Genomic DNA, 144,179 nt, shown 5'->3' with positions numbered 1-144,179 from the left:
ATGCCAAAATCTATTATTTTTTGAGTTTTTAATTATGGCTATTCTTGCAGGAGTAAGGCAGCATTGCATTGTGGTTTTGATTTGCATTTCCCTGATAATTAGTGATGTCGAGCATTTTTTTCATGTTTGTTGGCCATGTGTATATCTTCTTTTGAGTATTGTCTATTCATATTCTTAGCCCACTTTTTGATGGGATTGTTTTTTTCTTGCTGATTTATTTGAGTTACTTGTAGATTCTGAATATTAGTTCTCTGTAGAATGCATAGTTTATGTAAATTTTCTCCCAGTTTATGGGTTGTCTGTTTGCTCTGCTCATATTTACTTTGCTGTGCAGAAATTTTTTAGCTTAATTAAGTCCCATCTATTCATCTTTGTTTTTGTTGCATTTGCTTTTGGGTTCTTGATCATGAAATCTTTGCCTAAGCCAATGTCTACAAGGTTTTTTCTGATGTTACCTTCCAGGATTTTAATGGTTTCAGATGTTAGATTTAAGCCTTTGGTTCATCTTGAGTTGGTTTTTGAGTTGATTTTGCTGAGAGATTAGGATCCAGTTTCATTCTTTTACATGTGCTTTGCCAACTATCCCAGCACCATCTGTTGAATAGGGTGTCCTTTCCCTACTTTATGCTTTTGTTTGCTTTGTAGAAGATCAGTTGACTGTAAGTATTTGGGTTTATTTCTGCATTCTATATTCTGTTTCATTGGTCTATGTGCCTATTTTTATACCAATACCATGCTGTTTTAGTGACTACAGCCTTATAGTATAGTTTGAGTTTGGGTAATGTGATTCATCCAGATTTACTCTTTTTGCTTAGTCTTGCTTTGGCTATGCAGGCTCTTTTGTGGTTCCATATAAATTTTAGGATTTTTTTTCAGTTCTGTGAAGAATGATGATGATATTTTGATGAGAACTGCATTGAATTTGTAGATTGCTTTTGGCAGTATGGTCATTTTCACAATATTGATTCTACCCATCCATGAGGATGGGATGTATTTCCCTTTGTTTGTGTCATCTATGATTTCTTCAGGCAGCGTTTTGTAGTCTTCCTTGTAGAGGTCTTTCACCTCCTTGGTTAGGTGTATTCCTAAGTATTTTAATTTTTTGGCAGCTATTGTAAAAGAGGTTGAGTTCTTGATTTCATTCTGAGGTTGGTCACTGCTGTCATATAGCAGTGCTACTTGTATACATTTATTTCCTATCCAGAAACTTTACTGAATTCATTTATTAGATCTAGGAGCTTTTGGGATGAGTCTTTAGGGTTTTCTAGATATACAATTTTATCATCAGCAAACAGTGACAACTTGACTTCCTCTTTACTGGTTTGAATGCCTTTTATTTCTTTCTCTTGTCTGATTGCTCTGGCTAGAACTTTTAGTACTATGTTGAATAGAAGTGGCAAAAGTGGGCGTCCTTGTTTTGTGCCAGTTCTCAGAGGGAATGCTTTCAACATTTTCCCATTCAGTATAATGTTGGATGTGGGCTTGTCATAGATGGCTTTTTTTTTTTTAACCTTAAGTTATGTCCGCTTTATGCTGATTTTGCTGAGGGTGTTAATTATAAAGTGATACTGGATTTTGTCAAATGCTTTTTCTGTGTCTATTGAGATGATCATGTGATTTTTGTTTTTAATTCTGTTTATGTGGTATATCACATTTATTTACTTGCGTATGTTAAATCATCCTTGTCTCCCTAATATGAAACCCACTTAATCATGGTGTATTACTTTTTTCAATATACTGTTGGATTCAGTTAGCTAGTATCTTGTTGAGGATTTTTACATTTATGTTCAACAAGGATATTGGTCTCTAATTTCTTTTTTTATTATGTCCTTTCTTGGTTTTGGTATTAGGGTGACACTGGCTTCACAGAATGATTTAGGGAGGATTCCGTCTTTCTCTATCTTTTGGAATAGTTTCAGTAGGATTAGTACCAATTCTTTGAATGTCTTAATAGAATTCAGCTGTAAATCCATATGGTCCTGGACTTTTCTTTTGTTGGCAATTTTTATATTACCATTCCAACCTTGCTGCTTGTTATTGGTCTGTTCAGTTTCTATTTCTATTTCTTACTGATCTAGGAGGGTTTTATATTTCCAGGAATTTATCCATCTCCTCTAGGTTTTCTAGTTTGTGTACATAAAGTTGTTCATAGTAGCCTTGAATAGTCTTCTGTGTTTCTGTGGTATCAATTGTAATATCTCCCATTTTTTTCTAATTGAGTTTATTTGGAATTTCTCTCTTTTTTCTTGGTTAATCTCACTAATCGTCTATCAATTTTTTTTATCTTTCAAAGAACCAGCTTTTTGTTTCATTTATCTTTTGTAACGTTTTTGTTTTAATTTCATTTAGTTCTTCTCCAATCTCTGTTATTTCTTTTCTTCTACTGGGTTTGGGTTTGGTTTGTTTTGTTTCCCTAGTTACTTGAAGTGTGACCTTAGATTGTCTATCTGTGCCCTTTCAGACTTTTTGATGTAGGCATTTAATGCTGTAAACTTTCCTCTTAGCACCACTTTTGCTATATCCCAGAGGTTTTGATAGGTTGTGTCACTATTATCGTTCAGTTCAAATAATTCTTTAATTTTCATATTGATTTTATTATTAACCCAATAATCATTCAGGAGCAGATTATTTAAGTTCCATGTATTTGCATGGTTTTGAAGATCCTCTTTGGAGTTGATTTTTAATTTTATTCCACTATGGTCTGAAAGAGTACTTGATATATTTTGATTTCCTTAAATGTATTGAGACTTGTTTTGTGACATGATATGGTCTATCATGAAGAATGTCCCATGTGCTGATAAATAGAATGTATATTCTGAAGTTGTTGGGTAGAATGTTTTGTAAATATCTGTTAAGTCCATTTGTGCTAGGGTATAGTTTAAGTCTGTTGTTTCTTTGTTGACGTTCTGTCTTGATGACCTGTCTAGTGGTATCAGTGGAGTATCGAAGTCCCCCACTATTATTGTGTTGCCATGTATCTCATTTCTTAGGCTTAGTAGTAATTGTTTTATAAGTTTGGGACCTCTAATGTTAGGTGTATATATACTTAAGACTGTGATATTTTCCCGTTGGACTATTCTTTTATCATTATATGATGTCCCTCTTTGTCGTTTTTTATTAAGTGCTTTTGCTTGAAAATCTGTCTTGTCTGACAGGAGAATAGCTACTCCTGCTTGCTTTTGGTGTCCATTTCCATGGAATATATTTCCCACTCCTTTTCCTTAAATTTATGTGAGTCCTCATGTGTTAGATGACTCTCTTGAAGACAGCAGATACTTACTTGGTTGATGATTTCTTATTCATTCTGCCATTCCATATATTTTAAGTGGAGCAATTAGGGCATTTATATTCAATGTTAGTATAGAGATGCAATGTACTATTCTATTCATGGTGCTAGCTGTTACCTTAATACTTTGGTTTTCTCTCTCTCTCTTCCTCTGTGTGTGTGTGTTATTGTTTTATAGGCCCTATGAGATGTATGCTGTAATGAGGTTGTATTTTGTTGTATTTTGAGGTTTATTTCAAGATTTAGAACTCCTTTTAGAAGTTCTTATAGTGCTGGCTTGGTAGTGGCGAACTCTCAGCATTTACTTTTCTGAAAAATACTTTACCTTTCCTTCATTTACAAGGCTTATTTTCACTGGATACAAAATTCTTGGCTGATAGTTGTTTTGCTTAAGGAAGTTAAAGATAGGACCCCAAATCCCTTCTAGTTTGTAGGGTTTCTGCTGAGAAATCTGTTAATTTGATAAGTTTTCCTTTATAGGCTACCTCATGCTTTTGCCTCACAGCTCTTAAGATTCTTTCCTTTGTCTTGACTTTAGATAACCTGATGATTATGTGCCTACGTGATGATCTTTCTGTGATGAATTTCCTGGGTGTTCTTTGAGCTTCTTTTACTTTGATATCTTGATCTCTAGCAAGGCCAGGGAAGTTTTCCTCAATTATTCCCTCAAATAAGTTTCTAAACTTTTAGATTTGTCTTCTTCCATGGGAATGCCAATTATTCTTAGGTTTGGTCATTTAACATAATCCCAAACTTCTTGGAGGCATTTTTCATTTCTTTTATTCTTTTTTCTTTGTCTTTGTTGGATTAGATTAATTAAAAAGCCTTATCTTCAAGCTCCGAAATTCTTCCTTCTACTTGTTCAATTCTATTGTTGAAACTTTCCAGCGTATTTTGCATTTCTCTAAGTGTGTCTTTCATTTCTAGAAGTTGTGACTGTTTTTTATTTATGCTATTTATTTCTCTGGATAATTTTTCATCCATAGTCTGTATTATTTAAAAAATGTTTTAAAGTTGAATTTCATGTCTTTCTGGTGCCTCCTTCAGTAGCTTAATAATCAATCTTCTGAATTTCTGGCAATTCAGAGATTCCTTCTTGGTTTGGATCCATTGTTGGTGAGCTAGTGTGATCTTTTCAGGATGTTAAAGAACCTTGTTTCATCATATTACCAGAATTTACTTTCTGGTTTCTTCTCATTTGGTTAGACTATATCAGAGGAAAGATCTGGGGTTCAAGGGCTGCTGTTCAGATCCTTTTGTCCCATAGGATGATCCCTTGATGTGGTGCTCTCTTTCTTCTCCCTAGGGATGGGGCTTCCTGAGAGCAAGACTGCAGTGATTGTTATTGCTTTTCTGGGTCAAGCCACCCAGCAGAGCTACCAGGCTCTGGGCTGGTATGGGGGAGTGTCTGCAAAGAGTCCTGTGATGTGATCCATCTTCAAGTCTCAGTCATGGATACTGGCACCTGCTTCAGTGGAGGAAGCTGGGGAGTGAAGTGGGCTCTGTGAGGGTCCTTGGTTGTAGTTTTGTTTAGTGTGCTCATTTCCTCGAATGCTGGTTGTGCTAGCAGTGAAGTGGTCTTGTAGACAGACTAAGGACCTCTGGTTAGCCAGGATGTTACAGACAGTGAAATTAGCTATTGTTTTCTCCTTTCTTGGAGCTGGGTTTTTTTTATAAGTTGCTGTAATGGCTTGAGTACATTGGCCTCCAGCCAGGAGGATGCACTTTCAAGAGAACATCAGCTGCCATAGTATGGTGGCATACAGGCTTGCCCTAAGGTCACCAAGATAAGTATTCAGGTTTCCCAGATGATGGGCAGGGTCATAGAACTCCCAAGAAATTATGTCTTTTGTCTTCAGCTACCAGGGTAGGTAGAGAAAGACCATCAGGTGGGGGCAGGGTTACGCATGTCTGAACTCAGACTCTCCTTGGGCAGGGCTTGCTGCAGCAGGTGTGGGGAATGGGGGTGTGGGCCTCAGGCCAACAGAGTTATGTTTCCAGGGAGATTATGGCTGCCTCTGTTACATCATACAGTCACCAGGAAAGTGGCAAAAAGTTGGCAGTGACAGGCTTCACTCTGCTCCCACTCAGCCAGCAAGGCCAGTCTCACTCCCACCATGCCTCACCAGCAGCACCAACCCTATATCCAGGAAGCTGGTGAGCAGGGCTGAGATCTTGTTCCAGGCTATAAGCCTCCCTACCAAGAATGCAAGCAGGGCTTTCAGGTCCCACCTGTCCCCACCTGCCATGGCTTCTGTGCTCACATCTGCACTTCCTCTTCATCCCCCCAGCACCCCCCCCTCCCAGATTCAGCCCAGAAAAATTCATGCTCAGTCAAAATTATTACAAAGTTCAGTTGGGAGTTTTCTTTTTTCTGTGGTCCTTCCCCAGTTCCACTGGCAGCCCTCCCCAAAAACTCAGGTGAGATAAAGTCAGAAATGTCTTCCTTGAACTTCCCTGGGGACTAGGAGTTCTCACAGGGCTCTTCCCACTGCTTCTTTTACTTTTATATTTCACTCGGGTTTCTAAGTTTATTTCCGCTCTAGGTAAGGTTAAATCCTTTTCCCATGATCTGGATTTTCAGGTTCCCCAGGGAGGATGTGTGTTCAGAGGTGAAATTTCCCCCTCTCACACTTTGGGCACTCACAGTTTTTTGGCTGTCTCATGGAGTTTGTAGTGGCAAGCCACTTATTTCAAAGGGTCCATGAATTTTTTTGTTTTGCTGGTATGTTCCTGCAGTAGTTCTTCGAGCAAAACTTCACAATGTGAGTCTCCGCATGCTGTTCTGTCCATCTGAGTGGGAGCTGCAAGTTAGTCCTGCCTCCTGTCTGCCATTTTTTTCTCCCCTTAACAGCACTTTTTGAATCTGGGCCACTATCCTTTGTTCAATATAATGTGTCAAAAGTGAAATATTGAATTTTCAAGCCTTGGCTTCAAGATGCCTTGCAGGTTATGCTCTTGCATTTGGAATACACAGAGCCATAAAAAGAAGCTAGGTAACTTCAGCTGCATGAAAGAACCCATTGAGATCAGTGCAAGAACATTCCAATTAATCTTCATACAAACTAATGGCCCATAGAACTTTTGAGGATATAAAATTTTTGTTGTTTCAAGCTAAATTTGGGAGTCATTTGCTATGCAGCCAAAGATAACTGAATCAGAAAATGATACCTGGAAACTGGGTGCTGCACAACAAAAAATAAAATGTTTCACTGGCTTTGGGACTGGGCAATAGGTAGAGGCCAAAATGTAGTGAGGAAAATGCTATTGGGACTGGGAAAATAGTGACTCATATATGTAATATGAAACAATTAGCAAAACTGGGCATCTGAATCCAGCGCAAATTGTTACATCACAAAATTGTAAGCATATAAAATAACTGCTTTTTGAAGCCATTAAGTTTGGGATGGTTTGTTATATAGCTATAAATGACTAAGACTAATTTTGACAATATCTTTTAATTGGCATATTTAGTCCATTTACATTTAATGTGTAATTACTAATTTGGCTGGGTTTGTATCATCTTGTAATTTTTTAATTTATGCAATCTATACTTTGCTACTTTTGTTCTGCCTTTCTTGTTTTCTTTTGGATTAATGAACTTTGTTTAGCATTTCATTTTATTCCCTCCATTGGACTTTTTAGTTCTACTTCTTTGTGTGAGTGGGGAGAGAAATGAAGAGAGGTTTTTTTTTCTGTTGCCTACAGAATCTTGGAAAATAGAAAATACACTTAATAATTTGTGAATCTAGGAAGATTTATAGAAAGACTGTTGCAAGAATCAACTAGCTTCTTACATCTTCATAAAAGGTACAGAAACAGAGAGATGAACTAACAAAAGAACCATTTTGTTTTCAAACAGAAATCAGAGAAAATAAAAAGTTCCAAGGACTTACTGTGCTGGAAAATAAAGTAATTTCTTATCTTTTATCTATTCAGCTGGTAAACTATTCTCAAAGTGAGAAATAGGCTCAGGATACATATTCTCGGCCGGACGCGGTGGCTCAAGCCTGTAATCGCAGCACTTTGGGAGGCCGAGACGGGTGGATCACGAGGTCAGGAAATCGAGACCATCCTGGCTAACACGGTGAAACCCCGTCTCTACTAAAAAATACAAAAAACTAGCTGGGCGAGGTGGCGGGCGCCTGTAGTCCCAGCTACTCGGGAGGCTGAGGCAGGACAATGGCGTGAACCCGGGAGGCAGAGCTTGCAGTAAGCTGAGATCGCCCCGCTGCACTCCAGCCTGGGCAACAGAGCGAGACTCCGTCTCAAAAAAAGAAAAAAAAAAAGAGTGTGATCCTTTGCTAGAACCTCTGAGAGATTAAGCCAGTTCTTAGTAGATGTTGTTGGTCACTCAAAGTGTTCCTAAGAATATTAAGGTCATGTTTCAACAGCAACCTGATATACCTACGCTAAACAGTAGTCTGTCTCAGAAAAAAAGTATGGTTATTGCTATTGGGGTATGGAATAGACCCTAGTAGGACTCATTGCAATCTACTAATTTTTTTTAGACACACTACTAGAAAAGACATTATCAGTTTAGATTAAAAGGGACTAAGATGGTTCAAAATGAAAAAGGAATCTCAGACCCCCACATTTGTATGAACAGAAAGCATACTAAGAAAACTATTTAGCTGCAAATATAGTCAATTTCTTCTAGAAAAGAAAAAAATGTCTCAGTTGACAGAGCCCAGAACCCAGATAACAGAACCAAGTTCCACAGAGAGCTATGGAATAGGGAACTACTCCAGAAGCAGAACCAGACCCCAGTGACAGAACATCTCTGGCTCAGTGTAGGGAAATCTAACATTTGCCTAGTGGAATTTCAGAATAGCTGTGGGACAGCAACTGCTATAGTTTTCTCATTTTATTGGCAAGTGCCTATTGCAGTTATCATCTCCCTGTCTCACTATTGTAAATTGGTAGTGTGTATGGCACATAAGTTGTCTTTTTAGTTCAAAATTCCTGTAATTGAGAAGAGCCACACTTAAGGAGTTATGCCCCAAAAGGCTCAATGATATCTACACTCAGTGCGAATCACTAGATTATGGATTTTGAGCCTGATGCCATAATTAGATGACACCTTGTGTTTACTTGGACCAAATATGCACATTTTGCATGTGGTAAATAGAAATTATTTGTAGCCATAGTGCAGACTGTTACAGATTGCACATGGCTACAAATTCTTTGTAGCATCCCCTATCAATAGATGGAACATATTTCTCTACTTTTTAAAGCTGAGATTTTTTTCTTTAAGATGCAGTCTTGCTCTGTCACCCAGGGTGGAGTGCAGTGGCACAAACACAACTCACTGCAGCTTTGACCTCCAGGGCTTAACCAATCCTTCTGTCTCAGCTTCCCAAGTAGCTGGAATTACAAATGAACACCATCATGTTGCTCAGGCTAGTCTTGAACTCCTGGGCTCAGTAATTCTCCTGCTTCATCCTCTCAAAGTGCTGAGATTACAGACATGAACCACTGCACTCTGGCAAAAGCTGAAATAATCTTATGATTTGCTTTGACCAAGAGAAAGTGATACAAGTGACACAGTTAGACTCCTAAGCCTACTTCTCAAGAGGCCTTGTGGCTCTTGTCTATTTTGAATAATTCTGCTGCATTTCAAAGCAGCCTGAAAGAGTCTCAGAAAGATATAGCCCAATTGACAGCACCAACTGTCAGATATGTAAGTCAGTCCACATTAGCTCATATAGCCCTAGCTCAGGTGTGAAATGTCTGCAGCTATATGAATGTCCACAAGTGAAACCAATGTAAGAACCAACCATCTGAACCCAGTACAAATTGTTAAATCACAGAATTGTAAGCATATAAAATAAGTGCTTTTGAAGCCACTAAGTTTGGTGTGGTTTGCTATATACAGCCATAGACACCTAAGACTCATTCTGACAATATCTGTCCCGTAATTGGCACACTCAGGGTATTTATATTGAATGTAGTTATTAATTTGGCTGGATTTGTGTCTATTGGCTGTCTGTTTTTTAAAAAAAATTGTCCCATCTCTATTACTTTATTCTATCTTTCCTGTTTTCTTTTGAATTAATGAAGATTTTAAAAATTATTTTATTTTATCACCCTCTATTGGATGTTTTTAGTTCTAGTTCATTGTGATATGGACAGAAGGCAAGAAAATACTGGGTAGAAGAGGGTGGTTCCCTGGCAAAGGCCCTACCCTCAAGCCTAAAAACCCATGGCCTTAAATGGGAACAGGCATTCCTGTTTTCATGCCCAAACGTTGCCTTTTGGCCTACATATCCTGTACACAGATAAGTCCCAAACACTTTTGTGTTCATCTCCACGAGATATGAACAGAAGAGCAGAAGAGCAGAGGAGCAGAAGAACAACACGGTAGAGAAGAGAAGAGAAGGAGCATCTGAACGTTGAGAGGAGTTCAGCTGGGGACAATCAGAGAGGAGATTGGCCTCAGGGTGGCCAAACTCCAGGGGAAGATCAACTTTCCATTCCATCCCCTTTAAAGCTTCCCATCCATCCCACTGAAAGCCACCTCCACCACTCAATAAAGCCCCCACATTCGTCATCCTTCAAGTCCATGTGTGACCTGATTCTTCCTGGATGTCAGACAAGAGCCCAGGTGTCAAGAGGGCACTGAGCTGGTTAACACCTAAGCCATCGGCAGGTGGCAAAGCTAAAAGAGCTCACTGCAACACATGCCTACTTAGGCTTTGGGAGTTGCAGGTACCCACCCCTAGATGCTGCCATGGGGCCAGAGCCCCAAAGTGCTCGCCCTGGCTCCTGCACCTGCCAACTGCATGCTCCCCCACTCATAAAGGGTTTTGAGCGCAAGGCAGCTGAACAGACAAGCCACACCCCTGTCACACATCCTGAGAGGGGGATCAGGGAACTTTCCTGTTTCAGCTATATTTTTTTAAAAAAATTATTGATACATTATATTGGTACATATCTATAGGGTACATGTGAAATTTTGTTACATACATGAAATGTGCAATGATCAAGTTAAGGTATTTAGGGTATCCATACGTCAAGTATTTATCATTTATATTTGCTGGAAAGACCAAGTTATCTCTTTTAGCTATTTTGAAATATATAATACATTGTTGTTAACTATAGTCACCCTTCTCTGCTATCAAACATTAGGACTTATTCCTTCTATTTTATTGTATATTTGTATTCATTACTCAATCAATCTTCATTTCCTTACCCATGCATCCTTTCCAGTCCCTGCTATCAATTGTTCCATTCTCTATATCCATATGATTAACTTTTTTATCTCCCATATATGAGTGCAAAAATGTATTTGTCTTTCTGCACCTGAGTTATTTTACTCAACATGGTAACTTCTAGTTCCATCTATGTTGCTGCAAATGACAAGATTTCCTTCCTTTTTATGGATGAATAGTAATCCACTGTGTATATACATGACATTTTCTTTATCCATTTGTCCATTGGTGGGCACTTAGTTTGATTCCATATCTTGGCTATTGTGAATGGTGTTGCAACAAACATGGGGATGCTGGTATGCCTTTGATATGCTGATTCCTTTTTTTTCGATAAACACCCAGTAGTGGAGTTGTTGGATCACATGGTAATTCTAGTTTTTTGAGAAATCTCCATACTGCTTTCTTTTCTTTTCTTTTCTTTTCTTTTTTTTTTTGAGACAGTCTTGCTCTTGTCACCCAGGCTGGAGTGCAATGGCGCAATCTCGGCTCACTGCAACCTCCATCTCCCTGGTTCAAGCAATTCTCCTTCCCCAGACTACCAAGTAGCTGGGATTACAGGTGCCTGTCACCATGCTAGCTAATTTTTTGTATTTTTAAAAGAGATGGGGTTTCACCATGTTGGTCAGGCTGGTCTCGAACTCCTGACCTCAGGTGATCCACTTGCCTCGGCCTCCCAAAGTGCTGGGATTACAGGTGTGAGCCACCACACCTGGCCCTCCATACTGTTTTCTATAGTGGTTGTACTAATTTACTAATTTATATTCCAAACAATAGTGTATAAGAAAGAGTTCTCTTTTGTCTGTATCTTCATCACAATCTGTTAATTTTGTCTTTTTAATAATAGCCATTCTAACTGGGGTAGGATAATATTTCATCATGGTTTTTATTTGCAGTTTTGATTATTAATGATGCCAAGCATATTTTCATATATCTGTTAGCCATTTGTGTGTCTTCTTTTAAGAAATGTCCATTTATGCCCTTTGATTATTTGTTTTTTTATTTGTATAAATTGATGGCAGTACAGGTGTTGCTTTGTTACATGCATAAATTGCATGGTGGTGAAGTCAGGGCTTTTAGGGTATCCATAACTCAATGTACATTGTACCCATTAAGTAATCTCTCAATCATACCCCATTCATCCACTCACCACTCCAATTCTCTTGCTATCATTGCACATTCTACGTGCATGTGTGCACATTATTTAGCTCCCAATCATAAGTGAGGATATGTGATATTTATTTTTATGCATGTGAATCTTTCACTTAAGATAATGGCCTCGAGTTCCATCCATATTGCTGCAAAAAGCAAGATTTCATTCCTTTTTATGGCTGAATAGTATTTCATTGTCGGTATCATATTTTTTAATCCAATCATCTTTCAAAAAACTTTTATTTTAGGTTCGGGGGTACATGTGCAGATTTGCTATATAGGTAAATTGCATGTCATATGAATTTAGTGTACAAATTATTTCATCACTCAGGTAAATAAGCATAGTATCTGATAGGTAGTTTTTCGATCTTCACCCTTCTCCCACTGTCAACGATATCTAGACTTGCTGCAAAGGCATGATCTCATTCTTCTTTATGGCTGCACAGTATTCCATGGTGTATAGTTACCAAATTTTCTTTATCCATAGTAACATTGGTGAGCATTTAGGTTGAATCCATGTCTTCGTTATTGCAAATAGTGCCACGATGAACATACACATGCATGTGTCTTTAAGGTAGAATGATTTAGATTCCTTTGGGTACATATCCAATGGGATTGCTGAGTCAAAGAATTATGTTGTAAATTTTTTGAGGAATCACAAAATTGCTTTCCACAATGGCTGAACTAGTTTACATTTCCACCAGCAGTGCAAAAGCATTCCCTTTTCTCCATAAGCTCACTAGCATCTGTTATTTTTTGACTTTTTAAACAGTAGCCATTCTGACTGGTGTGAGATGATATCTCACTGTAGTTTTTATTTGCATTTCTCTCATAATTAATGACATTGAGCATTTTGTCATGTACTTGTTGGTTGTATGAATGTCTTCCTTGGAAAAGTGTCTGCTCATGTCCTTTGCCCACTTTCTAATGGGGTTGTTTTCTGCTTGTAAATTTAAGTTTCTTATAGTCTGGATTTTACACCTCTGTTGAATGCATACTTTCCAAATATTTTCTCCCATAATGTAGGTTGTTTACTCTATTGATAGTTTCTTTTGCTGTGCACAAACACTTTAGTTTAATTAGGTCCCATTTGTTAATTGTTGTTCTTGCTGCAATTGCTTTTGGCATCTTCATCATAAAGTCTTTACTAGGTCCTACAGCCAGAATGATATTTCCTAGGTTACCTCCAGCATTTTTATAGATTTTGATTTTAGATGTAAGCCTTTACTCCATCATGAGTTATTTTTTATATATGATGTAAGGAAGGGGTCTGGTTTCAATCTACTGCCTATGGCTAGCCAGTTATCACAGCACCATTTATGGAATAGGGAGTCTTTTCCACATTGCTTGTTTTTCACAAATTTTGTGAAATATCAGACGGTTGTACGTGTGTGGCATTATTTCTGGGCTCTTTATTCTGTTCCTTTAATCTATGTGTCTGTTTTGGTACCAGTATTGTACTGTTTTGTTTACTGTAGCTTTGTAGTATAGTTTGAAGACTGATAATGTGATGCCTCCAGCTTTGTTCTTTTTGGTTAGGATTCTCTTGGCTATTCAGGCTCTTTTTTGGTTTCATATGAATTTTAAAATAGTTTTTCTGTCCTTCTGTGGAAAATGTTGGTACTTTGATACAAATAGCATTGAACCTACGAATTGCTCTGGGCCATATGGCCATTTTAACAATATTGATTTTTCCTATCCATGAGCATGGAATACTTCTCCATTTGTTTGTGTTGTCTCTAATTTCTTTCATCAGTGTTTTGTAATTCTGGTTATAGAGGTCTTTCACTTATTTGATTAGCTATATTCCTAAGTATTTTATTCATTTTGAGGCTATTGTGAATGGGACTGCATTTTTGATTTGGCTCTTAGCTTGGATCTTGTTGGTGTATTAAAATGCTACTAATTTTTTTTTTTTTTTTTTTTTTCTAAACGAAGTCTCGATTTTCTGCTCAGGCTGGTGTGCAGTGGCATGATCTTGGCTCATCACAACCTCCACCTCCTGGGTTCAAATGATTCTCCTGCTTCAGCCTCCTGAGTAGCTGGGATTACAAGTGTGTGCCACCACACCCGGCTCTTTTTTGAATTTTTAGTAGAGACAGGGTTTCACCATATTGGCCAGGCTGGTCTTGAACTCCTGACATCAAATGATCCGCCCACCTCAGTCTCCCAAAGTGCTGGGATTATAGGTGTGAGCCACTGTGCCTGGCGTATGCTACTGATTTTTGTACACTGATTTTGTACCCCAAAACTTTGTGGAACTTGTTTATCAGATCAAGTAGCTTTAGGGCATAAACAATGGAATTTTCTAGGTATTTAATTATATCATCTTCAAACAGAAATTTTGTTCTCCTGGCTTCCTATGTGGATGCCTTTTATTTCTTTCTCTTGCTCGACTGTTCTAGCTAAGACTTTCAGTACTGTGTTGAATAGGAGTGGTGAGAGAGGGTATCCTTGTCTTGTTTCAGTTTTCAAGGAGAATGCTTCCAGCTTTTCTCCATTCAGTATGATGTTTGCTGTTGGACAGTCATAAATGACTCTTACTATTTTGAGGTATGTTCCTTCAATGTCTAGTTTGTTGAGGGCATTTAATATAAAGAGATACTGAATTTTATAGAAAGTCCCTTCTGCATCTGTTGAGATTATTGTGTTTTTTTGTTCTGTTTATGTGGTTAATAACATTTACTGATTAACGTATGTTGAACCAACCTTACACCCATGGGTAAAGCCTACTTGATCATGGTGGGTTAGCTTTTTGATGTGCTGCTGGATTCGGTTTGTTAGTAGTTAAAGATTTTTTGCATTTGTGTTCATTAAGGAGCTTGGCCTAAAGTTAGTTTTGGAGCTATTGTGTCTCTGCCAGGTTTTAGTATCAGGATGAGTACTCATAGAATGGGTTAGGAAGGATTTCCTCCTCCTCATTTTTTTTTTTTAATACTTTCAGCAGAAATGTTACCAGCTCTTCCTTATGTATCTAGTAGAATTTGGCTGTGAATCTGTCACTTCCTGGGCTTCCTCTGATTGGCAGAACTTTAATTACTGATTCAATTTTAAAACTCACTATTGGTCTGTTCAGGGATTCAATCTCTTTCTCGTTCAAGCTTGGGAGGTTGTATGCATCCAGGAATTTATCCATTTCTTTTGGGTTTTCTAGCTCGTGTGCATAGACAAAACCTTATTTTCATTATAGCCTTTCTAAGCCTTTCATGGTAGTTTTTTCTAGTCACTCAAGCGGAATTTTAATACCAGAAATATACTGTACTTTTATGTAGTGTATGTATATTTTTGACCCCTAAGAACCAATTTTTCCTGATTGGTGGCAATACCATTTCCATTGATAATGCATATAAGTATGTGTTTTTTATATTAATGACATTGGAGCTGATGGAATCTTTGATACTTTCACTATTTTAGGACACTTGGTAATCTCTTAATGATAACATTTAATTTTGTATATTTTTTACAATTTGGTGTGACTTAGGGTCACAGCTTATAACATTGTTCATTCTACTCATTACATCTTGAGGTATGAAGTGCCTTCTGATTGATGTATTTATGTATCCCATTTATGTATTCTTTTAAAATAAAATAATTGAATTCACAGTCATAGCATGACTAACAAAATTGAACTATAACAAAAAAATTCTAGTTAACTTTATTAAAGTTATGCAATTATGTTTGCAGAAGGGCAAGTATCTGTGTAACCTTGGCCAATCCTACACTTTCCACTCTTGCTTGCAGTTCTTGGGTAGGATGTACCAAGAATGCAACATCCAGAGATAAGGAGGAACTGTACAGAACAGCTCAGTCATTGTCCTCATCTCTCCTAGAATAGGATGTCCACAAATCTGTAGCACAGAAATCCCAGTTACACCCAGAATATAAAACCCAGAGCAAAATGTTTTTGGGGTCTCTCACCTGTGGTACAATGTGGTACACAAAGACAAGACCCTATCCATCCTGGGAAGCTTCCTTGATCCACTGGGGCACTGGCTCAACTTATTTTTATTCTTACTACCTACCAGGGAGTAATGCCTGCCTGACTTATAAGAGTATTCTGTTTTAAAAGACTAAGTTTAAGAAGGAAAGTGGTAGCAGTGTGACTGCTATGCATCTGGGTCTTCTATGAACCCCTGCCAGAGTCAAGAACACTTGCAGATCTCTGGCAGATTGTTCTGTGCAAAATATTCTGCCAAACATAGGAATCTTAGAATAAATTAGTGAGGTATTTAGAGTCCTTTTCTCAGATTAGTGACTAGTACATGGTGCCCCTATCCCAGGGGTGGATACCAGTGCACGGTATTCTGTTTAACAATGTTTAGTGCTTCTCTCTTTTTTTGTACATTTCAGTAGAAGAGCCTCATGTATTTTCACAAAATCAATATATTTTAATCAACCGCAATCAAGTTTTCTTCTTTTGATGCTCAAATGGTAATCCCTGGCCACTTAGAATTTCCTTTATGTTAGGTCTCATTTTCTTTTGACATCACTTAAGTTATTGTTTTTCTTTCCGTCACAAAAATTATTTAAGGGTCTTCTTGTTCCTTCCTGGTCCAAACATAAAATCAGAAATTTCTTAAGGTAGCCATCCTTTCAATAGAAAAAAAGTATTAGAAATAATGATTTGAGCATCTTTAATGTTTATTAAAGATGACAATTTGCTTTACAACAGCTCGAAATAAAGAGCTATAAAATAAACATTGTGAAATTTATATTTTGTCATAAATTTATATTGACATTTCCTATTTACTTTTAACATTGTAATGCTACTAAATTTTTTGATCCAATATTATTCCTTTTTAAAAATAAAAGCGTTTATTCTTAACTATTTGATAAATGTTTCAAAAACATGATGTTTTTTTAATTTATGTCTTATTTTTAACAAAAAATAATAGTATATATTTATGGGGTACAATGTAATATTTTGAAATATGTACAATACATTGTGGAAAAATTAAATCAAGCTAACATTGCATCTCATGGGGGTTTGGTGTACAGATAATTTTGTCACCCAGGTAACTGACATAATACCCAATAGGTAGTTCTTCAGTCCTCACTCTCCTCCCAGCCTCCATACTCAAGTAGAAAACAGTGTCCATTGTTCTCTTCTTTTTGCCCATGTGTGCTCAATGTTTAGCTCCAACTTATGAGAACATGTGGTATTCGGTTTTCTGTTCCTGTGTTAACGTGCTTAGGATAATGGCCTCCCATTCCATCCATGTTGCTACAAAGTATAAGATCTCATTATTTTTTATGACTGTGTAATATTCCATAGTGTATATGTACCACATTTTCTTTATCCAATCTACAATTCATGTGCATCTGGGTTGATTCTACATCTTTGCTGCTGTGAATAGTGCTATTTAGTAAAGACGCCATGTGTTTATGGTAGAATAATTTATATAATAATTTATATTCCTTTGGATATATTCCCAGTAATGGGATTGTTGGGTCAAATGGAGTGAGTTCTCATGAGCTCTGATTGTCTTAAAAGGAGCTCTTCCCGCTCCAGGCTTCTCTCTCTCCTGTTATCTTGTGAAGAAGATGCTGGCTTCCCCTTCTGCCATAATTGTAAGTTTCCTGAGGCCTCCCCAGCCATGTAGAACTGAGTCAACTAACTATCTTTCCTTTATAAATTACCCAGTCTTGGGTATGTCTTTATAGCAGTGCAAGAACAAACTATACATATGACTTTACTCATCTTAGAGATGAGTAAAATTTCATTACATTCAGCTCTGATTTCAGTTATTTCTTTTCTTTTGCTAGCTTTAAGGTTGGTTTGTCCTTGTTTATCTAGTTCCTCTAAGTGTGATGTTGTTAATTTGAGATTTTTCTAACTTTTTGATGTGGATGTTTAGTGCTATAATCTTTTCTCCTAACACTGCCTTAGCTATGTCCTAGAGATTCTGGAATGTTGTCTTTTTGTTTTCATTAGTTTAAAAGAATTTATTGATTTCTGCTGTAATTTTGTTGTTTACCTAAAAGTCATTCAGAAGCAGATGGCTTAATTTTCATTTATGGTTTTGAGGGATCTTCTTGGTAAAGATTTCTATTTCTATGGCACTGTGGTCTGAGAATGTGGTTGGCATGATTTTGGTTTTTTAAAATTTGTTGAGAATTGCTTTACCACATGGCTGAGCATGTGGTCAACTTTAGAGTATGCACCATATACATATGAAAAAATGTATATTCTGGTGATGCTGGGTGGAGTGTTCTGTAGGTGTTTGTTAGATCCATTTGGTCAAGGGTCAAATTTAGACCCTGAATGTCTTTGTTAGTATTATGCCTCAATGATCTGTCCAATATTGTCAGTGGGGTGATGAAGCCACCCACTATCATTGTGTGGGTATTTAAGTCTCTTCGTAAGTCTGTAAGAACTCTTTTTGTGAAGCTGGGTGCTTCAGTGTTGAGTGCAGATGCATTTAGGATAGATAAGTCTTCTTGTTGAATTAAACCTTTTATCATTTTGTAATGCCATTCCTTGTCCTTTTGATCATTGCTGGTTTAAAGTCTGTTTTGTCTGAAAAAGGAGTTACTACTTCTACTGTTTTTTGTTTTCTGTATGATTGATAAATCTTTCTCCATCTCTTTACTTTGAGCTTATGGATGTCAATGCATCTGAGACAGGTCTCTTGAAGGTAGTATACAGTTGGGTCTTGCTTCTTTATCTAACTTTGTCACTCTGTGTCTATTAAGTGGGGGCATTTATCCCATTTATGTTCAAGGTTAATAATGATATGTACAGTCATCCCATCATCATGTTAGTAGCTGGGTTTTATAGACTTGATTGTGTAGTTACTTTATAGTGTCAATGGTGTATGTACTTAAGAGTGTTTTTGTGGTGGCCAGTAATGGTCTTTCATTTCCATCTTTAGCACTCCTTTAAGGACTTATTCTAAGGCAGATCTGGTGGTAATAAATTCTTTTAGCATTAGCTTGTCTCAAAAAAGAAAAATCTTATTTCTCCTTCACTTATGAAGCTTAGTTTGCCTGGATATGAAATTCTTGGTTTGAATTCCTTTTATTTATGGATGCTGAATATAGGCCCCCAATCTCATCTGGCTTGTAGAGTTTCTGTTGAAAGTTCCACTGTTAGCCTATTGTGATTCCTTTGTAGGTGACCTGCCCCTTGTCTCTAACTGCTTTTAATATTTTTTCTTTCACATTGACTTTGGAGAATCAGATGACTATGTGCCTAGTGGTCACCATGCATGGTATCTCACAGAGGTTCTTTGAATTTCCTGAATTTGAGTGCCAACTTCTCTAGTGAGGTGGGAAAAAATTTTGTAGGCAACATCCTCAAATATGTTTTCCAAGTTGCTTACTCTCTCTCCCTTTTCATTATGCCAATGAGTCATAAATTTAGTGTCCTTACATAATCCCATATTTCTCAGAGGTTTTGTTCATTTAAAAATTATTTTCTCTTTATTTTTGTCTCACTCAGTTAATTCAATGAATCAGGCTTTGAGCTCTGAGATTCCTTTCTCAGCTTGGTCTATTCTGCTCTTAATACTTCTGATTGTTTTATGAAATCCTTGTAGTGAGTTTTTCAGCTCTATCAGTTCAGTTTGGTTCCTTCTAAAAACAGTTATTTTGTCTTTAATCTATTAAATCACTTTTGTTGCGTTCTTTAGATGCTTTAGATTCAGTTTCAACTTTTCCTGAATCTCGATTATCTTAATTGTGAGGCAGATTTGAATTCTATACTATTTCAGCCATTCCATTCTGGTTGAACATCATTATTGAGGATCCACTATGATCATTTGGAAGTAAGAATATATTCTGTCTTTTAGAGTTGTCAGACTTCTTGTGCTCATTTTTTCTCATCTGTGTGCAATGATGTTCCCTTAACAGTGGTATAATTTGAGTACAGACAGTTGGCTTCATTTTTGCAGGTTTTAAGAGGCCTGGGGCTTTTTCTTGTGGCTAAAATCATGTCCTTGGTTTCACAGGGGAGTATATTCGTAAAGTATTTTTGGTGTTGAAGTTTGGGCTGTGATCCTGTAGATGGTGCTTAGTGTAATGGCCAGTGATAGGCTGTTATTCAGCCATATGAATCCTCTATATTTCCTCACACTTGCAGCTGTGCTCCCTCTCAGTGCTTTAAGAGTTTGAGCTCCTTTCCCACTTAAGTGCTGTTTACAGATCTTCAGTTGGCACTCCCAGGGTGCAGACCACAGCCCTGGAGAGTTCAGTCTTTTTATTCTGAACTCAGCTTGGAGGCAGCAGGCTCACAGACCTTGGTAGTGGCAATGGCAGAAGGCCTTTCACTTGTCTTTTTGGGCTCCCCCCCAGAGAAAAGGAGAGCCATTGCCAATCAAAATAATCAGCCCACGGTGGGGTTTCTGCATATCAGGCCCAAACTGGGAGGCCCCGCCTGGTGAAGGGGAAGGGGGAAGGGGGAACATGGGGAAGATAGTATGTCCTCTTCTCCATAGGGCAGCAGTGGCATGCGGGAGGTGTGAATAACGCACTCAGGCTCTTTGTTTCTTCCCCAGCCTGATGGCGGCAAGGGCATATACTGCAGCAGCAGCTGCGACATAGGGGATGTCAGTTGCCTATGTGAACTCCACCCCAAAGAGACACAAAGCCACTGCCAACAGAAATGTTCAGTCAGGGATAAAATGGCTGTGCTGTGGGCCCAAGGCAGAGGCCCTACCTGGTAAAGAGTAGGAACTGGGGGCTTACAGGGTAGACAGATTGGGTTCCTCTCTGTATGGCAGCTGTGGAGTGCTAGGGGTGCAAGCAAACATCAGAGGCTTTACTCTTTCCCCAGCCTGAGGACAAAAGGGGAACTACTGCTGCAGCAGCAATGACAGAGATCCTGTGGGTTGTCTCTGGGATTTCTTACACAGAGGAACAAACAGCCCGTATTGACTGAAGTGATCAGGATGGGGCAGGGCGATTGTCCTGTCTGGGGTCCCAGATCAGGAGGTTCTACCCAGTGAGAAGTAGCATGGTCAGAGAACCACATGGAAAACATTCTGACAGCTTTTCCTTAAGGCAGCTGCAGTGTGATATAGGCTGGTGAGAGTTCTTTAAAAATCTTCTGGCTGGGTGTGGTGGCTCACACCTGTAATCCCAGTACTTTGGGAGGCTGAGGTGGGTGGGTCACCTGAGGTCGGGAGTTTAAAACCAGCCTGATCAACATGGTGAAACCCCATCTCTACTAAAAAAGATATAAAATTAGCCAGGCATGGTGGCGCATATCTGTAATGCCAGTTACTCGGGAGGCTGAGGCAGGAGAATCACTTGAACCCGGGAGGCAGAGGTTGTGGTGAGCCGAGATCGTGCCACTGCACTCCAGCCTGGGCCACAAGAGCAAAACTCCATCTCAAAAAAAAAAATTTATATTTAATTTTTGTGGCTATGTATATACATTATACACACACATTATATATCATGTATATATTATGTATATATACATATATGCATATACATATATTATGTATATATACATATATGTGTGTACATATATAACGTATATATTATATGTATATATAATGTGTGTATATATACACACACACACATATATGGATTACATGAGCTATTTTGATACAGGCATGCAATATATAATAATCACGTCACTCACATTCTGTGTTGGCTTTTCAACTTGCTGATCGTTTCCTTTGCTTTACAGAAGCTTTTTAACTTGATGTGATCTCATTTGTTCATTCTTGCTTTCGTTTTCTGTGCTTATGGGGTATTACTCAAAAAATCTTTGCTCAATCCAATGTCCTGGGGAGTTTTTCCAATAATTTCTTTTAGTGGTTTCATAGTTTGAAGTCTTAGATTTAAGGCGTCCATCAATTTTGATCTTTTATTCAAACTTTTATTTTTGGTCTTTTTTCATTTGGTGGGTATCAGGGTATTCCTATGTTACCCAAGTAGGTCTTGAACTCCTGGGCTCAAGCTATCCTCCCACCTCTGACTACCTAAGTAGTGAAATTACAGGCATGAGAAACCACATTCAGCTGATTGTTTTATATGGCAAAAAATAAGTGTCCAGTTTCCTTCTTCTACATAAAGATATCCAGTTTTCCAAGCACCATTTATTGAAGAGACTGTCCTTCCACTAACACATGTGGCATCATTGTCAACAAATAAAAGTTCACCATAGATTTATTTCTGGGTTCTCTAGTCTGCTCCACAGTTCTATGTGACTGTTTTTATGCTATTAGTATGATGTTTTGGTTACTGTAACTCTGTAGTATAATTTGAAGTTAGGTAAAGTGATTCCTCAACTTCTGGGGTTTTTTGCTTAGTCTAGCTTTAGCTATTGGAGTTTTCTGAGGTCCCATACACATTTTAAAACTTTTTTTCTATTTTTATGAAGAATGTCATTGATATTTTTGATAGAAATGGCATTGAATATGTAGATTGCTTTGGGTAGTATGAATATTTTAACAATATTGATTTTTTTAATTCATGAAAATGGAACATCTTTCCATTTTATTGTGTCCTCTTCAATATCTTTCATCGATGTTTTATACTTTTTATTGTAGAAATCCTTTATTTCTTTGGCTAATCCCTAGGTATTTAATTTTATGTACAGCTATTGTAAATCAGGTTACTTACTTGATTTTTCAGATTACTCACTACTGGCATATAGAAATGTTACTAATTTTTGTATGTTGATTTTGTAACCTGCAACTAAACTGAATTTAGTTTATCAGTTCTAATAGTTTTTTTGGTGGAGTCTTCAGGTTTTTCCACCTGTAAGATCATATCATCTGAAAACAAGGATAATTTGACTTCTTCTTTTCCATTTTGGATGCCCTTTCTTTCTTGCTCTTGTCTGATTGCTCTAGTGAAGACTTCCAGTAATACGTTGAATAACAATGGGGAAAGTGGGCATTCTTGTTGTGTTCCAGATCTTAGGGAAAAGACTTTCAGTTTCTCCATTCAGCATGATAGCAGCTGTGGGTCTGTTGTATATGGTCTTTCTGTTCTCCAGGAATATTGGCCTGTAGTTTTCTACTTTTTTTTTTTTTTAATGTGTCTTTAGTTTTGGAAACAGAGTAACAGTGGCATCATAGAATTAGTTTGGAAGTATTCCCTCCTCCTCTATTTTTCAGAATTGTTTGAGTAGGATTGGTATTAGTTCTTTTTCAAATATATGGAAGAATCCAGCCATAAAGTCATTGGGTCCTGAGGTTTTCTTTGCTGGAAAACGTTTTATTATAGCCTCAATCTCATTACTTGTTATCTGTTCAGGTTTTGAATTTCTTCATGGTTCAACCCTGGTGCATTGCATGTGTGTAGAAATTTATCCCTTTCTTCTAGATTTTCCAATTTATTGCCACATAGTTGCTCATAGTAGCCACTAATGATCTTTTAAGAAAGTTTTCAATGTTCTTCTTAATTTCATTGACCCAGGAGTACATTGTTTAATTTCCATGTGTTTGTATATTTTCTGAAATGCCTTTTGTTATTTTTAGATTTATTCCACTATTGTGAGAGAAGATGCTTGATATTACTTCAATTTTTTGAATGTTTTAAGACTTGATTTGTGACCTAACATATGTTCAATCCTTGAAAATGACCCCTGTGCTGAGAAAAAAATTCTTTTGCAGCTGTTGAAAAAAATGTTCTGTACATATATATCATGTCCATTTATTCTATATTGTGGATTAATTCAGATATTTCTTTATTTTCTGTCTGGGTGCTCTGTCTAATGTTGAAAGTTGGGTGCTGAAGTCTTCAGCTACTATTGTATTTGGATCTCTCTCTCTCATCATCTCTAATGTTTGCTTTATATATCTGGGTGCTACAGTGTTGAGTGCATATATATTTACAACTGTTATATTCTCTTGCTGAATTGATCCCTTTATCATTACAAAATAACCTTCTTTGTCTCTTTTTGTAGTTTTTGTCTTGAAATATATTATTTCTACAAATACACAAAGAACTCTAATAACACAATTAAAAAAAAAACCTGTTTTAAAAATGGACAAAAGACCTAAAGCAGCAGCACATCAGAGAAAATACACATAGTAGAAAAACCATCTGAAAAAATGCTTGACATCATGTGTCTTTAGGAAATGACAAACTAAAATGATGAGATTCCACTACTACCACACAACTATTAGAATAAGCAAATCCAAAAATACTGACATCATCAAATACTGTGAGAATGTGGACCAAAAATAACTCCCATTCACTGCTTGTGGAAATGGAAAATGGTACAGTCAATTTGGAAGACTGTTTAGCAATTTCTTATAAAACTGAACACACTTTGACCATAAAATTCAGCAACTGTACTCCTTGGTTTTTACCTAAAGGAGCTGAAAAACATGTGCACATAAAAACATCCATATGTATGTTTACAGCCGTTTTATTTATAATTGACAAATGTTGAAGGGTAACATGATGTCCTTCAGTAGATAAAAGGGTAAACTCTAGTACATCCACACAATGAAATATTATTCATTTCCAAAGAGAAACGAGGAATCAACTCATGACATGATTAACCTTAAAAGCATATTACTAAGTGAGAGAACCTGATCTGAAAAGGCTACATACTGTATGTTTCCAAATATAGGACATTCTGGAAAAGGCAAAATTATGGAGACAGTAAAAAGTTGAGTGGTCGCCATGATTTAGAGGAGAGGAAGAAATGAACAGTATGCTCTATGGCAAGGGTCCCCAACCCACAGGCCACAAACTGGTACTGGTCTGTTGCCTGTTAGGAACCAGGCCACAGGGCAAGAGGTGAGCTGCTGGGGAGTAAGCATTACTGTCTGAGCTCCCACCTCCTGTCAGATCAGTGGTGGTGTTAGATTCTCATAGGAGTGTGAATCCTATTGTGAACTGTGCATGTGAAGGATCTACGTTGCGTGCTCCTTATGAAAATCTAACTAATGCTTGATGATCAGAGATGGAACAGTTTCATCCTGAAACCATCCCCCACCCTAGTCCATGGAAAAATTTTCTTCTACAAAACCAGTCCCTGGTGCCAAAATGGTTGAAAACCACTGCTTTATGGTACTATAATGATAGATACATGTCATGCATTTGTCAAAACCCACCAAATAAATACCAAGAGTGAAACCTAATGTAAAATATTGACTTTGGGTAATAACGATGTGTCAATGTAGGTTCGTCGATTTTAATATAGGTACCATTCTGGTTAGAGGTGTTGATAAATAGCAGGGCAAGCCCTACAGGTGTGAGGACAGGGAGTATATGGGAAATATCCACACTTACCACTTAATTTTGTTGTGAACCTATAACCATTCTAAAACATAAAGTCTATTATTTTTTAAAAGCCAGTTAACAAGTGTTGGTGGGCACATGCAGATAACAGAATATTCACACACTACAGAATGTAAAATGGCCTAGCTGCCTTAGAGAACAGTCTCACATTTCATCAAATAATTAATATAAATTTACCATATGATCTAGTGGTCCCTGTCTTAGGTAAATATTTCAGAAAAATGAAAATATATAGACACATAGAAACTTACACACAAATGTTTATAGTACTATTATTCATTATATCTAAAAAGTAAAAATAACCCACATGTCCCTGAAGTGATGGATAAAGTTAAAAAGAAGTGGTATAACTTAAAACCATGGAATTAATTATTCAGCCATAAAAAGGAAAGAAGTACTGATGCATGCTAGAGCATGGATAAACTTTGAAATATTATGCTAACGAAAAGAAGCCATTCAGAAAACACCACACACTGTATGATTAAACTCATATAACAGTCCAGAATAAATAAATCTAAAGAGACAGAAAGTAAATTAATGGCTACATAAGGCTGAAGTAGGGGTTAAGGAAATGAGAGGTAATTGTTAAAAGATACAGAGTTACTTCCTCAGGTAATAAAGTGTTCTAAAATGGTAATTCCTTACATACTATCTCCAATATACATTTAAAAGTTACAAGATGGCCGGGTGCAGTGTCACATCTGTAATTGCAGCACTTTGGGAGGCCTAGGCAGGTGGATCACGAGGTCAGGAGTTCGAGGCCAGCCTGGCCAACATAATGAAACCCCGTCTCTATTAAAAATACAAAAAATTAGCCAGGCATGGTGGCAGGTGCCTGTAATCCTAGTTAATCGGGAGGCTGAGGCAGGAGAATAGCTTGAACCCAGGAAGCAGAGGTTGCAGTGAGCCAAGATCACACCATTGCACTCTAGCCTGGGCAACAGTGTGAGACTCCTTCTCAAAAAAAAAGAAAGAAACTACAAGACATTCTAAGAAAAAAGACAATGTTACTAATAGTTCAGAAAAAAAAAATAGACAATATAAACAGATACACTGTTGATAAAGATGTTGAAAACAGGAACTATACAATAAGTATTATAGTAAAGAGAATAAGAGGTGGATAACATGGATGAAATATGTAAAGAATGAACCAAGGTAAATCTTACACATATTAATTAATGTATTATGTCTACCTAAAATATTAAAAAGCAAGCTGTATCCTGAACATTTGGGCACACGTTGTCAGGACCTCCTAAGGTTGCGTTACAGGCGAGTCCTCAACCTTGGCAAAATAAACTTTCTAAATTGAATGAGATCTGTGTCAGATATTTTGGGCTCACATTATTATAAAGGTACACTTGAGACTAGGTAATTTATAAAGAAAATAGGTTTATTTGGCTCATGGTTCTGCAGGCTGTACAAGCCCATCTCACGTGCAAAGACGTATATAGGTTCAAAATAAAGGGATGGAGGAAGATCTACCAAGCAAAGGGAAAGCAAAAACAAAAGCAGGGATTGCAATCCTAGTCTCTGATAAAACAGACTTTAAACCAACAAAGATCAAAAGAGACAAAGAAGTTCATTACATAATGATAAAGGGATCAATTCAACAAGAAGAGCTAACTATTCTAAATATATATGCACCCAATACAGGAGCATCCAGATTCATAAAGCAAGTCCTTAGAGACCTACAAAGAGGCTTAGACTCCCACACAATAATAATGGGAGACTTTAACACCCCACTGTCAATACTAGACAGATCAACAAGACAGAAGGTTTACAAGGATATCCAGGACCTGAATGCAGCTGTGCAACAAGCTAACCTAACAGACATCTAACAGAACTCTCCACCCCAAATCAACAGAATGCACATTCTTCTCAGCACCACATCGCACTTATTCTAAAATTGACCACGTAATTGGAAGCAATCCTCAGCAAATGTAACAGAGCAGAAATCACAACAAACTGTCTCTCAGACCACAGTGCAATCAAATCAGAACTCAGGATTAAGAAACACTTAAAACGGCAAAACTACGTGGACACTGAACAACTTGCTCCTGAATGACTACTGGGTAAATAACGAGATGAAGGCAGAAATAAAGATGTTCTTTGAAACCAGTAAGAACAAAGACACAATGTACCAGAATCTCTGGGACACATTTAAAGCAGTGTGTAGAGGGAAATTTATAGCACTAAATACCCACGAGAGAGCAGGAAAGATCTAAAATGGACACTCTAACATCACAATTAAAAGAACTAGAGATGCAAGAGCAAACAAATTCAAAAGCTAGCAGAAGGCAAGAAGTAACTAAGATCAAAGCAGAACTAAAAGAGATAGAGACACAAAAAACCCTTCAAAAACATCAATGAACCCAGGAGCTGGGTTTTTTGAAATGATCAACAAAATTGATAGACCACTAGCAAGACTAATAAAGAAGAAAAGAGAGAAGAATCAAATAGATGCAATAAAAAATGATAAGGGGGATATCACCACTGATCCCACAGAAATACCAACTACCGTCAGAGAATACTATAAACACCTCTATGCAAATAAGCTAGAAAATCTAGAAGAAATGGATAAATTCCTGGACACATACGCCCTCCCAAGACTAAACCATGAAGTTGAATCTTTGAATATACCCATAACAGGCTCTGAAATTGAGGCAAAAATTAATAGCCTAACAACCAAAAAAACATCCAGGACCAGACGAATTCACAGCCGAATTCTATGAGAGGTACAAAGAGAAGCTGGTACCATTCCTTCTGAAACGATTCCAATCAATTCAAAAAGAAGGATTCCTCCCTAACTCATTTTATGAAGCTAACATCATCCCGATACCACAGCCTGGCAGAGACACAGCAAAAAAAGAGAATTTTACACCAATAACCCTGATGAACATTGATGCGAAAATCCTCAATGAAATACGGGCAAACCAAAGCCAGCAGCACATCAAAAAGCTTATCCACCACGATCAAGTCAGCCTCATCCCTGGGATGCAAGACTGGTTCAACATATGCAAATCAATAAATGTAATCCATCACATAAACAAAACCAATGACAAAAACCACACGATTATCTCAATAGATGCACAAAAGGCCTTCGACAAAATTCAACAGCCCTTCTTACTAAAAACTCTCAATAAACTAGGTATTGATAAAATGTATCTCAAAATAATAGCTATTTATGACAAACCCACAGCCAATATCATAATGAATGGGCAAAAACTGGAAGCATTCTCTTTGAAAACCGGCACAAGACAGGGATGCTTTCTCTCACCACTCCTATTCAACATAGTGCTGGAAGTTCTGGCCAGGGCAATCAGGCAAAACAAAGAAATAAATGGTATTCAATTAGGAAATGAGGAAGCCAAATTTTCCCTGTTTGCAGATGACTTGATTGTATATTTAGTAAACCCCATCATCTCAGCCCAAAATCTCCTTAAGCTGATAAGCAAATTCAGTGAAGTCTCAGGATACAAAATCAATGTGCAAAAATCACAAGCATTCCTATACACCATTAACAGACAAACAGATAGCCAAATCATGAATGAACTCCCATTCACAATTGCTACAAAGAGAATAAAATACCTAGGAATCCAACTTACAAGGGATGTAAAGGACCTCTTCAAGGAGAACTACAAACCACTGCTCAATGAAATGAAAGAGGACACAAACAAATGGACGAATATTCCATGCTCATGGATAGGAAGAATCAATATCGTGAAAATGGCCATACTGCCCAAGGTAATTTATAGATTCAATGCCATCGCCACCAAGCTACCAATGACTTTCTTCACAGAATTGGAAAAAACTACTTTAAACTTCATATGGATCCAAAAAAGAGCCCGCATTGCCAAAACAATCCTAAGCCAAAAGAACAAAGCTGGAGGCATCACACTACCTGACTTCAAACCATACTACAAGGCTACAGCAAACAAAACAGCATGGTACTGGTACAAAACAGGGAGATAGACCAATGGAACAGAACAGAGGCCTCAAAATAACACTACATGTCTACAGCCATCTGAACTTTGACAAAATTGACAAAAACAAGAAATGGGGAAAGGATTCCCTATTTAATAAATGGTGCTGGGAAAACTGGCTAGCCATATGTAGAAAGCTGAAACTGGATCCCTTCCTTACACTTTATACAAAAATTAATTCAAGATGGATTAAAAACTTAAATGTTAGACCTAAAGCCATGAAAACTCTAGAAGAAAACCTAGGCAATACCATTCAGGACATAGGCATGGGCAAGGACTTCATGACTAAAACACCAAAAGCAATGGCAACAAAAGCCAAAATTGACAAATGGGATATAATTAAACTAAAGAGCTTCTGCACGGCAAAAGAAACTAACATCAGAAGTGAACAGGAAACCTACAGAATACGAGAAAATTTTTGCAATCTACCCATCTGACAAAGGGCTAATATCCAGAATCTACAAAGAACTCAAACAAATTTACAAGAAAAAAACAACCCCATTAAAAAGTGGGTGAAGGATATGAACAGACACTTCTCAAAATAAGACATCTATGCAGCAGACACATAAAAAAATGCTAATCATTACTGGTCATCAGAGAAATGCAAATCAAAATCATAATGAGATACCATCTCATACCAGTTAGAATGGCAATCATTAAAAAGTCAGGAAACAACACATGCTGGAGAAGATGTGGAGACATAGGAATGTTTTACACTGTTGGTGGGAGTGTAAATTGGTTTGACCACTGTGGAAGACAGTGTGGCAATTCCTCAAGGATCTAGAACTAGAATCACCATTTGACCCAGCAATCTCACTACTGGGTATATACCCAAAGGAGTAAAAATCATGCTACTATAAAGACACATGCATGTGTATGTTTACTGCAGTGCTACTCAAAATAGCAAAGACTTTGAACCAACCCAAATGTCCATGAATGATAGGCTGGATTAAGAAAATGTGGCACATATACACCATGGAATACTATGCAGCCATAAAAAAGGATGAGTTCATGTCCTTTGCAGGGACATGGATGAAGCTGGAAACCATCCTTCTCAGCAAACTATCAACAAGGACAGAAAACCAAACACCGCGTGTTCTCACTCATAGGTGGGAATTGAAAGAAGAGATCACTTGGACACAGAGCGAGGAACATCACACACTGGGGCCTGTCTGGGGGTGGGGGGCTAGGGGAGGGATAGCATTAGGAGAAATACCTAAATGATGAGTTGATGGATGCAGCAAACCAACATGGCACATGTATACCTATGTATCAAAACTGCACTTTGTGCACATGTACACTAGGACTTAAAGCATAATTAAAAAAAAAAAGAAAGGTGAAGGGGTAAAAGGCATGTCACATGTCAAGTGAGGGAGTAAGAGAGTTGAGAGGAGGGGCAAGGCTGCTTTTTATTTTTATTTATTTTTTGAGATGGAGTCTCACTCTGTCGCCCAGGCTGGAGTGCAGTGGTGCAATCTCGGCTCACTGCAACCTCTGCCTCCTGGGTTCAAGCAATTCTCCTGCCTCAGCCTCCTGAGTAGCTGGGACTACAAGCATGTGCCACCAAGCCCGGCTAATTTTTTGTATTTTTTTAGTAGAGATGGGGTTTCACCGTGTTAGCCAGGATGGTCTGGATCTCCTGACCTCGTGATCTACCTGCCTTGGCCTCCCAAAGTGCTGGGAATGCAGGCGTGAGCAACCATACCCGGCCGGGCAACACTCTTTTTAACAATCAGATCTTGTGATAACTAATAGAGTGAGAACTCACAGATTACCACAAGGATGGAACCAAGGCATTCATGAGGGATCCACTCCCATGACCAAAACATCTCCCACTAGGTCCCACCTCCAACAATGGTGATTAAATTTCAACATGAGATTTAGAGGGGACAAACATCCAAACTATATCATTTCACCCCTGACCTCCCCAAATCTCGTGCCCTTTTCACACTGCAAATTCACATTGGGGGACTATTCTCAATAGTTCCCTAGTTTTAACTCATTCCAGCATCAACTCAAAAGTCCAAAGTCCAGTGTTATCTGAGACTCAAGGCAAGTTACTTCCACCTATGAGTCTGTAAAGTCAAAAACCAGTTATTTCAGTTATTTGCTTCCAAGATACAATGGTGGTACAGGCATTGGGTAAACATTCCCGTTCCAAAAGGGAGAAATTGGCCAAATAAAATGGGCAATAGGCCCTACAGATATCCCAAACCCAGCAGGGCAGACACTAAACCTTAAAGCTCTAATATAATCCTTGACTCTATGTCCCATATCCAGAGCACTCTGGTGCAAGGAGTGAGTTCCCAAAGCCTTGGGCAGCTCTGCCCCTGTGGCTTTACAGGGTGCAGCCCATGTGGCTGCTGTCACCACAGGGTTGGAGTGCGTTTAGCTTTTCCAGGCTCAGGATGCAAGCTGCCAGTGCTGGATTATTCTCAGGTCTAAAGGGCAGTGATCCTCTTCCCACAGCTTCACTAGGCAGTGCCCTGGTGGGTACTCTGTGTGCTGACTCCTTGGGGAAATGGAAATATGCAATTGGAGCCCCCACACAGAGAAGCTGTGTAGAGACACAGTAGAGGCTTTCTTGCAGCAGGCTTCTGCCTGGGCATCCAGGCTTTCCAATACATCCTCTGAAATCTAGGTGGAAGCTGCCAAGTCTCCACCATTCTTGCATATGCTTGCATTCTGCACCCCTGCAGACACCGCCACATGCAAGCTGCCAAAGCATAAAATGTGTGCCCTCTGATGCAGTAGCCCAGGCTGTATCTGGGGATGTATAGCTATCGCTGGAGCTGGAGTGGCCTGGATTCAAGGAGCAGTGCTGAGGCTGTGCAGGGCAGCAGGGTGCTAGGCCTGCTCCCTGAAACCATTCTTTCTTCATAGGCCTCTGGGCCTATGATGGGAGGAGCTGCCTGAAAGACTTCTGAAATGCCTTCAAGGCCTTTTTCCCACTGTCTTGAATGTTAGAATGTGGGTCCCTTTTAGTCATGCAAATCTTTCTAGCCAGTTCTTGCTCTGCAGCCACTTAGATTCTGAAAATACTCTTTCCTTCTCTAGCACACAGCCAGACCACAAACTTTCCGAACTTTTATGCTCTGCTTCCCTTTCAATTGTAAGTTCCAACTTTAAGTCATTCCTTCACTCCCAGATCTGATCATAGGCTGTTAGAAGCAGGCCACATTACTTCTTGAATGCTTCACTGCTTAGAAATTTTTTCTGCCACATACCCTTGGTCATCACTCTTAAGTTCAACCTTCCACAAATTACTAGAGGATGGACATAATGCAGCCAAGTACTGTACTTGGTGAATGGGTAACAAGGATGACCTTCATTTCAGTTCCAAGTTCTTAATTTCCATCTGAGACCTCATCAGCATGGCCTTCACTTTCCATATTTCTATGAGCATTGTAGTTACATTTAACCAGTCTCTAAGAAGTTCTAGACTTTCCCTCATTTTCCTGTCTTCTTTTGAGCCCTAGAAACTCTTCCAACCTCTCTCCATTACCTAGATCCAAAGCAGTTTCCACATTTTCATCTGTCTTTATAATAATGTCCCACGGTTTGGGACCAATTTTCCACCTAAGTCCATTTTGGATTGCTAGGAAGAAACACCTGAGACTGGGTAATTTATAAAGAGGTATATTTGGCTCACAGTTCAGAAGGCTATACAAGCACAGCACCAGCAACTGCTTTCTGTCAGGACCTCAAAAAGCTTCCACTAACGGTAGATGGTGATGGAAAAACACACATTTTACAGGGCAAGAGAGGGAGTGAGAGGGTGAAGAAGTGGTGCCAGGCTCTTTTTAACAATCAGATCCTCCACTACCACAACAATGGCACAAATCCATGCACAAGGGATCTTCCCCCATGGCCCAACACTTCCCGCAAGGCCCCACCTCCACCACTATGGAAGGTTATGATTCTACTTATATTACATTCTTGAAATGACAAACGACATGGAGGAAAAAAATTGTGTTTTCAAGTATGAATTTTATTGCATTTATGAAACATGCTGTTCAACTATTCTGTACTTTTTTTTCCACTTGACGTATCATTAACTAATACTGAATCTATGTAAAGCAGTTCACTTTTCCAATCTGTTGTTCCATCTCAGGCAAGAGATGTTAAAAGTTTTGCTTCTGTCCCATCTACTCAATAGAGTTCCTTTGTGTAAGACAAACCTCATGATCAGTTCCTGACCAGAATCAGTGAATAACCCCCAGGGTACAAAATGGCAATTACAAGGTCACCCTCTTTCTGGAATTCCAATTGTTTCAAAATCCATTGTCTTGACAACTTTCCAATTTATTTAAAAACATATTTTTTGAAATTTTTATTTTTTAAGTTGTTGATGTGGGAGCATTGGGCTCCCATGGTCTAAAAGATTATACTCAGAAATGTAAGTTTATGATCTATGACACTGACATTTTTAAGAAATGGTGCCAGTTGTTTTGCTTAATATACCAAATTAAGAATTTTTCTGTTATCTCATTGTCATTTAACTTTTTTCTCTAACTTCAATATTTTTGGTAAAGTGAAATTTGGTATAAAGACTTGTAGGAGATTGGTCAGGGTGGTGGGAGAAACTATAGAAAAAGGAGCAGGTCTTCTGAAAGGTCAGAAGGCTCTACATAGCTTTGGGGGAGAATAGCTGGAGGCAGCTGTTCTCTGACCCTGAGGCAGAGGGCAAAAAGTAGGTACAAGGGAGCGTAGGGGAATTTATCCTGATCAAGCTCGTTTACTTATGTTGACCAGGAACTGACCTGTGTGTGACATTTCCTGAAAGGGGAACGATAAATGTTAATTACCTGCAGGCTGTGTTGGCTTCAGCTTTTTGGCATTGTGTCTGCACTGAATAAAAGCAAGCAGCACCAGCTTCCTGGGGCTGCATTTTGACCACTTGAGTCAGGCAATCCCCTAGCTGCTCTTACACTGCATACTTGTGTCTGAGTACTCCTTTCAGTCTTTTTGATGTCACTGTTTAGGGCTATCAACTTTCCTCTTAGCAACACCTTTGCTGTATCCCAGAGGTTTTGATAGATTGTGTCACTAGTGCTGTTCAGTTTGAAAAATTTTTAAATTTCCATCTTGATTTTGTTTTTCACCCAATGCTCATTCAGGAGCAGGTTATTTAATTTCCATGTATTTGCATGGTTTTGAAGAGTCCTTTTGGAGTTGATTTCCAGTTTTATTCCAATGTGGTCTGAGAGAGTGATCAATATAATTTAAATTGCCTTAAATTTATTAAGGCTTGTTTTATGATCCAACATATGGTCTATCTTGGAGAAAGTCCCATGTGCTGTTGAATAGAATGTGTACTCTGTGGTTGTTGGATGAAATGTTCTGTATATATTTGTTAAGTCCATTTGCTCCAAAGTATAAATCCATTGTTTCTTTATTGACTTTCTGTCTTGATGACCTGTCTAGTGCTGTCAGCATTCCTATTATTGTTTTATAAATTTGGGAGTTCCACTTTTAGGTGCATGTATGTTTAGGATTATGATATTTTCCTGTTGGACAAGGTCTTTTACCATTATATAATGTCTCTTTTTGTCTCTTTTAATTGCTGTTACTTTAAAGTTTGTTTTGTCTAATAGAAGAATAGCTACTCCTGCTCACTTCTGGTGTCCTTTTGCATGAAATGCTTTTTTCCATCCCTTTACTTTATGAGTCCTATGTGTTAGGTGAGTCTCCTCAAGGCAGCAGATAGTTGGTTGGTGAGTTCTTATCCATTCTGCAGTTCTGTATCTTTTAAGTGAAGCATTTAGGCCATTTACATTCAATGTTAGTATTGAGATGTGAGGTACCATTGCATTCATTGTGCTATTTGTTGCCTGTGTACTTTGGTTTTTTTGTTTCTTGTTTTTGCTTTTTAACTTGTATTTTTGTTTTATACGTCCCATGTGATTTATGCTTTAAAGAGGTTCTGCTTTGATGAGTTTCCAGGATTTGTTTCAAGATTTAGAGCTCCTTTTAGCAGTTCTTGTAGTGGTGGCTTTGTAGTGGTGAATTCTCTCCTCATTTGATAGTATGAAAAAGACTGTATCTTTCCCTCACATATGATGCTTAGTTTCACTGGATACAAAATTCTTGGCTGATAATTGTTTTGTCTGAAGAAGCTGAAGGTAGGGCTCCAATCCCTTCTTGCTTGTAGGGCTTCTGCTTAGAAAACTGCTGTTAATCTGACGGGTTTCCCTTTATAAGTTACCTGGTGCGTCTGTGTCACAGCTCTTAAGATTCTTTCCTTCATCTTAACTTTGGATAACCTGATGACAATGTGTCTAGGTGGTGATTTTCCCAGGTGTTCTTTGTGCTTCTTATATTTAAATGTCTAGGTCTCTAGCAAGGCCAAGGAAGGTTTCCTCGATTATTCCCCCAAATATGTTTTCCAAGCTTTTAGAATTCTCTTCTTCCTAAAGAACACTGATTATTCTTAGGTTTGCTTATTTAACATAATCCCAGATTTTTTAGAGGCTTTGTTCATATTTTCTTTTCCTTCTTTCTTTGTCTTTGTTGAAGTGGATTAATTCAAAGACCTTGTCTTTGACTCTGAATTTATTTCTCTACTTGTTCAATTCTATTGCTGAGACTTTCTAGATCATTTTGCATTGCTATAAGTGTGTCCAATGTTTCCTGAATTGTTGATTATTCTTTAAGCTATTTCCTTGAATATTTCTCCATTCATTTCTTGTATCGTTTCTTTAGACTTCCTTGCATTGGGCTTGACCTTTCTCTGGTGCCTGATAAGCTTAATAACCTACTGAATTCTTTTTCAGGTAAACCATGGATTTCTTCTTGGTTTGGATCAATTGCTGATGAATTAGTGTGATTCTGGGGGGGTGCTAAAGGGTTTTGTTTTGTCATATTATCTGAGTTGGTTTTCTGGTTCCTTCTCATTTGGGTAGGCTGTCAGAGAGAAGGCCTAGGACTGAAGGCTGTTGTTCAGATTCTTTTGTCCCACAGGATGTTCCCTTGATGTAGCACTCTTCCCCTTTCCTATGGATGTGGCTTCCTGTGAGCAGTACAGTGATTGTTGTCTCTTTTCTGGGTCTAGCCAACCAACAAGTCTACCCAACTCTGGGCTGGTACTGGGGGTTGTCCACACAGAGTCCTGTGATATGAACCATCTACGGGTCTCTCAGCCATGGATACCAGTGCCTGTTCTGGTGGAGGTGGCAGGGAGAGCAACGGACTCCATGAAGGTTCTTAGCTTGGTGGTTTAATGCTCTATTTTTGTGCTGGTTGGCCTCCTGCTGGGAGGTGGTGCTTTCCAGAGAGCATCAGCTGTGATAGTATGGAGAGGAACCCATGGTGGGTGGGGCCCTAGAACTCCCAAGGTTATATGATCTTTGTCTCCAGCTACCAGAGTAAGGAGGGAAGGACCATCAAGTGGGGGCAGGGCTAGGCATGTCTAAGCCCAGACTCCCCTTGGGTGGATCTTGTTGCAGCTGCTGTGGGGGATGGGAGTGAGGTTCCCAGGTCAATGGAGTTGTTTCCTAGGAGGATTATGGCTGCCTGTGCTGAGTCATCCAGGTTGTCAAGGAAGTGGGGGAAGGCCAGCAGTCACAGGCTTCACCCAGCTTCCATGCAAACCAAAGGGCCGATCTCACTCCCACCACGCACCCCTTAACAGCCTCGAGTCTGTTTCCAGGTGGTAGGCAAGCCAGGCTTGAGAATTTGCTCCAGGCTACCTGCCTCCCAGTTGAGAAAGGGCTTGGTTCTTCCCCTGCCTGTGGAGTCTGCACATTGGATTCACACTCTCCCCCGAGTTCTGGCCAGACTTCTCAACCCATTCAAATTATTACAAAGTTCAGCTGGAAATGGCCTTCTCCCTATGGTGCTTATCTCCCCACCTTGCCCTGCTCCTCTGGCCACCCTCCTGATGGATTCCTGTGGTGCCAGGTAGGAGTGGCCTGCTTGGGAAACTGGCAAGCTCTCAGGGCCTTTCTGCTGTTTCCTCTACCCCTGTATTTTGCTCAGCTCTCTAAGTTGACTCACCTCCAGGTTAAGGTTGGAAATTTCTGCAAACAGACCTTCAGTTTCTCCAGTGGGGGTGTGTGTTCAGAAGAGGAGCCTCTCCCACTTCCACAGCTGGGGCATTCACAAGATCTGGAGTGTCTTGTGGGTCTTGCAGGAGCAGTCTGCTTCCTTCAGAGGGTCTGTGGGTCCTCTCGGGATTGCTGGTTCATTCTTGCAGTCTATCTGGTGCTAAAATTCACAATGTGGGCCTCCACACACTGTTCTGTCCATCCAGTCAGAGCTGCAATCTAGTCCTGCCTCCTGTCCACCATGATGACCTGCCTCTCCCTTGGGATTTTTATATCCAAAAATGTCTTCCTATATATTTGACATATAGATTTAAGTTGGCAATATCTTTTTAGGTCTCTGACTGAATCACTACCTTCATTACCTTCTACTTTCTACTATTTCTGTTAGGAAATCACTTTTGAGTCTTATTTTCCTCTCTTAATGATAATGTATCTCTTCTTCCATTATTTAAAACAATTTCTCCTTGACATTGATTTTTAGTAATTTTAGTATGATGTAATTTGGTTGATTTTCATTGACATTACTTTATAACATTTTTTTGAATTTTCGGATTTCTTTATTTGGTCTTGTATCATTCTTTAGCCAGTATTTCTTTAAGTATTGTTTTACCCTATTCTGTCTCCACCATCCTTCTTCACTCCACTGACGATAGTATTTCTCATTATATCAATGCATCTCTTATAATGCTTCATCTAAAACCATTTTTTGTCTCTCTGCAACTCCACCTAAATATTTTCCCTGACAAATCTTTCAGTTTACTATTACTTTTTCCTCTATGTCTACTGTGTTTTCAAATGAATACACTAGTTTCTTAATTTTATTTGTCAAATTTTACTTCTAGAATATCCATTTGGTCCTTCGTATGACTTCCAGTTCTCTGCAAAATGTATTTGTCAATCTTGTTATTTCATTTTAACATCCATGTTTATTAATTCCATTATTTGGGTTTCCTTGTGGTATAAAATGGTTTCTTGGGTAAGTCTTGTTTTCCCATATACTCAAGTGGTTGCCAGATATTTTAATGTCAGATGTAAAGCAAAAACTTAATAGATGAACTCTAGATGACTTTATCTTCCACCAGAGATATTTTACTCATGCTTTTGTTAGGCAGATGGGCTACAGAAACTAGAAATCCAGGAGTACATTGATTTATTCAAGAAATAATATCTGAAGTTGGAATTCATACTCTACGAAGAAATCATATACATCCACTTCAGCCTTATGCTTGTTTAGAGTCTCAACTGAAAGTTGGGCTTGTTTACCAAAGTCTCATCTCCTTCCCAATTATTTCAACAATTGTAATTGTACCATGAGTCTTCTTAGCATCTGCTGTCAAAACTGGCATTGCCACAAGTTGAGAAAAAAGCTGCATCAATGATAGGCTTACTTCTTTGGGCTTCCTTTATTTGTAAAGGTTGGCTTCACGATTTACCAGTACCTGTGTACCTCTTTGATGCCTTCTAAAAGACTTCTATATTTCAACACAAAGCTAATTAAAATAAAATTCACAAAAAAATGCATCTATCATAAGTAATTTTTTTTTTACAATACAAAAATGTAAGCACTATCACAATCAAGAAGTAAAAGCAAGCCATAACTCCAAAAATTTCCTTTGCAGTCACTTCCCCCACTCCCATGCACAAACACTGTTTTACCTTGTATAATTACAGGTATTTTTGTCTTTTCTAAAGTATCATAGGAATGAAATTATACATCATTTCTAGCTACATTAAGTATGTTTTAAAATTTCATCCACGTTTTTAAAATTTCATTTTACTTTTTAATGTTTAATTCTTATGAATACTCTTGATATAAGCATACAATATGTTATAATCAAATTTGGGTGATTAGGATATCCACCACCCAAAACATTTATCATCTCTTCGTGCTGGGAATATTCCAAATCATCTTTTATTTAAAAACATACAACAAATTATTGTTAACTATTTCACCTTGTGCTATCAAACACTAGAAATTATTCCTTTTAATTGTTCTTTTGTACCCATTAACTGACCTTTCTTCATTCAGTCCTCCCCACTACTACTCCTAGCCTCTGGCAACCACCATTCTATTCACTGCCACCATGAAATCAGTTGTTTTAGCACTCACATGAGTGAGAACATGGAATATTTGTCTTTCTGTGCCTGGTTTATTCCACTTAACTTAGCGTCATCGAGGCTCATCCCTGTTGCTGCAAACAACAAGACTAGATCTCACTCTTGGCACACAGGCTGGGGTGAAGTGAGGTAATCATGGCTCACTGCAGCTTCGACCTCCTAGGCTCAAACAATTCTCCCACTTAAGCCTCCCAAATAGCTAGGACTACAGGTACATGCTACCATGCCCAACTAATAATTGTTAACTTTTTGTAGACACAGGATCTCACTGTGTTGCCCAAGTTGGTCCTGAGCTCCTGGGGTCAAGTGATCCTCCCACCTCAGCCTCCCAAAATATTGAGATTACAGGAAAGAGCCACCAAGTCAGACCAATTTCATTCTTTTTAAGGCTAAATAATATCCCATTGTGTATATATACTGCCTTTTCTTTCTTCATTCATCCATTGATGAAACACACAGGTTGATTCTATATCTTGGCTATTATGAATAGTGCTACAATTAACATAGTGGTGCAGATATCTCTTCGGTATGCTGATTTCCTTTCTTTTGAATATACACCCACCAGTAATATTGTTGGATAGTATAGTAGTTCCATTTTCAGTATTTTCAGGAACCTTCAGAGTATTTTCCATAGTGACTGTACTAATTTACATTCTCAGCAGTGTATAAGCATTCCCCTTTCTCCATGTTTTTGGCAGCATTTATTTTCTTTTTGATAAAAGCCATTTAACTAGGGTGAGGTGATATCCTATGGTGGTTTTGATTTGCATGTCCCTGATTATAAGTGATGTTGAGCAGTTCTTCATATATCTGTTGACAATTTGTGTCTTTTTACAAATGTCTATTGAAATCTTTTGCCCCTTTTATATAGAAATATTTTTATTGCTATTGAGTTGTTTAAAATCCTTATACATTCTGGTTATTAATCCCTTCTTGGATGACTAGTTTTCAAATATTTCCTTCCATTCTGTAGGTTGTCTATTCACATTGTTCTTTCTTTCTGTGCAGTTTTTTAGCTTGATGTTATCCCATTTTAAAATTTTGGCTTTGGTTGCCTGTCAGGTCTTACTCAAGAAATCTGCCCAGACAAATGTTCTGAAACATTTGCCCAGTTTTCTTCTAGTAGTTTCATATCTTATATTTAAGTGCCATCTTTTCCCTAATGTATGGTCTTGGCTTGTCGAAAGAGTTGACTGTAAATGTATGAATTTATTTCTGGACCCTTTATTCTATTCTACTGGTTTATGTGTCTGTTTTTTGTTCCAGTACTATGCTATTTTGTTTACTATAGCCTTGTAGTATATTTTGAGGTAACATAATGTGATACACTTGACTTTGTTACTTTGTTACATCTGACTTTTGTTCAGGATTGCTTTGGCTATTCAGGTCTTCTGTGTGTCCATACAAATGTAAGGATTGTTTTCCCACTATCTATGAAGAATGACATTGGTTTCATTAAATCTGTTGATCACTTTGGTTAGTATAAACATTTTAACAATATTAATTCTTCCAATGCATGAACATGGGATATCATTCAATATTTTTGGTATCTGCTTCAATCTCTTTCATCAGCATATTATAGTTTTCATTGTAAATACTGTTAACCTCCTTGGTTAAATTTATTCCTAAGTATTTAATTTTTTGTAGCTATTATAAATGGGACTGCTTCCTTAGTTTTTCAGATAGTTCTTTATTGAAATATACAAATATCATCACATTATTCACTGACATGCATGTTGATTTTGTATCCTGCAACTCTATTGAATTTATCAGTTCTAACAGATTTTTGTCAGAATCTTTGTTTTTCTGAAAATATCATCTCTGAATAATGACAATTTAAGTCCTTCCTTTTGAATTCTGAAGCCCTTTCTTCTTCCTCAGTAATTACCCTGGCTAGAATTTCTGGTGTGAAATTGAATACAATTGTTAAAACTGGGTATCTTGTCTTGTTTCAGATCTTGGAACAAAAGGCTTCCAATTTTTCCGTTTGTCAATATCATGCTATGAGTTTCTCATACATGGCCTTTACTGTGTTTCAGTATGTTCCTTCTATACCCAGTTTGCTGTTTTTATCATAAAGGAATGCAGAATTGCATTAAATGCTTTTTTTTTTTTTTTTTTTTTTGGCATCTATTGACATGATCTATGGTTTTTGTCCTTGATAACGTTAATGTGATATTCAATTTTATTGACTGGGCCAGGCATGGTGGCTCACACCTGTAATCCCAGCACTTTGGGAGGCCAAGGTGGGTGGATCACTTGGGGTCAGGAGTTTGAGACCAGCCTGGCCAACACGGTGAAACCCGGTCTCCACTAAAAATACAAAAATTAGCCAGGTGCAGTGGTGGGTGCCTGTAATCCCAGCTACTCAGGAGGCTGAGGCAGAATTGCTTGAACCCGGGAGGTGGAGGTTGCAGTGAGCCGAGATCACGCCACTCCACTCCAGCCTGTTCTTGCTTGTCTAGTTCTTTAAGGTATACCATTAGGTTATTTATTTGGAGTCTTTATTGATTTGGCATTTATTATTATAAATTTCCTTCTTAGCACTGTTCTGCTGTATTCTTATAGTTTTGGTATGTTATGTTTCCATTATCATTGGTTTCAATAGATTTTTAAAGTGCATTTAAAATTTTTTCACTGACCTATTGGTTGTTAGGAACATGTTTACTTTTGATGTATCTGTATAGTTTCCAATGTTTCTCTTGTTATTGGTTTCTAGTTTTATTCCAGTGTGGTCAGATACTTGACATTATTTTGATTTTTTAAAAATTTGTTTTGTGTCATAACATATAGTTCATTCTGCAGAATTCTCCTTGTGCTGATGAGAATGTGTATTCTGCAGCTATTAGAAAAAAATGTTCTATAAGTGTCTGCTAGTTCCATTAGGTCTAGAGTGTAGTTTAATTTTACTGTTTCTTTTTGTCCTAATGGCAAGTCCATTGCTGAAAATGGGACACTGCAGTTCCCTTTTATTATATTGCAGTCTACCTCTCCCTTTAAAGCAATTAATATGTTTCATATGTTTAATTACTCCAATAATGGTTGCATATATATTTAGTTGCTCATTCCTCTTGGTAAATTGTCATTTACCATTTACCATCTACTTTATCATTACATTGTGATGTTGTCTCTAATTTTTAGTTTTTGACTTGAAGTCTATTTTATCTAAGTATAGTAGCTACTTCTGAGATTTTTGATTTTCTATTGCATGAAATGTCTTTTTTCATCCATTCACTTTCAGTCTATGTGTGTCCTTATAGATGGAGTGAGTTTCTAGCAGGCAGCATATACTTGGGTCTTAAAAAAAAAAAAAAAATTCAGCCATTCCATCTCTTGCAAATGGAGAATTTAGTCCCTTTACATTCAATTCTAATATTATTAGGAAAAATTTATACCTGCCATTCTGTTGCTTTCTGGTTGTTTTGTAAATAATTTATTCCTTTCTTACTATCTTTTGTGTAAAAGTGATTTTGTCAAGTAGTATATTTTAATTCTTTGGCTTTGATATTAATGTATTGCGAGTTTTTGCTTTGTAGTTATAAGGCTTACAAAAAATATTTTAAAACAAGTTACTTTAAACTGATTACACCTTAACTTTGGTCAGTGTGAGAAAATACTAAAAAAACCCTCTAAGCTCTAAGTTTATTACTCCTACTTTTAGACTTTTCATTGTCTCTGTATCTTTTTATACTATTTCTTAAGCAATATAATTTTTGGTAGGTTTATGTTTTAGTTTTCATTCTAAACTTTCTAGCATCTTACACACAATTATAGCATTAGAGTGCTCTCAATATTGTGTGCTTAGATTTACCAGTGAGTTTTCTATCTTCAGATGATTTCTTGAAGCACGTTACAGCCCTTTTCTTTCAGAGTAAAAAAATCTTTAGGTTGTCTTGTAAGACAAGTCTAGCGGTGACAAATTTCTTTCAGCTTTTGTTTGTCTGGGAAAGTCTAGTTCTTTATGTTTGAAGGATAGCTTTGCTGGATACAGTATTCTCAGTGCAAGTTTTTTTGTTGTCCTTCAGCACTTCAAATACGTCTTCCCACATCCTCCTGATTGATAAAGTTTCTGCTGATAAGTCTGCTTCCAGATGTATAGCAGCTCCCTTATACATATTTACTTCTTTTCTCTTCCTGCTTTTAGGATCCATTTTTTTTGTACCTGAAAAGAGTTTAACTATATGCCCTGTGGTATTCTTGTTCAGGTTTAATTATCTTTGTGTTCTCTGATCTTCTTGTATCTGGAGATTCATATCTTTTTCTAGGTTTGGAAAGTTCTCTATTATGTATGAATAAACTTTCTACCCCAAATGCTTTCTCTACATCCCCTTTAAGACCAATAACTTGTATTTGCTTTTTGATGCTCTTTTCTACATCATATAAACATGCTTCTTTCTTTTCCATTTTTCTCTCCTCTGTGTATTTTTAAATAGCCTGTTGAGCTCATTAACTTTCCCTTCTGTTTGATCAATTCTGCTGTTGAGACATGGAGGCATCTTTCTGATGGTCAATTGAATTTTTAGCTCCAAGATTTGTTTAGTTTTTGATAATCATTTCAAACTTTCTTACAGTTCTCGGAAAGAATCCTTATTTCCTTCTGTTTTATTGTAGTTTGCTGAGTTTCAAAAAAAAATACACATACTGAATTATCAGTCTGGAAGGTCACATATCTCTGTCACTCTAGGATTGATCACTGGTATCTCATTTAGTACATTTGGTGAGGCCAAATTTTCCTGGATGTCTGTGATGCTTTTGGACATTCCTAAATGTCTGGGCATGCATTGCAGATTTATGTATTTATTCCAGTCTTCACACTCTGATCTTGGTTATAATTCCTTTTTCAGAGGGCTCTCCGAGTTCAAAGTGGCTGTTAACTGCAGCCACTTCAGCAGTAGAGGGTACCCTAAACTTAAGTGTGTTGTGACACTTGCAGACTCCTAGCCCTAATGAATTTAGAAATGAGGGAGAATTCCTTGGGTTCCCAGAGAATTACTTACTCTCTTCCATCTTTCCTCCAAGCCAAATGAGTCCCTCTCTAAGCCTGGCTTCTTGGTGGTGGGGAAGGGTTAATGCAAGCACTGTCAGGGCCACCACAGCTGATACTGCATAACAACCAAGGTCTAGTCTGCCAGACCAGTACAGTACCTGGGTTTGTGCAAGGCCAACAGCTGCTACTGTCTGATTGCCACTGAATTTTATTCAAAACCCAAGGATAATTTAGTCAAAGGAAGGTGAAGCATGGAGGGACTTGGGCCCCATCAGGGCAGTAGATTCTCTTCTGGCCTCAGAAGAGTATAGAAGCACCATCCAGCAGTAATGATCTGGAATCAGAAGCTTCAGGATTTCTGCCATTGCTTTATTTTACTGAGGCTAGACTGTCACTCTCCTTCCCCAAAGCAGGAGTCTCTCTCCTATGCTGCGTTTCCTGGAGTTGGAGGATGGGTGATCCATATGCTCCCATGGTCACTGCAGCTGGTCCCTTGCTGAACCAAGTAAAGAGCCTCTGAAACCAGTGCAGCACCAGGGCTTGCTCAAGAACTGCAGTTGACATGGCCTAGCTGTCAGAGAAATTGATTCAGGGCCTCAGGGAACTTTAGTCAGTTGGTGGCAAAGCAGACCAAGTCTTGGGTTCCTGCTAGTGGGGCAGTGAATTCTCCTCTAGCCCAGGGCTATTTTAAAGGCTCCCTCCATGGGCATTGGTAGAATTTTGCCTGGTGCCATTTCATTATTACATGGCAGCACTGAGTTATTACGCAAAGTTCCATTCACGTCACTCTCCCCCAAGCAGAGATTCTCTCTTCCTGCTACGCTGCCTGAGTCTGGGGAAGCAGTGTTACGGGCAATGTGAGACCATCCTTCCTACCTTCTTCAATGCATTTTTCCTCGTTATTATGCTAAAACTGTGATCCATCACAATTATTGCTGGTGAGGTACTGGTGACCACTCACTTTAATTTCTCGATCTTATGAAGGTGCTTTCTTGCTCGGATAGTTGTTCAGTTTGACATTCCTGCAGGGTGACCAATTGCTAGAGGGTTCTATTCGGCCATCTTTCTCCACCTCACATTCATGTTTTTGCAGGTTATTTCTTTCGTTGTATTGATTAGCATTTGATTCCATGAATACAGCACAATGTATACATCCATTACTCTTTTCTGGAACACTTATGTCCAGGTTGGGGTTAATATGAATAAGGCTATGAAATTTCAGGTACATGTCTTTGTGTGAATTTCTGTTTTCATTTCTCTTAGGTAAAAACGTATCCTATGGAATTGCAGTTAATTTGGTAATTCTAGATTTATAGTTTTGTTTAAAAAAAAAAAAAAAACCCTGTCAAACAATTTTTTCAGAGTGACTCTATGACTTTACTAACCAGAAATGTATGCAAATTCCAATTTCAAGTCATGATTTTTTAAAAAGATGATCAATTGACTATGTGCATTTGTCTATTTCAGGACTCTATTGTGCTATTGGTCTATTTGTCTATGTTAATACTATATTATCTCTTTTGCTGCAACATTATAATACATCTTGAAACCAGGTACAGTAAGTCCTCTACCTGTTTGAAGATTCCTTTGGCTATTCTAAATGCTCTGAATTTCCAGATTTTAGAAACAACTTGTCAATTTATTTAAAACATACTGTTGGAATTTTGCTTGGGGTTAACACTGAATTCATAAACCACCAAGCAGAAATTGAAAATCCTAACAACATTTAGTCCTCCAACATATTTAGTGACATATCGTTCCATTTACTTAGGTATTTTAAGTTTCTTCTCATCAATGTTTTGTAACTTGCAGTGTAATGGTCTTACAGGTCTTACATGTGTGTCACTGAATTGTTCCTAAGTATATGGCTGTCTTATGCTGTTGTAAATGTTTCATTTTCCAATTATTCGTCAATATAGAAATGCATATTATCATCAAATTACTTTTTTATATCTGTTGATAATAATCACATGGTCTTTCTCATTTTGCTATGTGGTGAATTATATTGCTCGGTTAAGCCTCACATATATACAACCTTTTACATTGTTAAATTCTATTTCTTTTTATCTTATTTTTTGCATTCATATTCACATAAAATACTGATTTTTAATTTTCTTTTATTGTACTATTTTGTCAAGTTTTGTAATGGGATTGATATGGTTTGGATTTGTGTCCCCATCCAAATCTCATGTTCAATTGTAATTCCCAGTGTTGGAGGCTGTGTCCTGGTGGGAGGTGACTGGTTCACGGAGGTGGATCCTTCACGAATGGTTTAGGCTGTTCTTGTGACAGAGTTCTCATGAGATCTGGTTGTTTAAAAGTGTGCAGCAAATCCCCTCTCTCTTCCTCCTGCTCCAGCCATGTAACATGTACCTGTTTCCCCTCCGCCTTCCACCAAGATTGCAAGTTTCCTGAAGTGTCCCCAGAAGCAGAAGCCACTAAGCTTCCTGTACAGCTTGCAGCATCAGAAGCCAATTAAACCTCTTTTCTTTATAAATTACCCAGTCTCAGTTATTTCTTTATAGCAATGTGAGAATGGATTAATACAGGGGTTATACAGGCCTCATAAAACAAATTCAAAATTGTTTTGTTTTCTAATTTTTGAAAGAAGCTCTGTAGAGTTTAATATTATCTCTAACCTACACATTTGATGTAATTTTCCATTGGAGCAACCAGGAGTTAGTGTTTTCTTTTTGGTAACATTTATGATTACCAATTCACTTTAATAAATATGGAGCTTTTTTCATGTACTGTATTCTGCATCATTTTTGACAAGTTGTGTTTCAAAAGGCATTTGTCCATCTAAGTTATTTGATTATTGGCATAAAGTTGTTCATAACATGCACTTATTATCTTTAATGTCAACAGGCTATAATGTCCTTTCTATTCTCAACATTAGTAATTTGTGCTTCCTCTTTTTAACTTGATCAGTTTGTTTCCTAGGCTGCTATAACATCAACTAGATAGCTTGAAACGAGAGAAATTTATTCTCTCACAGTTGTGTAGACTAGAAGTCTGAAATCAAGGCTTCCTCTCAACACTCTAGAGAAGGGATCTTCTTTGTCTCTTCCTTACTTCTGGTTGCAGGCAATCTTTGGCTTAAAGTTGGCATCACTCCAATGTCTGCCTTTATTTTCACATGGACTTTGTATCTCTGCCAATGCCTTCTTATAAGGAAACTAGTCATTGAATTTTGGGATACCCTAACCTAGTACGATTTTATCATAACTAATTACATCTGCAAAGACCCTATTTTGAAATAAGGTCACATCTGAAATTTCAAGTGAACATGAATTTTGGAGGGATATTATTCACCCCAGTATATATGTCTTACCAGTTGTTTATCAATCTTATTTCAAAAAAACTCCCTTTCGACTTGATTTTGTGTGTTAATTTCCATCAACTTTGAAAAAGTTCTTAGTAAATATCTCTTCAAATATTTGTTCTGTATCATTATTTCAATCTTCCCCTTCTGAGACTCAATTACAAGGATGGTAGGCCATTTCACTTTCCTTCAAATTATACACATTCTATAATTTTACTCATTCTATAATTACAATTACTAAAATTATACTCATTCTATAATTTTTTCTTTGCTTTTCCATTTGTATACTCTCAATTGCTTTGTCTTTATTGATCTTTTCCTCTGTATACTCTTAGATCATATTCATTTCTAGATTTCTGTGTTTTGTTGTTGTTTCCATATTTCTGCTGAAATTCTGTATCTCTTCATGTATGTTTTCCACTTTGTTTTACTAGATCTTTAGGCACTTTTATCATCATGACCACCCTCTGATAATGCAAACATATGACAATTTCAATTTGCTTCTATTGACTGATTCCTCTCTGGATAAAACTTTTTTCCTCCTATGCGTGTCTCATATATATATATATGATATATATATAAAATATATATTTTTTACTGTGTGCTGTGCATTTTTTATATAAGGTAAGTATGAACAGAAGTAATAGTTAACACCAGAAAACAGCATGCTCCTATTGTTAGGTTCAGAGTTTGACACTGAATCAATCTGATGTACAGTTGAGAGCAGCTGGGCTTTGTTGCAGCTGTAGTTTGATTAACTTCCTCCCTCCTTTCAATTATATATACAAAATTGTATTATATATGTGTATTACACACACACACACACACACACACACACACATATATATGAGACAAGGTCTCACTCTGTTGTCCAGACTGGAGTGCAGTGGTGTGATCATAGCCCTGGGTGAAGTGATCCTCCTGCCTCAGCCTCCCAGGTAGGTAGGACAGCATGCATACACCACCATGTCATGCTAATTTTTAGTATTTTTTTGTAGAGATGCGGGTCTTGCTATGTTGCCCAGGCTGGTCTCTAACTCCTGGCCTCAAGCAATTCTCCTGCCTTGGCTTCCCAAAGCACTGGAATTACAGGTATGAGCCACTGTGATTGGCCATTTCATATATTTTGAGTGCACAAAGTTTTAACAGAAAATTTGGATATGAGCACTGGCGAGATTCTAGTGTTTTTTTGGTTTTTGTTTTGTTTTGTTTTGTTTTGCTTTTCAGCTGAGCTGCCAGTTTTTGAAAGAACAGATTTTTCTTTGCACTAATCACAATAGTGTATTTTTGAATTTCTGGGGCATTTTACTTGTAATCTATTGATGTACTTGGCTTTCTGTGCCTCAGGTGAACTCTCAGTCATATTATCATTTCCTTTGGAGGACACAGTTCTTAGACCATAATGCCTCAGAATGACTTCCTTTGTTCCAGGTCTGTTATTTTTCTTAGTTTCCTAATAAATGAGCACACCCTTTCTAAAATCAGCACAGTGGTTGTTTAAAACCAAGAAATATTTCCAACACTAGACTTACAAGGGTACTAAAACAAGTCACTATTTGCTGAACTTTCATTTTGCAGCAAGTCTCTACTGGACAATGAAAGATAAAAGTTACCTTCCTTTTTCACAAATTCATTGAGCACTTAAAATATATGACATCTTACTACAAAATACAGTATAATCTTAGTCCTTCTACCTTGTGATTCCCCATCTTTTTTTTTTTTGATGGTTTTTTTTTTTTTTTTTTTTTGAGACAAAGTCTTGCTCTGTGGCCCAGGCTGGAATGCAATGGCATGATCTCAGTTCACTGCAACCTCCACCTCCCAGGTTCAAGTGATTCTTCCACCTCAGCCTCCCGAGTAGCTGGGATTACAGGCACACACCACCAGGCCTGGCTAATTTTTGTATCTGTAGTAGAGACAGGGTTTCACCATGTTGGCCAGACTGGTCTTGAATTCCAGACCTCAGGCGATCTGCCCACCTTGGCCTACCAAAGTGCTGGGACTACAGGTGTGAGTCACCGTGCCCAGCCGATTTCACTATCTCTTACAAGCTTATAATCAGTATCCAATTGGTACAAAGAGAAAAAACTGGGAGAAAGCATTATGAATTCTCAAAACCTTAAAAATAGAAATACATCCATTCCACTTTCTAAAATTCAGTTTTGCACCTACATCTAACTGCACGTGAGGCTAGGAAATATAGTCTTGCTGTATACCCAGGACAAAAAGGAAACAGATTTTTCACTATCAGTTCACAGTATCTGCCAATTTTGTTAGCTTAAGACCTCTTACTTTAAAAGTTAAATATTCAACTCAAAAATGTTGATGGAATTGAAGAGAAATGCCTTATCTGTTCAATCAAGCTACTGTATCTGACAATGGAGGCAAGGTATATTTTGATGGTCAGTATGACTGTCTTCTGTCACTTCAGCATTACAGTTAGGGATAAACACACATTCCAAATTCTCTTATAATCCCTCCACAAAGCTACAGCAGTGTCCCCTTATCAGTAGGGATATATTCCAAGATCTCCCGTGGATTATCTGAAACTATAGATAGTACTAAACCCTCTATATACTGTTTTTCCCTACATATATATATATATATATATACCTATGATAAAGTTTAATATATATGAGATAAAGTTTAACATATATATTAGGCATAGTAAGACATGAACAACAATAATAAAATAGAACAATTATAATAATATGCCAGCTTACTACTCTTGTGCTTTGGGGCATTAAATAAAATATGGGCTACTTGAACACAAGCACCGAGATACTGCAACAGTCCATCTGATAACTGATGGCTACAAAGTGACTAATGAATGGGTAGTGTCTACAGCATAGATATGCAGAAAAAAGAGATGATTTACATCCTGGGCAGCAGGGAAATAAGATTTCATCACACTACTCTGAAGAGCCTATAATTTGAATTTATGAATTATTTCTGAAATTATCTTATTTTCAAACCATGATTGACTGCAAATAACTCAAAATGCAAAAAGCAAAGCCATGAATAATGCAAGCCAACTGTATTAACATTTTTAGCCTATGTTATTTCTAAGGGTAAAAGTTAACTAATGGGATTCAAATATTATCAAAGTATTTTTTTTTGTCTTAAAACAATTTATTTAATATGTTGGTATGTATCGCTAAGCCTCATGTTCTAGGAATGGACAAAGTCCATGTTTTTCCCTGAGCCACCTTCCCCATACAAATTTTATAATTTTATAAACATTGACTCTGTCAATTTCCTTCTCCCCATACTATGATGCTTCATAACTTAAATAATAGCTTCCCTGATACAGGAATCAGGACTAAATAACATTTTGCAGGTGTGTTACACCGTGCTTTTCAAAGGCATGATACTTTTTCATGGTTTGTATCCAAATTATTTCTAGCAATGTCAGCATTTAGTCAATCAATACTTATGGAAATGTCTCCCAGGTTTACTGCTGTTTAATATAGGTATAGTATTTTATTCTCTTTGTCTTATCAGTCCAGAAGACTTCAGAAATATTATTTACTGATTCTTGTATCTAACAACTAATTTATAATTGAGGTCTCCATCACATAAGCATTATTCCTTGACTTGCTCCACCTGACAGTTTAAATGTTTTCTCACCATCTTTTCTTCTGGCCAGGGAACCATCTCTTCTAAAAAGATAAAAACCTGGTTAATCGTCTTCAAAGATTATTTTGCAAACCAGTTCATCACTGGGCACTTTCCAAATGAGCATTTTTTTCTTTTTCATTTCATCAGGGATCTGTAAACTATTCTTTACCTGTACATACAGAGATCCAAGAAGAAACAATCCAATCATCTGCATAACCAGAAAAAATGAAAACATTGTTTTTGTAGATGCATGTATCACAATTATTTTGCATGTAGTTTAATTGGATTGCCAATTTTGTTCTTTAGAATTTGGGCTCTACAAAAGTTACATCCCATTAAAAAGGCTCAATATTTACCTGTTCAAGACTACTTTTACATGTAATTATAACTTGCTATAAACAAAAATCTAAGAAGCTCTTGACTACGGTTATGACTTTTGTTTGATATTAATCATATCTGCTGTTATTCCCAAACTTTTCAATGTTATATGAATACTAACCCTTGTTTTATATAAAATATGACTAAATTTACCTATAGGTACCTCTCTCCTTCATTGGTGATTACAGTCTCACACCAGAGACTAAACTTCATGAAACTACTGCAAGCATGTGTATGACAGACCAATCAGCTTAGTATCTGGCATTGTGACCAGAAAAAAAAAAAGAAAAAAAAAATCATCACCTACAAAATCTCTTGGGCAAAACTTAAGCCATGAAAGAGCTCACACGAATCCAGGTCTACTTTCCAAGTAGATTCCAGAACAACAACAAAAAATTAAGACTATAAGAAATGATTTAATATGATAAAACTCCCATTTCAAAACCCAGTTCTAAAGGATTTACTGACCAATGCTGATTATTTAGTCACGGAAAATGTCTCTCATAAAAGTGCTCCTAACAAAATATGATCTACAATAATTTATAAAATGTGAAGGGCTGGATGTGCAGACTGATTGGTGCACGTCAGGTTGTTTCTCTTAAATAAGGTATAAAAAACTATGATATCATAGTCTTTCGACTTTATTTTCTAGGATAGAAAAGTATAGGCATAGGTGTTTTTAATAGTCTTCTTGATGATATCCTTTAAAATAATCTATCAAATGGCTTCTTTCATGTTTCCTGATTATCAGTATTCATCAATGTTACTGTCAGCCTTGATTAACTGGTTGAAAATTTCAGAGCAGAATAAGCAACTTCTGTGAACCTTTCCCCAATCCCTGAGAATCATAATCATTACAGAAATATTTTATCCTTTCATCAAATATCTCTGGAAAGTAGCCGTGTTCGTTCACTGTTAATAGGGCAAGGTGCAGTGTCATAGAGGGTTAATCCATGTAAATTGGCTTCCACCCGTAAAGAAATTTTCTGGAACAGAAAAGAAAATTATATATAGAAGTTTCCTCCTTAAAGAGAGATCACTCCTTCAATATGTTCTATAGGCTACCTTGTGATTACGAATGTAAATCAATTCTAATGGTAATAAGAGTGAGACAACTGTTTTACTGTCAAAGGTATCTTCTTTGTACCAATTAAAATCTGGAAAAACCAAGCTTCTGTATTCATAAAGTTCCTTGTTTTTCTTTGGTTTCTACTAAGAATCAGTATAATGTTGAGAATGACCTATGTAAAAGTACACAGAATCAATAAAAATTTCTATGTAAGAATTTCTGAAATTTATTTTATAGCCCAATTTTCAAGGCTAAATCTTGCTAGCAACACACTACTTCTTTAAACACAGAAACAATTTACCTGAAAAGTTACATCACTTGTTTATGATACCAAATCATAAACAGTTAATTTTCAAAAAGGCTGAGAGTTGCCTATGGAAAGTTCTCTTAGTCCACCTTCCTGGACTAAGAGAAGGAAGTCTCACTGAATGAAGCTAATACTGTTTTCTTACCTGAAAATCACGAATGTAAGTCAGGAAAAAACCAAAGAAGGAAAATGACATAGACCATTCTGCTGCGGTAGTGATCATGTGAAGCACATAACCCTGAGTCAGAGGAAAAAAAAAACAGTTTTGTGAAATTTCATTTAAATGATCTATATACTATGTTTCAAATAAAAAACACACAATTCTTACAAAACAATGGAGCTTCTGAAAATCAACCCTTGACTTACCAGGCATATATCTCTAGAATTAAAGAGCCAGCATTAGGAAGTCCTCCTAAATGACACTCTATTTATTTCACTGGGAGCGAATAAAATTTCCACTTAAATAGCTAAGACAGAACAGGATCATTTTTACTCTACAAACGAGAAATTACTACTGCCTTACCCAAAGCCATAAGATTCATAATATGTGACTAAGAAAAGTTTAACAATGCTCAGAATAAACTTAGTAAGTGGTGTGTTTATGATATTAAATAATATATGGGTTACAATTGGGAAAATCTAGTAAATTATTTCATTCATTACCACAAACATGTCCAATTTGGGGTTAATTCTTAAATAAACCACCACCAAGTGGTTTGTGAAAACAGAGGAATTCAATTTATTCTTTAGTATATGTTCCCCTTCCTTTATTCTCAGGGTCCAAGATGCTATCTACATTCAGATATTGACAATACTGAAACCTAAATGCAGAGTCTATAATCAATTTCCAGATAACAAAAAGTGGGAGATGTCTTTTCAATTCAGAAAACAAGTATTGAAAACATAAATGATTGTGGTTGGCTATATTATATACTATACCCACATTTAGGGGAGTCAATTTCTCAGAAAACTCTTTTGCCATCACAGTGCTCTTCATATTTTGACAATATCTACAGATCACAGGTAACAGGAGAATATAGAAGGTTCTACATAAACCCTACCATATCCAGAAAATAATTTTAATACAGAACTGATTATTCCACCAGAAGACTTTCATTGTTACTGATGAAATGAAAAACACATCAAGATCAACCAAAATAACCATCTTTAATATAAAACGAAGTTTTATAGACTATAAGTTCTTACTTTGTCCTCGGGGTTCCAATGGAGTTTCTGCTCTAAATCAGTCCCAAAATTGCCACTGTGCAAAATTGATGAGCAAGTCAGCACTATAAAAACATAAGTCAAGGAAGAATCTCAGAGAAGACCTCAGAGAACAAAGATAACTTTACAGTCTAAAAGGATTACTCACACATTTATTGCTAAGGTCTGAACCCATTTTCTTAAAGACTTAATGTTACACAGCAGTGGTACTGTAAAACAAAATGTGCTGCTCAGAGGGTTACAACAAAATGGTTCTCACAGTCAAATCCCACCTCTTTGTTCAGAAAATTAGCAGTTCTATCATAATCTTTAACTAAATAATGGTTCTCAGAGATGGCATTTACTCATCCCTCATTTCTTTAAAGTGAGTATGATCAGGCTTAACATTTTTGTTCCTAGCTCAATTACTGAAGTGCTATGTACAATCTGAATTTTATATTTCAAATTCTTTAGTTTAGGGTTCTGAACCTAAGAATCTCTCCTACAAAAAAAAAAAAAAAAAACGAAAGAAAGAAAGAAAAAAAGGCTTCTTACACTGCACCAATAGTGTTCACTTAAATTTTGTCATTCAATTCCTTTCCAAGTGTAGTCACATTGTACAGTGAAGGATACTGCTAAATGCACTTACTCCACACCAGATAACCAACAATAGTCTGATCCAGAAGACTTGCTTGCCATGGATTTTGGGCTGCATTTGGTAGGAAAGGATGGTCTGAACAAACATATATAATGAGCCCATACCAAAGGTAAGCACAGCTCCACTTACATGTGCAGCAAAAAGGGCTGTTTTCTGAGAGATAGAGAGAAGAAATACGTCAATAAAAGAAAATCAGAACACATTGGCAACACAACATTTAAAAGCACAAGTCAGAGATTTCAATAGGACATTCACTGAGTAGAGAAGCTCAGCCAACTCTACAAACAAATTACTTTCTGAGGTAATTTTCTCTCATAATACTCAGCATAAACCTGAGGATTATAGTAATACCAAACTATTTCATACATCTCCACTGGAAATATAATAGGAACTATTCAATTATTATTTTCTTCATTTAATAATATATTTACTTGGTGCCTATTAGGTGCTAGGCACTATTCTAAATCTTCAGATCCATTAGAGAACAAAACAGCAAAAATCCAGCTCTGAGTTTAGTAAAGATACACAAACAATAAATATAAACTTCAGAAATAAGGCAATTCCAGTGTGCCTCATGGTGATAAGTGTCATAGGAAAAGCACAGTGCAGTAAGAAAAGATTAGGATGGACTGCAGTGCTGGGGACTGGGAGTTTCCATTTAAATTCAATTTAACTGTAAATAAAATTTAAAGACTCAAGAAATTGAAACATTTTCCCTTGGCTCTAGCTTGATTGGTTTTATATAGTTACGCTGCCATAAGCCAAGGAACACCAAGGACTACTGGTAATCACCAGAAGCCAGGAACAGATTCTCCCTCTGAGCCTCCAATAGAGAATCAACCCTACCAACACCCTGATTTTAGACTTCTGGCCTCCCAAACTTTGACAGAATAAATTTCTATTCAGTCACCCAGTTTGATATTTTATTATGGCAGCCATAGAAAATTAATATAGATTTCTGCTTACTAAACTTTTACTACTCTCCTTTGATAAATTTTGTATGAAGAAAAAAATTCCTCTAAGTAGGCAGTGAAGACACTTGCCATGTAGTTATTTTACTGAACATATACAAATTTGTTTTAAAAGAAATTCAATTTTTATTTTTTAAGTTAGATTTTTCAAATACCATTTTATAGCAATTATTAGGCATCTCTTTAAATGCAGGCAACCATAGCAATAACAGAATTTTTTATAATCCTGCATAGTCCCTTTAACCTCTCTCAATAAGTTACTAAATAATTAATGAAAGCATGTTTGTCCTAAGTACTACGCTAGGTGCTGGAAATACAACGGTGAACGTTTCAAAACCATTGTGCTTGTAATTAATAAAGAAATACATCAACTAAAAAATAAAAATAATAAATTTACAACCATGGATATAAAGGGCGTTATGGCATACCAAACAGAGGAAACAGTATGTGAAAGAGAATTACATAAGCTTGTCCTATTTAAGGAGCACAAAAAGTGATATATACAATGGAGACATTAAGAAGGGGAATAATGCAAAATTAGGCTTGAAAGGTAGACATCAGCCAGATCATACAAGATCTTTGAGTTAGGCAGTTTGGTGGTTTAGCAAATTATTTCTTTCTCTCTTGATTGTATCTCTTTCTACATAATTTTTAAACCTGTAGAACTTTAAGCAAGGACACAGGGAAGCAAAGTGAGATATATACACATTTCCAAAAGATCACTTTTACTGCAATATGAAGAAATGACTCAAGGAATGTAAGAGTGAATGCACAGGAACCATTGAGGAGGCTATGGCAGTAGCTCAGATGAGAGATGATTAAATCTAAACTAGCTGAGAATAAGACAGTAAGGAGGGAAGTAAAGACAGAAATGGAAAGAAGTGAATGTCTTCAAAAAATATTCAAGAAGTAAAACCAGTAAGTCCCGACTCCATTTAAAACACAGTGCTAGCCTCTCTTCCAAGCCAATATCTGCAAGGGTAAACCATTTATAGACCTGGTTTTGTAAAATTTTTCCTGTATAAATTACCTAGAATTTGTCCCCACAAAAGAAAAGGGGGAAGTGGAGGAGGAAGCAGCGCACTCGCCATTTTAAGTAGTAAACGTTTACTCTGGAAAGGAAGGAGATCCTCATTAGGATAGCGGTGAGTAAAAAAGAAAAAAAGAAAGAAAGAGAGTCGTTTGATATCTGCATAATGCTACAGGATCTGGTTATAAACAGGGCCCAGCAATAAAGCCATCAGTGAAAGATGAAGAGGGCAACTAAAGTTGCATGAAGAGATGTTAACAAAAGAGAAAAAGTAATTTAATTCAAAATTACACGGCCATAGGTACTCTTGGGGTGAAGGTAAATTAGAATAAAAGCTAAAAGCAAAATAATAAAGAAAGTATATAGGCTACCTTAAGTAAATGAGATAAAGGTGGAAAGGCAGCTTGTGTGGGTGCTATCAAGAACTGCTATTAGCATTTGCTGGGCTGTGTAAACAAATATTGGAGATCCATTTTTACCATAAAAGTGATGAGAAATATTGTTAAATTGACCAAGAGACAGAGAATCACCATCCTCACACTGAAATTCCCCAAAACATTTTTTAACAATGAGCTACAGAAACTGATTAGGGAAGGCAGAACTCTATTTGTGGCACAGACAGCTAGCTAGTAGTACACCCAAATTGTTGGTATCCTTTCATAGTATAAAGTGGCTGCTGGGAAATAATGTCTAGCAAAACTACATTTTCTCCAGGGTCCATTTTTTCTGACCTGTGCACACCTGCTGCACCCCTATATCTAGCAAACATGAATGTCAATGGAATTACATGAGTTACTGTCAGGTGACAAAAATTCTCTCCTTCACCAAACCCAGCTCAGCTTACTCTGAACTCTCTTGTCAACTAGGTCCTGACTTCTGGGTTGCCATGTTCATCTCATCTCTGCATTGTCCAATTTTAGCAAGAATCTTGTTCAATTTAGCCATAATCCTCCATTCTCAATATCTGATCACCATAAATATAATTATCACCTCTACCATGCCTCAAGTGATGTCTAATCACCCTGGTCTGCCTTCACCAAGAATCCTATTAGGTCAGCGCTATGGTTTTGACATTTGACCCCTCCAAATCTCAAGTTGCAATTTGATCCTCAATGTTGGAAATGGGGCCTAATGGCAGGTGTCTGGGTCACAGGGATGGATCCCTCATGAATAGACTGATGCGGTGGGTTGCGGGTGGTGAATGAGTTCTCGCTCTATTCATTCCTGTGAGAGCTGGTTGTTAAAAAGAGACTGGCACCACCACCCCCTTGTTTCCTCCCTTGCCACGTAAAGCTCTGCACACACCAGCTCCCGCTTTGCTTTCCATCATGTGTAAGCTTCCTGAAGTCCTCATCATAACCAGATGCTGGCATCATGCTTCTTGTACAACCTGCAGAATCATGAGCCAAATAAAGCCCTTTTCTTATAAATTACCCAGCCTGAAGTATTCTTTTATAGCAACACAAAACAAACCAAGGCAGTTTAACCAGAATTCCTTCTTAACCTTTACGTTTCCAGCTTAGTAATTTTCCATCCACTAACCACTGCACCCTGCTCCACAGCTATAAATTCCCACTTTTACTTGTATTCAGAGTTGAGCCCAGTGTTTCTTTCCTACTGCTCTCTCTGTGGAGAACTGAAAAATATTTGATGAAGGTTGACCACTACTTTCACATTAAGTATTTGACATTATTTTTTCCTGAGAAAAAGCTTAGAAGACCTACAGCTCTTCCTTTCATTTCCTCATATATAAGGCAGGACACCTAGGAATGCAGGCAATCAATGAAAACATCCAAACAAGTAGATAAAATAGGTAAATGATTATAAATTGTTAGGCATGCTAAAAACAAAACTTTTAAAATCTGTCATTGTGTCACTTATAATTTGTATCAATTTTGTTTCAGTAGTGAGTTGAAGTAATCTCCAACTAAATAGTAATGAAGACTCTATAGTCCTGTGGATCCTTAAAAAAAGTTAAAATAATTTGTATTTGTTCAGACTTTTAAATATGAATTTTTCTAGTTGTGCAAGTAGCTATTTCTCATAGGGTCAAATAATTTAAAGGAAGTGATTTCTATTTTGTTAAGGTAAAGAAATATCAGCATGTAACTGAATGCTTCAGGTTTCCCTTTTAATATATAGTATATTTATGTAATTAAGGAAAATACCTATGCTGGGCTAGAACACAAACCTGGAAGTTTGCCACAACAGAAAGTCCTAAACAACTCAGTATTCCAAGTACAAGGCCAGCCTTGTTTAATTTGATGATAACGTTCTCTTCAGGACTCAGAGCATGAACTTGCTTATAACGAACATAAATGGTAGCAATGCCTGGGAAAAGATAATCCAAAAAACAACAAAGTAATAAATAACCAAGAAATAAAGTTGCCAATGAAGAGTTCACAAATGTCACTGCTATCCAGAATCACAGATTTTCCTTTTAAAATTAACCAGAGAGAATAAAAAGAAAAAAACAAAAGACAAAATAGCTGTAGTTTTGTTTTTGCTTTTAAGAGATGGGGGTCTCTCTATGTTGCAGAGGCTGGACTCCAACTCCTGACCTCAAGTGATCCATTGGACTCAGCCTCCCAGATAGTTGGGACTGTAGGCACATACCTGTGTGCCTGGCTCATGCTGTGGATGTTGGAGAGCCTTAAGGTTGTATTACAGAACTACTGATGTCTCCAGTGACTAAGCAAATCATTTGCCTTCCATGGGTCTCATATTTACAAATAGTTATATAAAACACAACATATTTTTATGATTAACATCAGAATCAGAAGTAACTAGTTCTAGAATATAGATAAAATGGGCATAGGCAAAAAACCCAAAAGCTTATTTGTGTCACTCTCATATCATTTTATTTCAAATTACAACTTGGCTCAATAAGATATAGCAGCCAATTACACAGGGGGAAAAGCCCACCTTACCATATTTATCAGTCAAGGACTAGCTAAATCAAATTTTCCACTGCAGAAATATTGCCAGAGAATTCAACAGTGTAGAAAGCATTACAGAGATATGCTGGTAAAGACGTGTTTCTAAAGAGTTTGGTCATGAGACGAACTTCTTTAAGTTGAATTATCTTCCTGATTTCCATTTTTGACCCAAGCAAATAATAAACATCATACAGAAGAATGCAAATATTTAAAACAATCACACTTGATGGAAAAATATGTGCGTAAACCATTAATAAAAATTTGGTTCAAAATAAACAGGGCCATGAAATACTTCAGTAGCAACTCTATCCCTTTAGCATTAGAATGTTGCTCAAAAATCAAAACATGGTTCCATCTTTATTCTCAAACACCTAAACTGCTTATCCCAAAGGAATTTAGTTAGGATTAGTTGTGGTCAGCTGCATCCACAACTCTTTGTTCCTTACTGGTTGCTTAAGAAGTCCACTACAGTCCTCAAGGAATATATGGTTATACTTAACAACTTCCATTTGAATGAATAGTAGAATAATCCTATACATATTTTTTAAAGGTTTATTCCCATAAGTCAACATTTCTAGAAAAGTGTTTATCTTTTAAAAGGAGCATAATTATGATCAATTATTTAGTGATAACATACTCTCAAATATAACTAGAAAGTAAAACAAGTAACACTCCGGTGTTGAAAGAAGAAAATACAGTAGCAATTTGGCTATTAAGTATTATTGTTAAAATCACTTTCAATACTTACATAAAACTGCCGCAATATTTAGCATTGCCCCAAATAAGCATTTTTCTGGAGCCAGTGTACCAGTGTCACTGAAAGAAAAAAAGGAAGATATGTGCATTTCTCACACTAGATAGACACATATATTTCTTCTAAGGGATAAGAATACCAGGAGTTACTTCAAACCTCTAATCTTTTATAAGTCCATGAGTTCAACTCATATCATTTTACACAGAGAACATGACAATTTGAGTTCACAAATATCTGCCTACTTCACTTTCTACTCACATCATTTTTAAGATTATTTCTCTTCCACATAGTAGAAATCAATATATACTAATTTTTAAAAAGCTATCCTTGATATGTTAAGACTATGTTATTGACCGACCATCATTCAGGCAGATGAATTTATCTGTCCCACCAGAATACTCCTTAAACACCACAGGCTTTTCACAACTCTGCCTTTTTGCACCTTTTGTTGACTATGCCTGTATTCAATTAACACCTATTAACCTACTGATCAATTTTTTAAAGTATTATCAAGTACTTACCATGTGCCAGACACCATTTCAGAAACGGGAACACAGTGATAAGTAAAATAGACAAAGCCCCTGCCCTCGCAGAGCTTACATTCAAGACCAGTTTTGAGTCTCTTCCCCTCTATAACCTTGGATGACTCCTCTAGCAGATAGTGACTCACACAGCATGCTTTCTGAACTTCCATAAACTCACTTACCACACAGCATTGCAATGTATCCACTTACATGCCTGTCTTTCAGGGCAGTATGCAACACACCCAGGCAGATTAAAACCCCACCACTTACTTACTGCAGGACCTTAGGTTCATCCTTTTATCTCCCTAAAACTGTTCCCTTCATTTGCAAAATGGGGCTATTCATTCCCTCCCAGCTTCATCATATCACTATAAGGATGAAATGTAATGGTAATGCATGTTAAGTATCTAGCACAGTAGCAGGCTCATGGGAGATACCCATTAAATATTAGTTCTTTTCCCCTTCTTAAAACTACTACAAAGATTAAAAAGACAATGTCTTTGGCCTTGAATTGACATACTACAGGAAAGAGATAATCAGGGTTTCAACTAAGACAATGCAATGGGGATAAAAAAGAAATAGAAAGTTATAGCTGGTAAGAAGCCATAACATTTAGTAAACATTTAGATTAGGGGTGTTAGGAAATGGAAAATATTAAACATGAATTGTAAGGATTGCTGCTTCTAACTTTACAATTCCGTGAGTCTTTCTCTTAAAAAATAAAAATAAAAATCTGCAGTGAAAATAGAGAAACAAAAAATAATGTATTTGTAAAGAAACAATTATAAAATAACAAAACAGATCTTTTACATACAAAAGATTTTGGTACTTTGACCATCTTCAGGAGGAGGGAATAAAAAAGTAGAAGTTCCTTCTACTTTTCAAATTTTCCACAATATATATGTATTATTCTTACAAAAAAGAAATCCATAATTTTCATAGATATACTTCAAATGGTACATGTAAGTTAACAAAGGCATGCATTTCCAGGATGGTTGGCTAAGAGTGTTTCTTCCTTTGGCTCAGGACAGAATGACAAACACTGGCCTACAAATGAAAACAGCCATGCCCATCACCTCATTATCACAGCACTTCATCTCAGTGGTCACAGCATCACCAAAAAATGTCTGACCTTCTAACATCAAAATATATGTTATCATTATTGTATATGTTAAATGTTGGCAAAGTTTAAATGTTTTTAGATTAAAAATATACATAGATGTTGTAATATTTCTTCTCTTACCCCAGTGGCTAGTCACTCCCTTGGGCATCCACTACTTGAACCAACTAAGAGAACACCTGAAGCACACTTATAGCAAAATTGCCTTTGAAGTGAAATTTACATTTGGTTATGTCCACTGGGGCTGTTAACAGCTAAACTTTTTTTTTTTTGAGACAGAGTCTCGCTCTGTTGCCCAGGCTAACAGCTAAACCTTTTGGATAGGATCTATGAACTGAAAAGAATTTTGCAGACTAGCTAGTTTAATCATTTTGCAGATGAAGGAAATGAGCCTACAAGAAATAAAAATAAGTACTAGAGTTTAAATATGTATGTCAGAATGTTGGAGAAAGACCTCAGGGTAATACTAAGTTCAACAGCAGAAAAATTAAAAAGCAGAAGGGGCAGAACAGAAAAAGATGTGCCTAGGGTGCTTTTTAAAGAAAATCACATGCAGTACCATCAAGGAAGTGAAACTCTGAGAAAGAACTAAGTGGCATTTTATATTACAGTAGTCCCTTGGTATCTGTGGGGGACTGGTTCCAGGACCCCCATCAGATAACAAAACCTGGGGATGCTCAAGTCTCTTACATAAAATGGTGTAGTATTTGCATATAACCTATGCACATCTTCCCATATGCTTTAAATTATCTCTAGATTACTTATAACATCTAATACACAGCACTTCATTCCTGTGGATTCAACAAAGTACTTGGCACTTGGCAAACTCAAGTTTTGGAACCTGATGGAATTTCTGCAGAATATTTTCAATCTGTGATTGACTGGATGTATAGAAGTGGAACTATGGATACGGAGGGCTGACTGTACTAAAAGTTCTTCAAAATGAAAGCAGACAAGTTCTCAGATGGAGAAAAAAAATACTGTGAAAGACCCTCACAAATGTTAAATATGTACCTTCTGGAGTTACTAAAGAATGGTGTGGCTCCTTAGGCTACCTATTCCACTAGCAGAGTGGTAATTATTTATCAAATTATTCCGCGAAATGGAAGCTTAAATTCTAAAACATTTTTGGGTTTTGTAAATCTTCCCAAACTGCATCCAATTTGTTTATATCTTTTGTGCCAATCCATACCACTGCAGAAACAACATGTAATGTCCAGATCTTTTCTTGACATTTTTAAAAGATAAATTTAACCTTCCAATTTATCATTCTTTAAAAGATTACTATTTTCTGTGTTGGAAAGGTTATTTTTCTGAAGGTAAACAAATAAATGAAACAACCACAACAACAACAAAACAAAAAATATTACTTAACAATAGCAACAAAATCTGGCATCTCTATGAAGAGACCGATGTTTCAAAAGCATCATATAGAGGTTGAATACTTTCAGGGGCGGACCTAACTATATTCCATGTGAAATCATCTAGATTAAAACCCATTAGTAGTTGCTTAATCATATTTAATAACAATGTTTTAATAATTATGCTTTCTTCATCTCTCTGCCCTATGTAATTTATTTACCTTTTATAGAGAAATTTAAGCCTCAATAGCTCAGAAACCATGTATATGATTATGATTTCCTCATATCCTTTTTGTGAATGTATAAATAGATGCAATACTTTTAAAAGCATGTCTAGAAATGTCAAATGAAAAATGTAGATGCCCTATTACCTATCTAGCAATCTCACTTCTAGAAATCTACCTCACATCAATATCACTATGTAAAGTTATATGTAATAAAACCTTCATTATAGCACTGTTTGTAACAGCCAAAAAAATGGAAGAAAGAATAAGTAAGCAATTTCTGTCAACATCCTATCACTTTTTACACACGAAACAAAATTAAAAACCCAAAAAAGTGAGAAAGGAGGAGAAAAAAAAGAGAGAGTTTTGTACATACAGGATAATAAGATAAAACAAACCAAACTCTGGAAGGAAATCTACCAAACTATGAATTGTCTCTAGGGTATTGAAATTGGAGGGTGTCAGGAAGGGATTTTTGCTTTTCATTTTTGTAATCACTCTGATATTATTTAAAATTTGTTGTAATAATTACTGCCATTGCAATTTTAAAAAAAGAGGGTTATTATAGCTTCTTGGCCTTTTGGCTAAGATCAAGTGTAAAAAAAGAGCATATGCAACTGACTATCCCTTCTTCATTCATTGTGAGATTTCAAAAATGTTATCGATCAATTTTGATACTTAATACGTCAAAAATATCTAGGCAGCATAAAGAGTAAGAGCCTAGCTTCTAGAGTCAAACTGTCCAGGTTTAATTCTTGGTTCCAACACTAACTGAGTTGTATGTTAATGAGCAAATAACTTCACCTCTCTGGGCCTCATTTCCTTCTCTCTCAAATGAGGATCATAGTTCCTATCTTATCCAGTTGTTGTAAGGATTCAACTATTTAGGACATGAAGAATGCTTAGAAAATTACTTTCTACGAGGCTGGGCGCAGTGGCTCATGCCTGCAATCCCAGCACTTTGGGAGGCCAAGGTGGGCGGATCATGAGGTCAGAAGTTCAAGACTAGCCTGACCAACATTGTGAAACCCCGACTCCACTAAAAATACAAAAGTTAGTCGGGCGTGGTGGCGTATGCCTGTAATCCCAGTGACTCAAGAGGCTGAGGCAGGGGAATCACTTGAACCTGGGAGGCGGAGGTTGCAGTGAACCGAGACTATGCCACTGTACTCCAACCTGGGCAACAGTGTGAGACTCCATGTCAAAAAAAGAGAAAAAAAGAAAAAAAAAAAAAAAACACAAAGTTTTGGGCATGGTGGCTCACATCTGTTAATCCCAGCACCTTGGGAGGCTGAGGCGGGTGGATCATGAAGTCAGGAGTTCAAGACCAGCCTGACCAACATCGTGAAACCCCATCTCTACTAAAAATACAAAAAATAAAAAAATTAGCTGGGCGTAATGGTACACGCCTGTAATTCCAGCTACTCAGGAGTCTGAGGCAGAAGAATCGCTTGAACCCAGGAGGTGGAGGTTGCAGTGAGCTGAGATTGCACCACTGCACTCCAGCCTGGGCAACAGAGCAAGACTCCATCTCCAAAAAAAAAAAAAAAAAAGAAAATTACTTCATATGTAGTAAGTATATCAAGAAATGCTTGTTGTTTCCATTATCTTTTCATATTATTATTATTATTGTTTGTAGCTTTTTTTTTTTTTTTTACTTTAAGGGGAGAATAATTCCAATTCTATATTCTGAAATAACTTCAAATACTTACTTAGAAAACAAGGCACTAAGGAGTCACAGTTCAATAACCAGTTCACAAACTGAATCTTACTGAGCCGTCTCTACATTTATCACAAAGGAAAAGCCAAATTTAAGTTCCTTTATATATTTTCTTTATTGTTGCAATGCCAGTGTAAAATCTGATTTTTAAAAGGTTGACATTAAATGTCGGCTTCAATGTTAAAATAAGAATGAGACATAAAGAGTCTCCTATCTAAAGAATACATTTCACTTACCTGATATAAGGTAAAGCTGGGTCTATATGGTGGAGTGTTACTGCAGTAATGTATGAAAATATGAAAGCAGCAGATGTCCAAATTACAAGAGCTGAAGGAAGGAAACTTAGGCCTTGCTGAAACCACCACATTTCAAACAGGTTTTCTGAAATAGAAAAAACATATTAGAAAATTCACAAGGGTTTCCTCACCCTACTTTAGCCATCCACACCCCACAGCCTTGTATTTACCACCCCAAGCTGTTTCACCTCTGAAATCATCCCTCATGCCATACCCTAACACTCGCTCTCCTTCCCTTTCTTAGTGAGTGGAACCAAGATTCACCCACTTGACATAGCTAGACACCCGCTTTCTTGTCCCATCTTCCCATGGAAAGTACCAAGGACTGTTTATACTTCCTCCTAAATTTATTTCAAATCTACCCTTTTTCTCCATCTTCACTGTCATTACTTTACCCAAACCACCATCATCTCTTGGTTGATTATAACTTCCTAAGGGGTACCTGTGATATTGTGAAATATATATGTATTTGGTCTTCATCCCATTTCCTGGCAAAAAGCTCTTAAAAACGCTTGGAATCTCCAGGGTAATAGGAGTGTCTTCTATATACTAATAAGGCTTGCAGTTCATAGATAGTTTTAGGATGGGAGCTGGTCACAGGAAAGACCAAGGCATAATTACAGGGTTGGATATTTAGTCCTCCATCCCCAATTCCAGGAAGGCAGAGAGAGAGGATGACAGTTAAGTTGATCGTGCCTGTGTAACCCATAAAAACCCAAAAGCACTGGGTTGAGAGAACTTCTAGATAGCCAAGTATGCGGAGATTCCTGAAGGATGGCATACCCAGAGAGGGTGCAGAAGCTCCGTACCCCTTTCCGTATCCCTTGCCTTGTGCGTCTGGTAAATATAAGCGTTTCTCTGAGTTCTGTGAACCACTCTAGCAAATTAATCAAACACAAGGAGTGGGTAGTGGGAACCTTGGTTTACAGCCAGTCAGTTAGAAACATGGGTAAGACAACCCAGGCTTGTGATTGGTGTCAGAAGTTGGGAGGTAGTCTAGTGGGACTGGGCCCTCAACCCGTGCAATCTGATGCTATCTCTAGGTAGATACCATCAGATTTGAATTAGGGGACATCCAATTGGTGTCGGCTGGTGGAGAGAAATCTCCATACTTCTTGATGATCACAGAAGTATTGTGTTGATTATTGAGTGAGAGAACAGGAAAAACACTTTGGTTGGTTTTTCTTCCTCTTTTTTTTTTTTGAGACAAGGCCTCACTCTGTTGCCCACGCTGGAGTGCAGTGGTGCAATCACAGCTAACAGCAGCCTTGACCTCCCTGGCTCAAGTGATCCTCCCACCTGAGCCTCCCAAGTAGCTGAGACCACAAGTATGCACCACCATGCCCAGCTAACTTTGTTATTTGTAGAGATGAGGTCTCATTATGCTGCCCAGGCTGGTATCAAACTCCTGGGCTCAAGAAATCCTCCCACTTCAGCCTCCCAAACTGCTGGAATTATAGGTATGAGCCACCCAGTCCAGCCTAGTTTTTCTATTATTACTCAGTCCTCCTCCAGTCTTGACCAAACCAATCTAGACTCCATTCTAAAACCAAAATAATCCTTCTAATTTCAAAATACCAATCTGATCACCTTATTCTCCTACAATGGTTTCCCCTACGCCCTTAGTCTTTCCTCCTTAACATGGTCCATAAGGTCCTTGCATCGTCTGTCTTATCTTTTTTTTTTTTTTTTTTTGAGCCAGAGTGTCACCGTGACACCCAGGCTAAAGTGCAATGGCGCAATCTCAGCTCACTGCAACCTCAGCCTCCTAGGTTCAAGATTCTCCTGCCTCAGCCTCCTGTGTAGCTGGGATTACAGGCGTCTGCCACTATGTCCAGCTAATTTTTGTATTTTTAGTAGAGATGGGGTTTCACCACATTGGCCAGGCTGGTCTCGAATTCCTGACCTCAAGTGATCCACCTGCCTTGGTCTCCCAAAGTGCTGGGATTATAGGTATGAGCCACCGTGCATGGCCTGTCTTTACTTATCTTTCTATATTCACCTCTGGCCATGCTTGGTTCTCAATTCTTTGCTCTAGCTATCATTATCTCATCATTATTATAAAAGCAAACACCTAGCATTTACTATGCCTTACCAGTGTTTACTAAACACCTTAATTACATGAAATAACGTACTTTCCTCAACAGAATTACAGTGGTTAAGACAACTGCCCAAAGTCATAGAGCTGGATGTGGTGGAGACAGGATTCAAACTCAAGCAATTTGATTCTAATGCCCAATCAACTATGCCACACTGCCATAGCATATTTCTTGCAGATCTTCAAATGTGTCATGCTCTCTAGCACACCTTCAGAACTTCATGGTGACTACAACACTACCTACCCAGTTAACTTTTATGTGTTTTTCAAGGCTCAATCTTTCCAGCTTCAGTTGAGTGTCCCTGCTTTGTTTTTAACAGCACCCTTTACTTCCCCAACCAGAGCACTCATTACATTTAACTTGCTTGTTTGGTTTTCACTTCCTCACTAAACTTTAAGTTCTGTGAGAGCAGGAAACAACTGTTGTGTTCACTATTATATTTCCAGCTCTTACATGGGGGCGGCGGGAGTGGGGGCAGAGACAGAGGGCCTAAATACCCCCATACCACACATCACCACTTTCTTCCTTGAATTCCAGACTAAGGATGTTATTAAGTAATAATGAGTCAACGATGTGAATCAAGAAACACTGGAACAACTTCATGCTTTTAATTTTTTTAATTTAATTTTTTAAAATATAGGAATACTTTTAAATTAGAATACTCCTATGTATGTGAGAAAAATTTCATGTTTGAAGGTGCATCTTCTCATATTTTTTGATGACCTAAAGAAATTTAGTGTTTCCCATGAACTTTGTGAATACTTACAGCTTCCTCATCTGAGACTGACTTTCCAAAGAATGAAATCTCAGCCATTTTTGATTCGTATTTGTCATTTACTCTGGCCATCTGATTTGCTGCTAAATATATACACTTGCATTTCATAATCTTCTCTTTTCTCTTCCTTTTTCCTTGTCAGTCCTTAACACCCCATCAATATCTTTTTTCTTCATCTATTCAGTTAATCATGACAAGTCCTTGCCAAAATCCTATTGGTGCTTTCGCCTGTATAGGTTTCCAGGACAAGAGTTCTTAATTTACATAATTTTGAGTCATTTCTAAGATCTTTAAATTTTTCATTTTTCATCTCTTTAAATGTTAATTTCTGTTTCTGATCATTCCCATAAATCCTTAGGGGTCTATGTCAGTTTAGCTGTCCCTTGTACATGTTTTACAGTTTTTGACTCTGAGCCTATATTGGACAATCTTAAAATCTGGAAGTATCCTAAAAGGCTTAACTAAGGGTGAGTCATTACAGAGAGGATCCGTATTTGTTTTTTCCAGAGAGTATGGCACATCAGCAACCCGGGCCAACTTTATGTTAATTTCTTGGCTTCTGGTTTTTCAGACCGTGTAGGTATGTGAATTTGAACTTTTTGACTATGAGTGATGGCAGACCCTCCAGTTTCAAGTTTTCAGGTGGTATCTTTATTCCCCCACCTGGAGCTGTGATGAAAATGAACAAATTTCTTTGTGACCTCCCTTTGCCAGGAGGGAGAGATTTTTCTGGCCCACCTATGACTGAGTGTGTAGACTTTTGTGGGTCCTGGCTGAAGTTGGGGGAAGGTGCTTCTCCAATACCATGAGTTGTACAATTTCAAGTGGAAATACTTAAACTTTATTCTATGAAAACATCACCCACTGAAACACAGGTACCATTTACACCAACTACCATGGAATGGCACCCATTGGAGCTATGTGCCTGGGAGGTTACAGGGGTATGAATTCTATCTCTCTGCTTTGGGTAGAGAGCAGCCTGTCACCTGTCCCTGATTGTGCTTTACTTCTGCCATCAGCCAAATGCCCACAAAGGAAATATACTGCTAGTATACTATTCTAGTTTCGGCTTTTTTTTTTTTTTTTTAACTTTTTAGCCCTGGAGATTTCCCTGTCTTTCGTAGAAGACCTGTCATGAATTTAATGAGCTAATTTATTCAGCATTTTGGTGTACTGGTAAAAGGGATTTTCAAATATTTTGTCCACCTCATTGCTAGTAGCAAAATCTCCTGCCCCTTTGTTGTTTTACATGTCTAAATCCTTCCTTTTCTTCAAAAGTTCAAATGTTATCTTCCACAGACAACTTTACCTAAGCCCTTTGTAGACAGAAATAAGCACCCCTTTCTCCGAGAACATTTGATTTTCACATCTTTCAGAGCTCATTATCTTCTATAGTATGAAAATTGAGGATGGTGTCTTAAGGGAATAAAATCTTTCCACTTCTCTACCTAAGCAGAGCAGAGGACCTTAACCATAGTAATCATTCAATTATGTGTTGAATGAACAGCCAAAGCAAAATCCTTTTAATTCCCAAAACTGTTTATGATTTTTCTATTTCAGTAAACAACATTACCATTTTTTTCAGGTTATGACGATTCTAAGACTTCAGAGGAATCTTAAGGTCTCTCTTATAAAGTCCTCACATGCTGTCACCAAGTGAGGGCAATTGTATTTCTACAAGTCATTTAAACCATTCTTCTTCTCAGTTCACACTGTACCTATGTGATTCTGACTTTCAATTCTCTTGCCCTATGTGCTTTTTCCTTCCCCTTCACCCATTCCACTTGCATTACCGAATTAACATTCCTAAAGTATTCCTCTCCTCAAAACTGTTTTTTTAAATAAAATTGTGTGAACTTAAGCAGGTTTCATAACTTGTCTGAACCAGTTTCTCCTTTGAAAAATGGAATAATGTGAGGCAGGGTGCGGTGGCTCACACCTGTAATCCCGCACTTTAGGAGGCTGAGGTGGGCAGATCATGAGGTCAGGAGTTCGAGACCAGCCTGGCCAGCATGGTGAAACCCCGTCTCTACTAAAAATACAAAAATTACCCAGGCATGGTGGCATACACCTGTAATTCCAGCTATGCGGGAGGCTGAAGTAGGAGAATGGAGGCTGAGGTAGGAGAATCACTTGACCCTGGGAAGCAGAGGTTGCAGTGAGCCGAGATTGCACCACTGCACTCCAGCCTGGGCGACAGACTGAGACTCCATCTCGAAAAAAGAAAAATGGAATAACGTTAAGGTTATCGGCACAGATTGTACCAGCTGATATAGCAACCACTGCTACATGTAACTATTGAAATTAACATCTCAATAGATTAAAATTAAATAAAAGTTTTAATTCCTTAGTCACACTAGCCACATTTCATATGCTCAAAAGCCACATGTCATCATCCTGGCCAACATGGTGAAACCCCATTTCTACTAAAAATACAAAAAATTAGCCAGGTGTGGTGGCAGGCACCTGCAGTCCCAGCTACTTGGGAGGCTGAGGCAGGAGAATCACTTGAACCTGGGAGACAGAGGTTGCAGTGAGCCGAGATCATGCCACTGCACTCCAGCCTGGCGACAGAGCCAGACTCCGCCTCAAAAAAAAAAAAAAAAAAAAAGAAAAGAAAAAAAGCCACACGTCTAGTGGCTACCATTCAAGACAGTAAAAATTTAGAACATTTCCAAGATTGTGGAAAAGTTCTACTGGACTGTGCTGAGTAGTTTTCGTACAGCTTATACTGATAGCACAAGCAAAGAACCTAACACATTGCTGGTGCATAATAAATGGTAGCTTTCAATATTATCTGTTAAATAGTATAAAATAATACCCAGTTCATAGAGGTTTATTCAACGATTAAATAAGATATGTATTTTCAGAGATGATCAGTATATACTTGTTCCTCTTATAATGTGAAAAATGAATTACCTGTTTTACAAGTTCACAAAATGTTAGTCTTCAGATCTGCTCATACCTGCACCTTTTGTAAGTCCTAAAATCCACAAAGAAAATAGGAAGTTTTTCTCTCAATCCAAATAATTTTAAACACGTGCAGTTTTAAGTTAACACACCATATTGTTCACGGGCAGAATACTAGGCTATAGCATTGTTAACAGGTTCTTTTTCTTTAAAGAGTTGACACTTGAGTTTTTTACAATGATGTTGTACCATCTGGAATTAAATAACGTTTTAATTCTAGGATATCAATTTTCATATACATTCTCACATCCAACACCTTCACTATCTTAAAGAGGATAAAAGAAAAATCATTGACTCCTCCTATAGAGAGACAACATGAGGAAAAAAATGATAGATTAAACAAAATAAAGCAATTGCAAATCCATGTGATATAAAGAACACAGCTGTGAGACGAGATTTCTCCAACTGCAAGTCCTGCCTTTACTACTGCCCAACTCTGTGATTTCAGGCAATTTACTTAGCTTCTGAGTTACAGTACTCAAAGAGTTGTTCCTTGGAGTGGAGTAGAATAAGCACACAATATAATAATGATAGCTGATTTATTAATTATGTAGTTATAAGGCCACAGGTATGGAGTACAACTTCTCTGTATGAATTTTTTCTATGTATGAATTATCTTGGATTCGTATCTCCTTAGGCTTTGAGAGTCCTAGTTGTTTAAACTGACAATTTATAGAGAAGCAGGGCTTGAAATAAATGGTTTACCAGTTTACGAATGACAACTGAGGAATTTAAATGCATGGACTAGTTGAGGAAGACTAATTGTCAATGTGTTTTTGCCTTTGAAACCCGAAAGCATTGCTGAGTAATTGTCAACCAAACAAAATTAGAATTTTAATGATTCATAATTAAAAAAACCTTTCAAAATAATTGAGAGTATGCAGGAATAAATTTCACAGGGCAGTAAGAATGTTTATAAAAATGTTCTTGTAGGCTGGGCGCGGTGGCTCATGCCTGTAATCCCAGCACTTTGGGAGGCTGAGGCGGGTGAATCACGAGGTCAGGAGACTGAGACCATCCTGGCCAACATGGTGACACCCCGTCTCTACTGAGGCAGGAGAATCGCTTGAACCCGGGAGGTGGAGGTTGCAGTGAGCCAAGGTCCCGCCACTGCACTCCAGCCTGCCAACAGAGCGAGACTCCATCAAAAAAAAAAAAAAAAAAGGTATTGCATCTCTAGCCTATCTTCTCTGCTTTCTTTGAAGTTCCATGAATCAAAACTGTGATTACAATTTTTTAAATAAATATTTAAATACCCGTGGTAATAAAACGAATTCCTCATGCTGTCTCTGCCAAGTGGTGAATGCTAGGAACTAAGTAAATTCTCGAAGTTCCAAGTGAACGGTCAGAAAGCCTTAAGCTGCTTTTAGAGATGCACAGAATCATCAGGCTCAAAGCAAAATACAATTTAAAAATACTTACTTTTCTAAACTCTAACTTGGCCTCCTGACAAACGTAATATTCTCCTAATGGTTAAATCCTAAAGAGTATAGAAAATTAAGTTTTTTAAAAAGCTGCATCAAATGTTACATTAAGAGAAATGAGGACAATCCGATAATGCAATGCAAAATACAGAGTTGCATTTGGTTACTGATTTATAAATTAAAATTTGGGAGAACTGGAAAGATTATTTCTACAGTGTTTCTGTGTTTTTCAGATGTATCCTACTATAAAACACGGTTGTGAAGATACCCAGGACAGGCAATTTCCTTTCTGTGTAGGACCCACCCGCTGCGATAGAATTGAGTGTAAAAGGCTGAGCTTCGTGTAAACACAAGGTCACCAGGGATCATAATTTCAAACTCTCCCCTCCCCCTCACTCCCTCCAGCCACCAAGGTATCTGAACCCAGAACTCACAACAGGAACGTGGACTCAACTGCAGCTTTTGTGGGAAGGGGATGAAGATTCTTGGTAACTGCTTCAACAAACCAGAGGAATTAAATAGACCTTTGATTTTTCTCCGGAGGCGCGAAGCACTAGGCCGTTTGAGGATCTCCTCTCCGTTTTGCCTGGGACCAGGAAAAGACGCGAGAGACGGAACTCGCCACCAGGCACTGCTTGGGGAAGGAGGAGAGTAGGGGAGACCAAGAAAGAGGACAGAAAGGTAGGGCACGGAGAGCTGAGCCCAGCTGCACTCATCCCCGCCCCCGGAAACCCCCGCAGCTCCCGCCCCAACCAGCCCTTCTCTGGCGCCTGGCACAAGGTAGCCCCCGGAGGCAATGAGAGCCAGCACAAGTCTCGCGCGCCCGCGACGCGGGTAAGGGGGCTCCAGGCGGCGCCCACTTCCCCAGGCTGCCAGATCCCAACCTCTGACGCACCCTTCTAAAGGGAGCGGGCTCCAAGCGCTGGGGCCTGTCGTTTCTCCCCTACTTCGGCTTACCTTACCAGACGGACCAGCGCTGACCGATAGCGCCTAAGCCCGCCCGCTAGAAGGAGACAGGGCTGGGCCTTAGGGCGCGCTCCCGATCTGACCGGCCGGCCCCCGGGGCGCGCTCACGGCCCCGAGGAGCGCGCTTACGGCGCTGCTCTTTCAAACCTTGTTTCCCTTTACGGCAATCGCGAAAGTGTCGTGAACGTGCTGCCGCGGATCAGTCATCCAGTCGGCTGGAGTCGGAGGTGGTATCTGTAGGGGTGTGCTTGTTGGGGTCAGGGTAAGGCTGCGGGACGCGGTCACTGGGCGTGAAGGATTTGAAGGGCGTTGTAGGGGCCGGTGGAGAAAGGACTGGATGCTCTGGGGCGGGTCATTAGGATATAGCTGTGTATGGACTCGCGCGAGGCGAACGCCGTCCTTCCTGGCGCAGGGTGGCCTCGCGCGCGGGGTTGTGGGGAGGCGAGGGGCGACTGCCCCCTTGCTCCTCTGTGGAGACATTGGGGTGGCGGAGCGCCGGCGCGGGAGCCGGGGGACTGTTGTGTGAGAGCCAAAGGTAGGGGTGGGAAGAACCATGGAGGGCCAGCGCTGAGCGGGCCGAGGGCTGGGAGCGCTACCCGTGCGGAACGGACCTTGCCTGTCAGGTCCACACCCTCCTGTCCGAATGCTGGCAAGTCCACACACCGTGTGGCATCCTCTGCCGGGTTTGCCTCTCCTTAGGAATGCGGTGCTGATGTTTGTGGCTGGGACTCGATTCTGGTTAGCAACTTTTCTAGAAATTTCAGCCTATATTGATAAGCTGTGAGACTGCTAGCCGGCATTATTTCAGCAGTAGTCTTGCAAGGAGAAATAACCAGAAGAGTTGCTGGTGTTTGCCAGTATTCCCAGAAACACTGCATGAATGGGATCTTTACGTTTAGTCGTGTTTAACTTGTTTTCTCCAATTCAGTGCTTGGCATTTTGGTGTCATTTTTGCCATTTTGCATCATTAGTATTAAATATATAATTTTGCTTGAAGTATTTTAGTTCATCAGTAAATCCGTAGTATAATAGTAGGCAAATTCATAGTTGTCTTTCAGCAAATGTTAGTGTCTTGTATATGGACAAAGAATAAAGATGTATTGCCTCCTCGAACTATTAGGAATATGTCCAGTCCGTAGATGTTGAGTTGAACGACTTATAACACAAGTTAGACTTTGGTAAGGGCATTTAGAGCATTACTAAATTAGAGCCATTGCCATTCACATAAAATTCGAGATTGAGGTTCTAAAAGTATTTATTTGCCTATTCGTTTTATGCTGAGAAAAACTAGTTAAAGCCCCCTGCGCAACTTGTCTTTCTAACACTTCTAAGAAATAAATTAGGTAAATCTACCTTGTGTTAATACCAATTACATTTTATTGCACGATTTCTTTGTTTTCTAGGCTGCAGATTTGTTTTTTAAGCTGGCTAAAGGTGCTGATGTCCTTTTTGAGGGTCATGTTGTGCTATTTTTTTAAGAGACTAGAAAAATAATCTATAAAATGCCAAGCTTTTGCTGATGTTTGTGTTGTGTGTGTGTGTTTTTTAAGGGGGAAGAAAGCTATTTCCTCTTTTAAGGAGTGCAAGATTTCACTTCAGCAAAACGCTAGATCTAAATTGTGTTACACAGCCCTGTTTTTGCTTCCGAGTCTGCTGAAAAGGCTTTTGTTTTTGTAAACTTGCTCTATGTATCACTTGTTAAATAATGCTGAACTTAATCCTGTGATCCTATTAGTTTTCTTTTCCTTTTTTTCCCTCCTTTCTTTCCTTGTTCTTTATAATTTGCCCTTCCTTTCTGCTAGTGTTGCCATGAATATTTTTCTTTAGCCAATTACCTGTGAAAAGACTGTAAACATACTGCTGAATCAGTGCAGATCAAAACTTGACACCCTTAGACATGGCAGGGATGGACATTCTGGAATTTCACACAACAGGTTGTATATTGTGTAAGCTTACTTTATGCACTGCTCAGGAGTTAAGAGTTTTGTTTTTTGTTTTTTTTTTTCAATGTGATACTTGTCAGCGGTTCCCCATGCTGAAGTCCACACAGGAATAATGTAGCCAGTATGCCATTATCCTCAGCTGATATAAATGCAACCGTTGTGCATGATAGACTTTTTTAGTAAAGGTATTGATTAAATATCTCTGATTATACTTTTCTACCTTTTTTGGATTTTCCACATAAATATTTATGCTTGCACAAAGAAAATTCTTTGTCAGACCGTATGTGTTTTCCTAGTTCTCCTCTGGACTTAAAACAGTTTGTTGATAGCATTCATAACTTAGTTGTTTATGAAACCCCACCCTCCCCCTTTTGAGCTTCTTAAATGTATGGAATGGTATATTTCAGTCTTTTTGTTTCCTCAGAGTCTGGAACAACTAAGTGTTTATTAAATACTAGACGAGTAATATTTGTTAATTGTTCAGTAAGTACTGGTTACCTACTAGTAGGGTGTGGTGGCACATGCCCGTAATCCTAGCTACTCTGTGGCTGAGACACAAGAATTGCTTGAACCCAGGAAGAGGAGGTTGCAGTAAGCCAAGATCACGGTACTGCTTCCAGCCTGTGCTACAGAGCGAGATCCTGTCTCAAAAAAATTAAATTAAATTAGATTAAAATAAGTATTGATTATCTACATAGTGCTAAGTATGGTATGAGCTTGTGGGAAAAGAATGTTAACAAGACAGGCTTGGCCCATGCACTTGTGGAGTACACAGAAGTGTGGGAGAAAGACCAAAAAAAAAAAATCAAACAAAAATAGTTCAAAGTGTGATGAGTGCTTTAAAGGGAGCAGAGCACTGGAGCCAGATTTTAACAGAGGAGTGGAGTTACTGATTACAAGTGGAAAGGCTACAATAGCTATAGGACTGTGACAGTATTATTATGAACTGACTTACAGCGTTACAGCTGATGGGAATTTTATACAGTTTAAGATATTCACTTGTGCTATTATGATATATGAAAACATATCCTCAGTGAACAAATAATTTTGGCTGTGTTCTAAAGTTACAGATTTCTTTATAAGCACATTGGTTGCTTTCCATTACATCCAAGTAAAATCACAACTCTGCATTAATTCTCCAAACTTCATTTTATCTCATTCTTCCATCTGGTTTACTCCTGTCCATCTGTGGTGATCTCTCTTGTACCTGAGCAAGACAAACTCTTTACTGTAATCTCAGGGTGTGTTCCATTTTCTTGGATTATTCTTCCTCCTGCTCTCCTAAAATGTCTGGCTCCTTCTTTTCCTCTGAGCTTGGTATAAAAGCTACTTGAAGACTTCACCCTATTTAAAATGTGTACCCCCAGCTATTTTCTATCTTGGCACTTGTTTTCCTCATTGTGCCTATCACAGTGTGTAATTTTTTTATTTGCTTGTTTACTAGTTTTTATTTATTTTCCCACTGGACATAGGAGATGGGATCATGTCAGCCTAATTCACTGCATTTATATGTTGGTTGAGTGCATTGGAAACTTGTAATCTATTTTCTTATAAAAACTATTAAGACTGGTGGCTAGGTTTCTGAGCTAGCCAGCAATAATTTTAATTTCTTACTTTTTTTTTTCTTTTTGTTACTTATACTGTGATAAGAAAAGGACATTTTCTGCTCATCCTTTTGGTCATAGGCCTGACTCCATATAAAAATTACAGCCGGCTAGAAAAACTTTTGGGTTTTTTTGTTTGTTTTTGAGACATGATTTTGCTGTTGCCCAGGCTGCAGAACAGTGGCATGATCATGGCTCACTGCAGCCTCAACCCCCAGGGGTCAAGCAATCCTCCCAACTCAGCCTCCCAAGTAGCTGGGACTGCAGGCACAGGCCAGCATGCCAAGCTAATTTTTTTGTGTAGAAGTGGTTTTGCCATGTTTCCCAGGCAGGTCTTAAACTCCTGAGCTCAGGTGATCCACCTGCCTCAACCTTCCGGAGTGCCGGGATTACAGGCAATGAACCACCGTTCCCAACATAGAATAATTTTTTAATATTCTCCTTCCTTCGTGTATTCCCATCCCACATCCATTTTTCCTTTCTCGCCACATTGTCCTGATCTTCCTATTGTAGCCACCTACCTACCCTATGCAGCTCCATTGAGATATGCTTGCTTTTAATTTGCTAAAATTCAGAAGTTCCTGTTTTTTTCTGTAATGGTTTTCATGGTCAAAGACCCTGGATCTCAGATATGACAGAAGGAAGAGTGGAGATGAACCTGTGGTAGTGACTGCAAACTCTGTATCTGTATGTATGTGTTGAAAGTAAAGTAGGCCGGGCGCGGTGGCTCAAGCCTGTAATCCCAGCACTTTGGGAGGCCGAGAGGGGCGGATCACGAGGTCAGGAGATCGAGACCATCCTGGCTAACCCAGTGAAACCCCGTCTCTACTAAAAAAAAAACAAAATACAAAAAACTAGCCGGGCGAGATGGCGGGCGCCTGTAGTCCCAGCTACTCGGGAGGCTGAGGCAGGAGAATGGCGTGAACCCGGGAGGCGGAGCTTGCAGTGAGCTGAGATCCGGCCACTGCACTCCAGCCTGGGCGACAGAGCGAGACTCCGTCTCAAAAAAAAAAAAAAAAAAGAAAGAAAGAAAGTAAAGTAGCCACCTGTAGGTCAGAGACTACATGTATCTGAATTTATATTTGCAGTGTTGTTGTTAATAGCTTCACAGAGACATTGTTGCTGTAATGTTGGCAAAGAAAACCTTCAAAAACTCATTGCCTCTTTTCATGTATAAATTTATACAGTGGCTAGATCTGGAAAGGTTTGTCAAAATGTAGATTTTTATAAAAGAGAAATAGAAGGTTAAAAAACCATCTAGGTCGCAGAAGGGAAAAACTGAGAGGGAAAGTATCCGTTTATCAACTAGTCCTGCCAAATGTTCAAACTTAAAACCATTAGGATCAGTTGCTTATAGCTATTCAGTGCCAAAAGCAGGCTAGCACTCATCTTTTTTTTTCTTTTTTTTTTTACAGTAAGAGAATAGAATACTGCAACAGTAAAATACAAATGGAATTGACTAAATTTTTAATTCCCATTTCAAGTGGAATTCCATAAGAGCTATTATTTACCAAATACGAAAATTTATCATTGCTTGACTATAGAAAATTTGGCTACTATGAAGCTAAGTGTATTGGTGGTTATTGATCTTCCATTTGATCTAAAGTGATCTTATCACCAGTTATTTAATATTATATAAACATTACTTTAAAACAGTTTTAATCAGTAACTTTGTGATACAGTTGTGTGAAAGAATTCCTCAAAATGTAAGGAATTAGCTTTGATTTTTCTCCTTGATTTGAAATATTAAGTTTTTGGGTTTTTTTGTTTGTTTGTTTGTTTTAAGACAAGTCTCACTTTGTCACTCAGGCTGGAATGCAGTGGTGCGATCTCCGCTCACTGCAACCTCCACCTCCCGGGGTCAAGCAATTCTCCTGCCTCAGCCTCCTGAGTAGCTGGGATTACAGGTGCCTGCCACCACACCCGGCTAATTTTTGTATTTTTAGTAGAAACGGGATTTCACCATGTTGGCCAGGCTGGTCTTGAACTCCTAACCTCAGGTGATCCGCCTGCCTCAGCCTCCCAAAGTGCTGGGATTACAGGCATGAGCCACCCTGCCCAGCGAAATATTAAATATTTTTATTTCAGGGCACCTCAGTTGGTTAAATTGTGACACTGATGAGTCTCTTGAGATTTTTGAAAATTTATTTAAGGGCATTAACTTGACTATAACGACTATTTTCTAAACAAAATATTGAGATACGTGATTGACAGAGGTCATTCACCTTAGGTCATTAGTAACATTGAAATTTTGGAATTTGATATTTATGGGGATATAGGAAAAAAGTTCTGGTCTGTATGTGACACCAACATTGTGTTCACATGTCCATATTAGGCTGTGGGGTGAGTGTCCCCCTGGCAAGTACCTACTTGTCCATGTGGTTACTCATGAGCTGAGTGCCTACATTACATGTTTTGTGGCATGTGACCCTGTGGCCCACTTCCCAGAATGCACATGTGGCCTGGGTTCATAGTCCTCTAGCCATGGCCCAGTCTCAGTTCAGTGCCTTCCATCCTGGGCAGCAGGAGCACCATGCTCCAGTCTACCACAGCTGCCTCTGGGCCTTGGCCTGGCTTCACTGCATTCCAGGGACTATGTGCTGCCTCCCCTCCACCCCAGACAGGGGGGAACCTGCCGCTCTCAGGACCACCCTGCAAAGGCAGAATAAACCAGATCCTCTCACAGCAAAAATAGTTAAAAGGGACAACTGAGCATGTTTTGATAGTAGATCCATTGTTGAGATGTCCTAAACCCATACCATTTCTGGCACTTTGATCTTGCTTTATGGATAGTTTCCAACCAGAAGATCAAAGTATACCTATGCCACTAATCTTTTTGTTCTATTAAGATTCTTTCTCTCTTTCTTTCTTTTTAAAATAATCTTATGGTCTCTGTTCCTCCTTCTCCTAACTATGGTAAGTTTCTCACAAGGTTCTTTATTCATTTTTTTCTTTCCATGCTTAATCCCTTTGAGAACTTTTCTACTTCCTAGTTTTTAACCAGAGTAGCTTTTAAGTTGATGACCTGAACTTTTCACTCTTACCAAAACTCCAGTTTTTCGATTTTGTCTAAAACATCTCTACTTAAAAGTCACGTGTGTGTGTGTGTATATATATATATGTATATATATATATTCCCTTCCTACCCTCGTCCCTAGTTCCCTTTCACCCCCTGCACCCTAAAAGTCAAAAAATAACAAACTGATTTTTCTTTTCCCACTTGCCCTTTTGACAACAGTACCAGTAATCTCTAGCAGTTGACTCTTTTTTTCTTGTTTCCTCACCTCTCATATCTAATTCTTAAGTACTTTCTGCTGAATCTTCCATTTAAATAGAAATTACTTACAGATTTGACTGTCTTTCATATTTTCATTTTTACCATCCTACTATAGGCCCTCACCACTTCAAACCATTGAGATCACTGTAGTTACTAATTTTTAATTGTTCTCACTATTTTCTCCATTCTGATTCATCTTGAAAATACTCCTGTATTTCCTTATGCTACTTGATTACTTATAATTGTTATCTCTAATCTTTACTAAATGATATACAAATACTTCAGGAATTAAACTCAAGGTCCTTTATCAGCAGTCATCACTTGACCCACTTTTACTTTTTTTTCCTTCTACTTCCTCAGTTCATCAGGACACTCTGCTAATACATATATACTGTCTTAAAGTTAATTTTTTTCATTGTTGTTTATCTCCACCGAGAATACCATCTATATTCGTTTTTACCAATAAGAAGTTTTATGTTTTGGTTTAGTTTAAACAGAAACCCTGTGTTTGTTTGAATACTATTTGGTTTAGTTTAAACAGAAACCCTGTGTTTCTGTTTGACTGCTACTTACCAGCTGTGTGATTTGGACAAGTTAATTAGCCTCACTGAGCCTTAGTTTATTTTTCTGTAAAAATGGGGATAATTAATAGTCCTTGCCTTCTAGGGTGGTTATGAGGATTAAAGGAGTTAGTATATAAAAAGTGCTTAAGTTTTGTAATATGAAGGGCATGCCCGACAAATGTTAGATATTACTATTAAATAAAAATCTAGTTTAACACTCATTCAAGTCATTCCTCTGATACTAATACTGATTTGCCAGCCTTGAGACCTCAGTTTCTGTATATGTGTAATGATGAGATCATTTCTAACATTTGTTGCATTATACAACTGAAAACTGTGTGAGATCGAAAAAGAATATGAGCCTCAAAGTCAGGCAAACTATTGGATAATAGGAAGTGTACTACTATTAAAGTCTCTTACTGTTTTTTGTCTAAAGTTGAGGTTATACACTTTCAATAAGAACTAGAACCAAAATCAGGTCCCTACTTTTCTGGTCCTGTTTGATACTTACTACTTTACTGACAATTTGATTTTTTTGTTTCCTTATTAATATTGGCATAAGATGTAAATAGTGGCTGACAAGTGTATTTTTTGTTTTTATTTTTATTTTTATTTTTTTTAGGTAAGCACCAGCCACAAAATCCTACAAAAGAAGGTAAATTACTGTCTTTAAATATTAAAAAAAAAAACAAGATCCATGAGTGGGCATCGATCAACAAGGAAAAGATGTGGAGATTCTCACCCGGAGTCCCCAGTGGGCTTCGGGCATATGAGTACTACAGGATGTGTATTAAATAAATTGTTTCAGTTACCAACACCACCATTGTCAAGGCACCAACTAAAGCGGCTAGAAGAACACAGATATCAAAGTGCTGGACGGTCCCTGCTTGAGCCCTTAATGCAAGGGTATTGGGAATGGCTCGTTAGAAGAGTTCCCTCCTGGATTGCCCCAAATCTCATCACCATCATTGGACTGTCAATAAACATCTGTACAACTATTTTATTAGTCTTCTACTGCCCTACAGCTACAGAGCAGGTAAGAGTTTCTTAACAGATCTCAATATTTGCTGTATACCAAAAACGTTATAATTGGGACCTTGGGGTCATTTTAACCAAAGATAAAGTAATCTGACAGCTATCTGTCGACTATTTTAAAATATCACACACACTGTGATAAAGCTTATAAGTACAAGCTACACACTTGCTTATTAGAAACCAGAAGCAAAGGGTAGACTGTGATCCTAGTAGTTAAATTAATGTTAGCAGGGATTAACATGTAAATTGTTCCTTTTAAAGTCACTAAATCTCAATTTTTTACAAAAAAGTTTTTCATTCTTTTAAATGGTAGAATAAAGTCTTAGCAAAAAAAAAAAAAAACTGAGAAAAGTCTCTGGTATTTAATATGGCATGACTGTAAACTAGCCTTATCAAAAGGTTTTTTTTCCATTCTAGTGAGAAGTTTTAGATTACCTTTCTCTCTTCCTTTAAACATGTATGCCTGATGGACTTCAGGTATATGGCTTATTATTCTAACAATTGTGACAAAGGAAGTGTAAGAAAAAGTCAATATAATGTATTTCCTATTCCATATCTTGCTCTGGCTACCATTAAGAAATGATGCATGCTATTGCTTACAAAGACTCACACAGGCCTTCTCAGATCCAAGCCTCTCTTCTACTGTTACCCTCTATTACCCTCTGTACTCATTACTTGAAACCAAAACTAGAACTCTTTTTCAGAATAGATAATTGATATTTATTTCTTTGGTTTTAAAATGTCCTTACCAAAACATGAACTAAGCTAGTTAGGTAGATGAGAGAATTATAAGCATTTGTTCTGCCTGTATTAGTTAGACTGATCAGTTTCTGGTAATTCAAGACAATAGAAGGTAATTCTAACTAAACATGTCAGAGTGACTGAGCTAAATGAGACGGTAATGGCCACAACGTTCCTTAGCTTGTTTTAAGCTTGAAGTAATTTTTTTAAGTAATCTTCTAGATTATTTGTCCTTTGAGATAAAATTACCACCATTCAACCCTCTATTCTTTTCTGTTTTCATCAATTTGTCTGTTGCCATAGGTTAAATTAAAAGTCATTAAAGTGAATGGCTATTGAGGGTCACAGTTACCCACAGAACATGTGATTTCTGTCATTTGCCAGGTTTTCATTTCCCATTATCCTTAATTCCTCTTTTACAAATACAGTCCATACAGATTTTATAGATGTAAAATCTGGTTTCTCCTCATCTTTCTCATCTTTTTTTTTTTTTTTTTTTTGAGACAGGGTCTCCGTCTGTCACCCAGGCTGGAGTGCAGTGGCACTGTGTTGGCTCACTGCAATTTCCTCCTCGGGGGTTTAAACAATTCTCCCGCCTCAGCCTCCCAAGTAACTGGTATCACAGGCCCACACCACCACGCCTAGCTAATTTTTTTATTTGTAGTAGAGACAGGGTTTCACCTTGCTAGTCAGGCTGGTCTGGAACTCCTGACCTCAGGTGATCCGCCAACCTTGGCCTCCCAAAGTGCTGGGATTACACTGAGCAACCAATACAAAACCAGTGCATTATTTAAATGTGTCCTTGGATTCTTTATCACATATCCTTTAAATTGTTTCACTTGAGGCTTATCTGAGAATTTGACTGCCACTGCCGGAAGGGTTTGGTCCAAATCACACAAATCATTAGAGATATAGTAGAACAGCAGGGAGGTGGGTTGATTCCAATGGAAGACCTCCAGTACTAAACTAGTTCTAGGATGGGGATCAAGGAGTGAGAGCAGGTTCAAGGATAGTTTGGCCACTGATAGTCATTTATTGAACACCCCAGAGTATATCAGGTAATGTGTTCCCCTATAATACTTTTTCTTGGCCTCTGTTCTTAAGTGATTTGGAATATATGACTAACCCAGAAATTAGTTAAATCTTTAGGGAGACTTCCAGAATGGAAGCTATTCTTTTCACTAGTTGTAATGGTTCAGAATTGCTGCTAGGAATGATCAAGGCAGGGTATGACTGAGCTGCTGTTTGTTTCTCTGCAAAGGAAGGTAATGTCCTACAGTGGAGATGCCTGGATGCATCTTCAGCTACAAGGTAGCTATCCTCATTAGGCTCAAAGCAGAATGCATTGAAATAGGTCTTGGTTGTTTTCTATGACAAGTTGTTATTATCTCTGTGATCTTCAGTAAGATATGTAAATTCTCTAAGTCACCTTCTTTAAATCTTATTTTGTGGTGTGATGATCATACATTCAGGGTACCTAGCATATAATGTTCGAAATAGTAGATGGTTATTGTTTCATTGATCAGAAAGATTAGGTATATAATCTATTCTTCCACAGTCACCTTCCCATTCGTGATTTCCTCTAATAATACATAATATGTCCAGTCACAAATTCATCTAAGTCCTTATTTCTTTTATATTTTTCTTTATCATCGTGTTGGAGTCAGAGAATTTCATAAATTTTATCACCCAGGGAAGTTCTCTTTTGTTATATCTCTGATTCTTTTGGGCCTTGTGCCAGTGGATGATCATTAAGTTTCATGTCTACTTGTATAGTATTACAAACTTCCATTTATTTTTTATGTTACTAATTTTTTTAATGTATTAGAGTTTCAGACACCAATCTTTCTGGTAGAAAGGAAGGTCATTATTATAATAGTTTAAGCTCAGTTTGTTTCTTTTCTTAGAAAAAGCAATCTTCCTAGTAGATAAGAAAATAAGTTAGTCTTTATTTTTCACATTTTAAAGGTAGAAATACAGACTTCTCTCTTTTTATATGGAGAGCCAAAATTTCTCCTTAATCTGTTCATTACTCAGTATTTAAACTTCATTAGCTAGTAGCTTTAGTTTTAGTGTCATAAGTTAATTTGGAATGTCTCTTGTAACTTGGTACATATATACTTGTGTTCACCTTGCCACCATCCACAAAAAGAGTCGGACTCTGTAAAATATTTGAAGAGATTTATTCTGAGCCAAATATGAGTGACCATGGCCTGTGACACAGCCCTCAGGAGGTCCTGAGAACGTGCCCAAGGTAGTTGGAGCACAGCTTGGTGTTTTTTTTGGTTTTTTTTGGTTTTTTTTGAGACGGAGTCTCGCTCTGTCGCCAGGCTGGAGTGCAGTGGCTCAATCTCAGTTTGCTGCAACCTCCACCTCCCTGGTTAAAGCGATTCTCCTGCCTCAGCCTCCCAAATACAGGACTACAGGCGCATGCTGCCATACCCAGCTAATTTTTGTATTTTTAGCAGAGGCAGGTTTTCACCATGTTGGCCAGAATGATCTCAATCTTTTATTCTTGTAATCCACCCGCCTTGGCCTCCCCGAATGCTGGGATTACAGGCGTGTGCCACCACACCCGGCCAGCTTGGTATTATACATTTTAGAGAGGCGTGAGACATCAATCAAATACATTTAAGAAATACATTGGTTTGGTCCAGAAAGGCGGGACAACTCAGAGTGGAAGGGCTTTCAGGCTATAGTTGAATTTAAACATTTTCTGGCTGAGTTTGTCTAAAGATCTGGGATTGATAGAAAGGGAATATTCAGGTTAAGATAAAGATTGTGGAGACCAAAGTTCTTTTGAAGTCTTATAGTGACTGTCCTTAGAGACAATAGATGACAAACGTTTCCCTTTCAGATCTTAGTTACTATCTCTTCAGGATTGGGACGGTCTGGAAGAAAAAGATCTAGCTATTTTAATAGAGGTTCTTTACAGATGCAGATTTCCCCCTATAAAGAACAGCTTTGCAGAGCCGTATGAAAATATGACCAAGAAACATGTTTTGGGGTAAAATATTTTGATTTTCTTCCTTGTCTTGTAATGTTATGCCAGAGTCAGGTTGGAAAGTAAGTCAAGATATATAGGGTTAAATAAAACCCATCTGATGAGAATTTATGATTTGTAGGGCATGACTCCCCAGACTCCTTAGATACAAATTTGGGCAAGGTAAAAATCAATGGTTTAGTCCTCATCACAAAAGATAGATAAAGGAAGTTGGTGTTAACCTGTATTTTACCCTTAAAAACCAGAAATGCCATTACCAAAAAGAGTTCTGTCAAGTTTCAATATAACTTTTTGAAATATTGTGAGTTGTTTAAATGCTCATTTGTTTTTGTTTTTATATTGCTAGTTTTAATGCTTTTGATTCACCTCACTAAAAAATAACTTGTTAGATATTTTTTTTTTTTTGGCATAGAAAAGTGAAAAGAAAATGAAAATGGCACATTGTCTGTAATTTCACTGTCCAGTTAACTTATGTTGACATTGAAAAGTGAAGGGGAAAATAATTACATAGTTAGAAAAATTCAAAGAGTGGCATAAAACAGAAAGTAAAATCTTCCCTATCTGCCTTTCCTTGCTATGCCTCACCCTAAGCACTCTCCTCAAATGTAATAAAGTTTAACAGTGTTTTTGTGTGACAAATCACACCCTAAATTTTATTGAATAGAAAAAGCAACATGCGGAACACGCAGTACACCATTTAGAAATTGTTTAAAATATGCAAAATAAGCCTTTATTGTTTAGGATTACATATATATACATAATCAAGTCTAAAAGCAAACATTGGAATAATAAAGACTAAATTCAGGTTAGTGGGTACTTTTAGGGGAAGATTGCATGATGGATTGGAGAGAGCTGTTCATGGTGCTTCAATTATGCTTTTTAAGCTGAGAGGTTTGTCAAGGGTGTTCATCATATTTTTAAAACTTTTTGTATGTTTGAAATAGTAATAAAACTCATATTGTACCTGCCCATATATATGCCCACCAAAATCTTAGGAGTATTTTTTTCCTTTTAGTTGACACATAGTAATTATATATGAGATATTGTGTTACATTTTAAAACACATATACAGTGTATAATGATCAAATCAGGGTAATTATATCTATCTCCTCAAACATTTATTTCTTTGTGTTCATATTCCAGATCCTCTCTTCTCGCTTTTTGAAAATATGCAGTACATTATTGTTAGCTATATTCAGCCTACATTACTGTAGAGCACTAGAACTTATTCCTCCTACATAGCTGTAACTTTGCATCTGTTAAACTATCTGTCCCTATCCTCTTCTCCCCTCCTCCTTACCCGTCCCAGCCTCTTGTAACCACAATTCTTCCCTTTACTTCTGTGAGCCTTTTTTTTCTCCCGCTCCTGCGTGTAAGAACTTGCGGTATTTATCTTTCTGTGCTTGATTTATTTCACTTAATATGATGTCTTCCAGGCTCATCTGTGTTGCTGGGAATAACAGGATTTCATTTTTCTTTATGGCTGAATAGTATTCCATTATGTATATTTACCACATTCTTTATTCATTACTTTGTTAATAGATGTTTAAGTTGATTCTATATCTTGGTTATTGTAAATAGTGCTGTAATAAACATGGGGGTGCAGATATCTCTTTGATATCCTGATTACCCTTCCTTTGGATCAATACCCAGTAGTAGGATTGCTGGATCATATGGTAAATCTTAGTTTCTTGAGAAATCTCCATACTATTTTCCATAGTGGCTATATTAATTTACATTCTTGCCATCGGTGTATAAGAAAGAGCTCCCTTTTCTCTGCATCCTCACCAGCATCTGTTAACTTTATCTTTTTATAATATAACCTTTGTAACTAAGGTAAGATAATACCTCATCGAAGATTTGATTTGGATTTCCCTGATTATTAATGATGTTGAGCATTTTTTCATATATTTGTTGGCATTTATATGTCTTTTTTGAGAAATAGTTGTTCAGATCATTTGCTCATTTTTTGATTGGATGATTAGCTTTTTTGCTGTTGAGTTCTTTGTATATTCAAGGTAATATCCCTTGCCAGATGTATAATTTGCACATACTTACTCCCATTCCGCAGGTTCACTCTTCACTCTATTGATTGATATGGAGAAGCTTTTTAGTTTGTTATAGTCTCGTTTGTCTACTTTAGGTTCTGGTTTTGTTTTTGTTTTTGAGACAGAGTTTCACACTTGTTGCCCAGGCTGGAGTGCAATGATCTCAGCTCACTGCAACCTCCGCCTGCCAGGTTCAAGTGGTTCTCCTGCCTCAACCTCCCAAGTAGCTGGAATTATAGGCATACACCGCCACACCTGGATAATTTTGTGTTTTTAATAGAGATGGGGTTGGTCAGGCTAGTCTTGAATGCCTGACCTCAGATGATCCACCTGCCTCCGCTTCCCAGAGTGCTAGAATTACAGGTGTGAGCCACTGCGCCCTGCTGTGTCTGCTTTAATTTTTCTTGCCTGTGCCTTTGAGACCTTAGCCATAAAATCTTTGCCTAGACCAATGTAATGAAGCATTTCCCGTGTTTCTTCTAGTAGTTTTATACTACTAGGTCTTACATTTATGTCTTTAATCCATTTGAGTTGATTTTTGAATATAGTGAGAGATAGGAGTCTAGTTTCATTTTTCTGCATATGGATATTCAATTTTCCCAGCACCATTTATTTATCCTTTCCCCACTATATGTTCCTGGCATCTTTGTCAAAAATCAGTTGTCTGTAAATACGTAGATTTATTTCTGGGTTCTCATTTCTCTGGGTCTGTATGTCTTTTTATACCAATACCATGCTGTTGTGATTACTATAGCTTTTTATTATATTTTGAAGTCAAGTAGTGTGATGCCTCCAGCTTTGTTCTTTTTGCTCTAGATTGTTTTGGTTATTCTGGGGTTTTTGTGATTCCATACACATTTTAGAATTTTTTTTCTGTTTCTGTGAAGAATGTCATTGGTATTTTGATAGGGATTAGCGTTGAGTCTATAGATTGCTTTGGGTAGTATGGCCATTTTGACAATATTAATTCATGGACATGGGATGTCTTTCCATTTTGTGTGTGTCCTCTTCAGTTTCTTTCATTAGTGCTTAGTAGTTTTCATTGTAGATATCTTTCAACTCCTTGGTTAAATTTATTCCCAAGTATTGTATTGTATTGTATTATATTGTATTGTATTGTATTATATTTTGTTTTATTTAGCTGTTGTTAATGGGGTTGCCTTCTTGATGTTTTTCCAGCTAGTTTGTTATTGGTGTATGGAAATGCTACTGCTTTTGTATGTTGATGTTGTATCTTGCATATTTACTGAATTTAACAGTTCTATGCGTTTTTTGATGCAGTCTTTAAATTTTCTCATATATAAGGTCATGTCATCTGCAAAGAGGGACAGTTTTGACTTCTTCTTTTCTAATGTGAATGCCCTTTGTTTCTTTCTCTTGTTTAATTACTCTGGCTGGGACTTCCAGTACTATGTTGAGTGTGGAAAGTGGGCATCCTTGTCTGGTTCTAGTTCTTAGAGGAAAAGCTTTGACCATTTCCCCATTCAGTATGATGTTAGCTGTTGGTATGTCATATATGGTCCTTGTTGTGTTGGGGTATGTTTCTTGTATGCATAATTTGTGGTGATGTTTTATCTTGAAGAGACGTTGAGTTTTATCAAATGCTTTTTCTGAGCCTGTTGAGATGATCATAGGACTTTAGTTCTTCGTTCTGTTGATGTGATATGTCACATTTATTGATTTGCATATGTTGTACCATCCTTACATCCCTGAGTTAAATCCCACTTCATCATGGTGAATAATCTTTTTAATGTGCTGTTGGATTTGGTTTGCTAGTAGTTTCTTGAGGATTTTTGTATCTGTTTATCAGTAATACTGGCTTGTAGTTTTTTTCTTTTATTGCATCCTTGTCTACTTTTGATATCAGGGTAATGCTGGTTTCATAGAATAAATTAGGAAGAATTTTCTCTCCAATATTTTGGAATAGTTTCAGAAGAATTGGTGTAGTTCTTTAAAAGTTTGGTAGAATTCAGCAGTAAAGGCATTTGGTCCTGAGTTTTTCTTCGTTGGAAAACATTTTAATATTTATTCAATCTTGTTATTTGTTATTAGTCTGTTAAGGTTTTCTATTTCTTTTAGTTCAATCTTTATAGGTTATACATGTCTAAAAGTGTATGTCTTTCCTCTAGGTTTTCCAGTTTCTTGGCATATAGTTGTTCATGACAACCTCTAATGATGTTTTATATTTCTGTGGTATCAGTTGTAAAGCCTCTTTTTTTGTCTCTAATTTTATTTATTTGGGTCTTCGCTCTCTTTTTCTTGGTTAATCGTAGCTAATAGTTGGTCAATTTTATTTCTTTTCGAAAAACTATTCATTTTATCATTTGTGTGTATATATATACACGCAATATATATGACACATGTCATGTGTGTCATATATGTATATATACATATATATGACATATATATTCACCTTTTTGGGGTTTTTTTTTTTGAGACGGAGTTTTGCTCTTGTTGCCCAGACTGGAGTGCAATGACACTGCAGCCTCCTCCTCACCTGGGAGGCAATTCTCCTGCCTCAGCCTCCCCAGTAGCTGGAATTACAGGCATGCGCTACCACACCCGGCTAATTTTGTATTTTTAGTAGAGACGGGGTTTCATCATGTTGGTCATGCTGGTCTCGAACTCCCGACCTCAGGTGATCCACCCGCCTTTGCCTCCCAAAGTGCTGGGATTACAGGCGTGAGCCCTCCACACCTGACCAGATATTCGTGTACATATATACACATACACACATATACACATATGTGTGTATGTATATATATTCTATTTCATTTCGGTCTGATCTTCTAATTTTGGATTTGATTTGTTCTTGCTTTTCTGGTTCTTTGAGGTGCATTATTATGTTGTTTAATTGAAATCTTTCTACGTTTTTGATGTGGGCATTTATTTTGCTTTATCCTTTCCTCTTAGTACTTCTTTTGCTGTGTCTCTTAGGTTTTGGTATTTTGTGCTTCGGTTTTTTTTTTTTTCGAAAAATTTTTTACTTCTTAATTTCTTCATAGAGTCATTGGTCATTCAGGAGCATGTTGGTTAATTTTCATGTATTTCTACAGTTTGCAAAGTTCCTCTTGTTTTTGATTTCTAGTTTTATTCCATTGTAGTCTCAAAAGACACTTGAAATGACCCCAACACAAAGATTTAAAAATTTGTTGAGACTTATTTTGTGGCCTCACACATGGTTTGTCCTGGAGAGTATTTCATGTGCTGATGAGAAGAATGTGTATTCTGCAGCTGTGGAATGAAATGTTCTGTAAATGTCTGTTAGGTTCATTTGGTCTATAGTGCAGTGTAAGTTCAATGTTACTTTGTTGGTCTTCTGTTTAAATCAGGGGTGTCTAATCTTTTGGCTTCCCTGAACCACACTGGAGGAAGAATTATCTTGGGCCACACATAAAACACTGACAATAGCTGATGAGTGGGAAAAAAAAAAAAATCTTACAGTGTTTTAAGAAACTTTACAGATTTATGTTGGGCTGCATTCAAAGCTCTCCTTGGCTGCGTGCAGCCCACGTGCCACAACTTGGACAAACTTAGTTTAGATGATCTGTCCAGTGCTGAAAGTGGGGTAACATTTAATGGTTTTTATGATGCATCCTTGCAGAACAAGAAAAAAATTACTCTTGTACTAGCATGTGGATATATTTGTGTGTATGTAAAATCTTCATTTCTGTTTCAAAAGTTTAGTAAAACCTTATGTTTCTTGGAATTTTTTACCTGAGTTGACTCACATAACATCTCTGCAAGATTTTATAAGTTGGTTAATTGCTACATTATGATAAGATTATTTGTTTATGTCAGTTCTTTCCCATACACTTATCAGGGCATAACGAGTTCTGACTGATGCGTGAGTTCCTTCATTCATTCAATATCTCCCCCAGGGTCTTACGGCAACTGGGATCATATTTATTCCTGAATTAGAAGGCTTGCTTCTTAAAATACCTCTGAGAAGTATAAAATAATGTGAACAAGGAAGAAGTATATAAATATTAGTGTATCATTGTGCAGATTCACAGGAAGAAAGGAAAATCCAAAGTCAAGAAAACTTTTTATGTCTGTGATTGTTATTTTACTATTTCCTAGGATTGTGTATATACTAGTTATCTTTGTTCCTGAGCAACACTTTGCCCCATTAAAATCTTAAGCTTGGACCCCAACAAGCCCCTAGATTTCTTGTCCCCTAAAGCAGAGGTATTCAGCAGAATTTTCTGATGATGGGCATGTTCTATGTCTGAGGTCCAGTATAGTAGCCATAGCCACGTATGGCTATTGAGCATTCAGAATGTACCTTGTGTAACTGAGGAACTGAATTTTTAATTTTCTTTAATATTAATTAATTTCAAATAGTCACAGATGACTGATGGTTGCTGTACAAGGTAGTGCAGCTCTAGAGAGTTACTGGATTCCTTTAGGAGCAAGAAACAGTAGATCCAAAGTCCGGAAGACAGAGTTCTTAGTCATAAATGATTAATTACTTAGTTCAATGTGCTTGCATGTAAAGTATGGTTCCATAACCACATTTATTGCTTTCGGGGTTTATAACGCTGGCTTAGTGGAGGTATGTACTAGGTCCTTTGGATAATCTCAGTGTCTTAACAGAACTCAAAAAAGGTTTGTGAAAAGATTCTTACATTTTAAAAACTGATCTCTGTCAGAGAGATCTAAATAGATGGCTATCAGAAACTCCTTTGCAGTACAGAATATACTGAATGTTATTTGCATCTCTGAGTGTTTAATATTCATAGTGTAACTTGATAACAAATATACAGTAAAATACCTTGTGATTATAAAAAATATTTTATAGCCTGGGAAGGGGAAAGTAATGAAAAGTGATACCGTATACTCTTCTATATTCTTAAGGATAAAACAAATAGGACCTCTTCTTTTTGAATATACAACATTTAAATTCAATACCAAGCCGGGTGCAGTGGCTCACAGCCTGTAATCCCAAAACTTTGGGAGGCTGAGGCAGGTGGATCACTTGAGGTCAGGAGTTCGAGATCAGCCTGGCCAACGTGGCAAAACCCCGTCTCTACTAAAAAAAATAATGAAATAAAAAATTAGCTGGGCCTCGTGGCACATGCCTATAATCCAGCTACTAGGGAGGGTGAGGCAGGAGAATCTCTTGAACCCAGGAGGCGGAGGTTGTAATAAGCCAAGACTGCACCGCTACACTCCAGCCTGGGTGACAGAGCAAGACTCCATCTCTAATTAATTAATTAATTAATTAATTCAATACCAGCAGTTCAATTTCTGTTTGGGAAAAAGTGTGACTGTGGATTTGAAAAATAGTATTCTGAGCACTCTATGCACTGGATATCATGCACTAGTGTTATTTTATGGCCCATTGAAGAGAGATGTTTAAAAATGTTACAAACTCAAATTTGGAAAATGGCAGCACATTATGTCCCCCTCTTGAATATTCACAGGATGTATTAGCAATATTAAGGACTGGAGGAAGTCCTGTAGTAAAGAAATCTGTTGAACATTGTTTAGTGTTTAACCCAGTGTGTTTCCCATATGAGCTTAGCATGGCATTTTTCATGTAATACCTGCAAACATTTTGAAGAGTACAGTTTTGGAAAAAATTCAGTAATTGACCCTTCTAATCTAAACATTGAGAAGAATCTTATGGAAGAACCTAGTCCAATCTCTTATGGGATTTCTGTAATCTTCCTGGTAAGTTGTTATCTAGCATCTGCTTGAACACCTCTAAATGCAGGAAATTTAATTCTTTTACAATTCTGATTGTTTCAGTGAGTTCTTCATTATGTAGCACTTGGATCTTCTCTCCCATAGCTTCCAACTAGCTTTCCAATCTGCAGGTAAAAATATTATTAGTCAAACATGGTAACTGTGTGTCTGAATATTCTTGCCTTTCTTATTTCACAGGCACCTCTGTGGGCATATATTGCTTGTGCCTGTGGCCTTTTCATTTACCAGTCTTTGGATGCTATTGATGGGAAACAGGCAAGAAGAACCAATAGTAGTTCTCCTCTGGGAGAACTTTTTGATCATGGTTGTGATTCACTATCAACAGGTATTGTTGATTTTTTTAATGTTGTTGATTATTAACAATGATTAAACCAATGCAATAAGCAGTGTTAGAATATATGTTTAGTCATGAAAATAAGTAATTTTGTATTAAATTTTAGTATTTCTCAAAAGACTATGAACCTAGTTAATATTTTATCATTATTGGTAGTGTTAGGAAATTTAGAAATTAAGTTAATTTCTGTGTGTTATTTTTAGCCCCAAATATTGTTTTGGCATCTTTTGTTTTTAAAAGCTTGGGGCATAATTGTCATCATCAAAACTATTATGAACTAAATGAGAGTACGGTGCTGGGAGACTAGTTAGGTAATTTGTGGTCTTCGTGTATTTAAGTGAATGTTATATATACATTCAGAATTATGTTAATAGACTTGGATTGTAACTATGTCACGAGAAGCTTAAAGACTATGACAAATTAGGAGTATCGTTAATATTTCATTGTGTACTGGAAATTTGCTAAGAGAGTACATTTTAGGTGCTTTTACCACAGGAGAAAAAAGATAACTATGGGACATGATGGATAAGTTAATTTGCTTAACTATAGTAATTATTTGTATATATGGCATGTTTTACACCTCATATACAATTTTTAAAAGAAATACTAAAGTGCTAGCAATAACTGAGTTACTCTATTTGGATTATAAGTGATATCTCTTTATTTGCACTGTTTTGCAAGTTTTTAAAATAATAGTTTATTATGTTTTTAGAGGGGAAAAAGATACTTAGAAACTAAATGACAGTTTTTCAACTAGTCTTTCTGACAGGAACTCATCCCTCCCCTCTTTTATTTTTATTTTATTTAGTTCCTCAATTATTTTCTTGTTTGGCATGGCACTTAAAATATTTAAAAAGAAACAAACAAAAACCCCCTATAGTTTTAACTCCTGAATCCAGATTTGCAGGTATAGGTGCATGTCAAAATCATTGCTTCATTGTATCCCAACAGCAGCTTATTTAGTAGAAGAGGAGAAGCAACTAAGCTCATATAATTTTTTAAGAATCAAATCAAGAAATACTCAAAACTTCTGTTGAATAAATGGTAGTTGGCTGTCTTGAAAGGTAACAACTAGCTGACTGCAGGATGGCAGGCTTCCTATTATTTATTTTAAATTGCAGTCATTTTTGCGTTGTAGTTTGAGTTCTAGAGTTTTATAGGAAGTTTTATAGGAAGACATACATAGGTATGTCACCCATAACAATATCTGTTTTTAAAAAAAAGACAGTTATCAATCTGAAGCAAGTAAGTAGGTCCATCTGGGGATTATATAGCCCCTTGGTTTTTCTTTCTTTTTGACTGTCTACGTTGTAATGTTTTGCTGATCGTTAGTACTGGTGTCTCTCAGTCAGGAAAGTGCCCGAAGAAATGCTGAAGTATTTTGGTTGCCTTCAAGAACTTTGCCTCCACTAAGTGATTTGGTTTAAAAAAAAAAAAAAAAAAAAGAAAGATTGAAATTATGGGGTAGAGATTATGTAACAGATTATAGCCTACTTTTCTGTTACAATAGATTACTGAGAGAAGATAGTGCGTTTACAACATATGTTTTTGTCTCATCTAAAATCATTTCCAGCTCAGTTGTTTGCTATTCATATTATTTGGTTTTCATTGTGATCTTTCTTCTGCAGTTTTTGTGGTTCTTGGAACTTGTATTGCAGTGCAGCTGGGGACAAACCCTGATTGGATGTTTTTTTGTTGTTTTGCTGGGACATTTATGTTCTATTGTGCGCACTGGCAAACATATGTTTCTGGAACATTGCGATTTGGAATGTAAGTAATATTTAATGGTAATTTTTGTTTTCTCTTTCACGTATGGAGAATGTTGCCTTATAAGTATTTGAGTATTAGAAATTGATCAAATCACTAAGTTAGTTTAATAAATTTAAAAAATTTTTAAGCTTCATTATTATAGCTATTTCCTAATAGTCTCTGCATATGCCCCTCTTTTATACTTTTTTAAAAGGAGATATCAGAACCTCCCAGCCAGTATTTTAAAAGCAATACAAAAAGCAGTAGCCCCTCATCGTTGTCTTTCCCACAGAAAAATTCACTTTTTTCCCCACCATTATTTACCTAAATTCCATTTTTATTTTGACATATAAAAATGCATTTCCAGGAGAAAGAAGATGGTTTCTGAGAGCAGTGCCCTAATCCAATCTTAATTTTTAGTGTTTCTGCTATTTTCAAAAATGGCAGAATTTATAATATCTGGATTTCACATAGTTTGTGTTTCGTTGGTTATTATGTCACAGTTCACTTTCAATACCTATTTTGAAAGCTTATTTATCAGTCAACCCTAATGCATTCTCTTTCCCTTTCGAATAATACAGCATCAACCATATGGTGTGGGAACTGAAGGAAGGAAAGAAAATTAACCACGGAAGTAGGAGAAGAGTAAATAGTGTTTTTAGTAGTGATTTGATATCACAGCTTTCTGTCTTCCAGTCTTTGAATTTCCCTCATGATGTTATCCTGTGATGAAGTGTGTATTTAGAGAACTGTAAACAGCTCCATATGGTTGGATGATAAGATGCCTGCCTGTAGGGGAGTGGCAGGAGATAAGGCTGGAGAAGATCCAGAAAATCAAGGTCCTTCTGTGCTCTGCCGAGAAATATGAGCTTTTATCCTGAATCTGCAGGGAACTTTTGCAGGACCTAAAGCAGGGAAATGACAAAAGTGCCTTTTAGAAAGATCAGTCTGGCAGTAAGGCAGAGGGTAAATTGTAGTAGGCTGTGACAGAAGCAAGGAGACCCGTTAGAGGAAGCATCAGCGCATAATTAATGAGAATGATGAAGCATGCACGAACACAATGGCAGTGCTATTGCAGAGCAAGGAATAAATTGGAGAGAGACTTAAGAGGTAGAAACTATAGGACACAATATATATTTGGATGCAGGGAATGAATGAGAGGGCAGAGACTGAAATGACTCCTAGTTCCCTTCCTTGGGTGGCTGGATGAAAGTAGAGAAAGGCACTATAGGAAGAGGAACCTATTTAAAGAGAACAGTCTACCCAGAAACATATGTGAGGGATTTTAGACATCCAAATAAAATGAGAACAGGAGAAAACTTAGAGAGCAAGCTTAGAAAGAAGCCCATGAAATTTATTGAACAGCCAGAGTAGTAGGAGGCGTACTGGAATGTAAAGCCAGAAGGATGCATTTCACAAAAGAACATTGCTAAATGCTGCCAAGACTCAAAATGAGGACAGAAAAGTGTACATTGAATTTGGCAGTGTGAGCTATTCATAGTAATTTCTGTGTGATGTTGGAGTAGAAGCCAGACCGTAGGGGATAAGAAGTGAATGGAACAAATAAGTAGACTACTATTTATTATACATTATATAAGGTTACTTATAAAATGTGTGACTGTGATGTGAAGGAGAGAAGCATTGGTTAGAGCAGAGGATATGGGCTCAAAGGAAGGAGGGTCTTGTATTTTTATGAGAAAATTTTGAGCATTCAGAAGAAATCTGCTAGAGAAGAGATTGAAGATAATGAATAAAAAGAGAGGGAATGATTTATAGAACAGTAGCCAAAGATTTAGGACCAAAGGAATTCTAGGGTAAAAGGCAGAGGCATTAAATAGGAGGAAACTCTGCCACTGACACTAGAATGCTTGCAAGGCTGGGGTGGGGGTGTGGGGGCAGGGAAACACTAGATAGTTTGAATTTAATATATGAGCTTAAATATTAGTATTACAAGTGATTAGGTTTAATTTGGGAAATTGTATCCAATTTTCAGAAATTCTACATTGGCATTAAAGCAGCACCAAATTTGTTTTTTAAGTTAAAAGCAGGCTATAACATTCATAGAAATGTGCTATGGCCAGGCACAGTGGCTCATGCCTTTAATTCCAGCATTCTGGGAGCCCGAGGAAAGAGGATCACTTGAGCCCAGGATTTCAAGACCAGCCTGAGCAGTATAGACCTGGTCTCTACAAAAAATTTTTTTAAAAATCAGCCAAGCATGGTGGCGCTTGCCTGTGGGAGGATCACTTGTACCCTGGAAGCAGAGGTTGCAGTGAGCTGAGATTACACCACTGCACTCTATCCAGCCTGGGCAACAGAGCAAGAGACAACAGAGCAAGAACCTGTCTCAAAAAAAAAAAAAAAAAAAAAAAAAAAATAGGCTAAGTGCTCTACATTAGGGAGCCATTTATCAAAATAACAATGTAATGGAGGCATATAGAATAGAGATGTACATATAGATACATAGAATCTATAGAATACATGTAGATATCCCTAAAGACTTATCAAAGTTTGTATGCATGGAGGAGAAAGTCAAAATTTATTTTGCTTAATAAGGAGGGAACAAGGTCAGCTCTGGAATGTAGTTTGAGTAAAGAAAATTTTTAAAATCCCTTGCATGAGGCCGGGCGCGGTGGCTCAAGCCTGTAATCCCAGTACTTTGGGAGGCCGAGGCGGGTGGATCACGAAGTCAGGAGATCGAGACCATCCTGGCTAACATGGTGAAACCCCGTCTCTACTAAAAATACAAAAAACTAGCCGGGCGTGGTGGCGGGCGCCTGTAGTCCCAGCTACTCGGAGGCTGAGGCAGGAGAATGGCGTAAACCCGGGAGGCGGAGCTTGCAGTGAGCCGAGATCGCGCCACTGCACTCCAGCCTGGGTGACACAGCGAGACTCCGTCTCAAAAAAAAAAAAAAAAAAAAAATCCCTTGCATGTTCTTACTCTTTTCTAGAGAAAAGTAAAAGCAACTTTAAGTACCTTAGGAATCTTATTTTTAAACGTGTTTATTTATTTGAATTGTTTTATTTTGATGTTTACATAAGTGAAAGGAATAATGAGAATTTCTTTTTTATTTATAATTTTGGTTGTTATACTTTTAATAACTTCATAAAATAGAATGTTTACCAGATAAGAATTTTTTGTTCCTTAGCCTCTTTAATATTACTGTTTTTAATTGTTATTAAGTTTGCTTATAGTATCTTGAACAAAAATAGTCACGGGATTGTAATTCATCTGTGACTAAATAATTCTCATTAAAGTCTAGCATTTTGAGAAAGCAAATGTGCTTTGGATACATCTTCCCTGAAATTATGAGCTATGTCTTCCAACAGTTTGCTCTGATCACAGCTAAAAGCTGCCTTGCACAGAGAATATTAGTGCCTATCATGTCTATTCAGACTCCTGTTCTCACAGTGCCCTTGGATTGAACAAGTAGAGATCTTACAGAGATGACTAGCCTGGATATGAAAGACTGGGGAGGAAAATGGGGTTAGAGGCTAGAATTTCATGGGAGGATTGGGTTGTAGAAGATAAATATGAATTGAAGCTCATTTATCAACATTTGCAAAATACTCTTTAAGTTATTTATGGATTATACTGAGTGAGAGAGTTCACATTTTCTCCCTTAAGGCCTAAACTATCTATATTAGGATTTTGGGGTTTTTTTTTGTTTTGCTTTGTTTTGTTTTTGAGATGGAGTCTTACTGTGTTGCCCAGGCTGGAGTGTAGTGGCACAACCTCAGCTCACTGCAACCTCCGCCTCCGGGTTCAAGCAATTCTCCTGCCTCAGCCTCCTGAGTAGCTGGGACTACAGGTGCGTGCCATCACCACACCCAGCTAATTTTTTGTATTTTTAGTGGAGACGGGGTTTCACCGTGTTAGCCAGGACGGTCTCGATCTCCTGACCTCGTGATTCGCCCACCTCGGCCTCCCAAAGTGCTGGGATTAGGTGTGAGCCACGTGCCTGGCCTATATTAGGTATCTTTAAGTATATAACTTGTAGACATATATAGAGAATCATTTCTATAAATTAAATGCTTAGAAATCCTAATCAATCTTTCATAAAACTATATTTACATAAAACATCGGTCTTAAAAAAAAATCTGTGCCGTAAAGGCAGAACTCATTTAAATTATTTCAGGAGCAAAATACTCTTCAATTATTTTTTCCAAGACAAAAAAATAATAATTTGAACTTGGGCCAATATATGTTGGCTCAAATGTTAATCTCTGTTATCTTTTTTATGTATCAGCTTGGGCAAGGCTCGTAACTTTCATGGGCCTCATTTCCTAATTTGTAAAATAAGCTTTAGATTAGATGATCTATAAGGTTCTTTCTGTTTATAAAGTCTGTGAGGCTACTAATTCTACACAGATATTATTACAAGTGTACTTATTTATAATTACAGTAGGCAGAGTATTGATTTTTGCTTTTATTACATTTTTCAGCTCATGCTTCTAAAGTTTCACATTTACATTAGCTAAAAACCCTGTCACCAAATGTTTATTTCTATGTAAGTAAGTAGCTTCCCATTCTTTCTTTTCTATAGTTAAATGAAAAAAAGTTAATAGGCTATGTATTCCACTGGGTTGTCTGACAAATTGAGTTCATCTTTTTGTCCAGGTAATTTTTAAAGAATAATTATTTGAAGACCTCTTGATAATAAAGAACTGTTATTTGTTAATGTATAATCCACTTTGTATGGATTCAGAATTGGGAAACTTTCTAATCCCTGCATAGAATCTATTTATCTTTAAATGTCTAATACTTAACATATGAATTATTAAATACCAGAGATTTTCCTTCCAGTTTCCAATTTCCCTGTGTAGCTTTTTTCCAGCAATGATTTGTTCATTTGGGCCTCAGCTCTGTTCATTTAATTTTATCAGTTGCCGTAGATGATGTCCTAAAACAACCATTTGTATTAATGTAAAACCTAGATTGCAGTCTGGCCTCTCAGATCACCAGGTAAAATCATGGACATCTATCTATCTCACTAGCATTCCTCGGTTCTTAATTTTTATTTAAGTAGTTTTTATTTGAAGCTTAGTCTATACTGCTTTTTTGTGTGTTATTATCTGTGTTTCCAAACTTTTTAAGTGATTGAACTGGATGTTTTACCTATTTTTATCACTAGTAAACTAATCCAATGTAGTAGAGTATTATAATGCTGGTATGGAATTAGGGAAGAAAAAGAGGAAAAAGGAAAACTTCTGGACTAGAGATTATCAGGAAGTAGGATAAGGAGATGGCCAATTTGATTTTTGCTCTAACCATGTCCATATAGAAGTTACTCTTGATGAGATTCTTTCCCACTTACTCTTTCCACATATATGCTAGTTTTTTTTTTGAGATGGCAGAGGTAGGAGTGTGGTGAGGTTTGGGACAAGGAAGGAACATAAGACGGATTAGTGGTTTTTCAAAATGTACATTGGGACTTCTAAGAAGAATTCCTATCTACAGGGAAGTCTTGATCAGTTCTGGTGCTAAAAGGATTTATGTTGTAGTGTAATTATTTGGCAAGTAATTCACCACTCCTAGGTAATTAGAGTTGATACTGTGTTTTTAGTATTAGTGTTTCCAGCTGCCTACTTAAAAGTCAATTTTTCAGTATATTACAGTTTTAATTTTTTTAACTTTTCTTCTATCTTGATTTGGATAAGAACTATGTATGTTTGTATAAGGATAGTATAGTACTGTATAAATTGTATCATTCCATCTTTAGGTGTCTTTGTAAGAAGAATGCTACTTTTTAAATCTGTTTTTGTTACCTGTGTTAGTAGGGCTCTTTAGCAAAAGTTCCGAGTAAAGTTATTTTGAAATGTTTGTTTCCTTATGTATAGATTCGATGTTACAGAGTCCCAGATCATAATTATAATATGCCAGCTTCTCACAGGAACCCTGGGGCCTTGGTTCTGGAACTTCACGGTAACTGCTAGAATATTCATGCTATCTGATGTACAATGGTGTGAACTCAATAAAGACAGCACCTTTGTCATGCACAGAATAATTAAAACATGAAAAATCAAAAGTCTTCCTGTTGGTATGTCACAAACAGGTTGTTAGAAAACATAATTTTAATATATAATATTAGGGCAATAAAAATCCACCCTATTAAATAAAATTTTTTAAAAGTAGTATTTCTGGTGATTTGATGCTAAAGCCAATTCTCCCATTTGCCTATTGTGCCTAAAATTTTTATTCTATGTACTGTTTTTTAAAACAAATACCTTTCCACCAGTAAATAGAATTTTTTTTATATTTCTATTTTGAAAACAGAATAAAGCAAGCAGAGTTTTTCTTAGGTAAGGAAGTTGAGATGATCTTATATTAATGTAGGAAAGATTCTGCTTGTTCTGTTAACTTCTTTAGCATATACTTTAAGCAGTCTAATACTAGTTCTTCTGCTTGTGTTTGCAGCAGTCTTGGTGTTGTATAATATTTATGCTGGAAGCTATTCTGATTTCTGTTTGTTTTGCTTAATGTTTTTCACTCTTAGTTGTGCTTTTGAAACTAAATATCCTTAGCTTTTCATGTTACTATAGTCATTCTTTGAATACTTTCCTTTTTTGTTTTTTTTTTCTTTTCAGTAAATACATATGTCTCTAGTGTACTGCTAAAAGTAATATATCTTTTTCCTCTTTTTTTTTTTTTTAATCAAGATAGAGTCTCATTCTGTCACCCAGGCAGGAGTGCAGTGGCACAGTCATAGCTCACTGCAGCCTTGAAACTCCTGGACTGAAGTGCTCCTCCCACCTCACCTTTCTGCACCATCACACCTGGCTAATTTTTAAATTTTTTTTTGTAGAGACAGGTCTTGCTGTGTTGCCTAGTATGGTCTTGAACTTCTGGCCTCAAGCATTCCTCCCACCTCAGCCTTCCAAAGCACTGGAACTATAGTCATGAGCTACAGCATTCACCCTTCTTTCTCTTCTTATAACTGCAATTTTGACCTTATGACTTTTAAAAACATTGTTAGGAAATGTATTCCTAGTGAGATAGTCCAGAATCATTCACACTTTAGCATAAGAAAAAATAGGGCTTAGATTCAATTTATTTGGCAGTTCAGAGAATGTCAGAGAACTGTTCATATGAAAACCTGACAGATAATTATATCAATGCAAGGGTTCATTAGGTTTCCTACATTAGGTCTCCTGTCCTGAAAAAAAAAGAATTGTAAAAATTTTAATATTGCTTCAATAATACAGAAATAGTGAATTCCTTGTTGGCCGAGTTCTTTCTTTCTTACTTTCTTTCTTTTTTTTGAGGGGGGCGGATTTCTCACTCTGTCGCCCAGGCTGGAGTGCAGTGGCGCTCTCTCAGCTCACTGCAAGCTCCACCTCCCGGGTTCACGCCATTCTCCTGCGTCAGCCTCCTGAGTAGCTGGGACTACAGGTGCCCGCCACCACGTCTGGCCAATTTTTTGTATTTTTAGTAGAGACGGAGTTTCACTGTGTTACCCAGGATGGTCTCGATCTAACCTCATGATCCGCCTGCCTGGCTGAGTTCTTTCTGAAAAGTGTATTTCAGTGTTGTAAATCCAGTTATTCAGTGGCAGTAATGATGGCTTTGAGGACAAATTCATGGTGAGGGATATTCTGCATCTTTTTTCAAAATAACCTTGGAATGTGGAGAATACAGTTGTGCCTCCGTATCTGTGGGAAATTGGTTCTAAGATCTCCTGCAAATACCAGAATCCAGGGATGCCCAAGTTCCTGATATAAGATGATGTAGTATTTGCATAGAACCTATACACATCCTCCTGTATACTTTAAGTCATTCTACGTTACTTATACCTCACACAATGTAAATGCCAAGTAAATAGTTGTTATACTGTAAAGTTTAGGGAATAATGACAAGGAAAAAAGTCTGCACGTGTTCAGTACAGATACAGCTTTTAATATTTTTGATCTGTGGTTGGTGTAATTCATTGATGCAGAACCCACAGATAGAGAGGGCCGACTGTACTAAGAAGTATATCATTAGTCTCCCTTTACCCTTACACTGTCTTCTGGTACTTTCTCCAAAGACCTGTAGCTTTATGCTCATTGCAGTTGTCTAGATTTATAGGTTTATAATTTTTGATAGCCCTTTTTTTATTATTGTTGATTATACTTAGCAAAGGTCTTTTCCACCAATGTTCTTAATGAAATTAACAGTCAAAATATTGACTGTATCTACTTTCACCTTGTCTCTAGGATAACAAAGCACCCTATATTTATAGAGCCCTTTCTGTTAAAATGTTTCTAGAAACTAATGCATTTTAACATCATAAAAAAAGTTTTCAAAATATTTTGTTTTCTCCGTATATACTGTTTTTTACCAGTTGCTAACTTGCAGAGATTTTCTTTTGCTTTTAATACTTACTGCTTAAACTGATTTGATAATTAAAATGAGATTGTCAAATATACTCTTTTTTTATGAAGTTTGGAAAAAACCTTCAGAAAGAATTGTCCTTAATAATTTGTTTCTAAATGAATTTGATTTATTAGCATGTAAACTATATATAAGCTATTTCCTGTTGTATTCTAGCATTTTTGGTAAAATTGTATTAGAATACGAAGAGTTTTAGCACTGCATGGGAACAACGTTCCGGTTTCTCTTCAAGGTTATTTTCACTGTAACCTTGGAAAAGTCACTTGACCTTTCTAAATTTTCTCATCTACAAAATGGTGATATTTCCTACCTCCTAGGGTGGTTGTCAAGATTAAAAGGGTTAAGAATGTAATGTGCTTACTGTAGTGCTAAGCATATAATAAGTCTTCATTATTGTTACATTAGGACCTTTAGCTGACTCCTAATGGTTGGCAAATTTTTTATTGTGCCAGTTAGAGAGGAGGAATAAGCTCATGATCCCTTTATTTAACTCAGAGATTGTGAGAGGATTCTCCTTTCAGGTCTTATTGTTTTCAAAGGCGATAAAGATAGGCTGCCCCTTAAATTTGAGACCTATACTCTATTTCTTTTTATGTTAGAGGACTTGTTCTATTCTAGCCTTTGGCTATATTTTTCTGTTCTTACTCAGAGTTATTCAATGGGCTTTTTCTTTTTAGTCTTCTCAGAAAGTCTGAAGATCCATGTAGTCATTCATGTGGTAGGTAATGTGTTTTTAATAATTAAGCTTATTTCAAAAATAGACTTGTCTTGCTGTCTGTTTTCCAAATTTATAACACTTGAATTAAAAATACTCCAAGTTACCACTCAGCTGTATGGTTAATATTATTTAACATTAAGATTACCATGTCCAGTTTGTCCCTTATCAAGGATAGAAAGTAAAATATTCAAAATCAGTATATTTAATTTCTAGGTAATCTATTTCAGTCCACCAACAGTTCACCCCACCCGTGGTATTTCTGGTAGAATCTATAATGAATGTCATGCTCTGGTTATCCATAAGTTACCTAGAGCTTCAGATCCATTTACAGATAATTATAAATCTGGAGTTAATAGCTATCTAATCCTTGAGTAAGAATCTAGACTTCTTCAAATAGATGATTTTTTTAAACAAAATGCTTCTCTTTAACAATAGCTCACAGGTCAAATTGTACAAATTGGGGATTCTTTGACATTGTGAATTTATCCCTAATGCATATTCTATGTTAACCAAACTAATACAAACAATTGTGTTGCCAAACTACAACACAATTATATTTACTATGTATAGTTTAACAAAAATACTTATGTTTACAAAATAACTGCAGGTGTATCTTTGAAATGCATATGTCACATGTAGAAGAACAATGGATTGTCTGTTTCTGATTTTAGAGGGGAAAGACATTAAAAATTTGTGGGAAAGATGATTAATGTGCTTAGCTTTCATAGAATGCCATTTAAATCCCTTCACATCCCTCAATTAAAACTGAATTCTGGAATTCAAACCAGATGCATTTGTCAGGTAACACTGATAAACAAATGGAAACTTTCAAAATAGAAATTTTTCTCATAGTTAGCTAACTTACTTTGGAGTTGTTCTACCCCCCTTTTAAAAGCTATTTTGCACTTCTGATGTAGTAACTACCTTGATCAGAGAGTTTTCTAAGCTTTTTGTAGTGATGAAGACCTCCTGAGATCATCACTCCAACTAAAGAGATGCTCTGTTCCCTTGTTGAGAAGTTTATTCATATTCATTTAGTACACTTTATTCTCTGTTAATCAGTAGACCATTAGAGTGTTGTAAGGAATGATTGGCCTAAAGTTTATTATGGGCGTTGAAGGTTATTTTGACCTCAGACTGTCACATTTATAGCTTCCCCATCAGATGAATGGTTTGCTTCTTTTTATTTATTTTTGTGACAGCCATCAAAACAGTGTTTGTTTCTGGCTTGTCATAGTAATTTAAGTGTGTCCTGATGAGAATATTCATTATGGGTTATCCCCAGTAATTGGGAGAATTCTTTGTTGTCTTTTGACAACCTATATTAAAATAAAGTAGAAATAGGAAATTATTATTTATTTATTTATTTTTAAGACAGAGTTTTGCTCTTGTTGCCCAGGCTGGAGTGCAATGGCACAATCTCAGCTCACCACAACATCCGCCTGCCTGGTTTAAGCAATTCTTCCGCCTTAGCCTCCTGAGTAGTTAGAATTACAGGCATGTGCCACCACACCTGGCTAATTTTGTATTTTTAGTAGAGACAGGGTTTCTTCATGTTAGTCAGGCTGGTTTCAAACTCCCTACCTCAGGTGATCTGCCTGCCTTGGCCTCCCAAAGTGCTGGGATTACAGGTGTGAGCCACCACACGAAGCCAGGAAATTATTTTAAAGCAGCACTAGTCAAGATGTTCATGTACCTTCATAGATATAGAAAATTGTGGTTAGTATCATTTAATTTTCTCCCTCTACAACTTTAGGCTGTAGAAATCTAATGCGACACATAAGTAATTTGTTTTCCCATATAAAACGTTTTGTTAAAAAAATCACTGGTGTTTGGATGCTCTTTGACCACATATCCCATGTGTCTTGAAGGGTTTTTTGGTTTTGTTTTTCATTGTTTTTTTCTTGGTGTGGTACTAGTGGTCAGTTTCTTTGTTTTGGTTTTGAGGAACAGTCCCAACACTTGAGAATATTACCACTGATGATTCTCCACTGATAATAGGCAGTTCTCATGATTCAGAGAATAATAATAATAATAATAATAATAATAAAAAGGAAGTGATTACAGACATGCCAAATTCCTGCCCTTATATAATATTCTGTCCTCTAAATAACTGTGTATTTCCTGTATGGCCAAAAAGATTAAAATGAGCCTCTTTCTAGTATGTGTTACAGTAAATTGAGCCCATACTGAGACTTCTTAGCGGAAAGGTGGAAGAATGAATTGTCATATAACTAGCTGTCTTCTAAACAGAATCATAAACTCTTGTTTATCATTTCTACCACCTGTCCCTCTTAGCTTGCTTTAGTTCCCATCCCTGGGAATGACTTTGCACTGCATGCACCCTTTTTCATTGACAGTCAAGATTAGAACCACACTTCCAGGAGTTATGATAGGCAGTTCTCATGATTCAGAGCAGAAGATTCTCATCCTGGAGTTCAGAATAGTCTTCTAAATCAGATAAACAAATAAGAAAAAATATTCTTAACTAACTACCAACTGGTAAGTAAGTTTTCCTGGCCCTCTCTCCATAATAGTAAGACATTATTCATCTAAATAAAATGTTAGTATTAGAATGGTTAAGAAAATTCTGTCTTTGAAAGTTTCAAATGACTATTCTATAAAACTTGCCCTGAGAATCCCAATTTGAGACTTTGTAAAGATCTTTTATGTTTCCTATTCTCTTTTATATTAATCCATGGTACAAAGGTTAATTGCATGAGGTTCCCTCCATTTTTATTTTGTAATTCTATACTTCTGGCCCTTCCCCTTCCAAAAGGCTACTTCATATATCCAGCAAAATGTTCTAAGATGTCTACCCTCCTCCACCCAAGACAGAATCGATCATCTTTGACACCTACCTGCTTAGTCTCCTGAATCTGCTACTGAGTGTAATTCCCCTTATTGGCAACACCAGTCACCAGGTCAGCTCTACAGATTCTTTTTAGCCTAATTCAGTCCATTTTTTTTTCAATGTGTATATCAAGATAACTACATCACTGTATGTTTGCAGCTAAATAAGCTTCTGTTTAAAAAACATTCCTGGGCAAACAAAGACCCATTTTTTTTAGTTGCAAGACGTTAGTTTCAACCCAGTTATTTATCACAGCATGACAGCTTATGTATCTTAAACTCACATTACAGATTACCTGCTTTATATATTTTTAGAAATGGAGGCTCTGTTCTGTTCTGGGAATTGAATCCCTTTGCTGTTGTTATCTACTCTCAGACTAATTACTTATAATAGATAAATTATTCACTTTGTTGAAAAACTAGCATTATAAGAAGGTATACAGTGAAAAGTCTCCTCATTCTTATCTCCCAGCTCCCCAGTTTCTATACCATACTCCCCAACAGGTAGCCACTATTCTTAGTTTGTAATGTATCTTTCAAGAAATTTGTTATGCAATTACTGGCAAAGATAAAAGTAGAATACTATCTCTTTTTTACACAAAAAATAGCCTATACACATTCTGCAACTTATTTTCACTTACTATATCTTTGCTACTTTTTATATCAGTATATAGAGAGCTGCCCTACTCCTTAAAAGCTGCAAAATATTCTATGTTATGGAAGTACCATAATTTTTATAACTACTGCCTTTGAGGGAATTTTTTTAAATTATGCTATTGTAAATTTATAATTCCATAGTGAATAACCTTGTATAAACATCATTTTGTGCAAGCATATCTGTAGGGTAAGTTCTCAAAATTAGAAGGCATTTGAATCCAGTAATCTAAGAATGATAATCTCAAAATTGTAGAAAGTGCTAGTTTACAGGAGGAAAGGAAAAACAGCGTATGTTTTGCTTCTCAGTCTTTTTGCCCATATTCTTTTTTTCACACTTTCAGGCTTCTAATTTCTGCTGCCCTGTTGTGCATGAGGTTTGTCTCTTCTTGACTGTAAAATTATTTTCAGCAACCCCAAAGCTAATTCTTGGCTGCTTTCAGTATCTTCTTTGCAGAAGTCTTAGAGTAGTTAACCTAGTAAGAATAAGAATTTGAGAACTGGAGGAGATTTTTGTTTTCACACCTATACAATGGCAGACATTAAATGAATATATCTAAAGAACAGTAAGTGTTACAAAGTCTCAGTGAGTTAAAGCGCACCATTTATTTCATCTGATACTACAAAGCACTTATTTCAAGATTTCATATTTTATAGCAGTGCAATGTAATCCTCTGCTTGATACTCAAAATTTAATACCTCCTCAATTTTTTTTTGTTTTTTTTTGTTTTGGTGGGAAAGGTTAACCTATGGTTTCAGCCCAACTTCAATGAGTCAGAAATTTCCTTTGCAAAGGAGGGGTTTTTATTGCTCTTTGAAATTCATCAAATTAAATTAAAAGGCTTCGGATTTTATATGATTTTTGCTCAAAACAAATTTTTGATGCCTCCTTTTCCCCTTTCCTCAATATTTGAGATTTTTTTTTCTATTGTGCATGATAGAGGAATGCTGCTAAGCTTGCACGTAATTAACTTGAAATTGTTGTGAGTAATTCTGCTCTTTTGGCTTTTTGTACCTAATCAGAATTGATGTGACTGAAGTGCAAATCTTCATAATAATCATGCATTTGCTGGCAGTGATTGGAGGACCACCTTTTTGGCAGTCTATGGTAACTTTTTTCACATTGTGTGTCCCATTTAATGCATGTTGTCTTTTGCTTGTGTTTTGTAATATGGGATAATCCAGTTAAAGGGTAATGTGTGAAATTCTTTTATTTTTTCTGAAAATGAAAAGTCATAGCGAACAGTAGAACACAACTTCCTCTTTAGAGGATGGTGAATTTTACTACTTGGAGTTATGTGGAATGTTAGGACTATTCCAGGGCTGTTATTTTTGAAGGCCATTGAGAATCTGAATTAGTATTGTCATCCCATTTTACAGATGAGGAAACAGCAGACACTATTAACAAGTTAACCAGTGACAAGATTAAATTAGACCTTTTATTCTCTTTCTTAACTACATGAGTCTACCAGTTTCTCTGTCATATACTTAAAGCTGAATAACAAATTTGAGATTGTAAGTTAACTCTAGCTCCAAAACAGGATAAATGCCTGTTGAATGAAATCAGTGTCATGGGATTGTTTGAATGAGCTTGGACCTTGATTTCCAGGTCTACCTGAAATATAGTCACTCCTACAAACAGATTCTGTTCCACAAACCTCTGAGGTAGGGAGTAAAATATGGGGGCCAAGAACACAAGCTCTGGAACCAAACTCTGTGCATTTGACCCAGGCTGCACGGCCTACTGTGTGAACTTAACCTGTTGTGTAACTGTCTCTGGCCTAGTTTCCTCTGTAAAATGAGGTCAGTAGTACCTATCTCATAAAGTTATTTTATGCATTAAAAGAGTTAATATATTGTTTAAAGCACTTAGAATAGTGCCTATCAAATTAATAAGCACTCAATAAAAGTTGTTGCTGCTCTTACAGTTTTAATGTATTCTTTCAGATTTGGGTTGTCATAGTTGGTACTCCCCTGGTCATCAGTTAGCTGCCGATTTCTACCATCACCCCTTCAGAATACAGTATTTATCATTCATTTGGTGAAAGCTTAACAAAGAAAAGATTTACTAGACCTAAATTAATGTAATTCTTAAAAATCAGATTAATTTTAAAGTATAAGGGAAATTTACTGAGCAACATTTTTCCCTTACCTAACTCACTTTATGATGGAAAATGAGGTACTTGAGGAAGTGTAATTGATACACTACCCGAAGTATTTATTGCCAGAACTGAATTGTTAAGTGTCTTTTGTTGGGAAGATGAGTCTGTGAAGGGGTAGGAGATGAAGGAATAAAAATAATCCACAGTCAACTGGAAAAATTGTGAAACTATTCAGTTATGTACATAATATCATTCATTTATATATCTTAGATTTCACTATAGAGACCCTATTGGCTTTTGAGACTAATGCATAGGAAATACGAATTTTATTACTTTTGCTCTTCAGTAGACTAGTTCTTTTTTTTTTTAATAACAATTTTGCCTTATAGGAAGGAAATAATAGTTTTTGTTTTCCTGAAACCAGATCATAAAGCCGAAAGCTTACCCCCACTCCTAAAGTTTTGACTATGTTATTATTTTTATAAGCCTTGTATACCAAAATTTTCCCCACAAAATTATTTGTAACATCTTGTACATAAAGTTTCAGCGTACCAATATCCAAAAAGTGGGATTTCTGGCTTGATTATTGGAAAACAAATCAGTGTTTGGTTTATACAGGTTAAGTATCCCTTGTCTATAATTCTTGGGACCAGCATTTCAGATTTCAGATGTTTTCAAATTTTACAGTCTTTGCACATACATAATGAGATATCTTGGTATCTTGAGATACCAAGTCCAAACATGAAATTTATTTTCATATACATCTTATACACATTGCCCGAAAGTAATTTTTTACAATATTTTTAATAATTTTGTGGATAAAACGAAGTGTGTGTACCGAACCATCAGAAAGCAAAATTGTTACTATCTTAGCCACCCATGTGGATAATCTGTGGTTTGGCATCAGTGTTACTCCTGACTCTGAATTTACATACTACTGTTAAGCAATCATTTTCTAACACTTATTTACACATAGATATATTTAGCAAAACATAAGATGTGTAAGTGAAAAGATAATGTGTTCAGGGTAGTGAAGCAGCACACTAGCATCACTAGAATACCTGTATGTTATCACTATTAACCAAAAATTATCTGCAGGCCTTTTTGACATTTTCAACAATATCTTTATACCACACAGCAGATAATAAGCAAAAAACAAAAACAAAATTAAAAAACAGTAATGCACTTAGTTCTTGGCCCCATGTCGGGCACTGGGGAGAGCCTGCTGTTGGAATGTCCAGCCTGCACAATGTCATTTTATTACCCTTTGTGGAGGTACTTATGTGACAGGATATGGGCCTTTACACAAAGATATATTGCAGCTATGAAGGGGACTGGGAGGGTCGTTTTTCCCTTGGAGATGCTGAATAAACTTTAGTGCACCTACATTTTGACCTCAACCTGTCACATAAGGTCAAGTGTGGAATTTTCCATTTGTGGCATCATGTTGGTACTCAAGGAGTTTTGGGATTTGTAGCATTTTAGATTTTGGATTTTCAGATTAGGGATGCTCAACCTGTGTGCCTAATCATTTTTCGTAAATATGGAAATGCATAAAACATTGTAAATGAAGTTGTCTGTGCACGTTATATACATATCCTTATTTCTTAGGTGATGCCTGGTAGTAAATTGCTTCAGTATACTTTTTATCTTTTTGCGTTAGGAAAAATCTACACATGTACATAGTAGATATAATTTTTTCTTTTATAAAGATCAAATATTTTGTCGTCTTGTAATTAATATAACTATCCTTTTTAAATTACATATTTTATCTGAGGAACTCTCAGATTCACATCTGAAATGGAGTTCCCAGACCCAGTAAACTAGCAGTCTAACTAGCAGGATTCGTGAGATGAGGTTAGATTCGTTCGTGAGGTTAGACTAGCAGTCTAACTAGCAGGATTCGTGAGGTGAGGTTGCAACAGGAAAACAGATTCTCCCCGTGCCCCTTCATCCTATTGTTAGCACTTTGGTCCTACTGTTAGCATCATTAAACTAAAAGGGTACAACCTGACTTCTCTGGTGATATATTTGGAGACTTAGTGAAATATTCTGTTTTTTTCTTTTCTTTTTTTTTTTTTGAGATGGAGTCTCGCTCTGTCGCCCAGGCTGGAGTGCAGTGGCCGGATCTCAGCTCACTGCAAGCTCCGCCTCCCGGGTTTACGCCATTCTCCTGCCTCAGCCTCCCGAGTAGCTGGGGTTACAGGCGCCCGCCATCTCGCCAGGCTAGCTTTTGTATTTTGTATAGTAGAGATGGGGTTTCACCGGGTTAGCCAGGATGGTCTCGATCTCCTGACCTCGTGATCCACCCATCTCGGCCTCCCAAAGTGCTGGGATTACAGGTTCTTTTTTTAAACAACTCCCAATATAGATTCCCATAATTGACCTCAGATCACTATATTATTTTTTTCTTTTTACTTAGCATTATGGGTTCGTTACTGAATATGCTGTTTTGAATTGCATTATGCTAATACAGAAACAATTACTACATATTGAGCTCTCACTTATTTGCGTGCCAAATGGAGAAGAGATACTCACTTAGGGTTCAGATGTGAAATTTACATCTCTTGTGAGATTGAGGCCATAAAATGGAAATTGCCTTCCAAATCCTCATTAAATTAGAAGGCTTTTACTGACACTTAGAAAGCAAGTTTATGGTCAGAACAAATAAAAACAGTGCAGATGTCTTCATAAGGCTGATTCCAGAAGATCAGCTGTTTTGTAAAGGTAAGTGATTTGCATCTATTACATATGGATTACCCATTCTTTGCCAATTTTTTTCCCCAAAGAGATGAGTTTTTACCATAGGTTATAGTTATTGTTGTTATTGTTGTTGTTTTCCCTTTTTTTTCCCCCAAAGGAAATTGTCTTCATCCATAAAAGTCAGTGCTTGTTTTATACATTGCAAGAAACAAAAAGCATATTTTTTTGTTTTTTGCTTCCCCAAAAGACATTCCTTTTAGAATGCCTTGGAACTATCTTCTATCCTATCACTCTTTAAAAAAACAGAAAAGAATATATTCTTACTTTGGAAAAGACTTACATATAATCAACTCATGGTTACTTTTACTGATGCTTGAGTCTTGTAAAGGTAGTAATTGATCAAATTGTATTAAGCCACAAGGGACTTTCTGGCATTCAGTTAAGGCAACTAGGTGAGTGTTACTATTGCAGGTGAAGTTTCAGGATTCATTTGGTCAGACTGAAGACTTTCTATGTAGTATAAATTGATATCTCATTCTTGAACTACAAGACGTTAAAATGCCTTTACACTTAAATAATTCTGATAGGGTGATTTTCCTTTGTGGACACTGTAATTATGTTAACATTTGCTGTATTTTGATGGAATTCATTTACATTAAAATGATTTACAAACAGGCATTCCCACATTCTTTGAGGAAAGTGTCTAATCTCAAAATGATACTTTTTATTTCTGCTCTGGTGTACAAAGCCTATAAGGACATTTTATCATGCTTATAAGAAAACTAGTCTTACAAAAAACTAGCCGGGCATGGTGGCGGGCGCCTGTAGTCTCAGCTACTTGGGAGGCTGAGGCGGGAGAATGGCGTGAACCCGGGAGGCGGAGCTTGCAGTGAGCCGAGATCACGCCACTGCACTCCAGCCTGGGAGACACAGTGAGACTCCGTCTCAAAAAAAAAAAAAAAAAAAGAAAAAAAAAAGAAAACTAGTCAAAGTTTACTAACTGATAGTAGTCTGCATTAATACAAACTATTGAACCAGAAAACATGACCTTTGTAATCTGGTAAAGATACTGATAATTTAAGATTTTCTTTTTCTATTTGTAACCTTTTTAAAAGTGAATTACATTACATTGTTATTATTTGGATGCATACCTTCATGGTATGAGTCTGAAGAGTTTTCACCTGGCTATAGGACAGACACCATGACCCAAAGGAATTCTTACTCTTCCCGACTCCTAAAGACTTGAAACTGCAAGCAGTCCTGACATAAAGATGTCTTTGGTATCGCTCTTTGGCTATTTCTAAAGAGTGGATGCACTTCGGCCACCTTTGATGAGTTCCAAGATGATGACAGAAAGAAAAAGGTTGGGAAATACAGAATGTGCCTGTCCTTTTTGACCTGAGGGAAAGACAGAATGTGCCACCCTCCTTGATCTTAAGTGTGGGGTGAGAATGGCAACACTTTGTGTTTTTTATAAGTAGTGCCAGTTTTTAAAGGATCACCTGCTGAGACTTGGGATTCCTTTGACTCACTTTTTCTTCACTTTGCCTCATATTTTCTTGGTAGCTCATTTCATCGCTAATGTAGGGGCTAGATGTTTCTTCATACTCTCCCAAAACAGGACTTCTACATAGAAAGTAAGAGAAAGGGAGATTTTAGTCTTCATTTAACAAATATGTATTGAGCCACCTACAATAACCAGGGCTCTAGAGAGTGTACAAAATCAATTCAAACAAAATGCATCACTCAGGAGCTTATGTTTTGGTGTATATAGCTAACATATATGACAAAAGTGATGAGAACCTTAAGAATCTATGATGCTTTGCTCCTAGTTTGCTTCCTTTGTAATCCAAGCCATGTACTAATTTTCCTGGCTTTTCTAATGTTTGTGTTTATTCTTTCAAAAGGCAACGATTTTTACGATCCCAAGGCAATTTCACCAAATTATAAATACAGTTATGACTCTCATTCAGTTCATTTATGACACAGACGACTATTATACAGAGATGGTACTCATTTAGTACCCTGCCCCTAATACAGGGCTGCCCCTGTGATAGAATAATGCTTTGCTTCTTTTGGAATCTGAGAGAAGTATAGTATTTTCCCCTTTGCCAGAGAGATCCTTTGTCTCTGTGGAGTCAAAAGTGGGAGGGGTGGGAAGAGAGTCTGGGAACCAGGAAACTAGCCACAGTATTGAGTTTCAGCCAGGTGCATCAGATTGAGAACGCAATGTCCCTAGTTTATTGAACAAGAGCAGAAAAATCTCTTGGAGTTCAAAGCAACCATGGTGTTGATTTTCTCCTTTATTGAAAACAAGTTTTGAACTTAGACTGCAGAGATTGGAGATTTAGGGGGAGAAGATAACCATTTAGGATAGTTTAGGACTTGACTTTTAGGTTGACCTAGTTAATTTCAGAAAATTTAACACTGCTTCAGTACAACTTAAACTTGAACATTTGATTTCAGTTTTTTCAGAGCTGCATTTTTGCAAGAGGTAACGGAGTTATCTAAACAAAGTGAGTTCTTGAGAGTTTTGAAGAAATGAAGTATCCAAACATTAAGATTTATGTCTTCCAATCTTAACTGAGGTTTCCCATATAGTAGGAAGTGCCACATTTGCTATTTGATTTTAAAAGTGTAGATAGATGACAGCCGTACAAAGTGTAAACAGCCCTAATTAAAATGCTTTCATTGTGACCAGGCATGGTGGCTCACACCTGTAATCCCAGCACTTTGGGAGGCTGAGGCTGGGAGATCACTTGAGTTCAAGAGTTCGAGACCAGCCCAGCCAACATGGTGAAACCCCGTCTCTACTAAAAATACAAAAATCAGCCAGGCCTGGTTGTGGCCACCTGTAATCCCAGCTACTCGGGAGGCTGAGGCAAGAGAATCACTTGAACCCAGGAAGCAGAGGTTGCAGTAAACCAAGATCACACCACTGCACTCCAGCCTGGGTGACAGAGCAAGACTCTGTCTCAATTTTTTTAAAAAAATTTTTTTCATTGTAAGAACTCATGGCTTATTAAACCATTGGGGGCTTTTGGAATCTCGTTTCTATAATCATTTGTTTCTATTACTAGACTACATCATTTATTTTATTGTTACTTTCTTTTCAATCCATACTGGACAAAATTTGAGACCAAAAAAGCTAAAGGGAGGGGTGCAAAAAAGAAGAGACTCTTAAATGATTTTTAAAATTCAGTACAAGTGTATTTCATTTTAAATGATGGATATTGTGTTTTCAAGATTAAATGCATGATATCAATCCACTCTGTCCCCCATACTTCAGGTAAATACATTTTCAGTATATTTTATGAATATATTATTCACTTTTCTGAAAAGTACATTTAAACTTTAAAATTCTGGATGCATAGTAGTAGAATCTGTTTGAATGTACTTGACCTGTTTTTTCTCCTGCATGTGAATGCCTTCTTAGTTGCCTTCTGCTTTTACTGCCTGTATCCTAACAATTTGGAGTTGGGAACTCTTCTGAATAGAAATTTTGTCTTCCATTCTCTGTACTCTGCAGATTTTTATATCTAGTTGCAACATTTCTGTTATGCTTCATACTTCCTCACAACAATTATGAATGTTCTACAGATTTAGAGGTAGAATTCAAAAACATATACAAAGAAAAAGGCGAGGTGCACTCCTTTTATTAAAAGGCCAGAACACATCCTGGTTCACTGTTGCAAGATCTCTGGGATGCATTAGGTGAATCTATCTTAATTTGTGACACAAGTTAATAAAGTTGAATGTGTGTTTTTTTTTTTAAGGTTGATATCAGAAGTGAAACTAATTTCTAAATAGTCTCAACACTTGAGACTTGCTATATTGCTTATAACGAAGAGGAAAAGGAAACTTTCATTACTTTACATATTTATGTAATTGGAGGGAATGGAAAGTTTTTGGGAATATGAATCAAATATTAGACTGTTTTCTTATTTTAGTTTGTATATGTTTTAATTGTTTTCTCTCTCTACCCATTAAAGATTCCAGTGCTGAATATTCAAATGAAAATTTTTCCTGCACTTTGTACTGTAGCAGGGACCATATTTTCCTGTACAAATTACTTCCGTGTAATCTTCACAGGTGGTGTTGGCAAAAATGGATCAACAATAGCAGTAAGTATGCCTTAAGATTTTCAACACTTGTTTACACTAGGACTTGGTTTTGTCGTCATTTTGTTTTTTATTTCAAATGTATAAAATCATTTGTTAATTTATAATTTATACATAGCCTTTAAAGAAACTAATATTCAAAACTTCAATTTTATATATACTTACCCACATTTATATGCTTTATATAGTCATAGTTTTATGCATACACACACACACACACACACACTTATTCACATGTTTTTTAAAGTATGAGCTGCTTTGTAAAAATAAGCCTGGTCTCTGAAGTGAAATCTTCAGTTTGTACCTAATCAATTTATGCTGCTACTTTTCATTAGCTCTTCTAGTTTGTGATTTATAGAAATTGCTGCCTATCAGGTACCATGAGGTTCCTGAAAGTTTGAGTTGAACTGTTCTGGAGCAGATCCATGCAGTATCTGATGAGTACTGAATACTATTAACTCTTCTCTTCACTCTGTACAGGGAACAAGTGTCCTTTCTCCTTTTCTCCATATTGGATCAGTGATTACATTAGCTGCAATGATCTACAAGAAATCCACAGTTCAGCTTTTTGAAAAGCATCCCTGTCTTTATATACTGACATTTGGTTTTGTGTCTGCTAAAATCACTAATAAGCTTGTGGTAAGCACCTGAGTTTTTATTTGTTTTGTTTTTCACTTTTATCTTATTTTGGTTTTATGGCCATAGTTTTCATTCTGTGCTTCCTAAATGGTCCTAGAGTTTGCCCTCCTCTAATCAGAATCTCTTGATATCAACATGTGAACTATTTTTACCCTTTGTGAAGCTACAATTTGAAGTTACTGGAAGTTCTTGGAAAACATACAACTTTTCACCCTTTTATCCACTGTTTAATTTGGTTGTTCAGTTTATCTACATTCTTCAGTCTCAATCTGGACACTCAAATTAAGGCTCCTTGTGAAAAGCATCTTTTGGCAGGTTTCTCAGACACATTTCTTATTGTTGGGTTTTTAGTTTTGGGAATTCAACAGCTATTCCTAAATAATTACTGGAAGTTGATATCTGAGCACAATATGATTTACTCTGTAGTCCACAATTGTCCTCCTATGAAAATGCCTACGTTATTCTGTTTTATTCATAGGTTGCACACATGACGAAAAGTGAAATGCATTTGCATGACACAGCATTCATAGGTCCAGCACTTTTGTTTCTGGACCAGTATTTTAACAGCTTTATTGATGAATATATTGTACTTTGGATTGCCCTGGTAGGTATTGTACTAAGTCTTATTTCATGGTTTGAGGATTTGAAGGTTGCTTGTTTTCTTATTTTGATGAGCCAGTCATGAGAGATAGTTCATATAATTGTAATGACTTGGAATGTCAGAAATCCACATAAATGGGGCTGTGTGAGAGTTCTATGACTTTATATTTGAGCCTTTTAGTTTTTGCATTAATCTTACTAGTCCTGCCTACATCAGGCAGGGCTCACAAATTGCAAATTGCTGACTGAGTAAAAAAGCATGAATCGGCATACTACACCCTGTGGGCCCATAACCTGTTTTGGTAAATACAGTTTTATTGGAACACAGCTATGGCCATTCATTTATATATTGTCTTTGGCTGGTTTCATGCTACAATGGCAGAGTTAAGCAACTGTTTCAAAGACAATAAGGCCCATAAAGCTTAAAATATTTGCCATTTGTCTCTCTAACAAAGAGTTTGTATGTGAAGTAAAGATTGCAAGGAAACTGAATTATTGTTTAGAATAGAAGGTCAATCTGCAGAGAAAACAGAGTCCACTCCTCTTTACTTTCAGGAAGCTTAGGGAGAGCCTAAACGGGTGCTGAGAATGTCTCTTTTCTTTCCAGGTTTTCTCTTTCTTTGATTTGATCCGCTACTGTGTCAGTGTTTGCAATCAGATTGCGTCTCACCTGCACATACATGTCTTCAGAATCAAGGTTTCTACAGCTCATTCTAATCATCATTAATGATGTAATTGGTATTATATAGGAACACCATGTTTTCTGCAGGAAGGAATCTGAACATACTAAGGAGAATGGGGGTGGATAAGAACAAATATAATTTATAATAATCAATGTTGTATAACTTTTATTCTTTATTATTGGTAACACTCCCTAACTATCCTGTGTGAGAATGGGAATTTCAAGTCCCATCTTGTAAATTGTATATGTTATCATGCAGGGTTTGGGCCAAGAAAGCATGCAGAAAAAAAATGCCATGTGATTGTAATTATCCTGGATTCAGAATAACATTGTGATGGGGAGCCAGATCCACAGTGGTGGGGAGTTCTAATGTTGACTATTTGCAGGCCAAAAGATGATTGCTTTATAATTTTAACAAATCATCGTCTTTTAGTAACATCCTTGTTTAGTGTCTTCTCAAGCTTTCTTTACTAAGGAGTTCAGCTTGTGACACAGATACATCCCACTAGCTTGTGAGGTGGAACTAGTAATAAAGACCTTGAATTTGGATTGAAAGGTTTCCTATTTTTACATTGTTGAGGAAGTTCTTTTTTTTTTTTTTTTTAATTGCTCAAGAAATGATTCTCTCACAGGCTTGGGAAATCCTGTTAGCATGCAGAATAATGTGGTAACTTTGTCAATTTCCCATTTTATTTTTTTAAATAAATATATGATCTGAAAGCCAACTTTTTCTCAGTTTTATTCAGTGAAAAGATAAACTAAGTTTTAATATTATTTTTTTAAATTTAAGCAAAATTTATTTCTGTTCTTTAATAAATAAGAAAATTTGGTCCACTGCATTGTTCTAATGTGTCTTGTGACATTTCTGTTTTGTAGAAACTTTAACTTTAAAAAGGAGAACTATGTTCATCTTTCCTGTCAATGGTTTTTTTGTGTTGTAGTCATCACCTATGTAATTATCAGTCACTTAGAAATCTCAGACCCTTCCCCTAAATTTTCAGCAAGTGCCTGGGCCTCTCTAAGGGGTTACTTTGTACTCTCCTTTTCTGGCACTCTCCTCTTTGGTATCTGTACTATAGTTTGAAATGGGAACCAGATATGTTTCCATTTTATACAGATAATTCAGTTGCTTGAAGAAGAGGAACACAGGAGAAAAGATTTAAACTATTGGCTAAAATGAATGTCTTATTATTGATTTTCATCTATATCCTGTCCCATAATCAGGAATAAACAGTAGCTACACTGTCTTGTATGGCAGCCAGAGCGCTCCTTGCTTGCACTTTTAATGATTCCATCCATCCCGTGTAGATTGGATTAGCAAGGAGAAGTAAACCTTTAATTTCTTTGCCAGACTATATTGGGAAATGAAAATCCATCATTACCTTTCCTTGCTAGCAATTGTTCCAATATCTGGGATAAAGAAGTACATACAGGAAAATGTTAGGGCAGATCAAGTATTGAAAGCTAGGACAGAGCAGGACAAAGGAGGAAGGATAATTCTACTTGTTTGGCAAAGTTACATCAGTTGTCTTACTGACACATCGGGTATTATCTATAGTGGAAATTGAGGCCTGGAGAGGTTAAATGGCATGCCAGTGTCAGTTGCTATTTTTCAGAACAAAAATTAGAATCCAGATTTGAAACCTGGTGCAGTGTTCTCTCCTATACTATACTGGGCTTTAGTAGGCCAAAGCTCTAAAGCAAGATATTGAGGGCTAATTGAAATATGTTTATTCTCTTACATTCTTTTTCAGCATAGATGGAATCTGAAAAGCACTCAGATATTTAGTGTGTGCATCCTTCAGCCCTAAATACAGCATTAGCATCAAATCAAGGGTACATTTGTAATAAGCCTCAGCAAACCTTACCTGAAGAACCTTTTAACAAAGTGCAGATTTCCAGGTCCTATCACTGGAGATAATTTGGTATATTTGTGATGAGGCATTAGAGGGTGTTTTCACAAGATTCTCAGGATTCCAGTTCCTTTTCTGAAGCCTTTGAAGGTACAACCATATTTAGGCACCACTACCATAAAATACCAAAAAAAAAAAAAATGTAATTCCTAGAAGCTGTGAAGAATAGTAGTGTAGCTAAGCATGGTGTGTGGACAGTGGGACATCTGCCACCTTCATTACGTCTCTGCACTCCCAAAAGCAAATTACATTGGCTTTAACTTCAATATGCCCTGTTCCACCCTCCAGAAACTTTTGTGTTCTTTGTACAGAATTTAGGAACTTCTGAGGGCCACAAATACACGCATTAAAAAGGTAGAATTTTTGAAGATAAGATTCTTCTAAAAAAAGCTTCCCAATGCTTGAGTAGAAACTGATCTGATCAGGTAGAGGTATCAAGGGAGGGGAGACTAGGTGACCACTAAACTCCTTCAGACTCTTAAAATCAGGATTCTTTTCTCAAAGGGGAAGAATGTCAGTGCAGAGATCCCTTCATCTTTAGCTAAAGAATTGAACTGTGCTGCTCAAAATAAAGATCAGTTGGAGGTAGGATGTCCAAGACTGAAGGTAAAGGACTAGTGCAAACTGAAAGTGATGGGGAAACCGACCTACTTATGGAAGCTATGTAGTGTTCTTCACAGGCTGCTGTTGGCTGAAATTCCTATCCTCAAATTACTCTAGACTGAAGCTGCTTCCTTTCAGTGAAGAGCCTCTCCTCCCAGGATTCTGGAAAGCACACCTGACTCCAAACCAAGGACTTGGTTGCCCTGTGTCGAGTGCTGCTGCTGCTGCTTTTACCAGTATCTCTTACCCTTCCTCTTAGAAGAAGTAGAGCTGCTGCCCCCCATGATTCTATCACTCCAAACATATCCCCAGGTTCAGGACCACCATGGCCAGGTCCTCCACTTGATTCTCATATTCATTGCCTTATTTTCCTCATTCTCCACCCGTAGTAAAAGCCAAAGACACACATAAAAATAAGATTTTCCTCTTTACTCTCATCCTTACACGTCCATAGACTTCTTCATGTGGAGAGGCTGAGCCTTTCAAATACAAAGTGTGTTCTCTGTTGAAGATGTTATAATGATGGGAGAGGGCAGTTGCAGCAGCTTCTAACCAAGTGTCTACAACACATGTACTACTGTTTCCTACCTGTCACCTCTGCAAAAAATGCAGCTCTGAGCCCAGTTCTGTGAGCATGGTGTCAGAGCCCTCCAAAGTCCTGAGAAATCGATACCAGGGATCCAAATGTCAGACACCAATTTGAAGCAATACCTGGATACCAAGACTCAGAGTGAGGTTATGGATTTGGGGGGCTGATAGCTTTGCTGATCCTGCCACACTGGCAGGGGCTGAAGTCCAGAAATGGTGTGTAGCTGTAGTCATTCTTGTTCACCACAGCTCTTATTTCACAGTTTTTTCCCTTGGCTTCTTCTGTTTCTTCTGTTCCTCATATTCAAGTATTTTCTGTTGGAAATAGCCTGTGGGTTCAGATACAGGTGTTAGAGGCATCTGATCTGATCAGGCAGACTATAATGAGCTCAGGAATAAGGATCAGAAATATCCTGTCTGCTCCCCATACTCCCATCTCTGCTGGGATGTCTCTGGCCTCACAGGCTTCTGGAGATCCAAACATTCCGTTCTGTCCAAAAAGGAGCCCATAAACAGAGGATAGATACTTAGCAGGAATTAGCTCTAGACTGAAACAAAGGAAAGGGCTCAGTCCTGTTGGCTAATGAGTAAACCAGCTTCCACAAAATGGCAGCCCATTAGACATTTTCGTAGGTTTCGGGTTATGTCATTTCAACTCCACTAATAAAAGTCTGCCTACACCTATTTTGTGGGTTTCTAAAGAGAAGTATTCTTTCTTTCCCCTCCTTTTTATTCTAGAGGTAACCTTCTATGGGCTTAGACTGATGGGGACTGTTACTACCTGCAGGAGGATTCTTGCTTTTCTCAGCTTCCTGGATGAAAAGTGAGAAGAGCTGTGTCTTCACAAACTTCTTCACAAATCGGCGGTTGGTCTTGGAGGTCAGAGCCTTACAGAAGGATCGTTCTTGGAAGTGGCCTTGCCCATTTGCCTCCCGCTTGATATAGGAAGCATAATGACCCACAGTCTTGACAAAGAACTGTACAAAAGGGCCTGAAACATGCTCGTTGATTTGTTCTGCAGCTGCAGGAGATATAAAGGCCATCTCAGAGGGTAGCAGAAGGATGAAATTACCCAAACTCACCTCCAAGAATGGCTTTCATGCAGGCTGAAAGCTCCTGTGGAAAGCCATGGGGTAGGGTTCATAATAACTGAAATGGCGATCTGGGTATGGGTTCTCTGCCATTACTTAGGAAGAATGCAATCCCAAATTCAGACTTGCCCTAGGTTCTAGGCCTCTAGGGCTGGTTCTAGGACTTCTGAGTGAGTTCATTTTAGTTCTGGAAGGGAATGACTGAGAATCACGCCCTTGCACTCCCTGGAGAGACCCAAAATAAGAGTAAGGACTTACTCTTTAACTCATTGATCCCCTGACCGAGAGAGTCTAAGATGCCATCCTGAAGCTTCGGTGGCAGGATGTCTTTTTCATCACCAACCTAGAAGAGGACGGAGCTCCAAGGTCAAGCAGGAAGGAAGTGTGGAGTGAAGCGGGTTGGCAGAAAAGCATAAGGAGGGCGTGAATTCTACACCCCTACTCCACCCACAAATAATCAGCCACATGAGACAGAAACAACACAAGCTGTTTCTTGGCCTTTAGTTTGACTCTAGACATTAGCAAGGAATCCTCTCCACCCCGGTGGTACTTGGTTTTTATCCCTTGCTTAAAAGGCACTATCACTGATTGTCTTATAGTGAAGTCATCTGTGTTTATATGTCCATGGGCTCCTTGAGAGAGATGCGGTCTTTTTAGCACAGATTCTCGCTCAACAAAGAACTTAATGTTTGTTTAAATAAGTGGAAACTAGAGTGGTAGACCTGCAGGGGATCTGAACCCAGACACTTACCGACATTAAGAAGGTTCCTTCACAAAGATTGACCAGCAAGACCTGAAATAAACATAGACTGGCTTTCTCTGGTCCCCTTTCTTCATAGACCTCTAGAGGATTTACCGTCTTGATTTCTGCCTGTGGCTGTATCTTTCAGCCCAGGTAGCAACAAAATCAATATCTTCAGTTCTCATTTCCTGTCTAGCATTCTCCTTTCTCACCATTCCCCTCTGGAAATCTCAGTGGGTGTTTGTAGGAAGGGAGTAGGAGAAAGAGCTAAGGTAGAAGGGAAATACAAGATGGAGAAATCACAGCCAGTCACTCCCTTAATAAAACATTGCAGAAATTGTTTCTACCTGGAGCATTTAGTAGATTGCTCACATAAGTGCTTTACACATTTGATCTCAAGCAACAGTCTTGTGAGGCAGATACCATCTCCATTTTGAAGATGAGGAAACAGACCCAAAGAAGCTGCCCGAGGTCATACTATACTGCTAATAAGAGAACCAATTTTTTTCCAAGCCTAGACTGATATTCTTGAGATGACATTCCTCTCTCTCTGATTCCCCTTCAACTCCCTGCTCTCTAGAACAGAGACCAACATCTTTTTATTTTTTTTTCATGCTTGCAACAACTTATGTACAATTTTCTATTAGAAAAACTCCCACCAGGCATAGTGGCTCACTCCTGTAATCCCAGCACTTTGGGAGGCCGAGGCGGGTGGATCACGAGGTCAGGAGATCAAGACCATCCTGGCTAACACGGTGAAACCCCATCTCTACTAAAAATACAAAAAATTAGCTGGGCGTAATGGTGGGCGCCTGTAGTCCCAGCTACTCTGGCGGCTGAGGCAGGAGAATGGCATGAACCCGGGAGGCAGAACTTGCAGTGAGCAGAGATTGCACCACTGCACTCCTGACCTAGGTGACAGAGCGAGACTCCATCTCAAAAAAAAAAGAAAAAGAAAAACTCCCTCACAGCTTTGGGCCTTCCAGCAGGAAACAGCAAAGGAAAGAAATGAGCCCAGGGTCAACAGGAAGAGGAAAGGAAGTGAGGAGACCATGTGTCTACAGTCCTCAGGTAAGATAAGCACAGGGCTGGAACTGCCCAGGGAGCCTTCAGTCTAGACCAGAGATTACAAATAGGCACCCTGCTGGCTGATTCCAACCAGCAGATCTGTTTCTTTGATCCTTACAGTATTTTTAAATAATTGATTTGGTTTCCAATATTTGGACTATCTCACATAAAATTTGGATTTGGGGCTTTTCCTGAAAAGTCAGGAGATCTAACACTGGGTCCACATTTCTAAAGGACAACACTCAGATGGAACTGAGCAGCAGTTGCCTGCTTTAGGCAGGGAATGTTCCCACCAGTTTACTGTAATTTCCCAAATCATGTGTTGGTCATTTAAATGCCTGCTAGGCCTCTCTTCCATTTGTGACCCTTGGTCTTGACAATAGAGAGAATGATCCCTCCATTGTCCCTTCTTCCAAATACAAGGAAAGAGAGTGGAAAGTATGCCAAAAAATAGAGCATGCACTGTAATTATCTGTTGTCAGGGGAGAAAAGTTGAACTAGTCCAGGCCTGAAACCACTTGTATACATAGGCTCAGATGCCTTCATGGAGGGAAGACGGTTCCTTTGAGGGATTGGGAGGAAAGTGTGTGTATAAATAATTTGTTTTTCAAGATTGTTCCCAGAACTCTTTCCAGTATTTGGGCATATTATTGTCTGTGGAGTAATCCCTTACCAAAAGCCAGAGTCTGACTGGCCATCAGGAGAGGAGCCACGGCTTCCAGGGAGCTGGAGCTGCAGAGTCAGGAAGTTTCATAACTTCTGGGGTTGGGACATTTAAATGTTTATTGCTAAACATGGGGCTAATACTCTGTCCCAGTTAGTCACAAAGCTAAGGCTGGTTCAAAGGGCATGTGTACTCAGCAGTCCTAAGGAAGGATGAGGGGCCAGTGGAGCAAAGAAAGGAAACACAGCCTTCTTCTTTACTTCCCAGCAATAGTTTCTATAGGAGGGGATTTGGTTTTGTCTGTGCTAGGTTCCACTGTTGTCTGTGTGGCCTTGGATAAGTCTCTGGAGCTCAGTAATCTCTTGGAATGAGTCAATGGTTATGGCCAGGGCAGATATTCCCAAGTCCCTCTTCTGGCTTATGATATAACAACATGCTATCTTTTGAAAGTCCCTACTGACCACTCTAAAGCACATGCTTTGAGTTATTTTTCCAACAGTGGGGATAGATTTATGCTTTTAATGCCCATTTTCACAACTGAGTCCTCTGGTTTGTCTGGGGCACTGCCAAGATGTAAGAAGCTAACAAAATGAAAAAGGATTCAGACCTGTATCCTCATTAACCCATTTAGCTCTGAGCTACTCAGAAAGATGACTTGCTGCATTCTTAAGACTCACAGTTTGCCAGAGGGCCACGTTAGCTCACTTCCAAGGAATTCAAATACATTCCAATGGAGTGTGTGTTGTATAGACCAGCTGTGTCATCCATTTGGATGAGATGGGACACCCCGAAGACTGTTCATCAGGGTCAGCTGGCATGGAACAGTCTGATCACCCTTGAATAAGCTATCCGCTGTGCCTTATGCCTAAAGGGAAATCCTTCAGAAGGGAGCCTGCGTTTATTGAGCATCAACTGTGTGTTGGGTGCCAGGTTAGGAGCTCTATGCAGGTGGTTTCCCCCAGAATCCTTAGGAAGTGACCACTGTTATCCCCATTTTAGAGGTGAGAAAGCTCAGGCTTAAAGAGGTAAGGTAACTTGCCCCTAATCACACAGCTGTAAGCAGCAGAGCTGGGATCTGAATCCCAGTCTACCTGGCTCCAAATCATGCACTCTTCTTGCCACATCATACCTCTTCCATAGGGCTGTCCATGACCTCCTGCTGGAAGCGCATTTGTACTCCAACCATGAAGGGGGTGGGGCAGCAGACGGTGGCCAGAAGGCTCTCAGGGACAACAGGGATGTAGGTGTGCGCCCAGCTGAAGGGGTAGAGCAGCGCGGCAGCAGCATGGATGCACTGAGATAGGGTGCTGGGACAGAGCACAGAGGATGAGAGTCAGGAGGCCCCTGCACCTCCATGCTACACACCTGTCATCGCCCACCACCAACAGCAGCTACAGCAGTGCTGCCCGTGCCCATGGCAGAAAGGCAAGTCTGGGGGCCATGCTGGTCACAGAGCTTGAATGTACATTGCTGGGAGGGACGGAGAGAAACTAGAGAGGCCGAGGCTTCACTATCAAGAGGGGGACCTCGATTTGACCCTTCTTTTCCCAGTTAGTCTTCTCAACTTACTACTGGCCAAAAATAAAAGTGACTCCGAAGAGAAGAGAGAAGAAGAGTTGCTTTCATTCAAGGAGATAATTGATGGAGCCCCTATCCTGTGCTCACAGCTGTGAGCCTACCTCACAGATGTGGATACCAGGAAGAGCAAGACACTGACCCTGCTTTTAAGGAATTCGCAGTGTAGTTAAGAAACAAACAACTAAGTAAGCACTGGAGGCTCAGCCGAGAGGCAAAGCCTTTTTACCTTCCTATGTCTATCCAACCTCACCCCCAGCCTTTGCCCCCACACAGCCCCCTCTGGGCACTCAAGGGTGTTAAAGATTACCAGGTTGCTGCTTGAGTAGCTTGGGAAATTCCCAGGTTCTAAGAACCTCTGCCCAGCAATTCCTACACGGAAAGTCCCACAAAGGTGGCTCCTCAAGACTTTCCAGTGAAGCATTTCTCGTCACTCCTGCCCAAGTCACAACTTGGACCCTACTCCTCTCGCCACCACACACACAAAGTCCCACTCTCTGTCTTCTCATTTCTCCCCTGGCTTTCATGGCTCTTTCCTCCAGCCAAATTGTCTCAAAGTCAAGGCCAATAAAAGCACAGATGCGGGAATCCTTGTTTCAATTCTAGGTTTCAAGCTAGCACTTCCTGAATTAGCAAAATTGCGTCTCTGAGAGGCTAGCTGACTGGAAGTCCCCTCCCTGGATAAGCTTCAGGGAGCTGAAAAACTCAGTGTGGGAAGGAAGTGGGGAGTGGTAGGATTTCCCTGAAGAAAGTAAACGTCTGAGAGGTAAATCCTGCCAACCTCCACTTTCCAAACACTGATCTGAGGAGGAAAGGCAGAATCCCAGCTCTAGCCACACAGGAACTTCTGGCTTCCATTCAGGGCTGGGAGTGAAAGAGCTGTTTCCAAAGCAAAATATGATGTCACTCCCTTCAAGGATTACCTACAACTAGTTCCTTTTTGGTTATCACCCATTTTTACAGAATCTTCAACACAGAGACCCCACTGGTTGCCCAAGTTTCCTTTCCTCTGAAACCCATGACATTCACCTGACCCTTTGACTTCTATTGAGTCCTCAACATCCTTTTCTTCCCTAAAAGATAAAAGCAGGGTTGTCAACCTAAAATCATTGGTTCTCTGCCTCCCCAGATATGAATAGAAGGTCCACCCCACCCCTACTGTTTTATGACTTTTTTCATTCTCCATTCTATTACGTCTCCCCATGTCCTTCTCAGATCTGAAGCCCCTAAGAGGTAGAGACTATGGCACAATAGTACCCTGCTTCCACTACACACAGGGATATACTCAACTGTGAGCTTAAGAATAACAGCTAGCATTCAGCAATATGTGCTTGGCAGGGTGTTAGGTACCTAATGTGCATTATTTCATTTAATCCTCACCACAACCTTATGAGGTAATCACAATCATTATTTCCATTTTCAAGAAGTTAACTAACTTAAGGGGAACCTCATAGCTAAAAGTAGAAGAACTGGATTTGGACCTCCTAAGTCTGCTGAATCCCTGTGCTTTCAACCACTATATAATTCTGCATCCCCTTCAGGTGAAGGGAAGTTTGTATTTCCCAATGCTTGGCATCTGGCAAACAGTTGACACAGAATAAATGTTTGTTGAATGAGTATCTACCTCCTGCCCTGTTCTCCACCCTCCCTCAGCCTTGCAAGGGCAGAATCATGTCTACATCCACCCTAACTGGTCCCACCTGAGCTGTCCCAGGAATACTTCCTGTCCTTCCCTTAGCTAAGTCAGGAGCATTCCTCAGGCCCAGGCAGCAGTCCTGTGTGGAGGAAGAGGCAGTTTGAGTGGTTCAAAACAGCTGTTTCTCTTGGTTTAAAGAACAAGGAGCTAGAAACAGGAGGGTGGGCACATGGGCCCTACAGCCCATTTTCCTTGGATAACCTCCAGTCTGTTCCCTTGAACTCAGGGATGCTGGGCAGTTCAGGTGAGCAGTTCAGGGGCTGGGCCCACCTGAGACCTTCCGCCAGGAAGATGATTTTTCTCTCCAGCACAGCAGAGGCAAAGATCTGAAGTATCTGTTCAAAACTGAGACAGTGCAATAGAGAACTAAAATCCACATGTTCTAGGTGGGAGTCCAGGGGCCGTGTCAGTGAAATGAACTGTGGGGAAACCAGAGAGAGAGAAGGTGTCACTACACTGCAAGATCGTGCAGACCCCAGAGTGCTGGGCCTCTACCAGCCTCTATTCCTTCCCCAAGGAGTGAATTTGACCCTGTCTCTCTTTCCCCTGCTAATTGGCTGGAGGACAGCAGTGATGTGATCTCGAGTATGGCCCATAATGTCCCGCACCCTCCCTCACTCGCCTCCCTGAGCACACACCCCTCTCTCACTGCGCTTCAGCACATGGGCTTCTGTTCCTTGAGCAATTCTATCTTTTCTGCCTGCAGCCTTCACTGTGGGGGCCCTCCTCCTGCACTGCTCTGCTCCCTTCATTCTTACCTTCTTTCAGGTTACAGAGGCCCCCCTCTTGGTCGTGTGATACTTTCCCATCTTCTTCTTATGTAGCACCATGTGTTTTTTTTTTCCTTTCATCCCAGTTACATAATTTCTAATTCAACATGCACTGGTGTGTTTATTTAACATCTGTCTTCCCCAGTGGACTTATAGCTCCAAAAGGTCAGGGACCACATTCATTTTGGTCACTACTGTATTCCCAGAAAATGGTATAGTTTGGCACACAGCAAGCATTCAGTACTAATTTTTCTAGAAAGTGAAAGTTTCTAGCCTCTCCCCTTATTTTCCTGTGGGGAAGCCAAGTTTAAACGGGCACAGAGACTATTCAGAGTTCCAGGGGTCAGGACTGGAATTCTTAGAACAGTGTTCTACCTGCTGCCTCAGAGTGCTTGGTGCCTTAAAACAACAGCATTCCCCCATGCATGGGTGGAGACTCGGGGGTGGGGATGGATGATAAGAAATGGACAGATGGAGGCTGTAAGGTAGAGACAGGACAAACAAAGGAGAGTGGAGTGGGGGTGGGGGCAACTGGCAGTCTGGGGGCTGAGGGAAAAGCCCTTTATAGCACCAGAAGCCTCAACTTACATGGTTTGTTTATTATAAATAAAAGTCTTGGTGGCTTGAGCAGTAACTAGGTGCTTGTGGGTATCGAGTTAGAAGGATCAGAAAATTTGGGCTTGATTTCAACTTTGTTCATTCTAACCAAGTCCTAGTCCCCATCTGGCTCAGTTTCTCTGTACTTTAACCTGGTTAATGGAAGAACAGTGGTAAGAGGTGCCACAGATGCCTACCCTCTCCAGCTAGGGACGGTCTCACCCATTTTGCTAACCCACCTCAGTGCCTGAGTCGGGGATGAAGCTCTTGAGAGTGACAGTCTTCCCAGGAGCAGGGAAGGCTGCCTCTCGGAGGCCCTGCATGAACGGGTAGATGACAGCCATGGAGATCTGATGTCTCTTCTCCACTTCATCCAGGATCTGCAGAGAAAAGAACCACGGGAGGCACAGCTCAAAGGGACACTATCGGGCAGGTGGCAGAGACTCTACATGCCCCTGAGCATCATAATGTTCCCATACTGGTTCAGCTGGTCCTCATGTATCTTCTAGGGCCCTCCACGAACTGGTCTCTCCCTCCCTGGCAGAGGCTGGGCTCATGCTAAATAATCTGCAGTTTATTTCCCATGTAAGACCTGCTTTTTTCCAGCTTCCTTTTTATTATCTCTCTACCAGTCCACATTCTTCCCCTCTCCTAACACCAACATAAAAGCACCTCCCTGGGAAGTCATCCCGGAGTAAACTCACCACCCATGATGGTACCATGTCCACTCATGCTGGTTGCAGCAGGAGGCTAGAAGCCTAAGCCTCTTGGTACCACTCTGTGTCCTCCAACTCCCACTATAGATTCCCGGGGTCAGAGACTGCCTCCATCCCTAGGAACACTGCACCAAGGAATTCTTTACCCAAGCAAAGACTGACAGAGTTTCCTCCCTTCCTCCTCCAAAGGTCCTGCTGGGGTCAGAGCATAATGAAGTCCTTTCTGGTCACCAATGGATGGCATGGCCCCCATGGATTCTGCTCAAATCCTGACTCAGATGCACTGGCACTCAAATTAGCTCCAGCAGAAGTCCTGGGGACCTCAACTGTTGTTCTACCCTTGAAGGAGTCAGAATGGGTCTTATAACTCCTTCATATTTGTTTAGTGCTCTGCCTTTTATAACGAGTCTTCCCATATATCACCTCATTTATACCTCACACCACCCAGTGAGATAGGAAGGTGAGATTATTATATCCATTTGACAGATGAGGAAATTGAAACTCGGGGCAGAAGTGTCTTCCCCTTGTCCTACTTCAACTACTTTCTTACCTGGCTAGAGCGGGAACAGTAGCTGTCTCTGCAAGGAGTCCAGTCCCCTAGATTCAATTTCCACTTTTCCCTTAAGTCAAGTGCATGCCCCTTTGCCTCAGTTTTCCCAAGTGTACTTTAAAGCTGATTCTGGCTATGGGAGAAGAGCTCCACTAAGGACTTAGGTTGCACAGGCAGGGTTGGCAGCCAGAGAGAGCCTGGAAGATGGGCAGGACAAACAGGCCCTGAGGAATCCTGTTCCATCCCTACCTTGGAGAACAAGCCGAAGCAGCCGATGCAGCTGATGATGCAGTACACTTTGGGAAGGCGAGGGCCAGGGCCAGCAGGCTGGGGAGGGACAGAAAGGCTTCTTCAGTGCTGCAGCCTCCCCAAGGGTTTCTCCCAACTGGTATGAAGGAGCACAAGGCTGAGGGCTGGGGAGGGGGAATTTATGGGGAATGGTGGGTGCAGCAGGGAGGTCAGAGTGGCCACCCCCTGGTGAGAAATCCCAAAAGAAGAAATCCTTGAGGGTACTGAGTGAGTTGGTGGGCAAGTGCTGCTGCCTTCAGTGCCAACACAATCTGGGGTCAGCAAAGAGGGGAAGCAAGTGTGCCTTAGAGATGAAGAAATGGCTAAGGAGGAAAGCACTGTAAAGGTGACTTGGGGAATCCTCCTGAGACTTGAGATTTGAAACTAATTGTCCAAATCCCAGCCTCTGCTCTGGGAGGCTCCAGGGTCCAAGGTAAGCAGGCCTGGGTAGAGCAGCAGGGAGAGGAGTCAGTTGGAGCCTCTCACAAAGAGGAAAGTTATCAAAAGCCGGGGAGAGCACAGACCAGAGCCTGACCAGCAGGGGGAGAAGGGGCATCAGGTCCTCGTGCTTGTGGGGCTGCAGAGGGAGCACTAGCATGGCAGAAGGTCCTGGGCTGTGCTTTCTCTACAACTGGTGCTGCCAACAAGCCTGGACTTTTACAGCTAAGGCTTGAGCAAGCCCAGCCATGGAGCTGAGCAGACTGCAGAAAGGAAGGGGCAGTTCTGAGCTGCACAGACCAAGAGGCGCCTGCAGTATCCAATCTTTCTGCTCCCATCCACATTGGTCAGAACGAAGGAGAAGGTCTCCCTAAGAAAGAGCAGACAAGGCTTGATTTGCATTGCTCACTGGATTCTAAAACAGAAAAGTGGTCAGGATTAGAGGGTGGAGAGGAGGGCAAAGCGGAACTGCTGATTAATCATAGGAGTAAGGGCTCACTGGTGTCGAGCCCTAAACACACCATCTCATCTAATTGTCAAAACAACTCTTTGAGGCAGGTTCAGTTATTATCCCCACTTTAAAGATGAAGGAACTAAGGCCAGAGGGTGCTTCTTCTTCAAGGTCACTCAACTCATAAATAGTGAAGTCAAAGCTCAAGCAGTCGAATTCCAGGGCTCATGCTAGAAGGGTCTTTGCTACATCGCCTTCTTAGAGGCTCACTGCTTTCTGCTAAGTCCAGCTTGGGCCAGTAGCAGAATTAAAAGCAGTAACTATTGCTTCTAAGACAGGTGGGAGAATCTGGCTCTTTGGACAGAAGTGACTGATCAAACTGATAGCTAATATCCTTGGCCTTGAGGGACCCCAGGCCAGATGTTTTCAAATGAATCGATTACACTCCTGGGCTGAAAATCAACAAATGACAACAGTGAGGGAGGCTACAGGAGCCACAGAACTCACACATGTTCCTTCTCTCCAAATCCAGTACCCTTGCTCAAGCCTGAGCAATTACCTGGGATACTCGGTGAGTGATGCCCACTCATTCCCGTCTGGGAAGCAGAACAAGGGGATAGCTTTGAGTAGCCGCTCCTCCTCCTCCTGCTGACCCCGAAGCAGGTTCTCCCGCTACAAGGAAAAGGAAAAGACAAGTGGATGTGAAGCTGGGGGCAGAGGTAGGAGGAGAGGGCTTCAGAGCTGGTGGGTTTCCTTTGAGGCTCTAAAGCAGTCTAGGGATAAGCTTCTCCACTAGCATAGGGGTGAAGGGTGCCTTTGCCCATCACTCTGCACAGTTTGCATTCTGGATCTGGTTGGAACAACTCCAAAGCTGAAACAGCCCCTCCTCAGTCAACTCGACATAAGCTTGACTTCGACCTCAGTATTGAGGATCTACATAGAAAGGGGACAGGGCCATGTTGAATATAGAAAGGCCCTGAAATGACCCAGGCCTCTGAGAGGACAACATCAGAGAGGCACCACATCAGAGAAGAGAAGCGGCCAGCTCAGTTGGCACACCTCCTAATGAGAAGGGTTAATGAGGATTCCCACCCCTCTACCTGGTGCAGGATCAGACAAGAAAGAGTCTGATGCTTGGGCTCAGGCAGAGGGCTGTGCCTGCCTACCAGTTACATGACTGCCCCACTCTTTCCTTCCCACACATCCCAGAGAGGGGATTTATTCTAGGAGGTCTGGCAGAAGGTAAGCTTCTCTACAGAGAAGGGTGACTGAAAATGGGATTTGGAAGACCTATGAGGTCCCCTAAAAGGCAAAATATCTAGCCTAGTTTCCCTGCTAGGAAGCCTAGGTCAGTCCCTCACAAAGAAGTTAGACCTAGATCCTGTGGGTGATAACAGAGGACTGGGGCTGTGCTAAGAAGGAAATGGAGAGCAGCGAGCTCAGAGCTCAGGGCAGCTCCAGGCTCAAGCCCTGGTAGGGTGGGGAGAAGGAGGTAGAACCCCCACCCCTACCACCTTCCAAACACCCTAGTCCTCTGACTGGCCCTGCCCCTCCTTCAGTCCTTACCTTGGGAAATTGGTAGGTGATTATAGGCTCGTAATCATCCTGTGAACGCTTTTTTTTGAGAGAAACCACAAGAAGGTATTCAAAGAAGTGCTGCCCCCCAGCAAAGTTGGGCAAAGAGTGCTCCTGGGCCCTTTCTGGTTCCTTTAAAGCTTCCCCCGAATTGTCCTGGGGCGGTCCTGAAACCAAGACACCGGAGCCCATTTAGTATAATCTCATTGATCTATTCCTGGAGTGGAGTCTGTGAGAATCTGGGTGACCTCCACACCTCAAGGCCACCTTGCCAATGCTGAGATACCTGGATACTGGCCAGCACCACCAGTCACTCAGGATCAGGGCCAAATGGGCAGTTTCCACACCTGCCCTGGTAGACTTGAAACCATGGGGAACCAAGCAGAGGAAAGAAAACACTGACGCAGAAGCCACGGAAATGTGCTGGAGAGGCTGCATGGAGGCCAAGGCCCCAGGGTGCCACAGACACTGCCTAACCTGTAGGGTGCTTCTGGCAATCCTGGAACAATATGGCCTGAGAGTTTAGGTCATACTAAGTGAATAAGAACAGGCACAAAGGGCATGTGACTGTGACCACACTAGCCCCACAGAGGGCATGACCAGTTCTTAAAAACCAGCAGAGGAAGCCTCCTGGCCCAGTCACATGGGGAACCATGTGGAGGCCGAGATATAAAAGTAAGAGGAGGAAGGAGTATTTCAAAGAAGAAACAGTCCCGCCTAAGAGGGTCACCCTAAAAACAAGGAAGTGGGCAGTCCAGTCCTGACCTGCTCGACGTCGGAAGAGCCTGAACACCCGGCCTACCACTTGTCCTTCCATCTCTGGGCCTTCAGGACAGAGCACACTCCCCTCTCCCCTAACACAGACAGACTGGTGACAGAAAGCCTGAGAAAGGGGCTGCTTCAGCCTCCAGCCACAACTCCGTGAAGCCAAGCCACGCGCTGTCTTCCAGAGAGGGGAGAGAAGTTTCCATCCTGTGCACCCAGTAGTTGAGCAAGAAGGATGTGACGGGACCCAGGAAGGCAGCAGCAGCCAGCACCAACAGAGTCAGCATCCTGGCACTGCAGTGCAGATCTCAGCTCCTCCCAAAGGCCTCAGGGTGTGGCGAGAGAAAAGGTCAAGAGCAAACACCTCTGGCTGAAAGAAGCCAGAATGGTCTGGCTACTTCTGGGCTAAGGATTTTGAATCTGGGCTGCAGATTGTGCAGAGAGTTTATTTACAATCTTAGAACAGTGGACAACAGTGGATAGTGTCAGACTGTGGGCAGTGGAAACTGGCTGGTCTCAGGATAGGGATCCTATATCTCCATCACTTAGATTGCTGACCTTTCCCTTCTCAAGTTGGTCAATGGAAGTCAAAAACCCCAGCAGGGCCACCTGCTGAATTCTAGAACTTCCAGGACTTCCCAACCTAGAGCACATGCCCAAACACTCTCTGCAGCCGGGATGCCACTGTCCTCTCCTGATTGAGATAAATAGACTTGGCCTAATAATTATCCAAATAGATTAATTCTTACAACAAAAGAAAGAGTTCTGGAAGTCAATATCCGATAGCCTCCTTTCCTGATGGTGCAGTGAAGAGCAAAACCCATCTCTAAGCCCAGAGTTCGTGATATTTGGGAAATAGCGACAACGGTGAATTTCACCCGATGCAGAGTTCTGTCACTGGCACTTGTTCCAGGGTTCCAGCAGAGTCCCTCTTCTCAAATAGGAAGCACTAGCTCAGGAGACTGTCCCCAGCTCAAGATAGGGGACTGACTGCACCAGCAGCCTGAGGGTGATTGTGTGGCAGTGGAAAGCATCCGGGTGATCTCCACCCAACCCCCACGCCTGCTCAGCCTTCCTCTGGATCAGGCCAGGTCAGCCGTACTGCCCAAGCTACAGGCAGAGCTGCTAGCCCACTGCTGTGTCTGGAGACTAGGTAAGAGAGAAGGAATAGCAAAAAATCACCTTGGATTCTCACAGAAACCCCTGAATGAGTAAATGCAGAGAAAGCTTTTGCCAGGAAGCTGCCTCAAAGGGAAAGCAGGGGGCAAAAGGGGTTGGCGCCAGTGTTTGCCACTCCTACTAAGAATAAGCAGCCTTCTGGAAGAGAGTGGGGTGCTAGGATAGGGAAAACAGCTGCTTTGCCTCTAAGAGCTCTAGACCTGGCTTCTGTGGGACTAGTAAAAGCCAGGACTCGTGGATGGCCAAACTCATTTACAGTAAAGAAAGGTGTTCAAATGCTGTAATGGGTGAGAAGAGCAAACCAGAACACTTGGAGCTGGCACCACACCTTACTTGCAAGCTACACAGACTTGTTGCACAAGCCTTACCACCTGTCTAAGGAACAAGCATCTTCCTGATACAGATGGGGACACTGAGGCATAAAGTAATTCAAAGGCTATTAAAATTGGCAGGATTTGTTGGGAATGGGGATTAGGAAAGCTCCACATCCATGCTCCTGCCTTCTGGATGCATTTGACATCAAATATCCCACAGAGGTCTTCAAAGGACATTGAGAAACAGAATCTTGTCACTGACATTTCCAGATTCTAACGAAATTATGCCTTTCCCCAAATCCTTTGGGCTGCATTTTCAGATCATTTTCTTCTGCTTTATCAGGAAAGCCAAGAGAATAGCAAAATTAAGAAATCATTGACAAAAGAAAGTAATTAGACTTTTGGGATGAGGCCCAAGAAATGCAGCAAAAGACTGTTTTCTCCCCTCTTTCAAAAGGGGTTATCCACAGGAGAGAAAAGCATAAGAGAAAACTAACCTCCATCAAACTCATGTTTCATATAAGGTATCTCATTTAACCTCCAGTGCCCTAGAAAGGAATTATTTTCCTGAGTTTTAGTTGAGGAGGGAGTCACCTTTTCTAGGGAAGTCAGGAATCTGGTTACACTTGTTCCTCCACCAGAAAGCCTCTCCCACAGACACCTGACTGAAGTCCCAGATCTGTCCAGAATATAGGTGAGGGGACCTTCTGGAACCTTAATCTGGGAAGCTGGCCCATCCCTTCCAGCTCAGGTGCTCTCAAGCCAGGACCACCACCACATCACTCCTTGTCACCAGGATACACACACACACACACACACACACACCCTCCCTCCTAATACGCAACTGTCCTGGGGCCAAAAAGGCAAAGAGGAAGGGGGAGAATCCCCAGGCAGGTGGAGGATGGTATGGAAGATGAACAGGACACACGCTCCTGGCCAGAAAAGTGTTAGGCCTCAGTTCTTACAGTTCCTCAGTATCAGGAAGCTCCTTCAGGCACAATCAGGAAGTGCCTGGTGTTGGGGCAGGGGTGGGTGGGAACAACTGGAATGTCTCCTCTGGGCTGCAGGGGGCAGACCCCTTCCATTCACACAGATGTCCCAGGGTCTGGGAAGACCAGGACAGACCAGGCCAGTGCTCTCCAGAGAAGACAGAATGTTAGCCTCATCCTGCCTTCTGCTCCCACCACTGCATGGTCCCAGGCCTCTGCCCCAAACTGTGGTTTCTGACCTCTCCCTGATGGTGCAGCTGGAATGGCCAGATATTGGAGATCTGTGTCTAGAGAGGACACTGCAAAAGGAGAAGGGGCAGGGTGTGGCAGGAGGAATGGCAACAGGATGAAGAACAGAACACTCGTAGAGGTCACTGCAGTTCAAAGAAGGGCGCACTGACCTCACTCCCTAAGGTCTTCCCAACTCTGGGGCTTGGGCTAAGAGAGGGGCTCACTTGGCCTCTTTGGTGTGCCAATGTTGGAAAGGGCAGGCTGTCTGGGAATGGCCCCTGCTCACTTTCTAATCCACTCTTTGCTCCTCAGACGGTAGGACCTCTAGGCAAAGTATCTAAGGGTCATGGCTGCTCAGCCATAGGACTGGCTAGTGGTAAGCCACACAAATATTTGCCGAAGGAATGAATAAATGAATGAATTTCTAACTGCTCTCCTTCCAACCCCAGGGCTCTGCTAAGAAAGAAAAGAAGCTGCTGCTTTAAATTAGCAGTTGACTTCTAATTTAATCCCCATAATCCTGCACGGGGGAATTATGTCCATTTCACTGTTGCGGGGCTGAGGGAAAGGGCGACACGCTGGAAAGCAGCAGCTGTGCAGGTTCTACCGCCGCTCCGCTGGAGGCCACACTCTGAAGGGCACCTGGCCGCAGGTGGGTTGGGGTGGTAACGTCATCGAGGAGACCTGTGTTTGTGGCCGGTGGCTATCTGCGGGGCAGGGGCAGGGGCAGGGGCGCTGGCTCCGAGGAACTGGGCAAAGGCCACGGAGGAGTCCCAGGGCGGCGAGATGGGGTGGGGCGGCGGGCACGCCGGGAGCTGAGGCAGTGCCTCTGGGAGGGCACCACAACCGGGGCGCTTTCAGGCACACTGCGGTTGCACCACAAGCTTCCTGGATGGAAGGACACGTGGCCCCGGGGCCCCACAACGGTTTCCTGTGTCCCGCCGCCTCCCCCTCGCCCCCGCAGGCCTGGCCTCGCCGTCGTGTCCCGCCCCCGCCCCCACCTGACCCTCTTCCCCTCTCCCCGCGCTCCCTCCCGCTCACCTGCCCCCGCGCAGCCTCCTGAGTCCCCCTCCAACTGCTCCCGGATCTCGACGCCCCGTGCCGCCCTCCCCCGGGCCCCAGCCGCCGGCTCCCCGGTGCCCACGCCGTCCCCGCGCGCTCTCCCCGGCCGGCACTAACCCCCATGGCCGCGCTTCAGTCTCAGGCTGGCTCGAAGGCGGCGGCCGAGCCCATCCATGGCCCCTCGAGTGCCCGGCGCCCGCTCCCAACTCCGCGCTGGCCCCGCCCCCCTATCCTTGACCTCCTCGGGTCCGACACTTTCACTTTCACGCGGGGGGAGGCCTAGGGGACAGGTTCGGGGCGGCGCGGCGCACCTTCCGGGCTCCGGCCCAACCCCCGGCCTCACCTGGGCGGGCCCGCTCTGCCCTCGCCCTGGGCAGGGCGGCGTGGGGTGGCAGAGGGCGCTCGACGCGCGTCCGGGACTGGGCGGCGCCACCTCGTTCCCACCCTCCGTGGGGCTCCCAGGGAGGCTTGACTTAGCGAACCCCCTACAGTCCGCAAAAGCGCGTGTCCTGGCTGAAATCACCGCCTTCCAGGTGGCTCCAAACGAATCCCGAAAGAGACAGTTTTCAGTCCTCACACCTCTCAATCCCTCCACCTCTCCCTTTGCCACTGCTTTAGCCCCTCGACCATCTCCAGGTCTCTTGCCCTACTTGTCCTCTCACTCTTGCGGTTCCTCAGGAGGAACTGGAGATGCGGATTAGGGAGCTGACCCTGCCTTCCATTCAAACTTGGCCTTGAACAGACCAGCAAAATGCGGGTAACCCCTCCCCTTACACGGAAATGTGAAAGTTCAGGAATATAGAAAACTTTTTGTAGGTTGTTACATAATACAAATTCAAGGAACGATTATTGTCATAATTGTTGCAGCAGTCCCCTCTCCCCTTCTAATCCTGAGTTTCAATGCAGCCTTTCCACTCCTCCCTTTTCACATCTTCATTAACTTGCAAATATGTCCAGGCTTTAAACTTCAGGTATCAACCATGACATTGTGGGTCTGCTAAGCCCACTTCCTGCTGGAAGATTTGCCCTAGTTCCCCGCTTCCTCTCAGAACATTTTCTGTAGGGCTGGGAAGTGCAGAGTCCATCTGGGGTTGCCTTGTTTACAAGGTTTTAGGGTCCGTTTCAGGAGGGGTAGGCAGAGGGAAGAAGGTACTCTGGCAGAAATACATCTGGGATCTGTGGGCCTGACTCCCAGACCTGCAGCCCTCTTTCCTCTCCTCAGGCATGGCCTCCAGGTGACTCTCCAGTCACCACTGGTGAGCCAGAATTGGTTATCCAGCCCTAGTATTAACTGTCTAGTCTTAGCCCAGAGGTTCTAAAAGTTGACTTTACTCTGGCCGTATGCAATTTTGCACTTAATTACAGTCTGTTGCTGTTCCCTATTCTTTGTGTATTCCCTTCCCTTCCTCAAGTACCTTTTGTGGCCTGAATCCATGTCTTACGCATCTCTGTGTAAGAACAGTCGTTGCTCATGATAAACTTGTCCAATTGATTGAATATTATTGTGCCTTAACTTCCCCAGTCTATTTTGTGGTGTTCCCAACCAAACTAACTCCCTTTCTTTAAAAACAGATGAAGAAAACTGTGTACATGTGCACCAAAAAGATAAGTACAAGAATGTTCAAGGGGGTCTTATTGAAACAGGCTCACACTGGAAATAACCTCAAATGTCTATTCATAGTAAAGTGAGTGAATCACAGTATATTCACGTAATGAGGTACTACATAGCAGTAAAAATAAACAACAGCTGCATGCAATAACATGGCTACATTGCACAAACATCATGTTGAGAAAAGGAAGCCAGACACAGAAGAGTACATTATGTAAGGGTCCATTTATATAAAGTTTAAAACAGGTGAAATTAATCTACGGTATGAGAGGTCAGGATGGTGTTACCTTTAGGGAGGAAGGAGGAAATAATGACTGGGAGAATACCATAGCGTTTCTGTCTAGAATGCTGGTCATGTCCTATTTCTTAACCAGGTGGTAGATACCTAGATGTATTCGCGATGTGATCGTTCTTTGCAGTGAACACTTAAGCACTTCTCTGTATGTATATGATACTTTAAAAAGATTTTTAAAGTGTTCGTTAAGATGTTAGGGTGACATTAATGAAGGTAATGAAACAGGAAGAAGCTAGTTCAGAATAAAATTAGAAATTATTGGGATAGGAGGAAGTGGAGCTAACTAAGTATAATCTGCATTTTTGAGAAGTGTGGATAATAATAGGAACAAGTTAATTGATCCATAGAGGAAAATTGGGGTTTAAAGTGATGGGTTAAGATGGGAAAGATGAGAGCATATTATGGGTATAGCAATGAGAACTAGCAAGGGTAGACATTTAAAGTATAAGAAAGAGGGTGTGCAGATGGAACAGAGTCTGAGAGAAGAGGGAGGAGGGGACAATTAGAAGCTTAGGTAGAAGTTTGGCTTTAAACGGGAAAATGAAACTTTTTTTTTTTTTTTTTTTTGAGACAGAGTTTCACTCTTTTTGCCCAGGCTGGAGTGCAATGGCGCGATCTCGGCTCACTGCAACCTCCACCTCCTGGGTTCAAGCGATTCTCCTGCCTCAGCCTCCTGAGTAGCTGGGCTTACAGGCAAGCGCCACCACACCCGGATACTTTTGTATTTTTAGTAGAGACAGGGTGCCACCATGTTAGTCAGACTTGTCTCAAACTCCTGACCTCAGGTGATCCGCCCGCCGCAGCCTCCCAAAGTGCTGAGATTACAGGCGTGAGCCACTGCGCCTGGTTGGGAAAATGAAACTTTATCTGAGGGAAAAAATGAAAATGGCTATAGATGTTGATAAATGTATAGATAAGGTAGCAAGAAGTTAAAGGATACCACAGGAGACCTCAGTTTCTGTTAAGACAAAAGGTTATTTTTCTTCTTGTAGCTGCCATCTTCCACTGTCTCCTAGGTCATTCTCCTAGTCTGGCTGTAGAGTGGAAGTGAATGACCCTAGCCTCCCTTTTTTGAAGGTCTTGAAAGGAAGCACACTAATATTCAAGGAGGCAGTCAGTATGACATAACAGAATGAGCCTGGGCGTCCAACACAGACGAACTTGGACCTGAGCCCACTCTTCTTCTTGCTTGCCCTGTAGCCTTGGGTTACGCATTGCACTGAGCCTCACTTTTCTGACATAATAAAATCACCTTGCAGGGCAGTTGTGAGGATTAGAAAGAATATATTTGTAATACAAATTCCAAACTTCATACATACCTTTAAGGCTTAAATCACTGTAGTCTCAGCTCCATTTCTTTTAATTGCAGAAAGTGCTGTCTATTACCAGGCTTGTATCTCCAGGAATTTCTGAGAAGCCTCAAGAAACACACACTCCAAAGACCAATTCTGATATTCACTGGTTGTTAGAGTCCATCATGGGAATTCAAACTACTACTTTCCCTTCCACAATTATACCCATTTATCTGAAGACATACTGCTATTGTTCTCCCCTGTGCCATTTTGTCCAACTTGGACAATGATTCTATCTTCAATTCCGTATAGAGATACCTGAGGTCAGAGGAGGTTTTGTTAAGACTTAGTCGAAGGTTTGTTAAGACTTTGTTTTATAAGAGAAGCACGTTATAAAAGGAAAACTTAAACATAAAATATCACCGCTTTTGGGATCTGCATGAGGGTCCTCTTTGGAGTACTTCTCTGCCTAACCCTAGAGCTGCCCCCATCTTGCAGGGATTAGCTAACCTGACTCCAGTGGGAATGCCCTTGAACCCAGCCCGTCTTAGTATTTGCATATTCCAGAATGATTGACAAGAGCAGTGTTTATTACATTCACGGGGAAACCCTGTCTCATACTTAGAATCTAATCTCTTCTTTTGGCACAGAGACACCAGAACAACAACAAAAACAGAAGCAACCCATATTTCCCCAAGAATAGGCCCATCGATACAGAATGCCACCATCAATTGACCTGCACAATTCCTCTTCCTTTGAGATGAACAAAAGCTCAAGCTGTCTCAAACTATGTATACTGCAAGTCATCTGAAGTCTTGCCTTCTCATCTCCTATGAGAAATGAGTTGAATAACCTATATGTCTTCCAGAAACAAGCAATGATATCCAGGATTAGGAAAGAACATCTGAATATTAGAAACAAAGATAGCCTTTTCTGTTACCACAAAGAGTTCCTGGAGTTAAAAAGTTCTCAAATCTCTCTCTCTCCTAGAAAGGGTCTCTACTCTTATGTTTGAGAGCCAAAAATCTCCTTGTATTCTCTTTCTTCCCGTTCTTCTAAAGTGCTAAGATTTCAATCCCAACATTTTGTGTGTGTTGATCCCTCTACTTGGAAAGTTCTTCCTCCCACTCCCCACTCTACTAACTTCTACTCATTCTTTATATCTTGCTTAAACGACCTTTTCTGAAAAGACTTCTTTGACGACCTCCCCTTTCCATCTAAATCAGATCCTCCTGTTACAACCTCAATCACACCATTTCCTTAGGAGCATTTATAGCCATTTGTAGTTACATATATGTATTTCTGAGATTATTTGTTCAACTACTCTCTCCCTTTCTAGAGTCGTCCCCAGAAGGCATGGGTCTTATCTCTTTCTCTTACTTCTGTGTCCCCATTGCCTAGCACAGTACCAGGCATACATTATATAAACAGTAAACATTTGTTGAGTGAATAAATTTATGAATTAATAGATGGGTAGTATGCAGAAAGCTTCTATCTCTAAGGAGACAGAAAATTAATTTAAACATTTTTTATTTTCTGGGTTCTACTCAGGACAAACACTTTGGGTGCCTAAGACTCATTTCCCCCTTTACCCTTGCTGGATGTGTGCATATATTTGCTCAGAGGTGTATCAGATGGTGGAATCTGATCATGGTAGTCCTGGTCTCCTTCCCCCAGGTTGATTCATGGTGGCCATGTGATCCAGGTGTGGCCAGTGGGAGGTAAGGAGGTGTCTAATCTAGTAAGGGAGGCAAGATGCAATCTCCTAGGGACTTTTGGATAGGATTCTCCAGAAGTGATACTGTTTCCTTGCCTCTGGGCATCACTGGGTTTGGATATGATGACAGGAACTGGTGAGATGAAGCCAGCTGGTGTAGCAGAACAGGGACAACAGGCTCTCAGGATAATGGGGCAGGAGTCAG

At 38.9% G+C, this 144,179-nt stretch overlaps 3 protein-coding genes and 1 long non-coding RNA gene across 22 annotated transcripts; 2 read left to right on the top strand and 2 right to left on the bottom strand.

The window, feature by feature from the left end:
• The first annotated feature begins 5,449 nt into the window (after nt 1–5,449).
• Nucleotides 5,450–9,702, top strand: LOC139363228 (uncharacterized). The gene is made up of 3 exons (XR_011623185.1): nt 5,450–5,707; nt 6,995–7,096; nt 9,568–9,702. It is a non-coding gene; the product is annotated as an uncharacterized lncRNA (long non-coding RNA).
• A 31,409-nt stretch (nt 9,703–41,111) lies between these two features.
• Nucleotides 41,112–73,342, bottom strand: LOC105479220 (DNA damage regulated autophagy modulator 2). 11 transcript variants are annotated; one of them, XM_011737124.3, is made up of 11 exons: nt 73,206–73,342; nt 72,770–72,827; nt 71,297–71,360; nt 68,369–68,605; nt 65,444–65,588; nt 60,253–60,320; nt 58,757–58,896; nt 54,540–54,717; nt 53,910–53,992; nt 52,849–52,941; nt 41,112–51,157 (listed from the first exon to the last, which is right to left on the bottom strand). In XM_011737124.3, exons 5-11 carry the CDS (start codon nt 65,572–65,574, stop codon nt 51,011–51,013), a joined length of 840 nt encoding a protein of 279 aa, XP_011735426.1. In that variant the 5' UTR covers nt 65,575–65,588; nt 68,369–68,605; nt 71,297–71,360; nt 72,770–72,827; nt 73,206–73,342; the 3' UTR covers nt 41,112–51,010. The 11 variants fall into 11 exon arrangements, with proteins under 11 accessions (XP_011735426.1, XP_011735425.1, XP_011735429.1 ...); XM_011737123.3 differs by lacking the exon at nt 68,369–68,605; XM_011737127.3 differs by lacking the exon at nt 72,770–72,827 and having other exon boundaries at nt 73,206–73,339.
• Nucleotides 73,343–73,364: 22 nt separating this feature from the next.
• On the top strand, nt 73,365–119,921 carry LOC105479221 (choline/ethanolamine phosphotransferase 1). Of its 7 annotated transcripts, none has more exons than XM_011737134.3 (9): nt 73,365–73,452; nt 81,747–82,160; nt 93,845–93,992; nt 95,630–95,771; nt 109,373–109,457; nt 117,147–117,278; nt 117,756–117,914; nt 118,393–118,518; nt 119,122–119,921. In XM_011737134.3, exons 2-9 carry the CDS (start codon nt 81,822–81,824, stop codon nt 119,239–119,241), a joined length of 1,251 nt encoding a protein of 416 aa, XP_011735436.1. In that variant the 5' UTR covers nt 73,365–73,452; nt 81,747–81,821; the 3' UTR covers nt 119,242–119,921. The 7 variants fall into 7 exon arrangements, with proteins under 7 accessions (XP_011735436.1, XP_070952002.1, XP_011735437.1 ...); XM_071095901.1 differs by lacking the exon at nt 109,373–109,457 and adding an exon at nt 101,592–101,676; XM_011737135.3 differs by lacking the exon at nt 73,365–73,452 and adding an exon at nt 73,539–73,605.
• Nucleotides 119,922–122,120: 2,199 nt separating this feature from the next.
• LOC105479222 (DENN domain containing 2D) lies at nt 122,121–139,462 on the bottom strand. Of its 3 annotated transcripts, none has more exons than XM_011737138.2 (12): nt 139,179–139,462; nt 134,513–134,688; nt 133,506–133,618; nt 132,796–132,865; nt 132,019–132,096; nt 130,743–130,883; nt 129,407–129,555; nt 126,995–127,172; nt 124,143–124,184; nt 123,650–123,734; nt 123,082–123,321; nt 122,121–122,629 (listed from the first exon to the last, which is right to left on the bottom strand). In XM_011737138.2, exons 1-12 carry the CDS (start codon nt 139,234–139,236, stop codon nt 122,553–122,555), a joined length of 1,407 nt encoding a protein of 468 aa, XP_011735440.1. In that variant the 5' UTR covers nt 139,237–139,462; the 3' UTR covers nt 122,121–122,552. The 3 variants fall into 3 exon arrangements, with proteins under 3 accessions (XP_011735440.1, XP_011735441.1, XP_011735442.1); XM_011737139.3 differs by lacking the exon at nt 139,179–139,462 and adding an exon at nt 135,287–136,469; XM_011737140.3 differs by lacking the exon at nt 134,513–134,688 and having other exon boundaries at nt 139,179–139,199.
• Nucleotides 139,463–144,179: the final 4,717 nt, after the last annotated feature.

Source organism: Macaca nemestrina, chromosome 1 (genome assembly GCF_043159975.1).
Source record: "Macaca nemestrina isolate mMacNem1 chromosome 1, mMacNem.hap1, whole genome shotgun sequence".
NCBI classification, from domain to species: domain Eukaryota; kingdom Metazoa; phylum Chordata; class Mammalia; order Primates; family Cercopithecidae; genus Macaca; species Macaca nemestrina.
This window is presented reverse-complemented; position numbering and strand designations above follow the sequence as displayed.

Bases quoted from the DNA above. Each gene is read 5' to 3' on its own strand.
- LOC105479220 (XM_071095922.1), bottom strand. The intron at 52,942-53,909 runs GTAAGAACTTAT...CCTCTGACTCAG, and splicing joins ATTGGAACCCCGAGGACAAA to GGTTATGTGCTTCACATGAT. The intron at 51,158-52,848 runs GTAAGAAAACAG...CTGGTTATGCAG, and splicing joins CTTACATTCGTGATTTTCAG to ATGATTGGATTGTTTCTTCT.
- LOC105479221 (XM_011737134.3), top strand. From the start codon at position 81,822: ATGAGTGGGCATCGATCAACAAGGAAAAGATGTGGAGATTCTCACCCG. The intron at 109,458-117,146 runs GTAACTTTTTTC...TACCCATTAAAG, and splicing joins CACCTTTTTGGCAGTCTATG to ATTCCAGTGCTGAATATTCA. The intron at 117,915-118,392 runs GTAAGCACCTGA...TTTTATTCATAG, and splicing joins AAATCACTAATAAGCTTGTG to GTTGCACACATGACGAAAAG.
- LOC105479222 (XM_011737138.2), bottom strand. From the start codon at position 139,236: ATGGATGGGCTCGGCCGCCGCCTTCGAGCCAGCCTGAGACTGAAGCGC. The intron at 127,173-129,406 runs GTGGGCCCAGCC...GCTCTGTCCCAG, and splicing joins TTCCTGGCGGAAGGTCTCAG to CACCCTATCTCAGTGCATCC. The intron at 123,735-124,142 runs GTAAGTGTCTGG...GTCCTCTTCTAG, and splicing joins AAGGAACCTTCTTAATGTCG to GTTGGTGATGAAAAAGACAT.